This window comes from Anas acuta, chromosome 12 (genome assembly GCF_963932015.1).
Source record: "Anas acuta chromosome 12, bAnaAcu1.1, whole genome shotgun sequence".
NCBI classification, from domain to species: Eukaryota; Metazoa; Chordata; class Aves; order Anseriformes; family Anatidae; genus Anas; species Anas acuta.
Window position 1 is genome coordinate 10,937,550 of NC_088990.1, and position 116,510 is coordinate 11,054,059.

General features: G+C 52.5%; 4 protein-coding genes and 2 non-coding genes across 14 annotated transcripts; 3 read left to right on the forward strand and 3 right to left on the reverse strand.

The window, feature by feature from the left end:
* Window positions 1–625: 625 nt before the first annotated feature.
* On the reverse strand, window positions 626–18,681 carry SHF (Src homology 2 domain containing F). Of its 3 annotated transcripts, none has more exons than XM_068696477.1 (7): window positions 17,960–18,676; window positions 10,509–10,638; window positions 9,285–9,503; window positions 7,919–8,056; window positions 4,895–5,066; window positions 4,455–4,574; window positions 626–1,411 (listed from the first exon to the last, which is right to left on the reverse strand). In XM_068696477.1, the coding sequence occupies exons 1-7, from the start codon at window positions 18,452–18,454 to the stop codon at window positions 1,225–1,227; spliced, it is 1,461 nt and encodes a 486-aa protein (XP_068552578.1). In that variant the 5' UTR covers window positions 18,455–18,676; the 3' UTR covers window positions 626–1,224. The 3 variants fall into 3 exon arrangements, 2 of the variants coding, with proteins under 2 accessions (XP_068552578.1, XP_068552579.1); XR_011100886.1 differs by having other exon boundaries at window positions 1,271–1,411; window positions 4,455–4,654; window positions 17,960–18,681; XM_068696478.1 differs by lacking the exon at window positions 7,919–8,056.
* Window positions 18,682–27,344: 8,663 nt separating this feature from the next.
* On the forward strand, window positions 27,345–27,416 carry TRNAH-GUG (transfer RNA histidin (anticodon GUG)). Its single transcript has one exon. It is a non-coding gene; the product is annotated as a tRNA-His (tRNA).
* A 473-nt stretch (window positions 27,417–27,889) lies between these two features.
* TRNAH-GUG (transfer RNA histidin (anticodon GUG)) lies at window positions 27,890–27,961 on the reverse strand. The gene has a single exon. It is a non-coding gene; the product is annotated as a tRNA-His (tRNA).
* A 350-nt stretch (window positions 27,962–28,311) lies between these two features.
* LOC137863233 (sodium/nucleoside cotransporter 1-like) lies at window positions 28,312–37,795 on the forward strand. Of its 2 annotated transcripts, XM_068696218.1 has the most exons (18): window positions 28,312–28,469; window positions 29,654–29,777; window positions 29,851–29,951; window positions 30,076–30,167; window positions 30,600–30,789; window positions 31,146–31,287; window positions 32,018–32,131; window positions 32,504–32,581; window positions 32,899–32,979; window positions 33,337–33,417; window positions 33,551–33,676; window positions 34,870–35,000; window positions 35,208–35,376; window positions 35,557–35,754; window positions 36,201–36,282; window positions 36,610–36,708; window positions 37,054–37,165; window positions 37,456–37,795. In XM_068696218.1, exons 2-18 carry the CDS (start codon window positions 29,694–29,696, stop codon window positions 37,571–37,573), a joined length of 1,998 nt encoding a protein of 665 aa, XP_068552319.1. In that variant the 5' UTR covers window positions 28,312–28,469; window positions 29,654–29,693; the 3' UTR covers window positions 37,574–37,795. The 2 variants fall into 2 exon arrangements, with proteins under 2 accessions (XP_068552319.1, XP_068552320.1); XM_068696219.1 differs by lacking the exon at window positions 28,312–28,469 and having other exon boundaries at window positions 30,080–30,167.
* A 216-nt stretch (window positions 37,796–38,011) lies between these two features.
* Window positions 38,012–71,875, reverse strand: ALPK3 (alpha kinase 3). The gene is given in 15 exon segments (XM_068696210.1): window positions 38,012–39,629; window positions 39,735–39,783; window positions 39,984–40,201; window positions 40,409–40,497; window positions 40,834–41,108; window positions 41,216–41,251; window positions 41,523–41,650; window positions 43,106–43,253; window positions 44,235–46,413; window positions 49,500–50,526; window positions 51,763–51,880; window positions 58,798–58,919; window positions 62,073–62,111; window positions 71,615–71,817; window positions 71,819–71,875. Coding segments are annotated over 15 exon segments (4,995 nt in total). The 5' UTR covers window positions 71,861–71,875; the 3' UTR covers window positions 38,012–39,307.
* Window positions 71,876–77,445: 5,570 nt separating this feature from the next.
* Window positions 77,446–104,326, forward strand: LOC137863232 (mucosa-associated lymphoid tissue lymphoma translocation protein 1-like). Of its 6 annotated transcripts, none has more exons than XM_068696212.1 (16): window positions 77,508–77,582; window positions 78,165–78,253; window positions 78,414–78,511; window positions 78,945–79,063; window positions 79,407–79,560; window positions 80,214–80,392; window positions 81,878–81,974; window positions 83,891–83,917; window positions 84,737–84,940; window positions 89,332–89,509; window positions 93,077–93,151; window positions 93,737–93,864; window positions 94,136–94,267; window positions 94,385–94,536; window positions 100,375–100,500; window positions 102,029–104,326. In XM_068696212.1, the coding sequence occupies exons 1-16, from the start codon at window positions 77,550–77,552 to the stop codon at window positions 102,353–102,355; spliced, it is 2,118 nt and encodes a 705-aa protein (XP_068552313.1). In that variant the 5' UTR covers window positions 77,508–77,549; the 3' UTR covers window positions 102,356–104,326. The 6 variants fall into 6 exon arrangements, with proteins under 6 accessions (XP_068552315.1, XP_068552313.1, XP_068552318.1 ...); XM_068696213.1 differs by lacking the exon at window positions 77,508–77,582 and adding an exon at window positions 77,854–78,037; XM_068696214.1 differs by lacking the exon at window positions 78,165–78,253 and having other exon boundaries at window positions 77,446–77,582.
* Window positions 104,327–116,510: the final 12,184 nt, after the last annotated feature.

Here is a 116,510-nt window from a genome sequence, read left to right on the forward strand (position 1 = left end):
CGAGCGCTTGATGAGCTCAAACCACAGCCTTTTAGGGAGCGAGGGTGGCTGAACAGCCAGGAACAAACCACCACAGCTTTTGCAGGCTCCAGGGAGCATGCCAGCCCCATGCAATGCCCCTAGAGCAGCCCCAAACTGCGATGGGACAGCAATCCCCCAGCTACAGGCCGAGTCCAGAAAACCCCAGAGCCCACACTAAGTCAACAATCTGGCCCAGAGACAAGGTGCCAGGAAGACGAAGAACAGGACTGGAGCTACTAAATGCCCAGAGAACAAACCTGTGAAATTCAGGTGTTTTGCCTAACTACAAGGGGTGAAAGAAAACAAGGAGGCAAAAGATCCCAAAGAGCATCCCTCTCTGCAGGGCGTAACAGTTAAGTCCAAAATCAGCTCATTGCTGCCCACAAAGAACCTCAAAGGCATTGCCAGGACAAGACCAGTAGTGTCCCTGGTCCCCTGTGTACGAGAGTAAGCTGGGTATGTGGGCCTCTGCGTGTGAGGGAGCAAAAAAACCCACAAACAAGTAATTTTGCTTAATAAACCCCCCCTCCCTGCTGTTTTGCACGGCGCAGTGCTGCACAGCTCACCCACCCAGGCGGCGGGGCAAGGGCACAGGGACACCATGGAGCAGGAGACGACCATGCACCGCTTTATTAGGCAGTGGTGCTGCACGTGCGGCCAAGACCGGTCACTATATACATTTGGCAAATGATGGCAGTGAGTACCAGTACCGAGCACCTGCCCCCCGGGCCTCACTCACACCCTGTGCCCCCGCCAGGGACAGCACCAGCCTCCTCTCCTGTGGGCACAGGGCTGTCCTCTCCCTCGCAGGACGTGGGAAGAACCAGGCACCCTCAGGACACATCTTGGGATGCTTTATCCCCCTTTTCCCACACCTTGCTCCCCCCAGGTCCTCTCCAAGGCCCCAGTTCCAGTCCTTGCTTCCCAAGCTCTTCCCGGAGGGGGCGAGGGCAGCAGGCGGCCAGCCCTGCTCGGCTCCTCGTGCTGGGCCCCCCTGCCATCATCCCAGCAGGCAAACCAGCACACAGGAACCACCGTAGGAGGGAGCTGGATGAGGGGTCCAGCTGCTGCGACCCCCCGATAGCACCGTCCGTGCCCAGCTCGCTGATCCAGAGCCCATCCTCGGCACCGCAGCGCTCGGCCCTGCAGACGGGCCAGCTTTGGGTCCACCCAGCCTCGAGCCCGGCTTGTGCAGGGTGAGGACTATAGGGTGCGGATAGCCACCGGGTAAAGCAAGGACATGTGCTCGGCCCCCTTGATGGGCAGCTTGCGGCTGGCGTAGTGATGAATGATCTCCGGCACGCTGTCGAACGGGGGGCTGTGCTGCCCCAGCACGTACTTGTTCTCTTGGGTCCGGGACAGCTTCATGTGCATGAAGCCCTGGCTGCTCCTGCAAGGAGAGATGAAGGCAGGGTTAGGGGAGGCAGCTGGCCGTCACCCCCTACACCAGCTCCTTCCCCTGAGCTGGGCAGCCCATCCCTGCAGCCACGGGGTGACACAGAGACAGCCTTTTAACCCTTTAACCTGTGGCAAAACCCCTTTTACAACCGCCCTGGCTCACGCAGCAGCTGTGCCAGGAGGAGCTGGACTGCTGCACTGGCCAGCCTTACTGTGGCAAGGCAAGATTTTCTCCTTTGGGCAGTGGCCAGGCCCCCCCCAGCTCCATACCACCACTGCAGGCTCCATAAAACCTGCTCAGCGTAGCGAGGCCATTTCCCGGCACAGCACGGGCACCGAGCCATGCGCGGCTGCGCAGGCAGATACTGCCACGAGCGCTGATTCCAAGTGACGGGCTAATGGCCCTGTTGCTATTAATTTGCGTCTCCGAGGAGAGCCACAGCCTGTCTGCAGCGTCTGGAATGCACATTACGGCAAAATATTGATGACTTAAAAGCAGACAGGACCTCATCAGCGATGCTGAGCCGCTTCCAGCTCCGCGCAGGCCAGTCCCATCCCCCCGGCAGGAGACGGTGCCCGTAATGGACAGAGCGGCTGCATTAGCAGAATGGGTTTGCAATCCATTTAGGCGCTGATCAGCAGGGAGCCGGACCCCTGGGGACGGCAGAGGCAGAGGAAGCGGCGGCGTGGCTCCCTGCCAGGGACCAGGCTCGGGGGGGCTGCCGTGCTGCTGGGAGCACCCTGGCTGGGGGTCCCGCATCCCAGCAGTGGGGCTGTGGGGGCTGCACAGAGCAGGAGAAGAGGTAGAATAGGCTGGGTTTTGCCCAAATCACTCCCTGGGTCTCTGCAGCATGGCTTCAGCCCCTCTTGTGCAGGCACGAGCCACGGGGCAGTCGTCCTCCAAGCGTTTAAGGCAGCACAGCCCTGCCCATGACAGGCAGCATGGGGTGGCCCAGCCAGACCTGTCACGGCAGGGTTAAACCTCCCCGCTACCTGACATGCTCCTGCTGCTCTCCATTGTGCATATTTTCCTTTAAGGCAGCACAAAAGGACTGGAGGTCAGCACTGAGCTCTCCTTTCAGACCATCTCCTCAGCTGCTCCTCCTTCCTCAAGAAAAAAAAAAAAAAAAGAGTTTGAAAAAAAAAAAAAAAGAGAGAGATGCAGGCAACCAGCTTACAGCTATATAAAAAGCATCCCTAGGGATTTTCCTTTAAAAGGCTCTATAGAGAAAGGCAGCGCAGTAAAAATCATGTTCCTGAGGCTGTGTGCTCTCTGAAAGCATGGCTGGTGGACGTCGCCTGAGCAGCTCTTGGATGGGGTGCAGTCTCCTGCGGGCAGAAGCACAGTGCTGCAAAGCCACATCCTACCCACCCACACCATTTGAGAAGAGGACTTGGCCATTTTTGCCATGAGGCTAAGGATGGGTAGGAAGAACTAAAAGGGGGGAGGGGGGGGGGGTGAAGAGGAAGAAAAAAAAAAAAAAAAAAAAAAAGGATGACTGGCTTGTAGAGAGGTAATGAAAAGGGAGAAAAGCACAGTATCAGTGCTTTCCACACTGGAAAGGGAAGAAGCCCCACCAACCCCAACACCACCTCTCAAACACAACTCTCTGGCCACTAGAAGCTGTTGCTTCAAAGGAGCTCACAATCCAAGGCAAGAAAAAATGATTGAGAAAATTAAAATGTCAGTAAAAATTCTAACAAATAAGTGAAAACAGGAAGCTCTTCCAAAAAGCTTGATGTCTGACCTGAAAGCTACAACTGCAGAAGGAAGAATGATTTTTCTTTTCAGCTAAACATCTGCCCTACTTTGGTGTTGAAGGCAGCAGTAAAGCGTAAAAACTAGAGAGACGGAGCAATTTAATTGACAATCATGGCACTGGGAAATAAATGGGGGAGACTGAAATCGCCAGGGAGAAATGCAGGTACAGAGACCACTGGGAAAACTTAAAGTATATTGAGAAAAGCATAGGGATATGTGGGCTGCTGTTGGGCAGAGATGACTGAAGCGCTCAATAAATACTTTTTTCATGCTTGGCAGGAAGAGAGCTAATATACTCATCCTGCAGAAGGGCAAGAAGGTATTTGCTAATCCATCATCATTTGCTAGACAAGAACAGCTTTGTTTTGGGGGAGTTCAGGCTGCCCCAGCACTCCCAAAAGAGCTGGGCAAGTTGCTCTGGGCACATACCTCAGTGCTTCGTGCAGGTTTGTTTCTCAGGGAAGCTGCAAAGCTTGGGGAAGGTGCTAACATTACCCTCCAAAACCCAAGCTGAAACCAAGCTGTGCTGTGGGGGGTGAGGATTCCCTGCTGAGAAACCAAAGCAGCGCAATGCCCTCCCCACCATGTGGCTGAGACTTTATTTTCTCATAAAACGAAAGGGGGTAGCAAAAAGCCAGAGCTGGAAGCTGTAATCAGACACATTCAAGTGAGTAATAAGGCCCATCATTTTATCCGTCTGAGGGATTACTAGCACTGCCAAGGGAGAAGCAGCCTGCCTCTAGCTCTGCAAGTCTTCCTGAGAGATGCTTCTGCCAGACACCAAACCAAATGTCAAGAGCCTGTGCCATCCCACAAAGAAATGCAGAAACTGCCCCACAGTTGTGTCCAAGCCACCCCCTCTCCCCACGGCGCAGGCCCCCACTCACATGGGCACCCCGGCACAAAGCCATGCGCCCACCCACAGGTGCCAAGCACCCACAGCAGTGGGGGCACGGGCATGCCAGCAGCCAGTTGGTGTGTGCCCCTGCATGTGAAACAGCACCATACGGGTACAAATTCGGATGTGAGCCACCACCCAAAGCCTAAGGCTCACCTTCCACTTCACCTAGCCACCTCTGGTTGCTGAGCACAGCCTATGGGGAGCCTGCAACCATCAACCCAGGCAGAGTATTTCTGGGCTGTGCTTGCTGCAGGCAGTCACCTTATTCTGGGTGCCCTCTCCCAGGCATTTACGCTCAGTGCCACCCTTGCTGCATGTACAAGAGCAGCGCGGCCCCAAATGTGTGCCCGCCCTGCAGCTGGACTCACTCACTTCAAGGAGAGGGAGAAGTCATTCTTGCTGGTCTCGCTGTTGCGCACCAAGTAGCTCGCCTCCTTGCAGAGCCTCAGCAGCGTCTCGGCATCCGTCCGGCTGATGGCCCCGTGGTACCAGCTGCAGGCAGGAGTGGGACCAGCTGTGTGCACACCCTGGGCACGGCCAAGCCCCGGGTAGCAGTGCTGCCGGCCGCAGTGCTGGGGGTAAAGGATGCGGGTGGCAACGCTGGGGCTGGGGGACAAAGGGCTGCTGGGTTCACAATGGGGCAGCCTGGGGGACGCAGAGGGTACAAGGGGACAGCAGGACTCAGAGGAGGGCAGAAGGGACAAGCAGCAGGTGGGAAAAACGTGGTACCAGGGTAAAAGGCAAAGGCAAGAAGCAGGTCTGCCACCCTGCAGCATCACAGCGTGGATAGGGGAAGGGCAGGCAGGACTCACCACTGGCTCTCCAGGGGCAGGGCAGGGTCAATCCTCTCCCCAAGGAAGGGGCCAGGCTCCGCGCTCAGCGTCTTGGTGCTCTTGAGGCTGCTGGTGCCGTGTCTGAGGCCAGCCCTGGCCTTCTCCTCCCTGCAGGGCGAGGTGCGGCCGTACCCCAGCCCCTCCGATGGCCCTGCAAGACAGACAGACATCACAGCGGCGGTGGGGACAGGCTGACGGGCTGGACTAATAACAAACCCACCGTGCTGGCAGCTTTCCCCACACAGCAGGAGGCTGTGGAGGTGGCCAGAGACATCACATCACTGGGTCCCCTCTCACTGCCCCGATCCCCTGCTCTAGATAAGGGGCAGGGGAGCACCCCATGGCATCTGAGGATGCTTAAGTGCATCCACCTTAAGTGCAATCAGGACTTGGTGCAGACTGGGCTCCTGAGCCCCTAGATATATTTTTCAGGGAGGTTTCATGAACACAGAGAGGTGTAGCTAATGTAACCAGAGATTCAGTGGCTGCGGCATACAATTAGGCGTTTCCATCAAGAGAATTAGTACTGAGAGGCTCTCCAATCTTGCATAAAAAGGAGTGGGGAAGATGGAGCTTAAAGGGGAGGCAGGCAGTTTGAAAACAAGGGACACATTTCCACCTCTGTTGTGGTGGAAAAAAAAAATCCCTGGAGGGGAAGGGTGACGTTTCCTCTGAGAGATGCCTCTCTGACACGACCCTGCACAGCGACGAACAGCAGTGGTCCAGCGCTCGCCGCCCAGCAAGGGATTAACCAAGACGTGCCCTGGGGACTCAGCCTCCCACTGAATGTTATTTCCGTGCAGGATGATTTCAGCATTAATAATATTGTTTCTCCCTCCTCCAGAGAGTTCATTATTGCTCCCCTGCAAGAAGAGCCCCCTCGCACAAATTACTTATCGATCCATCAGAGCTGCCCTGATGCAAGGCTGCCGGTGGCTGCTGCTGCAGAGGCACAGACACCCTGGGGGTGGCCGAGCTCCAGCACAAGCAGGACCCTGGCCCATGGGATGCCCTGGCTGCTTGGTGGGGGTGTTTGGGATGGTTTTGCCAGCCCTCTGTGACCTCCACAGCTCAGCACGGCTTAAATTCCCCTGGGAGTTGCTCAGGGCTGAAGTGCCCAGTGTCACGGCTCGGCAAGCCGTGCCGCTGCAGAGGTTCGCTCTTGCCCATAACAGCCAGACTTCAATTTCAACTCATCACCTTAAAAAATTGGGACAATTGTTAAAAAGCCAGGCAATCAAAACACTGAAGTGTTTGCTGGCTGCACAAAGTCATCATATTAGAGGCTCAGAAGAAATACATTGCACCTGTCAGACAGCAGCAGAAGCATGCACATGATTAAACAGGATATTAAAAACAAGCCCCTAGGAATAAGAAGACATCCTTCAAGAAGTTCAATTCACCCCCAGACAGGCAAAATAGAGAATAACACAAAACTCTGGCAAGATAAACTTAACACAACAAAGCAAATCAAAATAAAAACGAGAATTTGTGTTGCTAAAGCCAGGAAAAATGACAAACTGATGTGTTCATCAGGAGCAGGGTGCGTGTCAGAGTGACTGCAGGGATAAAAAATGATGGGGTAAGAGCAGAGGCTGTGCAGCAAAGAAATTAATTCTTCATGACACCTGCATTTATTGTACAAAGAGAAGCGGGAAGTTTCCATTAAACCTTTCTTTTTTGGGGATTACTTCAGCCCATAGCATCCCTAAGAGAGCATTTGGGACAGTGCCGGGACCCGGTGCTGGCAGATCAGCTGCACTGCTCTGGGGCATCCCTACAGCACGCAGCAAAATCAGCAGTCACGTGCAACCTCCTGCTCAAACCCACCTGGGAACTTAGCAAAAGCTACACATTTTTTTTTTACGAAGCTCTGCGGGGATCTGGGTAATTGCAGATAAGGAAATCAGACATCTGCACCTGGCACGTCGCAGTGCCTGTCAGGAGCAGCGTTAGTGACGCACAGGCGGGCACGGCACAACGGGGCGCAGCCATCAGTTTGCAGAGCAGTCACATCTCACAGATCCATCCCAGCTCTCCACAAGAGCAGTGGCACGTGAACAAGGCTGGCCCTGAAAGCCCAGGTGGGTTTTTGACAGAAGCCCCTTACCTGATGCTGTTAGAAAAAAAAAAAAAACTAATCTACCACGGCGTAAGAGCAAGGTCCTTAAAAATTAATATGGGTCAAAAGAGAAACAGCAATCCTTGGTTTTCATAAGCGAGACAACCAGCAGAGTCCAAGGGGGATTTGCCAGGGGCTCTGCCCTTCAGTATGTGCAGAAAGGGCTTTGCTGCAAGGCGAACCTGAGATGACAAAGTGTGCCTTGGGAGATATAGCTGTTCAGGACAGCAAAAGCGAGAGCCAGGAATCCAAAGGGATCCCCTGCCATTGAGCAGCAAGGCAATAAAGAAAGCAGATGAAACAGAGCAGTGCTAAATGATGAAGTGATGCACTTGGGGAAAAAAGCAACCCCAAACTTCAGCGGTTGGATTTGAATTAGTGGTTACCATGCCTGTAAGTGACCTGGGTATTAAGAGTCACAAGAAAACATCAGCTAAACGCTCAGCAGTTGTCAAAAAAGTAAAAGCAGCCGTCAGATGGGAATTTGGAGGCAAAGAGGAGCGAACAAAACAGACGATAATAGCTCTGCCACCGGATAATCCCCTGGTGCAGCTCAACTACCGTGTGCAAGGAGGTATCAGGTAACTGGAGGAGCCACAGAAGAGTCAAGGACAAAGGTCTGGCATCCTGCGCAGGACAAGCAAGGGGTCAGGAGGAGCTGGGGAAATGCGGAGGAGAAGAAAGAGGAAGAGGAGGAGGAGGAGGAGGGCGGATCTGCACTGCTCAGCACAGAGCCGGCAGCATCCATCCGCAGGCAGCCCTGCCAGGTCTAGACAAGCTCCAGCGTGGCAACGTCCCGGTGCTGGCAGGCAGCAGGGCAGGGTTGTGGTGGGCACGGGCCACAGCCCACCCCGGACACCCCACTGTCATGCAAAACCCACCGTTGGCGTCTTCGTAGTTCTGCTGGCCGTGCTGCGGGGGGCCGGGGGCACCAGCCTCACCGTCCGGGGGGGTCTCACCACTGTCGAGCTGTCCCACCGGCGGTGGCCACGGCAGGTCTTTAATGACCTTGATTTCAACTGGATAAGGGGAGGGGGGAGGTTGGGGAGAGTGGAAAGAGAAAGAAAGAGAAAGAGAGAGAAAGAGAGGGCTTAGAAAAAAAAAGTCAGCAACACCAAGCCCAGGGAGAAGGACAGCAGCCGGGAGGGTGAAGATCTAAGGTCAGAATTCCCAGGGGCCCTACACCAGCCCAGGCTTGCTGGGACACACACAGCGGCACCCAGTACCCCAGCAGAGCTCCTGGGGACAGCCAGGCCACCAGACGACAAGCTGCTGTCCATGGCCGTGGGGCTGCAGACAGGCTGTGGCAGCAGCAGAGAAGGGGGTGCAGACTCTGTCCGCCATGGATTAGCCTCATGCTGGCACCAGGTGCCCATCAGGGGGCTCCCAGCTTCTCAGGAAAGGAGAAACACTCCAGAAGCCACAGCAGGACCTGCTCTGGAGCAGTGCAGACCCCTCCACACAAACCCAGCCCAGGGATCCGCAGCAGAGCCCAAGAAGCTGAAATCTTGGCACTACTGTGCTGGGACCCAAGCCCTGGCCTCCCGTAGGTACAACCAGCCACTACCACATCCAGCCTGGCACGTGCATTCACCCACAAGGTGAGGAGTCACTCCCAAGCCCAAATCTCCACACCTCTTCACTGCCATCCCCGCGCAGCACCAACAAAAACTGTCTCGAGCGCCTCGTGCATGCTGGCAGCAGTGCAGACACACCGTGCTGCAATTAAAATGCATCCTAGATAAGAGCGTGGCAATTAGCCAGCGCCGGCGGAGGAGCCAGCACTAATGCACAGCATGGATTTCCTCATTAACAAACACAAACACAATCGATCCTGCAACACGGATAAATAGGTCGGGAGGCTGGACGTCTGCGGGGCCGAAGGCTCCTGGGGGAGCGCCCAGGTCCTGTCCATACAAAGGGAGTCCCAAAGAAGGAGGGCTCTGCCTGAGCTGAGCATGGGGCCCCAGCCATGCAATTTGGGGTGGGAGACAGGGGTCAGCTTGCACCAGAGGTGCAGATCAGGCAGTAAGGGGCACAGCAGCAGGAGATGAGCAGTGGACAGGCTGCCGAGGCAGCTCCATCACCACTCCCCCCAGCCCTGCTGAAGAGCAGTAGCCACCACGAGTCAAGGAGCGCTCCCCGAGCCATGGGAACAGGGAGGCTGACTGCCAACCCCACGAAGGCACGCTGAGAACCCATCTTCCCCCTTGCAAAACACTACACAGCTACTACATCCTGGCTCACCTGCGAAGGCTTTGGAGATCCTCTCCTTCTTCCACTCCCAGGGCTGGTCGTACTCCTCTGGAGGCCGCTCGTCGTCCTCGGGCAGCCGGGACTCCCTGGGCCGGGGGCAGGCGGGGCGGTCGCTGTCTGCCTCCAGCCCCCCAGCCACGGGCTCATAGGGGGTGTCGTAGAGGTGCAGGGGCCGGGACGGAGCCTCCCGCAGGCCCTTCTGGCGGATCTCTAGCAGAAGAGGGAAAGAAGCACAGACTTTTCACCTGGCCACGATCCCCCAGGGCTTAGTTTCACCCAAGGGCAACACGGAGAGCACTGGTGGTGGAGCAGAGCCCAAACCTGCAGCAAGAGCCTGCCACAAGCAGCAGAGCTGCTGGGTCCTGAGCGGTCCCCAGCACCAGGATGCCTTCTCTCCCCATGTTGCAGTATCTCCCTGCAAAACGGGGTCCATGGGGACAGACCGCCCCAGGAAATGAGTCCCCACAAGCAGCAAGGCTGCCTTTCTCCCCTGAACATCCAGCGTGACTGCTTTAACAAAATGCCCTTCCCCTGAGCAAAACTGAAGCCTCTCTGCAGACACAAGACTCTTTGTCGCTTGCTGATTTTTCCAAAAAAGCAACAGTCTCCTCCAAAAGCCGCGTGAGCTTTCCAGAAACCATTTGCTCCAGGAAAACCACGGGACTACAAAGCAGAGCCAGAGCCTGGAGCAGACACGCCAGCACAGCCGCCCTGCATGCACTGCAGCAGTAAGAGCAATGCCTTTGGGAGCACGTGCTCTCACCTCGTCTGCTTTCAAGCCATAAACGAGCCCGCTGGGGACCCTGCTGCTGCAGCAGACAACGGCACGCTCTGGACCCGTCATAACCAAATTAAGCAGCTCCCACATCTGTCTTGTTTTATGCCAGATGCATCGAATGTCATGTCTCTCCTGGCTCAGCCTCACAGGCAGCACCACAAGCAGAAGCATCGAGGTGCCTTTAGTGCTTGGGTAGCCTTTGCAAGTGTTCTGTCCATCCCACGTGCATGGACCTGTGAAAATTTGGCTGCAGAGTGGCTGTTGCACCACTGCAGCAATCACACAGGTTTGCCAGCCAGCCCTCAGAAGCCTTGTCTGGGCAACCTGGTGCTACCACAAGCTGTAAGGAACGGAGTACAGTGGCCACCAAATTCACAGCAGCAGGGACCCAAGCCACAAAGAGCGCAGTGGCCTCTGCACAAAGCTTTCCACCTTACCAGCCATCATCTTCTGGGCTTCGTAGGGCTCCATATATCCATCGTTCTCCGTCACCTTCTCCAGCCCTGCCTGGCTACCGGCCACCTGTGCAGCATCAAAGGGGTCTGCGTAGTCCTCCAGGACAGCCAGCTGGAAAAGGGGAGGAAAGCAAAAGTTTAGGGGAGGCAGGGATCAGCTGAATCCCTTTCAGACACCACACCTCACCACGAGCTCTGCTAGGAGAAGCCAGAGAGGCACCCGGGACCCCAAGCCCCAAAGGGAAGGGGGTCGGATGTGCCTTCACGCCACGAGTCCTGGGAGAGGGAGTGAAGCAAGCAGGAGCCCGGGATCGCCAGCACAACCACGGCAAAGAGCACCAGCACTGGGGGCCTGGGACGTGGCTGCTGCCAGCCCTCGCTTGCCCCTTTCGCATCCTCTTTTGGAACAGGGGCGCTGAGAGGGCTTCGCAGCACCAGAGCCCTGCCGAGCAGGTGCTGGCAGCCGGCAGCTTTCCAGGCGCCCGCGTGAGGCTCGGCTCTCAGCAGTGGAAACGCTCCAGCCTTTGTCCCGAAAGCTGGGCCAGAGCCAAGCAGAGCAGAAGGCGGCCCAGCCTCCTCCGTTAGCAGCGGCTTGGCACCAGCAAAGCCGCCGGCGCCTGAGCGGATGCCCCAGCAAGGTCCTCTCCGAAGACACTGACATCAGCTCCCCGCGCACAGCCGCGTTTTCTCATCCAAAGCAGGCCAGACCCCAGCACAGGGGTGTCAGCTGGCACAACTGGGAGCTCGCTGGTTGTTTTCCAGGGCTCCTGCAGGCTCCTTTGGAGATGTTTCGTAACAAAAGGGCTACAAACAGCCTGAGGCTCCGTCTCCATTCCTCTCGCAGGACCCTGCAGCATCTCCACTCGTCCCAAGTGATACAGGATGGGACTCCTCCACGCAACCAGGAGGCAGCAGAAAACAGCACCAAGAGCCTCTCAGGTACAATATCTCAAGAAAAATAAAGAATTAAAAAAAAAAAAAAAAAAAAAAAACACAAAAAACACCAAGGTTTGTCCTTATGAGCAACAGAGAGACAATCCTGTGGTAGACAGGAGGGATGACCTGGAGCTCGGTCCCCACCAGTCCCCAGAGCCACGCTCCTGCCCCAGCATCTCAGCAGCTTCCCAGCAGGAACGCTCCCATCACACAGTGCCACCGCCCGTAACAAGCCAGGAGCTGCACACACGACCTCGAGCCCCAGCATCTAAAGCTAAAATAGGGCCAAGGAGGTATTTCTAGATGGGTCTGAGCACACGCAAGCATCTTGTCTGTTGCTGTGCCAGGACATCCAGCAAGGTTTGCTGACCACACTGCTGGCTGTGCTGAGCTCCTGCAGCATGAACCTGAGCATTGTGGCAGCAGCCAAAATCCATCCCTGCCTTGGTCCCCACAAGCCCAGCGTCACTGCACCCCGCTGCCCCAGGCAGAGCCAGCGGTGCTGACCTGGGCTTCTTCTTGCAAATTAACCTCGGGCTCCTGTAATGGGTTTAAAACAAAACCCCTCTTCCTCCTTCCTGTGAAAAGCATCTGACAATAGCCTCAAGCAACAAAACACAGCAGGAAAAGGGGACAGGAACTGGAGCTGTAAACACCTCTGTGCTGCCTGGAGCCTTTGCATCTCTCCAGGCTGCGGGAGGAAAGAGGCAGCTCCTCTATCACCTACCTGCCTCCTCTGGCGGGCTGTGGGCTTCCTGGGCAGCTCTCCCTCACCCCAAGGCAGCTCTCCCAGCCCAGCCCTGCCATAATGAGGCTCAAACAGCAGAGCATCATCCCCAGAGCAAAGACGGCCAGCCCCAGGGCTTGCAGACACCCTGGGTGGATGCACGGCCGAGGGTTCAGATGTGGTGGCGAGACAATGCCCACGCTGCTCAGCACCGGTGTGAAAGCAGCAGCAGCAGATGTCTGCTCAGAGCATCAGCTTCTCCGGGTAAGATGGAAAGAGCAAACCGTCTGCAGGCAGGGCCCGGTGCCAGCATGCCACGTCGGGGCTCCAGGAACAGCCAGGAAATCTGCTGTGGCTGCTTTCGCCTCCCTCAGCCAAGGGTGATGTAGGCTTGCAGGGCCCCGTGGGATCCAGGGGCAATACCGAGCCCAAGGGCTGCAGCCTTTTGCTCACCACCACTAAGGCAAAACCGCCCAGGGAAATCTGAGCTGCCAGTGGCTTGTGCAGCTGCTCGTCTGCTGGAGCTGCCCTCCCTCCCCAGCAAGGGCTAGGGGCATCCGCATGAAACCCAAATGCAAGCTGGCGCTGCTGCTGAAATCCTGGTTTGTGTTAACACCCGCCTGCGAGAAGCCCCTCAGAGAGCTGTTTTCTGGACACCCTCATCCTCTGCAAGGCAGAGAGGGGCTCAGCCTGCAAGTCGGATGCTGCCTGGGCAATACCGAGCAGGTTGGTGCCCGCCACTCCACAGAGCATCCTGCAGGCTGAGCGCACATCCTGGAAAGCCACAAAAACCCTGCCACGCTGCTGCAGGGACTTCTGCAGAGCACGGCCCCGAGCCGGTGACAGCTCATCGGCACAGGCACTAGTGCCAAGGGAGGCACCAACACGCAGACACGCATCCCGACACGCACAGGGGCAGAGGCTCGCTGTGCCAGGCACACCAAGGAGCAACCGAGTGCCCACGTCTGCCTGGTTTTGTGCCTTCAGAGCTCAGTGCTCACCCTTTACACAGGGCTCTCCCTGCTCCGAGGTGGCTGCAGGGCTGTGAATGCAGCTGGCTGATCCTCCCGGGGTCAGGAAGGGGCTGCCTGCTCGTTCCTCCTGTCCTCAGCCAAACCCGCCTGCATTAAGACCTGCCACAAAGCCCATTTCCTAGATGTGTTTTACTAGACAGACAGACACCTGGCTTGCTGCTGGCACCAGTCCTGGACCTTCCCTCTCCCACCCCATGAGCAGAGCAGCTTCAGACAAGACAGGGCGCCAGCACAGCGGCTTTGCAGCCAAGAGGCTCCTCTGCACCCAGCGTTTGCTCTTCCCAGCAGGAGGAAAACCCTTTCTGCACCTCCTGGGTGCCTGGGTCTGGCTCCCTGGGCAGGGAGGGACACGCTCCGGGTCTAGAGGACTGTGGGGTCTGATCCAAAGCATCTCTGCTGAAAGCCCAAGCATCCTAAAACTGTGCTTTGCTTGCAGGGGGCTGCAGAGATGCTCAGCAGCAATTAGATGGCTCTGTGCAGATGAGATGTGGTCAGGCACAGAGCTAACGGCCCAGATAGGGTGCTTGAGTCCCCATTTTCCCTGGGTTTGGTGTTTTTTTCTTGCCACGCTGGCTTTATTCCTCCACTACCTCAAAGATACCTCTGGGTAAGAGTCGAGCCCGCGGAGTACTCAGAACGTAAACACTTTCATATTGGAAATGGTCAGGCACTATGGCAAAGAGGCATGGCATGGAAAAGAAGGGAACTGCAAACCACACACAGCAGCAGGCACACTCGGGGTGCAACACCAAGCAAGCAGCAACGCAGCGCAGGCACCGAGGCTGGAGGGGAGCACTGCACACCCAGCGCCGAGAGCGAGGCAGGGCTCTTGGAGGACAGACAGCAGCAACCACGCAGCTACTGACTGTATCCCAATGCACTGGCACGTGGGGGCGAATTAGGGTTGCCTGGGAAACTGCATCTTTGACATTTCCTAATCTGAGCGCCGGACGTCACAAACCGTGCGGAGCTGCAGAGCAAGAAGCCCCGATGCACACTTGCTCCCTCCCATGTACAGGCTGAAGCCTTTGCTGTGTTTGAAACAATTCTGGTGCAAAGGGCATGCCTGGCCTGCAAAGCCAATGCCACGGGACAGCTCTTGGTGCTCTTGTTGTCCAAAGCAATCCTTTGGAGAACAGCCGGGCAAATCAGCACTTGGACCCCCCGACACGTCCTCTCTGTGCCCAGGAGTACGTTTCATGCATTAATCTTCCATGGTAATACACACCCAGATCCCCGCTGCCGCACTGAGGCTAGTCTCACTCTATTATTTATGCCTACTGTATGAAAGGAAAACAAACTAAAATTAAGGGTAAGGGCCAGGTTCTGGTGTTAATGCAGTTTTTACACAGCACACCAGGGAAGGGGACAGGCAGCAGCTCTCCAAGAGGGAGATTGTGGCTCAGACACCGAAATTCCAGGGCAGACTTGAGGCTCTGCATAACCTCACCCACAAACGCCCTACCTGCCACTGCCTTTTGCCATAACAAGGCGCTCCACTTCATGCAGAGCTGTCTCCAGTCAGAGGACACCCGGGCAGGTCCTTCACTCTATAAACAAGTGGCTGGAGATGACGTGTGTTTGCAGTTCCCCAGCAAATCCCCGTGTTTCACACTGCAGGCACTCTGAGCTCTGATTTAACCCAGCTCATTCTCTCCTTTGGCTGCAGGATTTCCCCACTTTTACCCCCAGGACCTTTTCCCAAAGGTGTCACCTTGCCGCTCAGTTTTTAGTGGGTGCCAAAGCCTCACTTTTAGGTAAGCCAAAAGCCGGCTGTCCAAGAAGGGTCGGATTCCCCGCCTGAGGAGCCGGACATGGCTGCACCCAGGGCACAGGAGGAGGAGGGAGCCCGGGGCGGACAGCACAGCATCTTGCAGGATGACTCAGTTCGGGGAGGTTCTCTCAGGAAAGACACACGCCCAGGAGCTTCCTGGCCAGCCGTTCCCACACCCCACGGTGCTGACCCTGCCCTCTGAGCACAAACGTCGCATCTGGAGCCCCAGACTTCGGGTCTGACCCTAATCACGCTGCCACTGAACGCTGGCAAACTGCAGGCAGCACCTGAGGCCACGCATCCCTGCGCCACACAGCCCTGTCCCCATCGCCACCGGTGTGCAGTGGCTCAAAGAAGAGAGGCAGATCCTGAGGACGATCCTAAGGTGTCACTGAGCAGGACAGGCTCCCAGTGCTCTGCAGAGGGTCTGGCCTGCACCCAGCAGCACGGGGCAACTGCAAGAGCCAGCAGCCAGTCCCGACAGGCACGACACAAAGCAACATTGCAGCAAGGCTCTGGCCCTGACATGGGTAAAGCCACGTGCGGAGCAACAGCGCAGAGAAACAACCCCAACCCCAAGGACACCTCTGCATGGTGTCCCCACACTCTCATGAAGGAGGTCCCTTCACTGAGAAGGGGCTGAACCTCACCCACGTGCATCAAGGGGAGCACCGGTGACCTTGTCCTTGTGTCTCGTCCACATGTGGCACAGAAGACATCTCAAGGGTCCCCCTTGCACAGGTGAGTGGTCTCAGCCCACTGCCTGCTGCTGTAGGGGAAGGACTGCTGAAGGACCTCTGCTGCTCCCCACCACCTCCAGCAAGCTTTTGTAATGGAAAGGGAGCTGCTGCAGAGCTAAGCATGTCCCCACAAGACCCTAAGCATGTCCCCACGAGATGCTGCAAACCCCACGTAAGGCAGCACGACCTGATGATTTACCTGATGACAGCAAGTCACAGAGCACATACCCACGGCAAGGGCAGGAGGGATACTGCTGCCAAGACATTCCTGCCCCTTCTTCAGTTCTCCAGCGAGGGAAGGCACGGCACTACACAGGCACAGGGCTCCCAGGGAACGTGGTCCCCATGCCCACACCGCCACGAGCCAGAGGCTGCTCCTTCCTCTTCCGTCCCTCCTTGTCCTTCCTGCTTGGAAGGGCTGCACATCTTACTAGCATGCTTTTTAGTGCAACTCAACAAAAAACCTCTCTGCTCCAGCACAGACTTGCCTGTACCTATAGTTAAACTTCTCCCTTCACCTTCAACATCACCACAACTCAGGACCCGCACGTGAGCGCTGTTTGGAGTCCTGCTTCCCACTGCAGCCACGGAACAGAGCTGGGAACAGGGCCCAACACCTCCTTCTGAGACCGGGAGCACCAAGCCTGCCACAACCCCATTTTGGTGTAAAGAGCTCATCGGGGCTCCCTCCCAGCCCTGACATGCCTTCCCTGCTCCAGGACTCTTTGAAGTTGTCACCAAGAGCAAATATCTTGCAGGCACCCTCCATCCCCCTGGATCACCTCCAGAAAGGACCACCATGAGCATCACGCCCTTGCTGGGACCAGGGAATCCTCCCACCACCCAGCCCCACTTCAAGGCCAGCAGATGGGAGCCAGAAAGGGTGCCCGGGCCCAGCAGAAGTGCCCCACATGGTGGACACTGCCCCGCTCCTCCAGGGAAATTGTTTCAATGGGTGGCTGCATGCCCTATCAAACAATCCTACCTTACCTCTGTCTCACCCAGCCTTTGGAGCTCTGCCTTTGTCCATCCCCTACCGAAGCCCTGAAGAATTAGAAACCTCCTCCCCACAGAGGCATGCATGAGACTGGGAGATAACCTAATCGCTGCCTGACACCGATACAGCGAAGGGTCTTCAGCCTCCCACTGTTAGCTGGGCTTCCCCAAATGCCTCCCGGCTCTTGGCTGAGCTCTCCAGCTTCACCCCAGTGCTCTGATGCCCAGCGAGCCTGAGCCAGCTGTGGCTGGACTGGCCAGCAGTCCCTGCTCCACACAGCTCCTGCTCAGCCCTGCACAAACCACAGCCCGAGTCCCTCCACGAAGCACAGCCTTCCCCTGGTCCCTTTCAGGATCATCCAGGTGCCAGGAGCCTGCCTCAGCAGAACAAATCCCTGCAACAGCACCTTCAGTGCCCTCTGCCAGGGCCTTCCTCCTCTCCTCTTCCTCCTCCACTGCCCGCAGCAGGGAGCTGGGAGGACCGGGGAACCGAGCGGGCCCCTCTGCAAACCTCCCGCTCGTTAACAGCAACTTCCAGAGATCCGCCAGCCGCGAGCTCCTCATCTGCGTGAAAACACTCCCGAGCGGATTTCGCTCGGCGTGTGTGTTTCCTCCGCACGTCAGGCAACGCCAAGCCCGCGTCTGCGATGATTGTATCAACAACTCCCTCCATCAGCCAGATCTGCAATCTCGTCGAGTTCCCTTGACAAGCCCCATCTTGCAGGCTGCGGCGCTGACGGGCGCTCGGTGCCCTCCTGCCTCCATCGGCGGGGTCCCGTGAGGAGGCCGGGGGTGGTCACAGCCCTTTGGGGTTTGCCCCTCGGAGGGGTCCCGGTGCCATACGGCTCCAGGAAGCCTCTCCCTGCCCCTGTCCCTTGCCTGGAGAGGACTTTGTGGGGCTGCCCGCTCCCGGGGTGGGAGGCACGGGCAGCACCCAGCGCTGCTCTCACCCCGGGCTCGCAGCTCGGAGGCGTCAGACAAAGAGGCAACGGGCGCCTCCTGACAAAGCAGCTCCGAGGAGCCCGGCTGCAGCTGGCACAGCCCGGGCAGGCCCCGGCAGGCTCACCGAGGCAGGAGGAGGCTCGGGGCGGCCGTCAGGGATCTCTGGAAGCGTCCCGAGCCGCGTGGGGCCGCCGGGAGCTCGGCGTTGCAACGAGCACCGGGGGCATAAAGGGGGGAGGCGGCAGAGCCCCGTCCCCCCCCACCCCGGGGGGCCACTCACTCACCTCCTGCGGCGGCTCGTCGGGGGGCTCGGGGCCGGCGGGGGGCGAGCCGGGGGCGGCGGGGGGAGGCGCGGGGCCGGCGGGGGCTTTCTCGGCCGCCTCCACCTTGATGAGCCGGTGCTTGGGCGAGACGTAGCGGGGCCCGTCGGGGGCGGCGCTCGGCGGCGCCCCGCTGTAGGGGTCCTCGAAGTCGCGCTCCTTCTGCAGGCGGTAGGCGGCCACGATGTCGGGCTGGGCGGCGGCCAGCGGCTCGGCGGCGCCTCCCGGCGGCGGGGGCGGCTGGGGGGGCCCGGCGCGGTAGTCGGGCTTGGGCGGTGCGGGCGGTGCGGGCTTGGCGCTGCGGAAGCCCAGGTGCTCGCGGAGCCAGCGGGCCATGGTGCCCACGCACTGCGGGGCTCCGCCGGCACCGGCTCCGGCTCCGGTCCCGGCTCCGGTCCCGGTCCCGGCCCCGGCCCCGGCGCCGCGCTCCGAGCCGGCCGCCGCTCCGCTCAGCAGCATCGGCGCCGGCGGACTGAGCGCGGCGGCGGAGCCCGGGCCGGGCGGGGGGGAAGAGCGGGGGAGGCGGCCGAGGGAGGCGGCCAGTGCCACCTGCCGGAGCCGCGGCGCCGGCTGCTCCGAGCGGGGCGCCGAGCTGCGTGCCCGGATCCCCCCCGTATCCCCCCCGAACCTCCCCCGGCGCCCGGCCCCGGCTTCCCCCCCGCTCCCGGCCCGCCTCCCCCGGGGCCCGCCCCGCTCCCCCCCTGCGCCCGGGACCGCCCTCCGCGGCGCCCGGCCCGGGCCCGCCCCGCTCCCCCCCGGCTCCCCCCCGGCTCCCCGCAGGCGGAACGGGCTCGCTCGGCGCCCCCCGGCTCCCCCCGCCGCCCCGGCAGCTCCCTGGGCTCGCAGCCTTTGGGCTGGCCGCCCCCAAGCAGCACCGGCCCTGCTCGCCCGCAGCCCCGACACCCGCAAACTGCCGTCCCCAAATCCCGACGGGGACGCAGCTCAGCGGCGGTGCTCAGAAGTAAAACAGAAATCTCGTAGTGGGGGAATGCAGGAGGGAAAAGACTTCAGGAGGAGAAAAGCTCTGCCAGGAGCGGAGCGAATACCGAGGCAGCATTTACACCCTAGCAGCAGCAAGCTAAATCCTGGCAGATGGAGATGATGGAGTTGTTATTAAAATGCAGAACAGGCTGAGGTTCTCAATAAATCTGTCCGTCCGGCGTTGGGAAGGAAGCGGGATGCAGGGCTCGGCGGCACGTGAGACTGAGAGTACCTCCACGGGCTGCCAGGAGCCGGGGAGAGCGTTCAGCAACATCTGTCAGTGACGGCTCTCGTTAAATCCTCAGGCCTGGAAAACACACGCTCCGCATCCCCTGAGAGGTGACCAAGGAGGGATCTAGCTCTCTATGATGTCTTTTTTTTTTTTTTTTTTTTTTTAATTACTGCCGTACTGGAGGAATTGCAGAGGTCCTTCCCTCCCATCCCAGGCTGTCGCATCCCTCCCGTCGCTCCCTGCTTGGTGAGGCAGCTGCACTGTGGCCGTGCTAGGGGTGGAAGAAGATCTGCAGTCTGAGCACACGGATGGCTCCAGCACCTCCTCACCATTTGCCAGGGCTGTTTTTCTTCCAAATATCTTTTGGCAGGTGGGCACCAGGCACAAGGCAGGCTCGTTTTCATGTCTCGGCCCTGCAGGGCATCCTGCTCTCACCTGAGGCTTCAGCAGAGCCTAGAGGGGCATCAAGGAGGAATATCCCAGGTCACAGCTGAGCCTTCATACTTGAGCATGACGTTATGTTCCCTTTCCTAAGGGAAGAGCCCAGACCGCCCAAACAGCAACACAGGGCAGCAGGGTGAAGGGTGAGAGCCCCCTTGGGAGACATCTTTGTGCTTGGAGAGATTTAAAGGGCAGCCAGGGGCTGACCAAGTGCACTTTTTACACCCCGCAAGGCTCAGCACAGGCGTGTGCTGCTCATATCTATTCTGCAGTCGCGACGAGACACTAGCGACATCTCTCCATTCACAGCAGCGCATTTCAGGTTTGAAGAAGCAGCGACAGATTTCTGCATTCGCACTGCCAAAGCCGAGCTCCATCTGTGTCTCTCGCTGCAGCTGGTGTTGCTCCAATCCCCAACTGTTAATATCCGTCGTCTCTGATGCATGTTGGAACCCGGGCTTGATGCCTGCACCATAGAGGCTGGCTCTGGTGCCACATCCGTGGCCCCGATGCCATTCTGCCTGCGAGTCCCCACGGCCGGGCGCATTGGCGTGACAGATGGCTGTCACGTAGCATTGCTCGTGTGGGGACTGGCAGATGGGAGAGGACCAGGGAGCACGCTTGTGTGCCAGACTCAACATTTCATCTGCTTTCCCGTGCAGTCGTGGCGAGTGGCCCCCAGCGGGATGCTTGTGCTGCCCTCGGCCCCCTTAGCCCCAGGGAAGGATGGCAGTGGGGCCACTGTTTGTAGCTGGGAGGAGAAAATGCCCTGGCTGTGCAGAAGTGATTTTTGGCCCACTTACAGGCTGCATGAATGCATGAGACAGAAGGCTGCCTGCAGTGGCCTGTATGGACCTCAGGGAACGATGTCCACCTGCAGGAGCTCTGCTGCCAACCTCCATCGTGCACCATCCACCTCCATCTCAGGAGGGTCCAGGAGCTCTTCTCTGTTGTCATTGGGCTGGAGCTCACAGCATGGCCCTCTCTCCTGGGTAAACACTTCCCAGGCAGGTTGGAGCAAGAGCCAGGAAGAAAAAGCCAGGCAAAGTCTTCCAGGCTCATTCCAGCCCTGTGGAGAGCTGCATGTGTCCTCAGCCCTCATCCATCCTCCTGGGTTTGGTGCCCCACTCACGACTGTGGATTTTGGTGACTCAGGTGACGTCTCTGCTCCTGCATGCTCTGGAGGAGGTGCCAGAAGAAGACTCACCCACAGGTGAAGTGGGGGCTGAATTGGACGTTTGACACTCGCTACCATGTCACCTGAGTCAGGTACTGGGTCAGCTGCTACCCCTGACACCAATATCTCCCCTGGCGTGCAGCCCCTTGAATCTTCAGGTGCTTCTTCAGCAGCTTTGAATAAAAACCACCCAGCCTTCTCCGGGAGCTTAGAAATGCCTGTAGCATCTCCAGCCCCTTCTCTCCATGGGAGCACCCTACACAAACCAAGATGGACCAAGAGGATGCTACAGCTGCTGGCCATGCACAGCTTCCCCTGAGGTCTGGGCACAGCAGGGGACATGAGGACTGGGAGGTGGAGACTGTGATGCTAAAAATGCTTCCAAGGAGGCAGCCAGGGAGCCACGGACTGATAAATGACACATCTGTTCTCTGCAAATGAACAAAAACTGGCATAAGGAGTAGGAAACTGGCATCGTTAGGGGACAGATGGATAAATATGACATCCTGGGAAAGAGTCAGCACAGCTCTTTTAAAGGGAGTTTTTTCTTCCAAAGCTGGTGGCTTTCATGGAAAAAGCAGTGGGCACCTGAGGGAGGTCCAACTGAGAGGTCACCTGCATTTCTACAAGCTGATTGTTTGATGAGAGATCAGTGGAGAAGTGACAAAATCTGCTAATAATAGTGAATTATTCTGGATACTGTGGATGAGTGCTAAGAATTGCAGGAGGACTTTTAAAAGCCTGAGCAACCTGGCAATTAAACAAGATGAAAGCCAGTGCCAGAGACGTGGCACATATGGAGAAACCAAGCCTGGCCTAGATGTCTAAAGGGATGGGTTCTGAGACCAGAAGCACTGGCATCTGTGAAAACATACCCTCAGCAATCAGCAGAGGCCAGAACTGCAAAACTTCTCAATCAAAACTGATAGGAAAGGTTAGGAAAAGGTAGAGACAACATCAGAGGTTCCACCATCCTCTGGGGCAGTTCCAGCTACCCATGCTCAAGGGCTATGTGTGGTCCTGCTCCCCCCATCCCAAGGACACAGAACAGGAAAATGTGCAGAGAAGGGTGACAGGATGAGCTAAGGTTTCTGCACGCGGGGTGTGTGATGGACTGGGACTTTGGCGTGGAAATGAGACGAGCAGGGGCACAGGGCAGAGAGCTGCACAGCTTGGCTGAGTGGGGAGAGAGAGGTAGTTGAGAGAGAAGCACAAGGAGGAGACTGTGCACAGTGACCCTCCCTCCATGGGCTGCTGCAGATGCTGCGTGGTTTAGGAACAAGACCAGACACATCCACGGAAAGAAATCCTTCAAATCCACAGAAAGAAAGTCTTTGTATTTAGAGGAGAGATTTTAGAATAGATTTTGTTTATATAAGACTATTTAAAAGGTCCACTGACTCATTGCGTGAGGTCAAAACTGTTGTTTGCAGTACTGGAAATGTAAGACATCTTCTTCCTTTCTCCCTCCCCTTTACCCATTCTAAATTTGCCCCCACCTCCCCCCAAACTGGCATGATATATTTATAACTGACATGTATTTCTGTCTCTGAAACTTGAAAAGAGTCCAGCCTTAAGAACTGGTTGGAAACAGAAGTGCTGAGGTACTCCTCAGGCCAACTCCAGTTCTTACCCCTGCCATCGGTGTGGTTCCAAAGAGTGTCTATCAATACAGTGATAGGTGCTTTATATATAAAAATATATACATACATATATATATTGCTTTAAATTATTAAATGTAAATTATTAAAGGGTATCCAGGGAGAGCAGGAAGCAGGCTGGCACAGAAGGGATGCTCTGCACCAGGTGCTCTGCAGCCTCTGCTCACCCCAGCGTGCTGCACTGGGGTGGTGAGAGCCCAAACCGAGCGATTTGCATGGGGAAGGAAATGGAAAACAGGGGCCCATGCCAAGTCCTTTATATGATGTGACATTTTTCTCCTCCCAAGCATCATTAGCTAGGACATCTCTGCATCTACGAGTGATGCAGACCTGGGTAAGTAAGTGTGTTTGGGCCGCTTGGTTGCTGTGTCCAGACAGGCTGGGTATGCCCAAAGCATGCTCGTTTACCAAGCGGGGCAAATTCTGGCAGATGTTTTTTGCATCTCCCCAACCTTTCTGTCAAATAAATTGTTATGCAGTTGATAATATAATTGAAACCATGCTAATTGACCAAAAGAAGAGTCGACAACTTGTTGACAGACGTCTGCCTGGGAAATACATTGGTCTGGCCCCAGCGGCACCAAGCGCCTTCTCTGCCTCTGCTCTCAGCACCGACAGCCCCCCGCACATCCGTGGCTGTGAGCATCACAACTGCTCCTTGCTGTGATCCGTTATTTCATTAACACTTGACAAGGTGTGGAGAGCCGTGGGAGCTTCATTTCCACAAATCCAGGCGCTGCACCCTGGAAACTGGCCAACAAGAGAGCTGGGTGACAGAGACGAGAGAAAAATGACTTCAGGACTTATGCACGGTGTGAGAAATGCCTCTCTCACCACAAATGCCAGGTACGGGATCGAGGGAAATTTCCAAACATCCCTTGTGCAAACTCTTTGGGCTTATTTTTTTTTTAATTTTTATTTTTATTTTTTTTCCTTTAAAATGACTGTGCATGGGCTCAAGCCCCTGAGAGCTGCAGCCACATTCAGTGCTCCTGGGGATGGCAAGCCAAGCCACAGGACCTCTCTGCAGCTGCCTTTGGTATTTCCCCAGCAAAACCAGGCTCGTGGCAGGGAAACCTCATGCCAGATGCCGGCTTGGTGGCAACAACCATATAATATTATGCAGATCTCATGGCCTCATCCAGCTACCCGCTTTCAGGCTCCCCAGCCAGGCTGACGCTTTTAGGGCTCCAAGTCACAGCACAAATTCACCCCCTTTGGCACTGGGTCCCGAGGGCCAGTGGGGAGGGCAGGGAGGAACATCTGCATCTGTGGGGCTTGGCCTTGCAAGGGCACAGCAGCTTCCAAATAGGGTAAAATACCCAAATTCCTCTCCTGAGCAAACAAAGGAAGCTGGGACCATCTGGGAGAGTGCAGATCTGAACCCGATAGCAAGCAGTAAAGTGGAATTGATTGGAGCTGCCTGCACTCATCGATCCGAGGCAGGGCAAACTAAGGAGCCAAGCATCTGCAGGTCAATCAAAGTGACGTGCCGCTTGGAGGCCAGTGCTTGGGGGCTGACAGGGGACCTGTGCCCCCCAGGAAAGTGTTAATGGTGGGTTTGATTAATCCAGCTGCAATGGCCACGCTCACAGGGCTGAGTCCTTCCCCAGACAGGTGCTCTCACTGGCTTTACATCGCCTAGGGGCTGTGAACCACCCTGGTATCCCCCCTGTATCTCTTAAAAGGGCTGTCATCAGCCATCAGGAGGATGGGAACGGTGCACAGGAACAAACCAGGGGCCATTCCCCCATACAGGTGGATTTGCCACCAGCCAAGCCCCACGTCTCCAAAAGGGGTAGGAGGTAGAAAATGAAGGTGAATTTGGAGGGGCGTGCAAGTGGTGAGGAGAGGAGGACTGGGCGAGCTGCCTGGCAGTGCTGCCTGCCTGTTTTCCGCCCGCTCAGCATCACAAAGAAGGGTTGAGAGGTGGCTGTGTGCAGGCTGTAAATCCCTGCTGCAGGAGGAGGCTCCGCTTGTGGTGCAGACAAAGGCAGAGTGAGAGCTCAGGCTGGCAGCTGGAGCCAGGCAGGGCACATACGGACGGGGCAGCATTTCTGTGGGGCTGTGGGGCAGCTCACCTTCCCCTGCGATGCTGTCACCACATCCCAGCTCCTGCCGGAGGCTGGACCCACTGCTAAAGGGCTCAAGGAGCTTTGTGCTCCCTGCAGGTCAGAAGCAACAGCTTTGGGGAATCCCTACTCCATGCATTTTGGGGGCCATTTGCCTTGATCTCTGGAGATCAGAGTCAAGGAAGGAGATCCCAGAACAGAGCAAAGCGCAAAATCAGTCTGATGTAGCCTGTTTGCCTGCCCTATGTAGCACTGTTAAACTGGAAAAAGCTCTTTTTAGTCAGGGCCAGGAGAAGACCCAGAAGAATATCTCATGCACTGTTGTGGGCTCATAAAGCCTCTCAAGAGAATGACAGCTGAAAATTCCTATCAAGAAAAGCTTGAGTCCTTCTCCTTCAGTTCTCGGCATACAACTTATGAGCTAGAAGAAGATGGGGAGTTGGATGGTGGGGACAGAACCACATCAGGGTGCTTGTACCGCTCACACAGCTCACAGAGGTGCTTTCCTTTACCTCCCAAATCCCACCTTAACCTTTGCCTCCAAAATCATCCCAGACTTTTCTCCTTGCTGCTGCACCCTGCATTGGTCTGGCAATGCCTGTTAGGAATATGAATACGGGATATAGGACTAGATGATATCTGTCAGTGGAGATGCTCTGATTTCCTCAGGAAAGGGGGGGGCTTTCAGCAGCTGAGCAAATTTTAAGCTGCATTTATGGCCTGTGAGTACGATGGTGATGGCCTGCAGCAGTGCACAGTTCTGTATCACCAAGGAAAGCTGGAGTTCCTCCTCACAGTGCTGGCCATCCCTCCTGCTTCCCTGGGCACCAGCACCATTCCTGGGGATGTTTTAGGGATCTGAGAAAGGATGAGGACTGAGAGAGGCAGCAGTGGGGAAGACTCTGCCTCCCCGAGGTGGGGAAAGCAGGTGGGGGGCTGCTCCAGTGAGGGAGCAGCTGGAGAGGCCGCTCTAGGGGCACAGCAGCTGAGACAGCCGTACGGTGATGAATTGCTTTTGTCCCCGTGCCAGCTGGAAGATTTATGTTTGTGCCATGGAGTGGCAACGTCTGGGCCCGGCAGTGCTCTGCCTGGCTGCACCAGCATTTCGACATTGAAGGCACCTCTAAAATCCTATCCAACACAACCCACAGGCATCAGATGGCTTGGAGGAAAGCCACCGAGGGACACAGAGGATGGGCAGAGCTCAGGAACCTGCCTGGAGCAAGCATGCTGCCCAGGTGCTGAGCAGAGGCCAAAGGGACCAGGTCACCCAGCAGAGGGACAGTCCCCCCATACCACACACCCCTTTTCCCCTACATGCCTTGGCAGGACAGATCAGGGAGATCAGCAACATCCCGTGGACAAAAACACACAGTAAAAAAACTGTTGAGGCCCTGAAAACCCGGCATGATTTTATTAGGAGTGCTCACATCCAAATCCCACTGGGGAAGGCATCCCATGGGCAGGAAGCTGTGCTGGGACAGGGCCACCACTGCCAGTGATGGGTGGCAGCAGCTTCACACCTCCTTATCCACACCTGCCAGGCCCTGGCGCTTATCTCCACATCCACTCGCCACCTCCCTGCTCACATCCATGTTTGGCTGATTCCTCCTTATCACCACAGTGTTTATCTTGGTGGTGTCTGCTCCAGCAGCTGAGGTCATTGTGATTCTGATGGCCGAGCATCCGAAGCACGAGCCCCGCCACCTCCTGCCTGCCTGCAGAGCAACCAGCTCCACGGACACCGGGTGAGCAGTGCCCAGCATGCAGCCGGGAGAGCACCCAGCTCAGGCTGAGAATTGGGATCAAGACCTTGGTGGACACCACGCTCAGGGAGGAGGAATCCCCTGCTAACTGTGTACACTGCTGTAGGTCCCCCATCCCCAGCAGGCACAGATGGCACGTCCTGCCAGAGATGCTCTGCACCTCCACAGCATCCCACCTTCTCCTTTGGTTGCTTTGTCCCCACCACAGCCACGCTGGTGCAACATGGAAATTGCTGCACCCACTCCAGGTCCAGCATGAGGACGCAGATGGTGACAAGGGTGGCCGTAGATGAGCAGGAGCACCCCATAGCCCTGCAGGAGGGACAGACTGGAACTCTTTGGGTGCAGATAAGGAGAGCTGAAAGGCAGCACTGGGGCATGAGGTGCCCAAAAGCCACCCAGACACGCAGGGCAGACAGAGATGCCACCAGAGAGCCCCTCATGCACCAGCCCCTGTATTTGATGTGGAGATGCAGTGGTTCCTGCTGCTGCTGAGGGACCAGCACATACATCAGGGCCTGGGGCATGTTAAAGCAAAGGCTGAGGGAAGGAGGAGATGGGCACGGGCAAAATGGGGGGCACAAAAGGGCCGTTCTGCCTCCCTTCACACCTCCGAGCCCTTTTGGCATATGGGCAGTGTGACAGGAGCTGATGCAGAGCTCCTTTGCTGTGAGCCTTGATTTTACTAAATTCAACCAGAACTCGACGGAGGGGCTTTATTAAATTCAATCAGAACTGGACGGAGGGGTTTTATTCAATTCAACCAGAACTCGGTGGACATTATGGATGGGAAAACAACGTGAGAGCCTCCTGGCACACCACCACCAGCGGCCCTCACAGCACTGAGGCAGAGCCGCGCGGGGAGCGCGCATGCGCACAAGGCCGAGCGGAGGGGGGGGGGCCCCCTCCCCTCCCGGTGTCGCCATAGCAACGCCCGGGGCCCGCCCCGCCGTGAGCTCAGCGCCCCCTGCGCTTAACAGCGCGCCCGGCGAGCTGGGCGCGCAGAGCCCCGGTAGCGCGCCGTGATCGTATAGTGGTTAGTACTCTGCGTTGTGGCCGCAGCAACCTCGGTTCGAATCCGAGTCACGGCATCGCCCCGGCGGTACCACGGCACACGGGCTCGCAATTTTTAATTTTTTTTGCCCTTACTCCCCTCGTTCCCCAACATGCTCTAGCACGCCCTTCGTGTCGCCTCGTGTACTTTTAGCCCTGTTTTTGCACAATTTTTGCTCGTTCCCCCCACCCTCTCGCTACCCCCACCGGCTCCTTCCACCGCCTCGCCGGGGGCTGCGGGGCCGGGATGAGGCCAGGGAAGGCTCCCGGGGGCCCTGACACAGCCGCCGGGCACTGTTGGGGTCCGGGGGGGTCCTGGCTCCAGTCCCCGAGGCCGCGCTGCCGCCGCGGGGCTGCGCTGAGAGAAAATGGTGGAAGCGAGCGGGACGGGCCCGCGGGGCGGCCGTGCCACGGGGGAGTGCGATGGGAAAGTGCGGGGAAGGAGGGGAACAAAGGAAAAAAAATTAAAAAAAAAAATCGGAGCCCGTGTGCCGTGGTACCGCCGGGGCGATGCCGTGACTCGGATTCGAACCGAGGTTGCTGCGGCCACAACGCAGAGTACTAACCACTATACGATCACGGCGCGCTACCGGGGCTCTGCGCGCTCAGCTCGCCGGGCGCCCTCTTAAGCGTGGGGGGGGCGGGGCCGGGAGGGGCCCTCTCTGTTTAACACCCTTTTAGATTTATTTATTATATTTTTTTTTATTTTTTCCAGGCATTTCTTCTTCCAGCTTGCTTCCCGCAAAGCGCCCTGCTGGGATGGGAGCACCGCTGGGGTTTGGGTGCAGCTGTGGCTGCCCCGTCGTGCTCCTCCAGCACCCTCAGGGTGCAGCCGTGTCCCTCCAGCACCCTCAGGGTGCAGCCGTGTTCCTCCCTCAGGGTGCAGCCGTGTCCCTCCAGCACCCTCAGGGTGCAGCCGTGCTCCTCCAGCACCCTCAGTGCTCACGGTGCAGCTAGGGCTGGGTGCCAGGGCGTGAGCCCGGGAGGAGCCGAGCTATCGAGCTATCGCTCGCTATGGGTTGACCAGCTCTTTGGACTGAGCTGTTAATCCGTAACTGCACGGCACCAGGCCGGAGCTGCGGGGCTGGCGGGTGAGCGCTGGGGCCCGGTGGGCACAGGGACTGGGGTGGGGGACAAGGACAAGGGCCCTGCGTGTGGCTGTGGGGTCCCACAGCTGGGCAGGGGCCATGGGGAGCACCGTGGTCCAGCATGGGGGGCACAAGGGGCATGGGAGGGGGGCGTCGATTGTCTGCCTGCTCACCTGGCACCACCCCAGGGAGGAGGGTGGCCAAGGAGGCCTCAGCAAAATAAAAGGCAGCAGAGCCATGGGGGAAGGGGGAGGTGGGCACTGGCCCCCCCCTGCCTCGGGGTGCAAGTGCCTGTGGCTCTGGGGGGGGCTGGGAGCACTGGGGAAGACCCAAGGGGGTCCCCAGACCCTGGGACTGGGAGGTGCTGGGGGGGTCCCTGGGCTGGAGGGGGCCTGCTGTCCTTGGTGGAGCCTGATCCTTGTGCCGTGGGAAGCGTGAGCCTGCCCTCTCCACCCTGTCCTTGCTGTCCTGACACTCAGACCTCCAGAGCAAGGGCTCCTCGCCATTCCCTTTCTCCTCATGCAAGAGTGCTCCTGCAGCCACCCGCCACCTTCTCTGTGACTCCTCTGCACTTCCCCTGTCCTTCTCCAGGCAGAGGTAGCGGGAGGGTGCCCGAACAAGATGCTGCAAGGATCCCTGTGCTGGTGGGAACACTGGTTCTTCTAGCTTTGCTGGACCAGTTCTCCCAGTACAATCTTCCTTTAGGACTGGTCCCCATGCAAATCACAGTTTACTCCTACCCATCACTCCTGTGCTGTACTAGTTACCGACAGGAAAAGACCTTCCTTATCCTCAACTGAAGGACATGGGTGCTCCAAGAGCTCCTGATGGGACATGCGACCACTCTTATTTTTTGCAGCCCCCCACAACATTTTTGCATACATCTTCTGCACCTTGGAGGAGAGGTGCTAGCTCTCCCTGCAGCACTGCTGGGGTCAATTTCTCTCCTGTAATTCTTTGGAAGCATGGAAGAACAAGGACCCTCTCATAGTTACAGGAGAACAAGCAAGCCTGGGCACCAGCCCTGAGGCTTGAGGACCCCACGGGATGATCTGGTGCTTTGCTGGTGCAGGAGCTGCTCTGAATGCTAACTGCAAAGGGTGTTCTCCTCAGAGACCCCAAACTGTCGACAGGGGTCAGATATTTGTCCCTCCCAGAGCTGATCCCAGCTTTCTCTCCCCGGGCAGCTGGTCCCTCGCCGTGCTGTTTCTCTAATGCGGTGAAGCAATGGCGCACCCGGAGATGGAAGAAAACCAGATATCCCTGGACAGCCTTGAGAAGGGCATAGACAACCCAGCTTTTGAATCTCCGGTAAATCACCCCCTTCCCCTCCCACTGGGCCACAGGAGCTGCTTGGGGTGCTCCAGCTAACAATGTTTTCCAGGGTGAGGAGGGACTCCATGAGGAGAACCATGATGGTCCATGTGGTGGGAGCAAGGAGGAAAGGCAAGGAGAAGGGAAAGGGAGAGTCTCCTCATACTGCAGGTAGGATAACCCCTGTAGATTCATGCATGTGAAGTATTTCCAGTGGTCACAGTGAGTCCAAAATTGGGCTGATCTTCAGGATAAATCTGCACCTCTCATGTCTCTGGTGTGTGACTCTCCCCAGGAAGGCTCTGCAGCCAGCATCCAAGGCAAAGCGCTTCTGCAAGGCTCATGCCAAGACACTGCGGATGGTCGCCTTGGGGATCTTTGGAGTAGGTGAGGACTTCCCAGCACTGAGACCCCAACTCCACATCCCCTGGGCTGGTTGTGCCCCCAGCCTCCGAGCAACAGGCACCACTGCCCACATGGAGGTTGTGTCTATCCTCACCAGCCCCATTGTCCAAGTCCTCCTCACCCTGCTGCTCCTGTCCATGAGAGCTCCCCGCATCTCACTGTCCTCCCCTTTCTCCACCTACACAAAGAGTTTGCTCTGCCTCTGCTCACTCTGTGTGCACCCACACAGCTGAGATGCTGTCACCAAGGAGCCTGGCTGCTCAGGTGGTGCTACCTAACCCCCCCCCACGCATAAACAAGAGTCTCAGGGGTGGTCAGGGAAGGATGTTTTGAGGAAACAGACCTGTTTGCCACAATTAGCATTGTGAATCCCTATGGTTCTGATGTTTCTGACCCCATTCGTGCCTTCTCCAGCCTACCTGTGCTACCTCATTGCGGCCTGTTGGCTCAACTTCCAGCGAGCCCTTGCCTTGCTCATCATAACTGCTGTGGTTGTCTTCTTCATGCTATGGAGCCTCTTCAAGAAGTACTGTGGGGCAAAGGTATTGCAGCTCCTCGGCCCTGTTCAGAAATGCTTCCAAAAATCCTGGCGATGGCTGAAATGGTGAGTGAGGAGGAGACAGGGCCGCATCTCCCCAGAGCCTGGGTCCCCTATCCTGTGGTTGTCTGGCCAGAGCGGGGCTGGCGAGACTGATAGCTGGTAGCACTGGGGATGTGCCCTAGTGTTGTGCAGGCACCTCATGGGTGGTGAGGCATGGCCCTGCCACGTAGAAGCCATGGCAGAAATGGCTTGCCACCACCTCTCTACCTCAGTAGCCTGATGGCTAGCTGTACCCCTCATCTGCATCTGAGACCCGTGTTTCCTCAGATGCACGGCCCGTAGGGTGACATCTCCCGCACAATTAGCTCCTGCCTTCATGGGGGCTTCCTCTCTGTGACAGTCTGGGATTTACTTTGCAGGCTGCTGATCGTGGTCCTCCTGGGCGGCCTGGTCACGTGGCTGGCTTTGGACACTGCCAGAAACCCAGAGCAGCTCATCTCATTAGCTGGCTTCTGCTTTATTATCCTGTTTCTGTTCGTCTTCTCCAAGCATCACAGCGCAGTATGTGTTTCAGGTGTGGCGTGGCCTCACCAGAGGTGGCCACCCAGCACTGAGAGCTGAGGAGGATGTGGGGAACAAATGCTTCTTTCCCATTATCATCCCCTGATGGCCCATGGCTGGAGCAGGGGAGAAGTCCCCAGGCTCCCTGGAGGACACAAAAGCCCAGCAGGGCCCCTGGGCAGAGCTGGCCACAGCCTGGGGAGCAGAGCCCAGGGTGGATGGCTGCAGCCCCAAAGCCACCAGACTGCTCTCCTGCCTGACCCAGGGCTCCCCCGTGGTCCCCTTACCCTGTTTTCCACCGTGTCTTTCACACTGGGGCAGACCCAGAGACCCAGCACCAGAGCCATGCCTGAGCTTCAGGTGCCTGTGGGTGGAGGGGCAGAAGTGATTGAAGTCCCAGGGGTTTCCAGCCCAGCCCTCTTCAATGTTTTGGGCAATCCCTCCATCCCCTTCCTCCAAAGTGTTAGTGAACAAGCAATTTTGCTCTAGGGGGTCTGTACTACCACAAGAAGGTCTCCACCGCCCTTCTCCTCACCAGCCATTTCCTGACTCCCACCAACTTGTCTTCTCCCTCTATCACCAGCCTATGTTCGTAGGTTTCTGAGAAAATTCTTGACAAATAGCATTCCCCTGACCACCACCCAAGAGCCACTGAAAGGGCAGGAAGCTAGAGAGGTAAGTCTGTAGGCTTTGGTAACGCTTTGGTCCTCATTCTACTCTTGGTCCCCAGGTGTCCTGGAGAGCTGTTTTCTGGGGTATTACCTTGGAATTCTTAATTGGCCTCTTCATCCTCCGAACAACCCCTGGCATCCAAGCTTTCCGGTGGCTGGGTGACCAGATCCAGGTACTGTTTCTGCTCACCCCGTCCCATGCTTAAGCCCTCCAGGTAGCTCCCATTGCAACCAGTAAGTAGAGTCGAACATGGCATGGGCTGGAGGAGTGGCAGGGAATGCACGCCAGCATTCTTGTTGAGACTGGAGAAAAGCCAGCTCTTTCCTGGTTTTGTGGCACAGCCCAGGCCCTTTGGCACAGTGTCCCTTGCAGGCTGGAGTAGTGCCCTATGCCTCAGGGACACCCCACCACTATCCCCAGCCTAGGTATCACGGGGTCTTTATCTGCTGGGGCAATGAATCTGGCTGTGGGATTGGGGGGCAGTCACCTGCTAGGCAGAGCTCATGGAGATCTCCCTCTTAACATAAGATGTCCTCAATTGCAGATCTTCCTGGGCTACACCAAAGCTGGCTCCGTCTTTGTCTTTGGGAACACGCTCGTTGAAGAAGTCTTTGCCTTTCAGGTCAGCTTGGGGAATGGGATGTGGGGAGGGAGAGGCAGAGCCTGGTTTTCTTCTGGCCTTGTCCAGAGCTCAACCAGCTCAAGGATGGGTCTCCCTTAGCTTTGTGCCCACCCATGGACCTCCTCAGAGCCATGGGGAATTTATACTGGTTCCTGTCCCTCCTGCTGGGCTCGCCCAGTGTTGTGGCACCCCAATAATGTGGGCTGGATATGCAACACCATGCCCAGCCCATGTGGCAGGGGAGCCTGGTCCCCAAGTGTACTTAGATGTTCTGCTCAACTCCCCTTTAATCCTGCACCCTGGTGTCTTGTCTGCAGTCTCTGCCCATCATTGTTTTCTTCAGCTGTGTGATGTCCATCCTCTATTACCTCGGTGCCATGCAGTGGCTCATCCTGAAGGTAGGGCCTTGTGTCTAGCTCTGTGATGGTGGTGGACAGGAGAAGGACCAGGTGGTTTCTGCAGCCCCAATGAAAAGTTGATGGATGTCCCTGGAAAATTGGGATGGTACTAATTTGGTTTGACTTGTTCTGCTAAAATGATAGACACGTCTATCATGACCCCTCTTTCATGCACATCTTCCTGAGAAAGCCCAGCCCTGGGGTTGTTGGTGCTACCTGGTCTTTGGGCACTTCTGGAGACCACCACCATGCCGCTTGGCAAGGGCAGGCTGGAGGACCAGATGGTGCTCTGCTTCACAGGGTGGGTGGTGGGGTGTCAGGAGCCTTTGGGGACACCGTGGCCTTGTCTGTCCCCAGATCTCCTGGCTGCTTCAGTTCTCAATGGGCACCACCCCTACTGAGACCCTGAGTGTGGCAGGGAACATTTTTGTGGGACAGGTAAGGCTCTGGGGAGGAGATCCAGCCCCTCAGTCCTTGCAGCTGAGGCTGCCCCAGAGGAAGGGTCTTCTCCTCCCTTCCCAGGAGACCTACAGCCCTGCATGGTGACAACAGAGGCTTTTCTTTCACACAGACTGAAGCCCCACTGCTCATCCGCCCGTACCTTGCGGACATGACCTATTCAGAAATCCATGCTGTGATGACTGGGGGCTTTTCCACCATTGCAGGCAGCGTGATGGGAGCCTATATATCTTTTGGGGTGAGTGCATGGCCAGATATAAGCCACGTTTTCCCTGCTCAGGGGTTCTGACATGCCAGAACTGCCCTCAGCTTGTGGGGGAAAAGGACCCACTGTGGTCTTCTTCCATAACGGGCCAGGGTTCTCCATGCACAGTCTCACCTCACCTCTGCTGGCTTGTCAAAACCCCAGAGCTCTGCCAGGGACCCTTCCGCAGCAATCAGGGTAGATCTTATTGAATCAGGGAATGATTTAGCCTGGAAGACCCCTTTGGAGGTCTCTGGTCCACCCTCTTGCCCAGACTGGGTAATGGCAAAGCCTGAGCGGGATGCTTGTCCAGGTTAGCAGTGAACATCTCCATGGTGGAGATCCTCCCCACCTCTCTGGTCTGCCCCACAGATTCACTGGGAACAAATTTTTCCTCATGTCCAGCAGGAATTCCCCCACTGCAACCTGTACTGTGCTTCTCAGCCTTTCACCAGGGACCTCTGGGAAGTGTCTTCCCTTCAGCCCCCTTTTAAGTACCTGGGGACTGCAGCTCCCACCTGCTCAGCCCTCCTTTCTCCCAGCTGAACAAGCCCAACTCCTCCAGCATCTCCTCGGCTGTCCCGTGCCGCAGCCAGGAGTGTTCTCCCCAGTTCATCATTGTCTCAGAGATGGACGTGGTGTCCAGATGTGGCCTCATCAGTGCTCCGTACTGGGGAATAAACCTTCCCCTTGACCTTCTGGCTGAGCTACTGCTATTTAAACATTAATTAGGCTACTTAAGGAGGGAGCCACGGGTGAAAGGACAGAGAGATGAGAAATTGCCGCACAGAGGGCAGGGGAGGGGTGAGATGAGGCTGTTAGGGTAATACTCTGCTCCTGCTGGGAGCTCGGCTGTTCGGTGGGGGTGGAAGTTCACAATGTTGCACAACTTATTGCTCTGATAATGATAATGACAGAAAGGGACAGGGAGGGGACAAAAATCATCGAGGTTAAGTCAGACAGCAAGAGATTAACATCTGAGGTTATGATTGCTGTGGCTCCAGCAATGTCTCCATCCAGACCTATGCCTCCTCAATTGCCAAGATGGGAAATGCAGAGACATTTTCCAACCCTGAGCAACCAGAGAGCCTGGCACTGCTCCAGGTGTTGCTGGCCATGTCCTTGGGCAGCCCTGTGCAGCCTTGCACGGAGCTGCAGTGCCTGAGCCCATGGTCTGCCTGTTGCAGATAGATGCAGCATCACTGATTGCAGCCTCCGTGATGGCTGCGCCCTGTGCCCTCGCTATGTCCAAACTGGTCTACCCTGAAGTGGAAGAGTCCAAGTTCAAGGGCAAGGAAAGCGTCCACATCGCCAGCGGGTGAGTGGGAGCAGTGGGATGGGGCAGTGGGGTCGCACACATCCCACCACAGCAGGGAAGCTGTGGGAGCAATTGGGGCATGGCAGGTAGCAGAAGGTTGGGAGACCCTGCGCTGTGCAGACAGCGCAGTACATCCACAGAGCAGGACCAACCTCACAGTGGTGTTGCCAGGCCACGTGAGCCTGTCTGGGTCTTTTTTTCTCCCAGGGAAGAGCAGAACGTCCTGGAAGCTGCTAGCAGTGGGGCTGCCGCCTCGGTGGGTCTTGTGGCCAACATCGCAGCCAACCTCATCGCCTTCTTGGCTGTGCTGGAGTTCATCAACTCTGCCTTGCTGTGGTTCGGGGAGATGGTGAACATCAAAGACCTCTCCTTTCAGGTATCCCCGAATCCCCTGCCCATCCCCACCTTCGCCCGCTGCCTCAGTGGGCTGCCAAGACCCCCCCTTGCCTAACGTTCACCTTGCTGGTGCTTGGTGAATGCTGGCGGCGGGTGCCCAAGCTGGGGGCTACGCAGGGGCTCAGCTCTGTGGTGCTCCCTCCTGGCGCGCTCTTCCCAGATGATCTGCTCCTACGTCCTCATGCCCGTGGCCTTTCTCATGGGGGCAGACTGGGCAGACTCGCCAGTGGTGGCCGAGCTCCTGGGGATCAAGATCTTCCTGAATGAGTTCGTGGCGTACCAGCAGCTGGCCACGTACAAGAAGAATCGGCTGGACGGCCTGGAGGAGTGGAACGGGGGCCAGAAGCAGTGGATATCTGTGAGGGCAACTGCCAACCCCACCGGGCATAGGGCACTGATAGAGCCAGCTCAAACGGGGCATGGGGCCTGGCAGGGCAGGGGGGTGATGGTTTGGGGGACGGGAGGACACCCACAGCCAACTAGACTTGAATGCCCACTCACTACTGGGTTTGGGGTCATCCTGAAGGACCCACTGAAGTCATGTCCCACTGGTTCTGCTCTCCAGCAGGGCAGATCATGATGCTGTAGGGCCTCCCTCATGCTGCCAGCCCGACCTCTTCCACAGGCAGGCTGTCCCTCCCTCGCCTCCTTGCTGCCAAAAAAAAAAAAGCTGAAGGAGAAAGGATTGGGGTGGGGACTTATCTCCACCCTGGCTGGCTGGGCTGGGAGCTACACCACGGAGCTCAGCACAGGGCGCTGTGGGGCTGGGTCAAGGTGACTGTCCCCTGCCTTTGCGCCCTGCAGGAGCGTGCTGAGACTATCACCACCTTTGCACTCTGTGGATTTGCCAACATCAGCTCCATCGGGATCATGCTGGGAGGCCTGAGTGAGTGTGACCCACGTCCTGGGTGCTTGGGTGTGGGGCAATGGGACCTGTGGGTGGGAGGAATTTGCTGCCTTCAAGCCTCAGCGTTCAGCCTCTGATAGCATGCTGCTAAGAAATGGGACTTCCACCCCCAACACAGGCTGGGCAGACAGGCTGGGCCGTGGCCAGGACCACCAAACACGATGCTACACCAGCGTGGTTGGGCAGGGCACTGGATGGCAGAGCCAGATGGGGACCTGGGACATGTCTCTTCTTTCTGTGTCCCCGACCGGGGCCAGAAGCAGAGCAAGGATCTGACTTGCCCTCCTCTCTGCTTTGTCCCCGCAGCCTCCCTTGTTCCCCACCGCAAGAGTGACTTTGCCTCCATTGTGCTGCGAGCCCTGCTCACCGGTATCTGCGTCTCCATGCTCAACTCCTGCCTGGCAGGTAGGTCCCTGGGGAGAACGGGCAAAGGGCTGAACGCCCCTACAAATGCTGGTACAGGTGTGGGAAGGCTGGGGGCCACCCCCATGGCTCTGACAGGGCCTCCAAACCCTCTGCTCTCTCCCCCCTGTGGCAGTTTCTCAGGGTCCCCCAAATCCCATGGCACTGCTGGGGCTCCTCACCCTCACCTGGGCTGCAATTGGGATATTCCAAGGGTGGACTTTGAGGCGTTGTGAGGAGCTCCCACTGTCTGCAACCAGCTGGGAGGATGTGGTGCATGCACAGTCAGGGTGTGGGATTTGAGTGTGTGGTCCCCCAGAGACCAAACCACCAGGCCTTGTCCCCCAGGCCTCATGTACGTGCCAACGGAGGTGAGCGACTGCGTGACCTTCTTCGGCACCGCCAACTTCACCTCTACCAGCTACCCCATATACACGTGCTGCAAGCAACTCTTCGCTAGGTGGGTGTGCGGCCGGGCCACGGGGAGGGTCTGGAGCTGTAGGGTCTTGCCTGGGGACCCATGTGCATGGGGGTGGCAGACAGGGCTGGGTTGGGACTGGCTCGTGGAGCTTGCACGCATCTCCCATCTCCTTCACCCTCCAGCAGCTGGGCACAGTCAGCACCCAGCAAGCCAGCTCTCTGGCTCTCTCTGGGAGGATGAGGAGCCCGGTGTGAGCCTCTGAACCATCAGTTTGGGGATGGGGGTGGAAAGGTGACTCTAGGCCTGACCGTGCCTCTCTCTCCTTTCAGCACGGTGCTGGAGAACGGGACACTCTCCTTCACTGGCGTCTGGGACGGCCAGGCAGAGAGCAAGCTATGGCTGATGCAGTGCTGTGGGCACTACAACCACACATCCTGCACATGGTGAACCCTGGAACTCACAGGCTGCTGCCAGCTCCAAGGAACACCAGGGTCCGCACACGCCGGTCCCAGAGGCACGAAAAAAAACAGCATGGACGTGTGTGTCTGGTCCTGTCCACTCCAGTGATGAAAGACAGCATCATGCACCTTGCAATCTGCAGCCCTGGGTGTTGGCTCCTTGGACACAGGGGAACTGCTCTAAAATAAACCTCAGGCTGTACATATCCCATGACTGAAGCTCGCCATAGCTGTTTTTTGCTGCAAACCTTGCAAATTGAGCCTCCACCAGGTGCCAGCTTCAGAGCCCAGCCCCTCTCCTCTCCCCACAGCTGGCATGGATGGGGTAAAGCTGTCGGCTGAAGCTGTTTCCTGCCTTCCCCAGACACAAGCCTCCTCGTCCCGCTGTGCTTGGGTTCATCTTTTCCATAGCGACCACAGCGCTGGGGACCAGGCCAGTCCTTCTCACTTTATTGCACTCGAGCACACCCATTTGCCAAGGCGGCCATGTATGTACACCATTATTTTACAATGATCTGACGACAGCACCAGGGCACCGGGGCACACCCCTGCTCCCAGCCCAGCACCTTCCCTCCTCTGCCAGGCTGCAGCGAGTCACCGTTTTGGGTGCCACCACCCTCCCCATGCTTAGGTGTGGCAGCGCTGTCACCCAGCACGCCTCTCCAGAGCCCTAGGGAAGGTGATGGGATGAGACAAAGGAGGCTTGTCCCGCTGTGGGGGGCTTTACTTCACAGCAGGAGCACCGCTGCCCACCCGTCGATGCCTCCCACCACAGCCACAGCACGCGAACCTGGGGCTCAGAGCTGGCCTCTGTGTGGCACCAGGGCAGCAGGGACAGGGGCAGACGCTGCCACTGTGGTAACTGCGCCAAGCGGGGGTGACACTAACCACACGTGGCCAGCAATGCCCCGCTCCTGGGCGCCCCATCTGAGGTAGAGCATCCTTACCTGTAGCAGCACCACCGCCCTCAGCATCCACCTGGCCATGGAGGCCAGGAGAGGGGTGCAGCTCCCACCCTGTGCGGCTGCTGGCACCAACACCAGCACCCTGCCACGGGGCTGGCCCGCACCCCAGAGCCCCAAGCAATAGCAGCAGGCAAGCACAAGTGCTGCAGCTCACCGCTAAACCCTGCTGCAGCAAAACAATTTAAATCAGCATGCAAAGGACCGGTCGGGCTCTGGTTTGGTTCACACCCCTGACACCGAGCACTGTCTGGGCTTTACGGAGGACATGAAGAGGGAGAGGAGTGGTGACACGTGCTGGGGGAGCAGAAGGGAGCTGGGAGCCAGGAGGAGAGCCCACACTCCTGGTCAGCTCAGAGGAGCACTGCCAGGAATGGGGCACAGCATTGGAAAAGCCCGAGGGAGCTGGTCTGACGGCCAACGTCTTGAATGCACCAGTTCAAGCAAGCCAAATGGAACGAGGCAGGAGTGGAAGGAGTGGAAAGCAAGTCCTGGCGCAGGGGCGTGCACGGCCCCACGCATCTTCTGCAGAGAGGTCTGTGAGAGGGGGCCCACGGGTGGGAGCCGCAATGCCCTCAGCTGTGCCGGCCCTGCTGCGAAGCCAGTCGAGTGGCTTGCGCTAGCACACACCACACAACACAAACGTGAGGAGCCGGGGCAGGAGCAAAGGGATGAGAGCAGCCACAGCACGTGGTCACACACTGCCCTCCGGCTGCTTGGGCTGGTGGGCGGAGTGGGGGTCCCCACAGCCGCAGCTCCGACTACTGCGGGCAACCAGACCCACTGCCCTCTCCAGACCTGAGTTTGGAGGCTACTTGGGCGTCCCCTGCTTCCACTGCTCTCCGGGAGCTCCTGGGGCTCACAGTAGCCTTTCGGGTGCCCTGGGGACTCGCCATCCCCTTCTTCGGAAGCTGGGGGCTGGACTGGGTTGATTTCCTGCCTGTGGAGGGGCTCTTGGAGCCCTTGGGTTTGGCTGGCTCCAGAGTCTTCAGGCCCAGGATGCTGCAGTAATGGTTGCACTGGTGAGTGGCCGCGAATTGCTCCAACAGGGAGGGGAAGCAGCTTTCCTTCAGCCCCTGGTACCTGCCAACACAGCCACACTCAGCCTCGCCTCGTGCTCGGAGATGTCCCACCTGATGGCACTTACTATCATGCCCCACGCCACCCCACATCTGGAGAGTCACTCACCCTTTGAGGTTGGTAGCTATCCGCACGTTGGTCATCTTCCAGCCCACGCCTGCAAGGAAAGGGAGGACAACCAGCCCCTGCCCAGGCAAGGATGGGCACCGGAGCCAAGGGCAGCTCATCACCCTTTAAGCAGGGCTCCAAAGCACATAGGGAAACAGTCAGGAGGGCAAGGCTGGGGGTAGTTCTCCTCCTTTTGCAAGCCCACAAATGGTGAAGGGCCACGGGAATTGGGTGGGAATACCCCTTTACCTTCCATGTCAGTCACAAGGATGTTTCCATTCGTCCACTGGTATACCCAGTGCTGGAAGGCACAGCATTTGAGCACAATCTCTGAGGTGCCTCGTGCCACCAAGCTGCCATCTCTCTCGGTGACACAGTACTGCTCGCAGGGCCCACCCAGGTCCTCCTCCATCGTGGCGTAAGGGATGTTGTTGGCCGGTCGGTAAATCAGGTACAGAGGAATTATCCTGTGTGGTAACACACAGCTCAGCAAATGGAGATCCACACATCAGTCTCTGGCTTTTGCCTTCCCCCCAAATCCCTCCTGTTTGAGGGTAGGAGAAGAAGTTGCTGCCCTCTGGTATGTCCCCAGTGCCCCATGGAGAACCCTCCCACCATCTCCCAAGGAGCTCTGCCCCACCGTCAAGCCCAAGGGGCTGCAGCACCCTACTTACTCAGGCACTGCTCCAAAATCAGGGACGGCTCGTGCCTCAGCAGCAAAGATCTTGCAGTACTCACGGCTAGAGTTCTGGATTTTACATTCCTGGAGATTCAAGCAGGAGAGTCAGGGCACTGTCCCTCCTTGTGCCAACCAGCCTGCAACAAAGCCCTGGGACCCCCCTCCTGGAAAAGCATCCCTTGGCCCACTCCCAGTTGTTCCTCTGTCCCAGCAGTCAAAGGACAGGTGACAGGAAAGCTCTGAGCAGCTCTGCATTGCTCAGAGAGAAGGGCTGAAGCCCACAGGGATATGGCTTGACCCATCTAAATCATTCAAAAACTGGAAGGAAATAAAGAAAGCAGGCATAGCGCTGGGGACCGTGGTGCCAACAGATGGGGAAAAAGTGGGGTCTCCCCACAAATGCCAGCCTCCAGTGCTCACCTGTATGGTGATATCATAGTTCTTCTCGATGAGGCTGTTCTCATTCTTGGTCCCAAAGACAATAAAATTGTGCACTTTGATGACGCAGGTGTGGCCGGACTCGAAGATGGGCTCTAGGCCATAGATGGCTCTGGCACGGCAGGCCTTGCGCAGGAAGCCAGCACCCACTTCCATGTCCTCACTCACCACACGCCCGAAGAACTTATCCCCCCAGTAGCCTGCGTCAGCCAAGCCCTTCGCAAACACCATGGGCGTCATCTCGATCTCCTCGCCGACTGGTGGAGGGAAGAGCTGGTGAGAAGGGACCACGCAGGCACGTCCTGCCCACACCACAGCACGGCGGGGAGGTGGGGGCAGTGGCTTGTCAGCACATCACCCTTACCTTCGATCTCTTCCCGCAAGATGAATCCTGACAACACTGGAGGAGACACAAAGCAAGAGAGGAGTCAGGGTTCAGCCAGGATCCCATCCTGCCTCAGGGCCCACGCACTTCCACATGAAGGGATGGCAAGGAGGAAGGCACGAATTGCTCACAAAGCAGCAGGTCGAGGCAGATGCACCTTGCCAAGGCAGCTTGCAGGGCTCCCCCTCTGCAGCCCAGCACCAAACCCTCCCTGTGGCTCGCTGTGCCACCCCACCACACACCCCAGCATCTGTAAGAGCCCAGCAGGCTGCTGAAGGCTCCTCACCTTCTGGGCTGAGCAGGAAATCAGTGGAGTCAGTGCCGTACTCATTGCTGATCACACAGCGGTAGACCCCGCAGTCCTTCTGGGATGCCTGCACGATGGCCAGGGCTGCCTGGCCCTCATCACCAGCACTGGAAGAAATCAGAGCAAGGTGTCAGCCTCAGGCAGTGCATGGGGACACCTGGAGCCCTGTCACCAGCCAGGGCGCTGCGGTGGGCACCGTGCTGGCTTTGGAGGGAGGGCAGAGGGCTGGAAAGGAAGCCAGCCGGTGGGCATGCAGGAAGGCAGGAGCATCCTAGCTGCTCCCCTGGCACCTCACGGCATCAGGAGGCTGGCCCTTCATACTCACGGACATGCACATCTCCCAGGCAAGCCCTGCAAACTCTGGCCAGGGTTGGGCTACATGTTGATAAAGGTGGTTGCCTCTGAGTCTGGCTTGGTTAGGGCTTTAGCTGACTAATAAATGCTTGTCTGGGTGAGATAGCTGGAAGTCAAACACGGAGGTGTCCAGCTTCCTCCTACATTTTCAGCCATTCAGGAGTGAGGACAAACACTACTCCCCATCCTGCAGCCTCTCCCTTTCCAAGGAACCAATAAATCATGAACCTGCAGAACCAAGCTTTGGGCTGGCATCTCCTGGCCAAGGTGGCAGCACGCCAGGCAGACCAGTCCCCACAGGAACCAAAAGCCAATTTCTGCCTTGCATGGCCAGTGTGAACTGGCAAGGGGATGACAGGTTGCAGAGGAAGGAGGTGAGACCTTCCTCCCAAGACCCACGGCTGAGCTGGCCACACTGTTAAGCTAGAAGGAAATGGACACTCCTAGTCCACCTGCCTCAGCTCAAGTATTTGCCGCAGGACATCACTGGTGCCCCAGAAGCATCTCTTTCTGCCTGCCCATTTTAAAGGATCCTCACTCATATGACTCTTAGAGGCATCAGGCAAATCTCATCCAATGTGGATGATGTTCCCACACAAGCTAGAGCTCACCTGGGCTTGAGCACAAGCTGTTCTCTGTAACACACCCTAAGGAGCATCCCAGATACAAGCCACACACAAGTTCTTTTCCTGTGCAAGGGCAGTGCCAAGGGGTAGAGAGAGAAAAACCAGAGCTACTTTTTTCTCCTTTGGTGCTTGCCACTCTTGGTTGCATGGAAGTGCAGAGTGCAGGCCCTCCCAGCACAGCGATCAGCCCTCCCCTGTATCAGTTGAGGTCCCAGTTCTGTAGTTTGCTCACAGCTTTCAAGCTCTGAGATGTGCACAACACTTTCCCTGCCCTCTCCAAGGTCTGGATCAGCCCCTGCCCTCCCCTGGGCTCTGTGAATCAAAGCATCAGCCGTTGAGCCAGACTCTAGATGAAGCATCAGTAGGACAAGTAGGGCAGCAATTCCCTGTCCGAGCAATCCTCCCTCCCAGGGCACTGAGCAAATGATGTTCACAATGTACTGTGCCATGCAATGAGCTTCCCATGCAGCCTTAAGAAAAGGGGCATCTTTACCACAGTAAACGCAGTGGCCAGAGCTGGATTTAACACATGAACCCAGGGCTATGCACAGGGACTACAATGACGTGGAGCTGGCAGGTTACCTCCTTTGTGCTTCTGCTACAGGGATCTCGTCCTTGTACCACATCAGCTTAGAATCACTCAAAATATTGAAGAACTGGCACCAAAGTTTCAGGTTTCCTGATGCATCGGAAAATTGTTCAGCCCTGATCTTACGAATCACCTGTGGAGCTAAGGACAGGGTGCAAAGAGATCGATGGTGAGACACACAATGCTGGATGCAGCTCTGGGGACAGGCCAGCCTACCCCAGTGCTGCTGCGTCGGACTTAGGTGGTGGGTATCACAAGTACATCAGCACAGCGTCGCCTGGTACAACGTTGCCTTCCCAGAGAAGGTCTCAGAGCTCTAAATATGATGGGAAGTAAGAGGTACAAATGTTCTCAACGGCACAGCACTGCAATGCCTAGTGGGGCTCGGCCAGAGGCAAAGCAGAAGAACAGTAGGCAATGTAGGAGGAAATATATCTACTAAGGTAGGCATTCAGTAAGGTTAGCCCTACTTTTGCAAGAACTGGACTTTATGATTTTAGAGGTCTTTTCCAACCTAAGTGATTCAGATTCTAAGAGTGCTGATTTCAGTGAGGCTATCTCCTGGCTCCTGCAAGCACCTCAACACCAGGATTAAGCCTTTTCTAAGTCATTGCCACCAGGGAACACATCAGCATTAACCACAGAGGTAGAAAAGGTGTGTGCTTACCCTGCTTACACCCACTGGAGCCCTGAGCAGCACGAGGCACCATGAGGAACAGGGCATGCTGGCCAAGAACAAGAGAGCTAGTTCTGTCATTCCCTTGGGTTGGGAAGTCCAGGCTGTGGACTTGAGACAGCCAGTCTCAGTGCTACTGTCTCTGGCCTTCCTCTGCCTCCTCTGTGCTAACTGTGGTAGGGAACGGTGGACTCCAGCAGTTTATCTACAGCAGATGTGCTTGTGCTTGGGCAGATGAGCATTTGGCCCATCTTACCCAGCTACATCTGATTTTGCAAATACTTGGAGCACACTTCGGGCTTTCACACAGACAAAAGACGATGTTGAAAACCCTGCAAATGCACAGAACTCACATGTCCCCAGCTGGCTCTCACCAGCTTGGTTGGCCAGGCTCCCTTCGTAGGCAACAGGGAAATCTGCTTCATGGTGATTACCTCTTTCCTTACCTTTAAAGGGGTTATTTGCTTTCTTGGATTCTGCTGGCTGCCCTTCTAGCTTAGCATCTTCAGGGACTTCGGGATCATTGCTGCTGTCACCTGCGGGTTCATCATACAGCTTAGGAACCTCCAACGTGGCCATCTTCCTTGTGAGGGTTGGTGAGCGTTGCTCTGCTGGAGGGGATGGAGCCAGGGCAGGTGTCTGCAGCAGGGCTGCGCTCTTCCTGGATTGCCGTGGTGAAACAGTAGGGCTTCTTGCATGCCCTTGGCTCTCTGGGGTTGCTTCCTCTTCCTCCCCAGCTTGCTTCGTTTTTGGCAGGTATATTTTGCGGCGGGCCCCAGAAGCAAGCTCCTCTGGTGTGGCACAAGGTAGCGCAGCCAAAGGGTCACTAGGGCTCTCTTTCTCAGGGCTCGCTTGAGGCAAAATGGGAGCAGTATTAGGAGGCTGTCCCGCTCCTGCTGCTGGCACACTGCCCACCACGATGGATGGCACAGAGAGCTGGGATGACCCCTCCGCTTCGGGAGCCACCTTTGTACGTCTCTTTGGCGGCACGGGCCTGCAAGCCAGCATCTCTTTGCTGGTAACAAATTCCTCCTGAATCAGGCCTGTGATCCGCCTGGTTGTCCTGGGAGTCAGAGGCAAATTCTCTGCTGTCTGGAAGAGCTGGTTGTTTTGTACCTTTTCCAAAACTCTCCTTGAGGTGCGGGGGCTCAGGCCTGCAATGCCAATCTCTGGGAGCGCAGTCTCCTCTGCAGCGGGCTGCTCCTCAGCCCTGGGCTCAGCATCTTCTTTTGTGTCACTGTTGCTGCTATCTGACATTTTTAAAAGCAGCAGTAGGTAGCTCTTCAAGGAGGAAACAAGGTTTTTGTGCTGCATCTTCTCCTCCAAAGTCATTTCCTGAGGTTTCTCGGGGCTTGGCAGGACCAGTGGTGCTTGTGGCTGAACCTCAGTGCCTCTTTCAAAAGTGCCCGAAGGTGCTGCTGGCTCCTGCTTTGGAGCTGCAGCTGTTTGCTCTGCTCCTTCCTTCCTCTGAGGTAGTACAGGCACCTGTTTGGCACTCTCCTGCCCTGAAGAACTTTCTGGAAACTCCTCCTGTGGTGCAGATCCATCTGCCTTTTTGGTTTCTGTGGCTTTGCTCGCAGGAGGCAGCAGCTGGGCTCCAGACAGGGCCTCCCCTGCAGCAGGCTCCTTCCCTTTATTGCTGTGAGCTGCAGGCAGTGCCTCCTGTGCCACCAACGTCCCTGCTGCAAGAGGGGGGATTGGCCCTTCTTCGGCCACTCGTCCAGAAGCAGGAGCTGGTGTTTCAGCCTCCCAAAGCCCCTGAGGTGTCCCGCCCACCACAGGGGATGACTCTTCTTTGGCCACTTGTACTGAAGCAGGAGCCGGTGTTTCAGCCTCCCAAAGCCCCTGAGGTGTCCCTCCTGCCACAGGGGACAACACTTCCCTGGCCACTCGTCCTGAAGCAGGAGCTGGGGTTTCAGTCTCCCGAAGCCCCAGAGTTTTCCCTCCTACCACAGGGGACGACTCTTCTTCAACCACTCTTACTGAAGCAGGAGCTGGGCTTTCAGCCTCCTGAAGCCCCAAAGGTGTCCCTCCCACCACAGGGGATGATTCTTCCTTAGCCACTCGTCCTGAAGCAGGAGCTGGGGTTTCAGCCTCCTGAAGCCCCCGATGTGTCCCTCCCACCACAGGGGATGACTCTGCTACACTGCTGCCTCTTGCCTCTGCACAGGGCTCACTCCTGGATGGCTCTAAACCCGTCTCTTTGCTCTTTCCATCCTTTCCCATTGTCTGATGTGCATTTTGCTCAGGAGGAGTATTTTCTCCAGGCTCTGGAGGACTCAATTTCTTTGGCAATGGCTCTTTATTACCTTGGCTCTTAACATCTTGATTTGACAGTCCTTGCCGGGCCTCTCTGCCCTCAGGAGTATGGGAATGTCCTTCTGAGTGTTTCCTAGAGGGAGGTTGCTCCTTGTGGGGCTGTGTGTGGTCTGGTGGTGGTGGCTTTGGTGGCTCCTGAGGCCTCAGCCTGGGGTTTGTCCTTTTTCCAGCCCCCCTGGTGTCCTGGCAAACCGGAGTCTCCTTCTTGAGCTCCTCTAACTTGTTGGCTTGCTGACCGGTATCTACTGTTGGGCCAGACACTGGATGTTTTAGGTCACTAGCAGACCGTCCCACTGCTCCTGCAACCTAGTCAAAGAAGAAAATGGGAAACATTATTTTACTGCCTGGGTCTGCTCAGTGGTGCCTATGGTCCGTCTGTACCATGCAGCGCTGCCCAGCCTCTGCTTGAATCCTGAATCTTAACTGTGCAAACCTGGTACTGCTGATACTCATTCAGGGCCTTGCTGCTTCGCCATCATCCCATGGTAGTGAGTCCCACAGCACCCTGTCACACTACACAAAGTGATTTTTCACTGTCAGCTCCAACTCTGCTGCCTTTCAAGACACAGCAGTACAACCAAGAGGCAGGGGATCTGCTTCTCTAAGTCACTCAGTGGCTTTAAATACAAGCTCCTCCAACACCACACTTTCCCAAGGAGCAACACTTTCCCATTTTCAACAGCCATTGCTAAGACCTTGTATAAAATTCATGCTCTTTTTTAAGAGTCAGTACTCCCCTGACACTATATCTGCAATCTCCACTCTGAGATGGGGCGATCGGCATGTCACACAGTATCTGGATGAGTCTGCCTAAATGATTTATAGCGAAATTGTACACCCTGACGTTATCTGTGCTATTTGACCATCCTGTTTCTTTGACATTCAGGAAGCTCAAATGTTTCCGACTGCAGCTGCACACTAGCAGACATTTCAGCAAGCTGCCCACTGCGATGGCTGAGCTTTATCCCGAGGAGATTTGGTGATATCTTCCAGCCAAGGGACGGACACTACCTGTTTCTGTAGGATAAGGTTCAGGGGAGGTAGCGATACCGCTGATATATGCTGTGCCTGTTTGGTGCTCAGCTAGCAGCATCAGGACAACTGCGCGGGAATGGGGCAGTCACACAACAGTTTTCCCTTCCCCTATCAAGAGGGGCTGCAGGCAGGACATCCCAGAGGATCCACTGCTCAAGTTTTTCTCCTGAAGGAGTTTTAAGTCTCCAAAATGAGGTCCATGGGTAAAGAGGGTTGTGGCACTTCATACGTAGGACTGCAGTTTTTGGTCCTCAGTGCCACAGAAAAGGACGGGAATGGTCACTGCACAGCCCCAGTCCATCTGTTCAACTGCAAAGAGTGCAAAGGACCATGGCACACCGAGGAAGTTTGGGGAAAACAAGGTTCACAGATGGACGCTCAGAGCGAGCTCTGTGCCACAGTGCTGCCAAGGGAGGCATCTCTTTGGCTGCCCATCTTTTGGGGCTTGGAGGCACAGGAACTAAAGCTCATTCACAAGAACTTGCTGGGGGCTTTTTAGAAAAGCACCTCTCCTAAAGCAACTGTGAAACACCTAAACTAGGGGTTTGTCAAAGAAATGTGATAAAAACACCATTTTCAAAATTATACAAGAACTACTGCAAGGGTGGTTTTCATTCAAACCCAGTTTTGCCTCTGCCCTTGTGCATGTGGATGTTCAGAGCCTGGCTAGTGGCTGGTGTTTTATAAAGTTCCTCTGCTACAGATAAATCCAGCTCAAAGAGAAGACCTGAACACAAGGACCAGATAGGTCCCAAGACCAGGAAAACACTGCTAAGGCCCTGTCTGGATTGAGGGAAAGATTTAAAAAATAAAATAAAAAGCAATCTGTGTCCTGGAGAGCATAAATATTCTCAAGCACACTTGGAGTCAGCTTCAAAGGGTTTTAAAACGGCTTATTTGGTCACACAAAAGCCTCAGTACTTCCCCCAGCAACACTAACTAGCTGAAGCATTCAAATTCAAATCAAAAGCTTTTTGTCTGCTCAAAAAGCACACTAGCTGTCAAGTTACAGGTTTCCTCTGTGAGTGGGTTTTTGAAGAGGAAAATACCTTGATGTATTGTCAAAAGCTGAGGGATGACAGCCTGGCTGCCGTACACAAAGTTCCACCCTCCTTAAGAGCAAGGGGCAGAATAATGCAGGAGAGAGAGAAAAAGAATTGCTTTTCCATGGACTTACACACAGAGCAATAATTAATGCAGCAATATGTGATGCCAATGGGTTAAAGTGGGCTTCACTGCTTTGAGTCCAGGACCCAGACACTCAATTCACTGCATAAAACAGCATATTTCTGAGAATAAAGAGTGCTCCTGTCTATGGTTAAAGAAATCTATAAGAGGAAGAAAGGAATTTTTTTTTTTTTTTACTGGAGCAGCCAGCAGTCCCACTTTCTGTATCATCCAGATCCCCCACATCCAGACGTACTGCGTTACCTACTGAGGGAGACGTGCTACACCCGGAGAGCATTATCCGACAGCCTTGGTCTGTACTGAGAGTGTGCACCTACCCTTGCTTGAACGCCAGATTCTGATGGCATCTGCAAATTGGACTCAGAGAACCCTTTACCTCAGAAGGCTTCATAAAATTAAAAAAAAAAGAACACAAAACAAACAAACAAGCAAAAAACTGGTAGCCTCCAGTCTAATTTTTTTCATGGAAAATGCTTCAGGTTAAGTGGTTAAGTGACAAAAATAGAAGTTGACTAAAAGATGTACTGAGGGTCAGGAGCAGGTGCGGTGCCCTGGCTCTGCATGGCCACCACAATGAGTCTTGCAAGAGAGTTTTTCCAACAGGGGAGAGCCAAAAAATAGCCCAGATCTACTGTATACATGTTGCACTGTAAACAAAATTCAACGCCCTGCCTGGCACAGCTCACGTGGCATACCTGGCACGCTGCGCTCATTTGCATGGGGGGCTCATTAAACGCCGGCTGAAGCTCAGGCTCAACTGCTAAACTGAACAGATGTCATCAGTCTCACGTACACACAAGGCATCCACCCCCAGCTATAAATAGCCATTCACAGCTCCCTGCTTAACTGATTTGGAAGCATTCTGCATGAGGTCAGGCTGCCGATTAAACCGGAGAGCTCGCAGCACGCCCCGGGCCGCTCGCTGACCAGCTGTCCAGCCGCAGGGCCTGACGTACATCTCTCCTCGCCACCTCGTCTGACATTTATTCGGAGATGGGGTGCTCAGCTGGAAGCTCTGCCACTTGGGCACACAAAGCCCAGACAGTTTCCCGGGTGTTTTTGCTGGAGGAGACCTGCGAAGCTGCAGCAGCAGCTCCCTTGGGGTGCAGGCAGCCTCCCAGGGCTGATGCTGCACCACAACCACGTTGGCTGAGATCTGTTCTAGTTACCTCTGGACCGACGGCTTTATGTCCCTCTGACTTCTGTGCTGTGTGCTGGCTCTTCCTTCCCTCGGGTGGTGCAGGTCCTGCCTTTGACACCTCTGAGGATGGCGAAGCACCCTCTGTCTGCCTGCTGACACCCGCGGGCTGCAGGGCAGCCTCTCTCGCAGCCTCTTCCTTGGCTCCTGCCTCCTCCTTCTCCGCTGCTGCGTTCACTTGATTATCAAAATACATCTCTTTCAAAGAGAAGTGCACATCACCATTAATTTTAGTGTCCTGATTCACAGCTTTCCCAGACTCTTTGATCTTTGGAGTATTTTCCGCTTCTTGATCGTTTGCCACCCTCAGATGTGCACTCCTGCGTAAGGGGACAGGAGGGGCAAACCTTGGATTTGTTGAGGGTTTTGTCCTGTCTCTCCCACTTTCCTCTCGCTTTGAAACTTCCTGCTTTGGTGCTGGAGCATCCTCCACTTTCTTTTTCTTTTTAGCTGCAGAGTCTTTGGCCATTGGCTTAGCCACTAGGTCTTCCACCGTCTCGTAGATGTACGCGAGAAAGCCATTCCCATTCTCTTCTGCACTTTCCAAACAAGCATCTCCATTGGTGGTCACCTCTGCTTTCAAAGGTGCTACCAGTTTGTTTGGTAAGCCAGCCATCGTGTTCACTGACTGTTCCTTCAGCTCAGCCTCGTGGAATCTAGACTGAGAATCACCGACATGCACTTTTGCCGCATCCTCTTTCTCCCATGGAGAGGCTCCTGACCGGAGATTCAGATCCCTGGCCAGCCTCCGCTTTCTTTGGAGCCGATCGGGGCTCATTCCCTGCACATTCTCCACCTCCACATTCTCTTTCCCTCGTTTCTTGCTCTGTTCTATCTCTCGCAGTTTTTCTTCAGCTTTTCTCTTAATTTTGGCAAACCACTTCTGATGGATTTTGAACTCCGTCATGGTTCCCACTTCCAGCACGCCTGAGCAGGACACGATGCCTTTGTTATTTCTAGCTGAGGCCTGGTAAATGCCTGCATCTTCCTCTCGGCACCTGGAAACCAAAAGCTCTGCATGAGACCTGCCCATCCTCCCCAAGCACTGCAGCTGTGTACACACACATGCCCTCTCCCACTTCTTGCCACAGAGGGGCCAGAAGATGCAGATGTTGGCCCACGGCGCCTGCGGTGGGTCTGGAGGCCTGGGGCTGGCTCTGCCTTCTCTCAGCACTAACAGATAAACAACCCAGATGTAAACCAGTGCCCAGTGCCCTTTGGGCTGTAACTCTGCTAACAGAGGGCTGAGATGAAGGAGGAATGGCCAGCACCAAGCTTTCTGACTGTTCTCAGCCACATTCTTCCACAAGATCTTCTCCTCTCAGCTTTTCACAGACTAACTTTGCTTCTTACATTCCTGCTCTTCCTCTGTCCTGCCGCCTTACCAGAGCCTTCCCACCTAGCTTGGCAGGCACAAGTACATGCACACCTCTGCCTTCACCCCCTGGAACTCCTGGACCGCTCCTGCAAGAACTGCGCCACGTGGAAACCTGGAGCGGCAGAAAAGCCCACGCTGGAATCCCAAGGATCACAGGGCTATCAGCAATACAGGTCTCTGTCTGACATCCCAAATCCAGGACTCAAGCTGCAGCAGGTCTCTGCTTGCTGAGAACATGTTCCTGGCTCTCCAGAAACACAGTCCTTGTCTGAAGCTAAAGGAAGTGGGTAGCCTGGGCTGAATAAAGGAGGCCCTCGACTCTTCCAGTACAGTGCCAAAGCAGCCCTTCCCTTCCCTTCCCTGTCCTCTCAGTGGAAGTTAGGAAAGGCCCTCCTAGGGCAGGGCTACAGCCCTTTTCCCTCTTTTGTCCTTGCTCAGGACACTTGTATGAACTGCTTTTGTCCTTATCCTGCCTGATCCCTGAACCATCATCATCCTCCTGGATGTAGCCAGTGCTTTCCCTTCGTTCACCTGGCGTTAGTCCTAACACTCTGCTCCCATCTCTTGCAGCACCAGCACACACTGTTACAGCACTGGAAGGCTCCAGGGAGGGGAATTTCTCCCGACCTTCCTCTTGCTTCCAGCACGGCTGCTATCCCTGGATGCAGTAACAGATCTCATCCTGATGTGATCTGGGAGTCAGCAGAGAGAAGAGCTGACTGGGAAGGGCTGGCTGGGAACGCTGCAGTGGGGAGCACTGGCACTGGGGGGGATCGCTGCTGAGAGCCGGCTTCTCCGAGTCACCAAAACGAGCTCCCACCAGCAAATCCAACTACTCTCCAGCTTCCTTACTCACTTGTACAGCTGCAGGGTGTGGCGATTTCCATGGCGGAAAATCTCATACTTAGGTAAGCCACAGTAGCGGTCCATCTCTTCATCATCCTTGTACCATGTCACCTCTGGCTGCGGGTACCCTGCGGAGGAGACAGAGGGACAGCAGCGTGAGGAACACTGCAACCAGCCACATAGCAAGTCTGCTCCTGCAGGGACAAGGAATCATCAGCAAAACAAAGCGCTCTGGCAGGACAGGGTATGTGTTATTCTGGGCTCATCGCATTCTTTAAATCGCACAGCAGAAAAAGTATTGTGAGTGGAAAACAGATGGGCTTATCCAAGTCTTTTATCGCTCCTAGGAATAGGTCTATTTTTGAGGAAAAAATCCCAACACTTCATTCCTGAACAGAGGCGAGTGAATCACATGGCCATCTCCTGTAACACTGGCTGGGAGCAGACGGTGAGCGCACTGTCGCTTTTAGGGGAAGAGGCATGTTTTGATGAGATTAAGGCTAATGTTAGAAAACAGGCACTCGCCCCTCCGTGAAGCCCTCAACATTTTGCGAAGTGTCACAGCCCGTAAACTGATCCAAAAGTTTCCATTGAACAGAAGCAACCTTGATTGCATCACAGCCAGCTTGGTGTCCTACAAATGTCACTTGACAGCAGATGTCACCTGCCTTTTCCGTGGAATGACATCAGGACGTGTGTGACCGGCTGGGCAGCGAGCTGGGCGCTCGGCCACCTTCCCCACCGCGCTCGGCGGTGGTGGATCAGCACAGGCAGACCTGAGCTGGCCACTGCCAGCACCTCCCACCCACCGCAGCGCTAGCTTGGAGTAGGAGCAGCGCCTTTTTCAGGGAAAAACTGTTTGAGCAAGTGGCCACCTGGACACTTCCCAATGGCTAGCACACAGATTTCAGGGCTGGCCAGGACACTTTTGATGTCCAGGGTGAGGAGCCTCCTGTTTGCACCAGCCAGAGGAGCTGTGAACCTGCAGCAATGCCTGAGCCCAGCTTACGTCTGTTCCCACAAAGAAGGTCCCATAGCAGGAGCAAAAAGCAGGAGCAAGGACTCATCAGCATGAATTGGCTCTGGTGTTGGCTGACTCAAAATGCCTTTGACCAGAAAGAGCTAAATCAGGACATACCAAATCTCCTCCCCATTTATCATCTGTTTTCCCCACCATCCGCTTTCCAACACACTCCGTTCCCATCCCCTCGCTCATCAGGGCTCTCCACTGTCTTCTGGCCTTTCCAAGGCCTTATCCTGCTCTGACCAGAACAAGGCTGGGGAAATACTCTGGGAAGAGTTTTCCTTTCCTGCTCTGCTATCAGACGAGAACAACAGCCATCCCCATGACTCAGTCATTCCCACAGCCCAGGTTTTACTCTGTTCTCTTCCTTTCCTCACTGAGGTCTCTCACCCTGCACTGCCTCTGGCAACCCTTTCCACTCTCACCACCCTTATATCTCTCACACTCTTCGCTGCCTCATTCATCCTTCGCTGCTGCCATCAACAGCTCTGGTTTTCATTTGGTTCGTGCTGGTTAATGCTCCCTCCTCTTCTGCAGGGAGCCAAGTCATGACTCTCTCCCCAAAGCCCTTCAAGCAAAGCTCTCCCCTAGACCCTCACAGACGTGTGGTTGAAGTGAATGAACCCTAAGCTGCCACCCGCAGGAAGCCACAAGAGTATCCTAGCAAAGGAATCACCACGGATTGACCCTGCTGCTTATATTTTCCATAAATATTAGCTACTGACTACACTTGGCAGCAGGACCATGGACTAAACGAGCCCATGGTGGTTTCTTCCCTTTCTGTTCCAGGGACAAGGAACAAAATCGTTTTCATACACAGCTCACACTTCATCCAGGGCAACCCTACCCTTCCCAAGGGCTGTCTGGCACACAAGACTTCCAGGAGGCCCCATGGCTATTGGCACAGCTAGCTGGCAGGTAGGTTTTCCTAATGTTGTGTGAACAGCCACCACAGCACCTCATTCTGGGAACTGCAAGAGTACCATTTCCAAGAAGTCCTGTGATGTCCCCCCGTGGCCTCTGCATCTGATTCCCATTCCCAGCTGACATCTGCCGGAAAGAACTGTAATTTCTATAGCTGCACAGTGCCTCGATGAAAGGCTTTTCCTTCTGCTAAGCCTGAACTCTCTCTGGCTCATTGCACTTGCATACACAAGGCTACCTGCTCCCCACCAGGAGCTACCGCCCTGCCAGCCCACAAAGCGAGGGACCAGCCCCCACTGAACACCCCAGCTGGCAGCAAAATGGAGCTACAGGCAAGCACTGGTTGGAAACCCGCAGGCTGAAAGGCTTCCCAACCCCACACACAGCCCAGTCGATTATTTGGGAACAGCAGAGCCCGGCTGCCTGCCTGTGACCGCCAGCCATCCCTCCCCAGGGGCTGTAACAGGAGTCGAGCAGGGGATGGTGAGATGGGCACGCCGCGGAGCCTAATCCTGGGGAGGGGAGCTGCTGCTGGCATTGCAGGCACAGGCATCCATCTGCAGTCTGACAAGCTAATAAATTTAGGGTAGGCTTTGCCCCCAGTAGGTGCTTTGCACCACCGGTCATGCCGGCAGCTGCAGCATCCATCCACGGCGCGGCGGCGGCTGCAAGCGGCCCGTTTGGGGACAGAGCAGCCATTCACAAACCCGGCACTCTCCCTCCCCAAGCCTGTCCCCCTCACAGCCCCCAGGCAGCTGGTGCTCAGAGGGATTTGCCAGCAGCTGGTCTGCTGCATTCACCAGCAAGCACCCGCACTTACAGACAGAAAGGTGCCGCGCATTCCCGGGGAGGAGGGCAGGCTCCCGCCGCGTTCCCCGGGTGTCTTCAGGCCCAGCAGAAGCTTTTGGGAAGTGTGTCTTCCGGCAGCATTGCTGCAGCGTGACAGCCAGGCCCTGCACTGCACGGCCTGGAAGACCTTCTAAGCAGGGATTTTTTTCATGGAGAAATTGCCAAGTTTAGATCAAACGCTCTTTTTCCTGAAGCTGTTAAAATTCTGGGACGCCTTCAAAGCTTTTGTGACCTTATCCAAAACAGCTCTTGAATCAGCCATCCAAAATCACTCAGAGAGCATGTTTAAAGCAATTTTTTTTTATTATTATTTTACAGGGCAGAGGAGGGGGAAGTTAAGCTTCTGAAACTTGGGAAGGTGAAAAGAGTTTGGAAACAATTGCACATAACCTTGGTTTTCTGTTTCTGTTCTGCAGAAGCTGTTTGGGGGCTTCAGGCAGTTTGGAGAGGACAAGTCACAGTAAGATCTGGTCCTTTCTGGCTTCATGAATTTAATGATCCCCATCTCCCCTGCCCAAGGCTGGGAGACTTCCAGTAATGCTGACAGGGGGACAGACTCTCACCAAGAACCTCTCCATGCCCCTAGCCTGTGAGTGCCACTTGCTCCCCCTTATTTTCTCTTGCTGGCTGCCCCAAACCCAGGCATTGCATCTCCCACCTCTGCTCATCACCTACCCCTGCCCCAGACCCACCCATCCACCTCTCTTCAGAGCCCCCGTGCCTCTCCACACATTCTTGATCCAAGCACTTTCCTCTCATGAGACAGAAGTTTCCCTAGGAGGGCTCCCACAGATGCAGCAAGTTGAAATCCCTGATGCTCAGTACATCCCTCACCCGCTGTACTCCAGCCCTCCTCCCCAAGCTGCAGGCAGGGCACTTTCCTCCCCATAGCTCTGTGATGAAATCACACCAATTCCGGGCACTTTGCTTCGTTCCCACCCCCTCCAGGGATGGGCCACCCTGCACAAGTGCCACAGCACAGGTGCCAGCATTGATCTAGCATCTGCAGAGCACGGGAGAATTACCAGGCCAGGCACTTGTTCAGCACAAACACTGACCCATGAAACGAACCATGGGAATGAGCTCCTGAGCTATTGATTTGGGCAGCAAGGTCAGCAAGGTAACCTGGTACTTGGTTACTCCAAGGTAACAGCCTTGGCTGGGGGCAGTCACTGCCTCACTTCCTAACACGCAGTTACAGACCCAGGCCCCCTCATCCAAGCCCCTGCACTTCATCAGCATGCATCACCCTTCCCTATACACTCTACAGAGTATAACTGAAAAGTTGTAAAACCCTTGTAGCGCTACCTGCAGTAAAGGGCACTCTCTAAAGAGAAATGCCCAATTGGGTACTGATAGGAAAGGATCTGCAGGATGAGACCCCTGAGGTCCTGAAGTCCAGCCAGACCCATCAAGGAAACCACTTGGTGCAGAGAAACAGAGTACTCTGGAAGAAATCGCACAACAAAAGGAAGCGTTGCTGTTCCCTTTATTCTCACAGAATAAAGGATGAACTCATTTTGTCTAAAAAAATGAGAATATGTCATAACTGATGCACGACTTGACCCAAAACAATCAAGTCAGACTTATTAGGTGCTCTGGTAGCAGGCAGAGCAGAGCTGGAGAACCAGACAGCAGGAGGAAAGGAGGGGTTGTGTGACCACCCAAGAGCACCAGGAAGTCTGCCTCAGACTTATTTCCTTGCTTGCAGCTCCCAGCAAATTTGGAGGCTGATTCTTCAAACACTGCCCTCCTAGGACGTGACCAGCGAGTCTCTGGTATTCCCAGATGTGGGACTGCCCTGGAACTCGTTATCAGTTGAGAAGCAGCAAAAAATATTAAGATGTTATTGTAGGTCATGTATCTGTGTATGGGGCTTGAGAGTCACAACAGGAGCAGCTGACAGTCTGCCCTTTGCCTCCTGTAAGGCTATGAACCAAAGTGTCCCTGGACTCCAGCCACAGCAGTGGGACTGAGCTGTTTCCACACTGGTCACTGGCCAGGGATGCAATCGCCACTTCCTTTCCCCCTGTAGTATCTCCCCGTTGAATGTAAACATCGTGGCAGGGGAGACATCTGAACTCCTGCTTAGACGTTACAACAGGAGTTTGATTTGCACCTCAAGCCCCTCTGTCCCAAAAACATCCCAAGATGAGCAGCCCACGTGCAACACACTCAAAGTGGGACAGGTGGTCCAAGCTGCTTGAGGGCTATTCTGTGAAAATTCCTACCTTGGGAAGGGCATCTCTTCATGTAAATGCATAAAGATACTCCCCAGTCTAATTTATTCAGTGTAAAAATGCTGCAATAGGTTACATGCTGAAGATGTTTATTTGATGCTTTCCTTTGCTTTATTAGGAAGTGAGACAAGCATCAGGTCAGGTTTTCTACTTGGTGTAACATGTCAGGTTGTGCTACGCAGCACCAGCAGGTCAGCCAAAGCAGGAAGGCAGCTTCCTGCCTGCAGAGAGCACGGGCAGACCGCAGGAAAGGCTACAGACAGGAGAAAGACCACGTCTGTCTGTAGATGTACTGCCACTGGGTACGAGCAGACGCAGTTATTCCTTGGCAGCACATCTCCCGCACAGTGAAGGGTTTCTCCAGCTATTCTAGGAGAGATGCTGGAAAGGATACGGACGTGGCCTTTAGAAGGCTGACTGAAGTCTCTCTCCCCTCTCCTCCTAAAATCACACCCAGATTGTTGGCCTCAAATGCACGGTGCACTTCCTACCCTGACAGCCAACTTCCAGCATAACTAGAGCTGCACACATGCACCTCTCACCTTGACAGGGCCCACGTGGAGCTGAAAGTATTATCTAGACTTTGGGGCTGTCCACCCCAAAACACAGCTGGTGGAGACTTAAGCCCGGCCTAGGCATTTTAAAAGGGACAAGAAATCCTGAAAGGTAAAGCAGTGCTATTGCATGTCCCTACAGGAAGCAGGCATGCCCTGGGTTCGCACACCTCCCCGCTTTCCGGAGAGGAGGAGGAGAGAACTGTATCTGCTGTTACTCAGGATTTCATAACGCATCCAAACATCACTCAGCTTTTGACCTGTGATCCTCTTGGCTTGCAAAATGATGAGTTACATGCCACTGCACAATATGTAAAGCTTCTCCTTTTAAATAACTTCAATCGGAAAGCCCTTCTAATGAAGCACTGAAGGGCATGGCTTGGAGGCATCCCTAGCAGCCCAGTTTTACCACAGAAGCAGGAAGTGGTCTGCTAAAGTTAAGCATTAATGAAGTAAATGTACCAGTTGTAGCCTTGCAAGTTCAGAAAGTCAGACCTGTAAAACAAGTGTATCTTACGAGAAGAGCCAAGAATTCAAAGCAGGCGTCTTTCAGAGAAGTGCTTCAGTATGCTCTCCTTTGTATACAGCTTATTTGTATTACGGCATCTTTGTAATGGCAAACTAGATCCCCTAAATCTTAACCAAGTTGTGGTACTGGTGACTAAGAGGCTCATTAGAGATAACCTCCTTCTTCCAGAACTTACAAGCTTGTTCTCTCCCTGAGTAACCTGTCTGGATAAGTAACATATGCAATACCAGGAAGGATCAGTGTCATAAACAGATAAATACTATGAAAAAAAGGAGATTTTAGCATCTCTATATTTAAAAGACAAATGCTCACCAGCAAAGGAGTTGCGTGCCTTTATACCAGTGCGTTGCCATGCCCCATCACCATAAAACCCTCTTTTTTCAGTCTCCCCCTTTTCCGCTCTTATTGGCCTAAACCATTCCTGCTCAGGGTTAGATTTTAGCTCCCTGCTTAGAAACTGGTCTTTATTTCAGACATTAACAGGTATACATGTTTGTCACTGATACAGATTTACAGCCAGCAACCAGAGCTGAAGGTGGCTCCAGTATAACAGATTTAGTCTTTAGAACTGCACATTCCTAAATTATGGGGTCCAGGATTAGGAAAAAAGCAGAGATTAGGACGCTAAAATGTCACTGGCCCAAGAAGTAATCATCATATTACATTTTTTGGTCTTTAATCTGCTCTGCTTGATATGTTAGGTTATGCCTTTGCTTCTTTACAATCTCAACTGTTTCCCCACCTTCCCCCCTTAAATTAAAGCTGAAATCATCTGCAATCATCATGCAATCGCTGAATCTTTACTTGGCAGCCTGACAACATTGGGCTTGTTATGTGCTGCCTTGTTACCGCTTGCTCTAGAGTTTAACTAGCACAAGTCCAGCAAGGGAGGCAGGACCAGGTTATTCACTGAAGACACTGTTACCTGTCACTATGCACGTGAATTTAGCATCAGAGTCCTCGGACACAGAACGGGATTTGATAGTGGTTTCAAATAGTGGCTGGGTTTCTTCCGTCAGCTGAGAAATGATTGCGCAGAAGGTGCTCCTGGAAGATTCAAGAAGCATTTCTTAGAGATCAAAGAACTAGAAAGAAATCAAAGGGTCCCCTTCCTATCTCATCTCAGAAATATGTCTGTGCTGTGTTCTTGCTATAAATGCCCTCCTTCCCTCCCATCATCCCTACAGTAGACTTTTTAAAAGTCAAGTCAAGAGGCATGGTATTTGACTGTTTTTTCACTCCTAAGATGATTCTGTCAATTTAAAGTGTCACTTGGGAGACAACCCCTTTGTATATGAAGCTATCAGGGTAATGAATGTCAAGAATCATTTTAGTTCTGGATTACACTTGAGCATTTCTTTGATCAGCCAGCAGGCTCAAACTAAGACACCAACAAAATTAGCTTCACAGTCCTGATACTGCACTATCAGCATTCCAACCGCTGTGCTCTTTACTGGGATTTTATTTCATTTGAGAAGATTTTACATTGCAATTTCAGGCCAAGTGTGAATTGAATGTGGCTTCTGAACATGTGGCACTTGAACCTGGCTTGTACCCTTCTGAGCTCAGGAATTATATCCTAAGCTGACATCTGCTACTGTGGGTAGGCACTCATGCTACGTACCCCATGAGTCCATGCACTGACCCCAAAGTTCAGGCTGGGCCAGAACCATCCAGATAGCCAGTACCACCTGTGAAGCTCATGAAAATGAATCATAGATTCTCCAGTCATTTAAATACTATTTGGGGGTGGCACTAAATCAGTGTATTCCTACAGCCAACCCTGTTGGAGCATCGCCAAGAGAGGCTTCAGAAGATTTGGACTTCCTTAAAAAAAGGGAAAGAATTTAATTCCAACTTGGATCTTCATTTGGATAGTGCTCTGGCTCTCTTGGAAGGGAAGAACTTCTTTCACTTTCTCCTCTGCAATTAACACACTACATATTTACACTGGAAGAGAGGACCCCAAGTTCTCAAGCACCAGGACCTTAGGAGAAACAGCAAGTATTGCAATGTAACTGGTACCCAGCAGCTCTACTTACATCATTTTCAGCAGTGGAAGACACATTCCTTAAACAAATGATCAGCTTCTAAAGACATGCAAGAGGTGGAACAAACCCCCAGATCATTCCTGACACAGCTCCACCACGAGCAGAAGGGCTCTCAGCACATAGTGAGGGCTCCATGAGGAAGACCCCAGCCTCACAAGCAGCCCCCAGCTCGCAGGCAGGATGCTGGCACTGTTGCTACTCATGCTCTACCTGCTAGGGAAGCAGTCTGCTTCAGGAGAAAACAAAATCCACACTTAGCATGAACCCAGCAAGGGCAGGTGCGCTGACAGGCACTGCAGCATGGAATGAGCTGCACGCACGGCTGAAGGTGCCAGGAGAGCTCCAGCCACGGCAACTGCTTGTTTCATCCACCCAGAAAACTTACCTGGAGGTTGCAGTGCTGCGATTTTCACTCTGGCTTCCCACCAGCATCAGTTTATGAGAGATGCAGGGAGCTGAAGCCCCGGGCAGCAAACAGCTGGTGCCGCGCGAGCCTCACCCAGCTCCCAGGCTCTTTGCGTTGGGCGAGGGGAAGGGAAGAGGGCAGCAGCTAGGGCTGTTGCAAACTCGACTCATCTACTGAGCAAGGGTTATGAGCATTGGCTATATCCAAACACACTTGTGGGACAGAGGGTAAAAAGCTGATGCCACAGCTTGGACTCCTTTCTGCAGAAATCAAACCAAGGACTGGTCCTGGCAAGCAACTCTCTACCCGACCACGTAGCCACAAAAGGGCTGTGGGTGCCAAAGCAGAGAAACCTTTCCATACCCCAAACCCAAGAGAAAAATAACTCCCATTTCCAAAGAGCAAGGCAGAAAATCCAGTGTCAAGGCAGTTACTGTTGGGGTTTGATGGCCTTTTCATTAAGGATTGCTGTCCCTAGACCAGTAAATGCCTTTTAGATCCACATAGTGAAGTTAGAATGTCCCAAGCATCAATGACCATTTCACACCCCAGCAAGAGAGCAACAGGATCAGCATCTTAAAAAATAAAAGGTGATGTGCACACACAGAGTGACACGCTCAGGACCAAGTTTAATCCCAGCACCATGCCACTGCAGCACTGCGAGTAAGCCTGGTCCTTTCAGTGCAAATCCCAGAGTCAGGAGAAATACAGCAAAGGCTACTGAATGCTCTAGGAAAGCAGCATCACCAGAAGCTGGGGACTCCACAGGCACAGTAGATGAATCAGACGAGACTTGCCCAATGCTCACTTGGCAGAGAGCCCTGGAAAGTCTCTTTAATCTTTCAAAGAAACCATTGTATTAGTCACAGGCGGATTTTAGAGACTGCAGCACTGTGGGGCTCTCAGCTGACTCATTCCAGCTGCAACGAGACTTGTCCAATTCAAATTGCTTTCTAAACCAGTAATTCAGAGCATTCAAGAAATCTGATACAAGGCAGCAGCCACTCTTCCTCTGAGCCTTCCTGAAGCGGCATCTTTGCTGCAGAAAAAGCCCTGTAGACTAGGAAGAGGACACCGGCAATTCAGTAGCCTTTTTACATTAAAGAGGGATTTCCATACAAAAGTAGTCTGCAGGAAAACAAGATCTGAGAAGTGTTTTCTTCTTCTTCACAGTTTTCTTTTCCTGACCTTTTGGTTAACAATCCCACAGCTACAGGGGTGTTCCGGAGAGGCCTTTCCATCCACAGTCAATCCTCTACTTGCTTCTGCAGCAAACCAGGAATGCCCACTGACTTCCAAACATGCTCTTTTGCCAAAGTCCAGCTGTACAAGTGCATTTCATGGCAGAGTCCAAATGAAAGAGGATCCTCATGCTAAGGCAGAGGGTGATGGGGAAAGAAGAAAATTCCTTCTTTGAAAGTGTCAGGGCAGGAACATCTAATTTGTAATGTCTCTGTATGGAAGTCTCACTTTAATATCAAGAAGTAGCTGAACAAACTGTAAACCCATCCTCTTTGGCCAGGGAATACGAATATTTCTTGCACCTTATCACAGGAATTACAATGAACATTCACTTTGCTGTCTGCAGTTCAGGCAAGTATTAGGGATGCATTCATGCAGAATAAGACTGTTAGACCACTCCAGGGCTCTCTTTAATTAGTACTAAAGCATTACGGATTAATCGTGTGCAGCCAGATTCAGCAAAGTGTTTGGTCAGAGAAGTTTAATGCAATGTAGTTTTACCTTCCTAAACTGGAGAGAGAGAATCTGCTGCTTGATAAGCTAAGCAAAAAACAGCATAAAAACCATTAGATAAAAAAGCATGGAAAGGAGCTGAAATAAACCGTTACAGAGACGTATTAATGTGAGTTGTTTTGCACAGGTCATAGTTCCTATTAAAAGAAGGTACAGCTGCCTTACTCAGGCTGACTGCCAGGACGAGCAAGCCACGTTGTAAATTGAAATCAAAGGCTGTAAAAATGAAACATTCATTAACTGCAGAGAATAAGTGTCAGGACATTTATACAAGTAGGTTTCCAAGAAGCAGCACCTGAGCCTTCCATGCACCATCTGCAGCGTTGTGCTCGAAGCAGGCAGCTCCACCCAGGTAAGTGGCCCTCAAGAGTACAGCCTGCTGCAAAGCCACTTGTCTGCCCACAAACAGGTGGCCTGAGCTGGTCACCTCCGTCCTTCCAAGGACAGAGGTACCAGGGTTTTGGAGAAGCTGAAAATGCTCCAGTCACCATACACTGCTTTCTGGATTGTCAGCCAACTCACAAAGGGCTGGCCAAAAAAAAACCAAAACAAAAACAAAACCAAAAAAAAATAACAGCAAAACAAACAAACAAAAACTATAATAAAATACAGACTTTTCAGGAATCTACAGGTTTTGTCTTCTTTGCAGGAGCATTGTATAAAATCAGCCATTTCAGGGAATGAAATCCAAAACCAAACCCTACCCAAGACACCCAGATGAGTTACTTACCAACAGCCACCAGCTCTCCCAGAGGAGTGTCTTCAGGGGCTCACATCCGCAGCCAAATTACCCACACTGTCATTTTGTGGCAGCAGCAGCCCTTGCGGGCTGTAGGAAATAAACTCAGCACAGACCCACAGCAGCCAGGACTGGTTCATCAGACTGTGCCCTGAGTTCATCTACATAAGAACCGTAAGTCTAGAACTAGGTACCAGCTAGTCTGCAGCACGCAAGCTCCCTGACTTAATCACACTGAAATACACGATCATTGTGTCTACTACAACCTCGCCACATGGCCTCAGAGGTGACTGGAGTGTGGACATGCCCTTTGGGTTGTAAGGCATCAGACCTTACCAGCCTGGGACGCTGCAGCACTACTGAACAACCAAACCGCTGTGCCTTCTGATGGTGCTACAACGGGCAGCATGAAGAGCTAAGAAAGGTGAACACCTCCAGGTCTCCTGCCCAAATTACCACGTCTGGGCTCTGCACGTGTCCCAGTTGCACAGAAGTCAGCAGAACTCAGTCTTGTCCTAAAAATGACTACAGAAGGCCTCTGGGAACTGCTACTGCCAACCCTGCAGCACTTTCACCTGTGGATGAAGAACTAACATGCAAGTCACTTTAATTGCATGCATAGAGGCTCTTACTAGAAGAAGAGCAGCCTCCTGAAGAGCTCACTGACTCCTTTTGCTCAGATCAGGGGAGCAAGGACAGATCAGACAGAGGAAGTTTTAGGCAGCCACTCGGGAGCGGCTCTAACCCAACAAACACGGGTGGCACTTGCCCTTTCAGCAGCAGCTTCACCCTCTCCACCCCCAGCCGCATGACCCTGATCTCTTCCCAGTGCCAATACTGCTCATGCCACCAGAGGATGAGTGGATCAGGAGCTATCTGGCTGGAAAAGCATCAAACACTAACCAAAACAGGTCGACGATCAGCTGCCTGATCCATCTTGCGTGCAGTGAGTTGGCCCATGGGAGAAGTCTGAGGAACTTCAGCCTTTGGCTTTTCCAGTTGAGCCCCAGCACCTGGGGCATCTCTTTGAGCTCCAAGCCCTTTCCAGCACTACAAGGCCCTGGCATTACCTGCCTTACTGACCAGCACATCGCTTTGCCTTCACCATTCCTGCCCAGCCCAACACTTTAAGAGAGCTCCAATTCCTCTGAGCTGCTTTCCAACAGTAAAGGAACCCCAAAATGTTTTGCATACCCACTAAAAGGGAAACCATCTCCTTTTGACCTCCAGAAACATAAAGGACACAGGCATTGCTTGAGGAGCCAGGAGGGTAGATCCTAAAATGCTTGCTGGAGAGTGCTATCATTAGCAGAAGCAGTGTTTCAGTCATGCTTTCTTGCACAAGACAGACAGGGAGGTGTCTTGTCTCCAACGTAAAGGAAATCATTCAAGAGGCAAGAGTCAGAATGAAGGGTGCTTGTGACACAACCCCCTTCTGCTCACGTACGTGATCAAGCAGTGAACACCGTCAGCACTTTTAATTCCCAGCGTACAGCACACAGCCCAGGCTTTATTCACTGCATGTCCTGAAACATTATGCTAAATATTGCACTGACGGTCTCTTGAGGAGCCCTAATACTATCAAAAAAAAGAAAGACACCACCATTAAGAGCACAGGCATTAACTAAAGTTTAACCTCAATACGCTAAGGAACTAAGCAAACTTTTATTTTTTTACAGACTAGAGATTTAAGCCCAGGGAGAGTAAGATCAAATTCTAAAAGCTCCAGCTACAACAGCCCTGCCTGCAGGCAGCTGGCGTTTCTCTTCATTTTAATTAAGTTTACAGCATACCCACACAGAGCTGCACCAGCATAACTACATAAGAGCCTAAACCAAACCTATTAACTTGGAAATGCGGGACTCCTGTGCAAGGCACGACAGATGCCCCAGCACGCCTAGCTTGATACGCCTTGGGATTGGGCTGTCCGTATCCTCAGCTCTCCAGAGACTTGTTAGTGTACACAGTGCAGGATTCTGCTAATTAAATGCAGCATCTACAGCGGATATATCTCCTCTGAGCAAGCTTGAGGGATATAGGATAAAGGCAGCAGCTTAGCTTATCCTGAGATATGAATCAAGGTCTAAAGGCACTGGTTTCTCTCCACTGGAGAAAGGGGGCTCTGGATGCTTAGATTGGAGAGGTCTGCTCTGTGCATGCCCAATGCTTGTGGGAGGAAAGTCTCTGCAGGCTATGAGGTAAGAGACAGCTTGGTAAAAGCTAGCCCCAAAAGTGCAGGTTTGGTTATTAACTGCTGTTGCACCAGCCTATGAGAACTACACCCCGCTGCTCAGCCTCAGCTCTTCTTAAATTTCCTTTCATGAGATGCTTTCAAACTTTGGACATTTATCACCCTCTCATAGGTTTTAGCCCTTCACCTGCTTGTAATTTCCTTCAGAAATGAAGACAGTCTCCCCCATTTTTCATGCACTTGCCAAATTTCAGTCTTTCTGCAAGGGCAGGAGGTAGAACTCAACACCACTCACTTCCTAATCACTAAAAGTTTTGCTCAAATTGATGGCCTAGTCTGGTACATCACCTCACAGGGGAGGACAAGTTAATTGCTCTAAAAACAGACTTTAAATCCAGTATCTTTTCTAATCCCTCTTGTGCAGTCACTGCACAAAATCCTCATTTCTCTGTTTCTTTATCTGGGAGTGAAGAAAGCATTCTCCTTCCAGCTCAGGTCCTCACATGGATGTCAACAGGAGTTCATGAGACACTGAAATATGCCTTGCAGTAGCTTCATCCTCACGTGGACATGGACTCGACCTGCAACAGTCACTAATACATTTCAGTGCTCTTCTACAGCACGAAGATTGAGCTGCACTAGCTGTCCAGTGCAACACGTGAACAGAGAAATGCCTCAATGACAGCAAGCCCAAGACCTCCGAGTTATGTTCTGAAGGAAACAGCATTGCAGAAAACTCAGCGTAAGAACCCATGAAGAACGGGGCAGAACACCCCCAGGACACAGGGACTGCCCTGACAGTCCCGTGCAGATGCTCCCTCCCACTGCCACTCTGACCCGTGATATTACTGGGCATGTTTTGCACATGCAGTCTCCTAAGGATAAGATTTCACATGAACTTCTCTGCCTCCAAGGTTAATACTACTTGAGGCAAACACAAGCCACTCTGAACGTTTTCTCAGCTGTCAGTAGCCAAGCATTTCTGATTTTTGAAAGACAACAACGAAGCTTTCATGTACATGTGGTTATGCTTAAGGCTTCTTTCCTGCCATGTGTCCCACTTCTTATCAAGCACTTCATGCATACACGGAAAAAGTGTGTTTGTGTTTCATACACTGTGGCAGTAATTATCAGCTACCTTGTGATAAACTAGCTGTGAGTGCTGTGGAGTTGTACAAGACACATTGTTATTTTACAGACTGGAAAATGGATGTATTGAGTCTTTACTTGTCAAGGTCACAGAATAAATCGATGTTAGAGCTGGAGAAATATGGTATTTTTCTGCAAGTAATTTACTCCAAGACAAATGAACATGGACTGGAATGTTACAATTCAGAGCTAGATTTCATTAACAGGGAAGGTGGAAAACAATAAATTGAGTTACATGTTCCCGTATCAACTGCTGTAACACTCAGGAGATGCTTTAGATTTGTGTATTTAAACTCCAAAGTATCACTGTCTTTATTACCCAAATTAACTTTACAGCTAGAAGAAAGACATCAAGAAACAAGAACGGACAAAAAGCTCTTCTATCTTCCCCTTCTCAAACCTGCTGATGCTATAAGAGCTGAGAGACAGTGTGAAATAACAGCCTCATTCATCCAAGCCCTTCCTTCCCTAGCTGAGACAGGGCGAGGATGGAGCAGATTTTAATTTCTTCTCCTGGAATCTGCCTCTATTGCAACCTCCCTCTACGCAATGAAAGGGGATTGCAGGTCTGGGAAATGTCTCCATTTATGAGGTTTCCGGAGAAGAGCAAAGTTCATACCTGTGATCTATTTTAAATTTGAGCACTGCTCTTGAAGGACACTGTTTGTTCAGCTCCACGTCGTGATCTTTCACTTTTGGTTATCATCTTATCAGCCTACACATCCAGCTTTACCTAACTTTCTACCAGACGAGGACAGGACACCTTAAAAAGGACTGAAGAAAACACAACTTGGGATTATTATTCACAGCATACAGCTGTCAAGGAGCCCAATCAAACCAGGCATGACTGCACATACAGCCGTACCTACAGGAAAAAGACACCTCTACCCTCAGGAGCCTACAGACTGCAGATCAGCCCATTAATGTCTTCGTTTTTGTCTTTTGAGCAAGTATTGGATGAGCGTCCTTCAAAATCTGGGACACTTCTGTTACACAAGAGATGCACCAAATTCCCTCCGAAGCCACAGTTGGTTTCCTATCAGGAATTTATACAGATCACTGCCAAAAGCGAGGTCTCACAAGAAGTTACAGATGCCCAGCTGCTGAAGAGGGAATTCCTCTGAACTAAGACAGCTAACCATGCATTTCAGGAGCTAAGCAGCCCTGCGTTTTCAGCTCACTTTATTATAGTAACAGCTCTTTTCACCTTAATTTGTTATTACGTGCAAAGGAAGAGATCCAAGATAGGGAACCGTTCTTAGCCAGAAAAGCCGGGTACATAGAAAAATGACGGCAAGGCACCCTCTTAAACTCAACTGCCACCACAGCCAGAAACGGCTGTCCAAGAAAAGATCAGAGGGAATGTCACTATACTCTATAAATAGCTGCGTATGACGAAGCTATGACAGCAGAAAGATATTTAAGCAAGGAGGCAATGCTTTAACAAGACCTAGTAGCAGACATCCACACTAGATGAGAGGTACTGATCATATCCAACAGAAGAGTCGGCCTAGCACTCAAATGAAACCTTTGTCATAAGTTTTCATAAAAAAAAAAAAAAAAGAATCTCCGCACTAGATGTCTTCCAAAGTCGGCTAGTTCTTACAAAAAGGACACTAATAGAGACTTTCTGAAGTCATGAATGCAGCTAAGGCAGATCCTGGACAGGACTGGCAGCTTTTCCTCTCACTTTGTAAAGTAATTATAGTCCGCTGCTTTAAGACATAAGAGCTTAAAAACACGACAAAAACAAAACCACTTGGTGGCTGCAAGGGCAAGGCAAGTCACCATACCTGCTGCTCCTCATTGCCCGTTATCAGATAAATTAAAAGACAGAGGAGAGCCAGTAATTGATGGTCTCTGAACTGTCTGTTCAAAGGGAAAGACTCCTCTTAAAGACCAGTTCTCAAGTGCACAAAAGGTAAATATCCTAGATACTCTCTTTAATAAAGGGATGATATTCTTTATCACGGGGAGCATGAGGCACTGCACTGCTGGTCGGACAAGGGCAGTGATTTTCCTGCTCTGCACTGGTGCAGCCTCACCTTGGGAGCTGTGTGCAGCTTGAGGTGCCACAAAATTAGAGAGTGCTCCAAAGAGCGCAACAAAAATGGTGAAGGGTCTGAAGGGCAAGGTGTACGAGGAGCAACTGAAGTCCCTTGGTTTGTTCAGCCTAGAGAAGGCTGAAGGGAGACCTCGTGGTGGCCAGAAGCTTTCTCCTGAAGGAAGTGGAGCAGCTTGTGCTGAGCTCTGCTCTCTGGGGACAGCGACAGGACCCGAGGGAATGGCATAGAGCTGGGACAGGGCAGGGTCAGGCTGGGGTGTCAGGAAGAGGTTCTTCACAGACAGGGTGGTCAGGCACTGGGACACGCTCCCCAGGGCAGTGGTCAAGGCACTGAGCGTGCTGGAGTTCAAAAAGCATTTGGACAACACTCAGCCACGTGGTCTGATTTTTGGGTGGTCCTGTGTGGAGCCAGGAGTTAGACTCAATGATTCTTGTGTGTCTCTGCCAACTCAGGACAGTCCATGAATACAGCAATTCTCAACACCTCTGTTCTTCGGAATTCTGTAGCATCACCCCAGTGATTTCTCCAAGTTAAAAAATGGAAAAGCACATACCAGTTTCCAAATAGAAATTCTTCAATTTACACATCACTTTCCTACTATGGGCTTATGGAAGCCAACCGAGACCATCTAGACTATTCTCTACATGGCTCGTTAATAGAAGTATGCTGGTGAAACTTTTTCATGAGTTGTCCCTAACCTCAGTTTATTTTCACAAAGATTTCCTCATCATGTCACTACTCTCTCTAGTCTTTTCCTTTGGCAACTGGTGATGAGAGCAGGCAAGTATTTCAGCTAAACACTCCGCAAATACATACAGAGACAGCAACAGAGAAAAAAACACACATACTTTCTTTGGATCATTGTATCCATTTCTGCTCTCCAACCACCAAAACAGCCTCCCACTGCAATTCTGTGTCTGCATCACTCGTCCCATGCTCATCAGCTTCAAACCCACCAAATTCAAATACATTCTGCATTAAAGAAAACTGCTGAATGTTATCTGCTGTTCTGCACGTCACTCATCTTGCTTTTCAAGTTCTCCCAGGCAAGCTCTCCAGATGTTCCCGGATTTAATTAAATTCATAATTGCTTTCTGAAAGCCTCCTCGCTACATCATTCCTACTCACTCGCTTTCCAGAATTGTTATGATACATTATTTAATTACAGGACAAAAAGCCCCACTTCATTCAAACCCTTGCCCTGCGTCATAGACAGCGATGCAGTTTCACGGCAAGTTTCCACACAGCCTGGCTCAAACCTTCTGCACTTGTAGACGTACTCCAGGCTGTGCAGGGAGCAAGACTTCTATATTACTCTTCCCCTGTTCATTAGAGAAACTGGAAAATGTGACAAATACAGGGAAAGGTCAGTTTTGCTATTTAGCAAATATCTATTCACTGCTCCTTATAACAGAAGGGGCAGCCACTGAAGTTAAATGGCAAAATGAAATTACCTTGCCATAGGCTTTGATGACCCAGTCCTTGAATGGGTTGAAAAAGGAATTGGACAATTTGTGGAAAACGAATCCCCTGCCAATTTGATCTTTGCAGCACTGTCACTTTTTCTGCAAAAGCATAAGGCTCCTACGTATGGAAACGGGTGCTGCCAACACACAGTGCTCGCATGGCAATGTCAAGGTGTTCAGGGCTAGGAGCTTTGCAGTCAGGGAGCGGTATTGCTGTGCTTGAGCAGCACAGTCAACACATCCCGGAGATGCCAGGCTCACCCACATCACTCTGCATCTTCCTCAGTGGCCTTGAGCAAAATCTGTGGGATCTGGGGAAGCCAGCTGGGAACACTGGAAGTATTAGTTGAGGACTGCTGAACCCTCCCTTATGGCTAAACAGATTAAAGCTGCAATTTGAACATACTGGGGGGGGGGGGATGAATAGAGAATCAAGCTCTAGGCAAAAGGCCTCAACATCTTATTAAAGACTCTACCTTTAATCTGTAGAATGGAGGTACTGGACTCAATTACACATTTCCTTTGCAGCATTAAGCATGGTCTGAGGTCACAGGTTGGTTGTGAATACTGCATGTGTATTTCTTGATACTGAAGATGCTAGGGTACACAGCCAGATTGCAATTAGATTGCACACTACAATACAAGCACAAAGGAACTGAATTAAGGCAACTTAACTTTGGCATTACCCCAGCTTTAACATCTGACTGCCAGGCAGCATGTTTCCATCTCTTTCGGTGCTCTATTTATTTTCACAAATCTCAGATTATTTGAGGCATCAACCCTTGACATGCTGGAAATGGATTATTTATAAATCGTCGATAAGGAAGATGCACACTCAATTCAAGAGCTTACAGGTTGAAGAGTACTCATAGCAAATTCAAAGTAATTTAAAGGCTTCATTTTGAACAACTAATGCTGTAACCAACACCTTCGCCTTCACTGGCACGTTGCCTTGCATTCAGTAACCTCAGCCAGTCCGAGTTAACAACATGTTTATCATACCTTCTCCCCTGAGAACAAAGCCTCATTCCTACCACAGACCTCCTGCCTGAGGCCATTTCTAACCCAGGAATGTAGTTCTCGTCACTGCTCAGCCCGTATCTACATAGTAGAAATGCCTTTTTGGCAATAAGATAAGGCACCCGCACAGCGGGCCCCTTGCATGGAGTCTGGTGTAGATAACACCGGCAGTTTCACTACTATGAAGCCAGAAAGGGCAGGGCAGGATCCTGCAGGCAAGTTTAACCTCAAATATTCTGAGGCTTAAATAAAAAATAAAAATAAATAAAATAAAAAAAGGAAGAAGAAGAAGACGGAAGCTCATGTCTGTCAGGTTTTCACAGCATGAAAGCCCGCTCAGCCCCGTTATAAGAAGATGCACGATGCTGACGGTCCCTGCCCCAGCAACAGCCACAGAAATACACCCGCAGGGAGGCGAGGAGCGAACACACGCCACATCGCTTTTGGGATGCGCCTGGGTTCTCATCGATCCAGCTGGCCTCTGCTATCCTGCTGTAACCCTGGCAGGGCCCCCCGGGGCATGCGGACACGGCACTCCCAGCCCTGCTCTGCCTTCACCCTCAGCAGCGCCCGGCAGCCTCCAGCCTCTCGCCACCCGGGTGTGCCCCTGTCTGCGGGCTGGACGGCCGCCCGCTGCCCGGGACAAGAGCCTGGCCTTCCACACTGGTGCTCCACCTTTTAACACAGCCGGATTTCACCTCCCAGCTCCCAAATCAAGTCATTTTGGTTCCCCACCATCTCCTCAGAAGCCTGTCCGCAGGCAGCGATGCCGTGCCCAGCACTCAGCGGGCACACCCCAGAGGTGCCCACCGCGTCCCTCCCCATCCCCAGCCCACGACTAAAGACCCCCGACGGGGTGAGCAGAGCCCCCTGTGGCACCCCCTCCTCGCCGCCCTCACCTGTTCTGGGGCCGGATGCTCAGCAGGTAACTACGCCGGTTGGGCCGAGAAGCCCAGGCCGCGCTCTCGGCCTCCTCCGCTCCCTCGACGCTGCCCGGCCGAAGCGGCGGTGACAGCCTCCCGTTACCGGCGTACGAGTTACCGAGGGCCCGGCGTGGCGAGCCCATGGCGGCGGCCGGGCTGTGGCTGCCCCTGCCCTTGGCCGCCGCCGCCGCCGCTGCCGGCCCTGTCAATCACTGCTGGCATTTATAGGCGCCCCGCACATGGCGCTGTCAGTCGGGGCGGTGGAGTCGTGACGTTGGGGGCCTCCCCCCCCACACACACAGCCAGCCCCGGGTCCCCTCGACGGGTTTTTAATCATAATTCACAGTGTGGTGGTCAGTTTGAGGGGTTGGGGGTTCCCAAAGGTAGCTCGGGATCGGCTGCGAAATGCTTTGGTGCTTCAAAGGCACAATCTGTGTGTTGTGCTGTGATTGTTGGCCTGGGGTCAGTCCCGGGAGTGTTTTGCACTCTGGCAGCTGTTTTTCCCCCCAGGTTCCCGATTTGCTGGTATTTATTCAGTCTCCCCGAAGAGGACAGCGTGAAACAGGGCTGTAAGAGGTGGGTGCACGCGGCGAAAGATTAGTGAGAGTGATTTAACGCCAGATGAAAACGTAACCCGTAATAGAATTGGATTTCCTCTTGTTCCACCTTCATCTTGCCTGTCAAGCGGCTGTGCTGAGTGCTGCAGGCGCGTTGCCGGTGACACTGCGTCCCTGCGGAGCGGGATTGATGGATGGCACAGCTCTGCTGTGCGGGCTGCCCACGGCGCTGTGCCCGGAGCCTGCAAGGAGAAAACAACAGCAGGCATTGCTGCAAAAGAGACGAGATCGTGGCAGAGAGGTCCGGATTGGGAAAGACAACAGGCTTTGAGCTGATCCCTGCCCGGGCAGGAGAGAGAATGAGTGTGACAGCAAGCAGTGAGGCAGGTGATGGCTGCACAGGACATCCCCAGCTCCTCATCCACAGCAAACACTGGGGTTTGGAAGGTGACCTCTGATAGGGACTGGCATGACAGTGTGCCAGCTGTACACCTGGATCCCTCCAGGACCTGAGCTCATGCACTCAGCGTGCCAGGAGCTGGCACCTGCACCCTCTTTTTCCCATTGTCTCCCCCTGAGACGTGCACACACACAAGCAGGTCTCTGATACGTGTACCTACAGTTCATCTGGGCACATCCTTGTTACCCGGAGTGTGACTTACTATTGGCACTCAGTCTTTTTTACTTTTCCAGAGGTTTATGATGGAAACACAGTGTCAGTGTGCGTGACACATGGAAGGGAGAAGTCAACAGGCCCAGATCAGGAACCCCAGAAAGGACACTAAAAAAAGCAAAGGTGCTGGGTGACACCTGGACAGGAAGCCACAACATCGATGTGCAGCAACAGCGGGTTGATATAACACAGTCTGGTCCTCAGATGCCTTTTGTCACTGGTGTATCAAACCTTGGGCCAAGTGGAAAGGGAGATTACAACTGAGGTTACAACTTGAGCCAGATACGCATGTGGAGAAACTGACAGCCACCAAGGAAGTTATCAAGCCCAGCAGATGCCCAAGCCTGCATAGAGGGGAGGGTGGTGACATCTGTAGGCCAAGGTGTGGGGAGAAGGTTGCACGGAGTATGTAGGGAATCCAGACATGCAGTCTAGTAGAGCAGCACTTGCAGACAACACCAGATCCAAAGCCAGGACCTCCGGGTGAATTTTTCTCTCATAGAAGAGTTGCAGGTCTCCACTCAAGCCGTGGTGAAATACATTTCTTAGCTCAGATCTCAGGACTATCTTGCATTTGGGCAGTGTTTTGGAAGGAGCCTTGTGTCATTTCAGATGTAGATAATGGAGTTTGCTTTTTGCAGATCTCTGTAGCAGGTAATTGTGCTATCAAGCATGTGAATAGCTGGATGTGTGACACCAGAGAGGATACTTGGTCTTGGCAAATGCAAAGGAGATGGACCCCATCAGACGTTTGGAGTTGTTCCTAGGAAATATGGGGAGAAAGGGAAGTCTGAGAGGGCTGACTGAAGATCTCACCAGGCAGTAAAATAACAGATGAAAGTCTGTGATGACAAATGTGACATGATTCACAGAGGAAGCAATGACAGGCATTTTCCATAGGCAGTGGTGGGATCTGCCACTCAGGAAGAATCCATCTCAAACAGAATATAGCAGACCTGAAAAGAAGAGGAAAAAACAAACAAACAAACAAAATCCAAACCAAACCAAAACCAAAACCAATCAACCAACCAAACAAACAAAGAACACAACAACTCACAGAAGGGCAGGAAGGATGATCAGAGAGCAGAACTGACTGCTGCTTGGAGAACCCTTGCATAGACTGGGGCTCCTCAGCCTGGAAGGAACAACTGAGGTGTATATGACAGAGGTACGCACAGTCCCAAGGGTCAAAGAGAGAGTGTCTATCAAAATAAGACCACGGGCATCAAGTGAAGTTAGCAGGAGTTAGTCAGTAAAAGAGAGGTGTTTCCTTATGCACCTTGGCATTAAGCTGCTTCCACACATTGCTGTGGCTGCTGAATGTTAGTGGGGGGTAAAAAAAAAAAAGGACAAGTCTATGGAAGGCAAATTTCTTGAGATTTCCTCAGGACAAAGATACTAGCTTTGCTTTAAAAAGCTTAAAGAAGTGTTCAAGCTATGAAAGAAGAATATTTGCTGTGTGCGTGCACCAATCTCATGCCCTGTGCTGTGCTTCAGCTGCTGCCCGATGTGACAGGCAGGATGCTAGGATGGGACGCCCAATGTGTCATTCTCCTGTCCCCATTTTTTTTTTTTTTCTGAAAGGAGGACTTTCAGGTCCCACAACTTCAGGAAACCTGGACTTAAGTCCCATGATATGAATTACACATCATTTTACTGTGCCATCATGCTGAGCTCTATCTTTCGGGGTGTTGCCCTGATAGAATAGACACTCATAATGAGAAGGGTGTGCAGGACAGGTGAGTCTTTGTGCTGGGGATGAAACTGTGTCCAGTTTCGGATTCTCTAATACAGGAAAGGCATTGATATACTGAAGTGAGTCCAGTGAAGACCACCAAGGCAATTAAGGGATTTCAGGCGCATGCCATACAAGGAGAGCCGGAGGGAACTAGGCTTACATCTTAATCAGAGGTCTAAATGGAGACCTTCTTGCTGTGTTCAGTACCTCTTGGGTGGGCACAGACCAAACGGAGCCAGCCACTTCCCAGAGGTCCAGAGTGATAGACTGAGAGGCAACAAAGACAAGCTGCAAGGAGGAAAATTCAGATTAGATGTTAAGGAAAAATAAATAAATAAATTGCCCCATCAGGGGGATCAAACAATGCAACAGGGGCCAAGAGGTAAGTGATCTCCATCCTTTTGGAGATTGTTAAACATGGATGGGACAAGATGCTGGCCAACAGATACAGGTCCTGCTTGGAGTGAGGGGCTGGATCAGAGACCTGGAGGTGCTCCTTCTCACCCCAGTTATGCTGTGGTTCTGCACCTCAGCCCACTAGCAAACGGAAACCTGGGTGGCGGAAGCAGGTTTAACACCTAGCAACTTAAGTGTGGTGGGATGAATCCTGCTGCGGTGTTTAAGCCTTCCCCTAGACACATGGTGAATGTGTATTTTTTCTGCCCTTTCAGGCTCTGTATGGTTCCTGTGCCAGTCACCCTGCTGAGACAGAGCTTTCTCTTGCAGCATTTGCTCTCCAGTCATTCTGTTTGCAGAGTGACAGTGCCCTCTGCTCCTGTCTCCACTTGGAAACTTGCTCTCGCAGCATTTAGTTTTTGAAGTCTAAGCCAGTCAGCCACAAGGCTTCAAGCCTTGTTAGCAAAGCTTTCGTCCTCTGCCTGCAAATCCAACGCTGACTCACAGCAAGTGTCGCAGATGTTTTCTCACTCCTCTCACACAGTATATCCTTCCCTTTCCCATCCTGCACACACACACGGGTTCCTCCCTTTCTAAAATAACAGGTTTCTTCCTGCTCTCCAGCACAATGTCAACAAACTACACCATTGGCATGCAGAAAAAAACATATTCTTGACCAAATATTCATGCAGAATGTGGCATGGCAGGGCTTTTAATGACCCAAGGACAAGCAGAACAGACTAGGCTTATAATAGAGGATGTTAGCCCTGAAACCCAAAGAAGTGATCTATGGGGAATGCAGCAACCTCTAGCTGATTGAAAAGACACTGCATCAATCAGAAGTGTCATCTTCAGCTCACAGAAAGTGTTCAGGTTAATTTAATGATCACTGTTATTAGCTGCCCGTGCTGTATTTATGTTGACTCTGCATGAGAGACGTGACAGAGCTACTGGAACACACTCAGACAGAACCTTCATTTACAATACATTAATATCTGTATTTTAAACATGTAGGGTATGTTTCTAAATAAGTGTGGAGGGAAAGCGTCCTTCTTCCATCCACCAATTCTGTTGGTTTTATCTTTTTCCTGCAAACTGCATCTCCATCCTTTTTAAGAGAAAAGCAGCAGGAAGAGTCCCCTCCCTGGAGAGGCATGGCTCAGCTCTGTCCCTTCCCCAGGTAAGCACATGGTGGTGGACCCCCTTGTGCCCAGGCTCCTCTCCTGCACACCTTCTCTCCATCCCTTTTCTCTCAGCCATAACAGCTTCCCCCTGCCATCCAGACATCCACCTGCATCCTTTCATACTGCCAGTGAAGGTGCTTGTGGCAAGAGCTGAGGGAGAGACCCAGGGGGAATTTGTCTGCTGGTGGGAATTTGTCCACGCTGGTCCTGAGCCCAGACCTGTTTCATCCCCATTGGTTTTGTGTCACATTCCCTGCATGGTCACATCACAGAGTAGCAAGTTTGTTGGGAATTACAGCCACCGTCATTCCCCCTGTGTTCTCTCCATTCACAATTGCACGGAGCTCAGGTTCAGCTCCAGCTCCTTTCTGCTTGGCCCAGTCTTTTGAAAGGTGAAGAGTTTTGGTTTAATGAGTCTCTTCTTATAGAGGCCACTCCAGACCTCACATCGCCTTCACCACACCTCATGTACCTTCTGTAACAGCGCCACATCATGCTGCAAGGGAGAGCAACTAACCATGACTTGGTTGTGCCACAGGGCCATGTAGCAAAATTAATTGTAACGAAATATAACGATGGCAAATCCTTTTTATTTCATTGTTCTGGATGCGTTTGCAGCCTCACCTGAGATACTGGCGGCAGAGGAGATTCTGCCTTTATTCCTAAGTGTGTAAATAAAAGTCACAGCACAGCGATAACAATCCTTCCATCCTGCTTCTCCAAGTACAGCCTGCATCCCAGTGTAATTCATTTCATTAAGCTGTAGCTCTAGAAGGGCTCAAGGATCTCTCATCCTGCTATAACGGACCGTTTGCGATAGAAATCCGACAGGCACGAGTGTTCTGGTCTCGGAAGGCCTCTCTGAAATTAACTCCTAAATCAATTGGCTGCTTTATTAATGAACCCTCAGACCCATTTCCATGGCCAAGGAGGGAGATTTCAGGAACCAGGGGAGCAATTTCACACTTTTCCTTCACCAGAAAGGTTAAGTTTGGGCTTTGAGTAGCAAAGCAAATAACTCGGATACCATGAGTAGGGCCAGTTCCCAGCCCAGACTCCAGAGCTCACGGCACCGGCCCTGTGGGGCTGAGCTGTGGGGCTGGGCTGTGGGGCTGGGCTGTGGGGCCAGGCTGTTCCCAGCTGTCCCCATCTGTCGGCTTTCTGCCCTGTCCCGAAGGGTCTTGTGCAACCTCTGTGCGGGCTGGCCCAGCCACACTTCCCCTGGAGCCCTCGTGATAGCCAGCCCAGGCAGCGGGGGAATTTCGTGGCGGAAACAGCCCAGCAGGTTGTCGTCAGTGCGGGCTGGGTCTCGCCACACTTTTCCCAGCTGAAGGAGTGGGGACAGCACGGCTGGGGTACCACCATGAGCCCCCGGGTGGTGGCCTTGGGGACAGAGGTGGGGCCGGCCGTGGGGATGAGGGGAGAGGGGCTGGGGGTGGTCGTGGGGATGGTGCCGGGGGAGGCGGTGGGGATGGGGACGGAAGCAAGAGTGGGGCTGGAGATGGAAGCGAGGGGTGGCAGAGGGACGGGTGAAGACACCCGTGGGGACAACGAGGAGGGGACGGGGACAACGGAGGGGACTCGGTGCGGACAACGGAGGGGTTGGGGATGGGGACAGCTGAACGGATGGGGCGAGGACAGCTGAGGGGACGGGGCGAGGACACCCGTGGGGACTGTGTGAGGACACCCGTGGGCACGGGATGAGGACACCCGTGGGCAGCCCCGGCCCCGGGCGGAGCCGCCGGGCTCCGTTTCGCTTTCGGAGCGGGGCTGCGGGGCGGGCCCGGCGGCGCGGAAGTGCGGCTGTGGGGCCCGGCAGGGCCTTCCCCGGGCGGCGGGGGCCGGCGGCAGGTGAGTGCGGGGCCGCGTCCCCGCGTCCCCAGCCCGCAGCGGGGAGACCCCCGGGTGGCCCCTGGAGGACCCCGGGGGGCCGCGGCTGGGCGAGCACCCCCCGGTGAGCGCCTCCGCCTCTCCGCAGGGCCCGCGGGAGCCCGGCCGGCTCGGGGAGCCGGAGCCCGGCGCTGCCCCCCGAGGACGGCGGCTCCTCGGAGCTCACCATGCCGGCAGGTGAGAGCCCCGCGGCTCGGCTCGGGGAAGCCACCGCCGGGGGGAGCGGGGAGAGCGGGCGGCTGGGGCTCCGCCACGCCGCCCTGGGGTCGGGCAGGGGGTCCGGGAGGGGTCCGGGGGCCGCCTGCCCACCTCGTGCCGCTGCTTCTCCCCTCCGCAGGTGCTCGGCGGGGCCAGGAGCCGCCTGCCGGGCCGGCAGAGGGCGGCCGGGGCTGGTGCGGAGCGGGGGACGAGGCGCCGGTAGAGCGATGCAGCCAGGTGAGAGGCGCTGGGCACGGAGCCTCGCGGGTCAGCCGTCCAGCTCGGGGTGGTGCTGTGTGTTTCGCAGCCGGCAGCACGTTGGGAGCGGCGATGCTGGGGTCAGAGGTTGGGTGAGCTGCACACAAGGTGCCTCTCACCCCGCTGCGGCACAAAGCGTGCACCGCAGGGTGATGATGCTTGTGTAGAAGCTCGCAGAAGCCTCCTTTAAAACAGCGTGGCAACCCGCTGGAGGTCAAGCATCCTCGTTTTTCAAAGCTCCCCTTCCTCAGTAGGCCCTGTCTGCACTCGGGGCCTCGCTCCTGTTGTGAGTGGTGGAGCACCATGGGTTGTGCTGGAGGGTTTCTCCTTGGAAGGAGAAAAAGTGACCCACGCAGTGCCTCCCGGGTTGTGGCCGTGCTCCTGTTGCAAGCTCGCTCCTCTTTCTCCATAGCCATTGTGATCACCGAGCAGCCGGTCTCTGTCTCTGTCCCCGTCGGGTATTCCTTCACGCTGCGGTGCAGAGCCGAGGCTCGTACGTCGCTACAGTACCAGTGGTTTTGTCAGCGCCAGGTAATGCTGTGAGCAGAGATTACCCCAGTCCTTGTGCCAGGCTTGCTCCCTGCCCTGCAGCATGGTGGAGACAGCCCTCTGTGGGCAGACTGGGTGGGAGGCAGGGGGCTGGGAGAGAAAGGAGGGGGGGGGCAGGATGCGGTTACGTGACCATGCTAAGGGCTTCAGCAGGTGCCATGGGGAGTGCCATAGAAAACATCCTGCTCCCTGTATCCCTGTGGCAGGAGGAGGTGACAAAACTAGGGATTCCTGTTTTTCCTGCTTTTAGCAGGAGCCTGCTGGTCCCTTCTGCTGCCAGCAGTGAGTGGCAACTTGCTGCCCACCAGCTGTGTTTTCCCTTTAGTCTGTCTGCTGCCAGATTCCTGGTGCTACCAAGCAAGACTTGCCCATCACTGCACAGCAGACCCAACTCTACACCTGCAGAGTCAATGACCTCTACAGAAACGCCGTCTTCTCTGACTGGGTGAAGGTGGAGGTCCATCCGTGTGTTGCCAGAGGTACTAACATGTCTTGTAGCTTTGCTCTGTTTTCTGCTTTGCACACATACTGCCAGACATCACTACAGTCATCACTCTGTGCTTGCTGGGACAGTGTGTTCTCCCAGCTTGAAAATCACTATACAGAAAGATCGCCCCAGTGATGTGAGCATGCAGGTCTTAGCCAGACTCCTGTGTCCATGCTGTGGATGTTTCAGGTCCCTGTCATGGTCCCAATAACCCCAGCTGTATTTACCTGCTCCTCCTGTTGATTACTCGTCATGGGTTTATCAGAGGGAGGTTATACTGGGTGTGTGTTGTTTTGCATTGGACAGAGGGACTAGAAGAGGCAATCTAGCAAAAATACCTCTGGGTGTTGGCTGCACCCTTGACAGGAAAGGGTGAGCATCACCAGGAATCAGGGCATGTTTGGGACTGGGAAGCACGAGGCAGGGCTTTGGTGTGTCATGTTCTGTTGTGGGTGTTGCTCTCAAGGATTCCCTGCAGAAGGGTGCAGTGGTGATGCAACTACAGCCATGCCATGGGATGGCATCTCTTGGTGCGGATGGAAAATGTTCACTTCTCTGGCAATGCACACAGACTGCAGGGTACAAAAATATCATTGTTTTCTCTTCTCATGGATGGGGAACCAATTTTGTGTTCCTGCTTCATAGGACTGCTCCCTCAGCTCTGGCAAGGAGAACCGGTCATCATCCTCAACCCCACTGAGCAGAAGGTGGAGGTTGGGAAGCCACTCCTGCTGCAGTGTGCTGCCATGGGGGTCCCAGCCCCCAGCTACCAGTGGTACTGCAATGGGAACGTGCTGGAACACCAGAAGAAAAAAAAGCTCTGGGTAATGTTACCTCGGGATGGTTCAGAAACCTTGGCTACGGGGCTGGGTGATGGGAGAATCCTGACGGGATGGTGAGTGTGAGAGAGCTTCAGAAGCCTTGGAGAGACTGCTGAAAATTCTGTGCTATTGTCATCCTTGATAGGACAGGTCACAGGCCTTAAGCCTGGCTCTTCCCTGTGTGTAAAGGCTCAGGCACGCTTTGATCTGTGTGATCAGGTGAATGGGGTCAGAAAGCAGTCTCTGGTTGCCTGTCCTCCCCCTCTCTTCAGCCCTTGAGGAACAACCTCATGCTGAGCCATGTTTCCCTGCAGCCCACAGATTACATCTGTTGCTTTGATAGCCCTGACTGAAGGATTATGGTTGAAGAGGGAATACATTTTATGGGCTTCTTTCAAAGCTGTGGATGTTTCTGTAAGAAATAAGAGACTGATGCCTTGTGCTGGCATTGAGGGCTCTCAGCAGGCCTCTTGTGCTTTTTTGCAGTGGCCCAAGAACAGCTATTGTATGTACATGCAGGGGGCTGCGGGTGTAAAGTGATGGAGCTGCAGGAACAGTGTCTGCCTGCAGGAAAGCTAGAAGGAAAAGTGGTTAGTTACAACAGGAAAGAGTCAGGGAGTCAGAAAAAGGTCTGGTTTTGTGGTTGGTCACTAGCTGAATCAGTGCTGTCTTCTGTGCAAGAAAGGTGGATTTCCTCCTGGGGCATCACTTAAAGCATGGTAACGAGAGCCAAGCTCTTCCTGGGTGGTGTTACGGGGGACAGTGGCCTCCAACAGAACTTTTCCCAGGGATGTTCAGCGTGGGGACTAGGAATAGATTCTTCATTCTGGGGTGGGTGCAGTGGTGCAGCCTGTACACAGAGAGGCCACAAGATCTCTGTCCTCAGAGGTTTTCAAGATGTGTCTAGGCAGAGCCACAGCTGCTTTGACCCGCTTGTGCCTTTAGTTCCTCTCTGGGCAGGAGGCTAGGCTGGGCTGGAGAGCTGCAGAGGTCCTTGCCAGCCAGAACTGCTGGCATTCTTGTCCTGCTTCAGGAGGGATGGATATGAATTAGAAACTTGCTAGAAGAGAGCAATGGGCGTGATGGATATCTAGAAAATGCCACCTAAGAGGAAAAGTGGGCAACCTTCTGATGTTGGCCATGTGCTGTCCTGCTAGTGTGGTTCATGGGGCAGAGTATGGCTATGACACAGCGTTTCAGGGCTGCTGGATAAAGAAAAGAGGGCATCTGGGCAGAGCATTCTTGCTCTCTAGAAGCTGGGGTTTGCAGCAAACATTACTGTGTGGCCTTACTGAGCTTCTTAGGAAGAGAAAAGTCATGGAAAAGATATCTTAGATATCTTTCTGAGGCGATAAATGAGGTTGCAGGAAATACATGTAGCTACAAAAATATATTTTATTCCAGAAACAAGGGTGCATTTGTCAGATACTGTTGAGAGGGTGCAAACTGTCACCATAAATAATGTGATTTAACTTTTGATCTGTCTAGATCACCCACGCCAAAGTCAGTGACTCCGGCACGTACCTCTGCTGTGCCTCCAATAGCCACGGAGAGCACTGGACCAACGCAGTGGACGTTCACATAGGTGAGCAGAACCAACCCACATCTGCTTTGCTGCAAATCATCTGCTAGCTTGAGAAGTAATTGCAAGATTTTAGTGCTCTTGCCTGGAAATGCCATGCCGGTGGAGAAGGAGGCCAGTGCCAGGGTGTTACCCTGGGGCTCACTTTGTGCAGGGGAAGCTGCGCTGAGGGGTGTGGGATTAGGAGAAGTAGGGTGCATGGCTCTGCCACTCACACCTTTCTCCAGCTTGAACAGACTTTTAGTAACACAAAAAAAAAAGACCACTGGTTTTAAATAACACTTACATGGGGAGCGGAACATAAGACACTTCAGAGTGGAGAGGCAGCATGGGGCTCTGCAGAAACCCTGGAGTGTCCTGGCAGTCCTGTGGCAGCTGTCACAGGAGCAGCCTGCAGAGCACAATTTCACACCCTGGATATACTGGATGATCTCAGCAGAGCTGCGTAAACCCTACTGAGCTGGGAATGCAGGCATCGGCCTCCCCATGATAAATGGGACCACTTGATAACGGGGTTCAGATTTGGCGAGGGAAGTGGCAACTGTAAAAGAAAAAAAGCAGCATTCTGTCTGCCTGGCTGTACTGCGGCTTGGGATGCTGCTGTGTCCTGTGGATGGTAGGAAAGCAGCCACATTAGGATGCACTCTCTGGTGCTCACTGCAGTTTTTCTTGCCTTGCCGAGGTGCTGGTTTAGTAGATCCCGCAACAAATTGCAATGGGGCCCTTCACTAAAACTAATTCACAGCCTTGCCAAGACGAAGCGATGTGCTCAGACGCGTGGAGCTGGAGAGGATGGTGTTTATTTCAGGAAGGTTCAGCCCCATCGGGCTAGCAGCCCGGGGCTGATGCAGTGCGTGCTGTGTGACCTGACGGATCCTGGGGAGAAGATGGATCCCCAGAGCCTCGGGCATGCTCCACCTCCAGTGTGATGGCTGCTTTGGCCTTCTGCCTTTGCAGTGAGTCAGAAATAGCTTTGTGGGCTCTTTACTCCATCTAGAGATTTTTCTATGCTATAAACTTCTCATCTGGCCTTACAGGCTGTCTTTAAAACCTCTCCAGGGAGCAAACTGGTCCTGTATAATCAGAGTGTTGTGTATTCTCCCTGCCTTCTTGCATCTGGCAAAACAGCACCCAGGAGTAACAGTCAGCATGAAAGGGACATCAGACTGGGTTGGGTTCAAAATGCTACGGCTGAGTAGCTTTAAAATGCAACAGGTGGCTCTGTCAGAGGGCAGAAAAGGACAAATAGGCTTGCTCTGATGGATGTCCAGGCATCCCTGGAGCATTACCAGCACTGTCATCACTGTGTGTTCAGGTGCTAAAGGTCTTCCAGGCTCGTAAGATTTATGCAATTAAAAATGTGCCCTTTCTTCATTTAGAGCTTATAGAGTTCCAGGCTTTTCTCCTGTGCTGGATTTTTTGTTTTTAAAATAGGGAAATCTGGAGCTTTTGGGAAGCACAGCAGCCCAGGTAGGGCTGATCCAAGCAGCACAGATGTCCTGATAGGCACCAGCTCCTCCACACCGGCTCTCCTGCCTGCCCCTTCTCTCAGCTTCGCTTCCTGGCTGCTCTCACACAGGCACCCTCCTTTCCGACATGCCCTACCTTTCAACTCCAACCACTTGCTGTTCCCGTTTGCTGCTGACATGGGGTTTCAGGTCCCTCCCAAAGGCCAGCTCAGGCAGGCTCCTGAAATCAGCAGACAAGTGTCTTCAAGGTTACCAAGCAGGCAGTGAAAAACTTGCCCAAGGAGCAGCCTGTTTTACTTCTGCAGATGCGGATGAGATGCAGATGCGCTGCCTGATCCAGCTTTGCATTGCCAGGGGCCACGGGAACAGGTTTCAGACCTGTTGTGGGGGCTGGCACTTGGGATGCTGAGTGCTGAGCACTGGTTTATCGTTCCCCTCTTTCTTTTCCAGGTTCCTGTCGTTCAGAGAAGTTTTTTGGTGAGTGCTGTCATCGTTTCTTCCTGAGCAATTATTCCCTTGATTAAAAGGCGAGCTCCAGGGTGCATGGGAGGGCAGGGCATAGGGGTGCTTTTCTTGCAGAGGCCATTTCAAGCCTTTATGGCCGCATCATCACAGGCTCCGCTGGCTCTGCGCTCTCTGGATCAGAGCTGTGAGGCACAGGATGAGAGTCTTTTTCCCTGCCAAGACCTGATCAGTCTCAGCCAGTGGAGTAAGATTATTCCTAATGAGTAACCCAATCTCAACCTCCACACTTGCCAAATGACTTTGTGAAGTCTGGGTCACACAACGCCTTTTCCCTTCTTTGAAATACCTCCTTGGACCAGAGCAAAGCTCCTTGCTCCCACAGCTGCTGAAAGCCAATCTGATTTTCCTACAGGGGAAGCTGGGGGCTAAAATGAAAGCAAGAGCCTTGGCTTTCCCTCCTTCAGCCCTGTGGGGGGAAAGGACCTCTGGCTCAGAGCTTCCCCCTCCCAGGCACCGCCAGCATGCAAAACAGCCACAGTAGGGCTGGTGCCAAATAACCTCAGTAGTGCAGATCCTCCTCCACTCTGTGGTTTTGCTTTCCACCTGGAAACTTTTCCGGTCTTTCTTTCAAAATGATGCCTTGCAAGTTTTGCCTAAGTGTTCAGAAGGCTGAGGGCTTTTTGGAGGGCACTTAAGGCTCGTGACAGGGTAAGGTCTAACCTTCCTGCCTAAAAGCGAGAAAGATTTCCCCTGCCCTCACACCAGCTGAAGGAAGTGAGACCTTGCCACCTGCTGTGTGCTTACAGCTTTTTCACTTGGTGTTTCTGTTAGCTACAGGCAAGATAGCACTTTTAGTGGGCAACAACCGCTACCAGCATCATCCAAACCTGATGGCTCCCGTCACAGATGTGTTTGAGCTGAGCGTTCTTCTGAAGCAGCTGGGCTTCCAAGTTGTCTCTCTTCTGGACCTGAACAAGGCTGAGATGGTGACAGCAGTCAGTCGGTTCCTGCAGCTCCTGGGAAAAGGAGTCTATGGTAAGGCATCAGTTTATGTACACGTAGCAGTGGTTGATACAAGGGAGGAGCAAAAAAAATAATAATAAAAAAAATTACCTTTTCTCTTCAGGTAAATGTTTTGTCTAGGTTACAGGCAAGCAGAACAGGTTTTTCACTGTCACATGGCTACCCTGTGGCTCAATTAGCATGGTTTTCTGCTGATGTTTTGGGGAGTTAGTGCTTCCAGTTGGGGTTGGGAGAGGGTGTTTTAAAATTCAGGAGATTGTTGATTGCCCCACTTGGCCCTTTTCCAGTACAGGAGCTCCTGTTGACCTGTGATGGCTACAGCTGGCCACATTTTGCTTGTTTCTCATTCCTCATGGTCCAGCTTGAGCCTCTGACAGCCTTTTTTGCAGAAGCGCATTTTCCCAGCTGCAGATGGCTTTGGGGCTGGGCTTCAACGGGAAGTGTTCCTTAAACATAAAACCAAAGAGCAGATCTTGTGGGTCTTAAAGCAGGTGTTCAGATTTTGGTGGTGAAAAGTCGCTTCCGTGAGGTTTCTAAGGGTCTTCCAGCCTCATGGATACCCCCAAAACACCTGGCAGATTTTTTTTTTTTTTTTTTCTTTGAAACCTCAGCATGAGGCACAGCCTGCTTTGGGAAGTGCTTACCGTCACCACCCTTTCAGCTGCATGGCGAACCAGGGTATTGAGACAGCAAAAGTCAACACAGGCCAATTCCAGCACTCGGTGTGAGGTTGGGAGGTTGTGCAATGGATAGAGACGAGGCCACAGATGGAAACATTGCAAAGCTACCTTGTTCCGGGAGGCACTGAGTCACTCAGGGAGGCTGAGCTGGCAGGGAAAGGCATCATGCAGTTATTGCTGCTCCATCCGTGTGTCATCTGATGACAGTGTATTCCTATGACTTCACCTGCAGCTTCCTTTTGTGGTTGCTGTCTGAAATCCCCTTGGATCTCAGGCTTTGCCCCTCCTGAGCCAGTGTCCTCCCTGGGGAGGTGCTGTGCTTTTTCCATGTCTGTGTAAGGCACTGCCATTCCTACCTGGTATCTGTAGCACACGAGGACCAAACGGCATTATTTTCCATGGCAATTCCCCTGTTTTCGTAAGCAATGGAGAAGAAAAAGATTTGGAAATGGCGAACCTTTCATTCTGTCATGGCTTATTTAAACTTCCAGTGCTTTTCTGCATTTGTGGCCATTGATCCTTCCTGGCAAAATTGATTTTGTGCAGTGGCAAGGAAAGCATTAACAGCTGAATTACTGAACCTTGATAATCCTCAAGTGTTTGCTAGGCATAGCCTGCTTCAAATAGTAGTTTTCTTTACAGCTTTCTAAGCTGAGTGGTCTGCTATTATTCTGAGGCAGTGAACCTTGGCACAGGCTGGTTCCAGCACTGTTTGAGTGGAAGACTCTTGCAGTAAATGGGTGGCATCCAGGCTTAGGGTGGGGTGTTGGGTCAGTCTGCCTGCTGATTGCCCCAGGGCTTCTCCACCTGAACTGTGCTGCATCTCGCTGTGATGCATCTGCCAGTAGTTTTTCGGCTGTTTTCTTGCATGAGATTAAAAAAACAGGTGAAGCACAAATCCTTTAATTACCTTGTCTTGTTAGTGCATATTTACAAGGAAGTCAACAACTCCTTCTAAACCCTATATACCCATCTTTCAAGGCACTAGCTCCAGGATAAACACCTAGAAATGATTGAGAAATTCAGGTTTCATGCAACTCGTACGTGCTGGATGATGGTGGTGAGGCTTCTCCACCTTCTTCTTGAACTGAAGTCCCTAAAACTGGACACGGGACCTAAGCGGGGTCTCCTTAGGGCCAAGGAGAGTGCTGAGAACTTCCCTTGCCCTGCTGGTCCTCTGTCTCCTAACATAGCTCTGTTCCCAGGTGCTGGCTCATCGTTATCAGGGTGTCTGCTGTGATCCCAGGTCCTTATCTCCAGGGTTGCTGTTCAGTCAGCGCTCAGCCCCAGACAAAGCACGGCCTGGGGTTACCTGCCCGAGTGCTGGACTTTGTGCTTTTTTGTTATTGAGCCTCATCTGAGATTTCTCCATCCCAGAACAAAACCAGGCTTCATTGTTAGGCACAGAGGTATCGTATGTCTGGATGTTTGAGGGGATTCAAAGGCTTCTCTAATTCACTGCATGGAGGTGGTGGCTCATCTGGCTGCTTTTCCTCCAGACCTCCTCTTAGAAATGGTGATTTTGAAGGCCCCAGAGATCCCCTGAATAGTCTAATTATATAGTCCTCAGATAAACAAGGAATCTCCCTAGTGGTTATTTCAAGCGTCCTAAAAAGTCCTGAGTCAAAAAAATAATGTCGGAAATGCAATAAGAACAGAAAGTTACAAGCGAAATACTAGGAATAAGCTGTCATGCGTTAATTAAGCATCATGCTGACATTTCCTGTATTATAAGCAGTGCCTGGAGCTTCCCCTTTTTAATTTGGTACTCGGAAGCTTGTCTCTGTTCAGCAGTTTTGACTCACAAGATGTGGGAAGAGCACTGAAATGTAACTCAGGGAAAAAAACAAAAACAAAAAACATCAAAACAAAAACAACACCTTTTCCCCCGCTAGGCAAAATGTTGACGTTCCTGTTCAGGAAGAGAGATTAAGTCCAGGAAAGATTTGCAGCAAAGTTGTTCAGATGATGTAAAGAACCTGTCTTTCTGTTTGAACTCAAGTCTTTGTGGTTTATATAGCACAGGGAGCATTCAACAGTGTATTCAGGGTGCAAAACAGGACCCCCAAAGTTAGGGGATTTAATGATCCCTTATGGGCTTTTCTGTAATATTTCAGGTCTTTCCAAGTGTCGGTGACACTGTCAGGTAAAGGATGTCATCACCTCCATTTTATGTACAGAAATGGAGGCAGACAGACAAAAGCCAGAACTGCTTGACTACTTCAGAGTCCAAGCCTGAAATGCCTGCATCTGATTTTTCCAGAATGCTTCCCATTTTATACTCTTTTTTGGAGCAGGCTTTTGAGGCTTTGATTTGTGAATTATGAAAGTTTAAAACTTCTGCAAGGCAGAGCCCTCTGTCTCGGGCTGGCAATCCATAAGAAGAGGAACCCAAACCTTGTGGGCATCTGTGAAAACATCTGTTTGAGTAACTTTCCATCGTACCCTGAGAATGGAAACCCCTGCTGACTTTAGGCCTCCATACGATGAGATCATGCTTTCAGTGCTTCGGCTCCTGCCCCACTCATTGCACCCCTTCCAGCATCAGAGATCAAAGTGAATTTCCTGCAAACTACAGGGGCAGGAAGAGGGGAAGGGAAATAGAGGAGAGGTTACTTAATGAAGCGTGGGCTTTGGCAGTGAATCTGGCTTATGAATTTCTCTTACTTTTGCCTCTTAGCTGCTTGTTCCCATTTCTGACCTCATTCTGCACTGTCCCTCAATTGCGGTAGTGCAACTGTTTGCGTCACCTCGTGGAGCTATTTTTAGCAGATTTCAGTTCCCCAAGCTGTCTTTCGACAGCATCCCACAAGCAGTTTTATCAGTGCTGGGAAGAGGCAGACAGCCACTGCGCAGCTTCTTTTTGGGAAGCTACAGCCCAGCTGGGGGTCCCTGGGCAGAAGGAGAGCCCATCCCTCAGCACGTGTGCAGGGGCTGGAGAAGCACCAGCTTTGGCTGTGTCACCTCCCTCAGTGCTGGCTTTCCAAGATGGATGTTCCCATGTTGCTGTCTCTTGTACAGGCAGAAACTGTTGTTATGTTTCATATACTCGAGAGTAAAACTCAAAACCAAAATTCACATTGGATGTTGGACTTCCCACCAAAGTCTGGATGAGACATCTGACTCCTCCCACCTTACAGGGCTGGTATCTGGCTTGAGATTGTTGAAGCCCATGGTTTACATGATCCGGACATCTGGAGAACTCATCTCTCTGTCTTTCTAAATCTCATTTTCCACTGGCTCATAGTTGTATAAATGCAGGCTGACTTTTCAAGCCAGAGGAGTGTTTCCCATCAGCTAAACTGCTGATAGTCTCTCCTCCAGAACTAGGGAGCTGAGGTGTTTCTTACTTAAAAGGCTGTTAATGTGTTGTAGCACAAATGATTACATTTTAGCATCCAAGCCTGGATGTTGTAGCACAAATGATTACAGTTTAGCTAATGTATGCCCAGTGACTTTGGTGTCTCTGGAAGAGCGGCTGGAAACCACAAGTACAAGAGAGCTTCTTAGGGCTACTGTCAGCTCTGCTGAAGGGAATGGATTTGAAAAAAGTTGAAACTGTGAGGCTAACATTGCTTAAGTTCTCTGCCTATAAGTGCTCCTGGTGTAAGTCTGTCCCATGCCAGTATCCCTCAGCGTGGGAAGTGGAAGATGGCCATGGGAAGCTGGTTACAAGCCTACAGGTTTGCACCGTGACTCATCCTCTCCTCTCCTTGTTTCCAGCTATATTCTACTACGCTGGGCATGGCTATGAACATCTGGGGAGAAACTACATGGTCCCCATCGATGCTCCACAACCGTATGCCCCTGAGAACTGCATCAGCGTGCAGAGGATCCTCCAGAAGATGCAGCAGCAGCAGACGGCCCTGAACCTCATCCTGCTGGACACCTGCAGGAAATGGTAGGGTGCTCTTCCCCCTTCCTCAGTGGGGCAGGCAGACTGTGGCATCTCGAGGGCTTGGGGAAACAGCTGCCAGCCTCATCCCCCCTTCAGCAATGAGCTCCTGCACAGCCACGTGAGATGTTTGTCCTCTGTTGCACCGCTGAGGCCTCTGTGAAAGGTTATCCGTCTGTGCCATAAAATCAGTAAGGCTGTCAGGTCTTGCAGGGTCTCCCGGGAGCACAGTCAGTCACGTGCTAGATGCGGTTTTGTAAGCATCAGATCCTGCCTGAGATGTGCTGGAGAGAAGGGGAATGACAAAGCCTGACAAATAGAGGCTATTCAGGCAGGTCAGCTGCAGTCTGCAAAGGGCTGGCTGTGCTTTGGCATAAAGTGCCAGCTGAAACTCAGCATAGCTATAGTACGGGTTGGCCTTTTATGTCTCAGCCACCTGCACTGACCCACCTGGCCAGGCAGGCTGTAGCAGTGTCCCCCTGTCATCTCACTGAGTTGCCCTGCATGCTCAGGCCATTGAGCTCATCTCTTTCTCTCGACTGTGCTTTTGTAAAGATCTCAGTAAGAAGAGTGCAACACAATGTGGAAAATATTTTAAGCCATGCCACTTGATTTTACTGGCCTTAAAGTCTGCTGAAGTCGTCGTGTTAAGTGGGACCAAGGCTGCTGCTGAGGTCAGGAATCAGCTTTTTTCTTCTCAGTGTAGAAAACCTATCATCCTGCCTTGGCCTGCACACCTCCATCGTGCATCTTGTGGGCTGCAGAAAGTTACTGCTTGCCCATTTCCAACAGAGGTGGTTAGGCTTAGCCAGTAGAAGCCGTGATAGTTTCATTTATTTGGGGCTCCTGAGGTAGATTTACAGGGCAGGAAGGACCTGGAGGTCAAAGGCAGAAAATTCTCCCTCTTCCTTCTGCAGTTCCTGCACTGAGCAATGGAAAGGCAGTAAAGATTTTGATAGCACTGTCCCAAAAGAACTGCTAGCCCCTGGTAAGACATTAGGTCTTTGACATCTTTTAGCTGCAGAGCTGGGAACACTTGCTTCAAATAGCATGCAAGCTGGTTGCACTGGGACTTGCCCTGCATTTTGCAGCTCTGAGTTGCCAACACTGATAGAGCTTGCTGTCCCTGGACACATGCCCCAAAAGCCCTGTGGCGAAGCATCCCTCTCCTCCTGCTGTCTCACTGCCTCTGCCAGCACAAAGTGGGAGCAGAGCGCCTCGATTCCCTGCCCCGTGCTGCTGAGAGCCCTTGCTGAGGGGCACTGCTGAATCATCAGCACAGCTCCTGCCAAATCAGAGGGCGGAGGTTAGGCCAGGAACTCACACAAACGTCAAATGCTCCACCTGGAAAGAGCAGGGCAGTGCTGCACCGGGGTTTCTAACACAAACAGCGACAACCCATGAAGTGGCTTTAGGGCTGATACCTCCGTCCTTGGTGTCGCTGGCTGTTTATGTGCTTCGTGAATTCTTACGAATTGGGAAATTACGAATTTGGGAAAAGGATGCGATGTGAGATCTGCTGTGATGTTTAGGCATGGTGATGTGGCTTTTTTTCTCTCTTCCTCCCCCAATCTCACACTTCTTTTCTACCCTCTCCCACAGCAAGCACAGCACTTAGTGCAGAAGGTGTTATCCCTGGGCTCACAGGGAATTGTGGCAGAAGCTCTCTGCCCAGCTTGTTTTTCTTAAGAAGTCACTGCTTCAGCTCAGCAAAGCATCTGGATTTCATAGATGCATGTGTTTACAGCACTCAGTAAAACAGGGCTCCCAGGGCCCCCTTTCCCAACACCCTTTTGGTTAAACTGATGTTGTGAATTGCAGATAGCTGTTGTCTTTTGGTGGCTTGCCCAGCTGTCCGTGAAGCAGGAGGAGCTGTGTGTGTGCTAAGAGGGATCTCACGCGGAGTATCTCTTCGCCCCATATGTCGGCATCAGAAATGCCAAGGCGATGAGAAATACACGGTCCTTTGCCAAGTGGTGGCAGATGTTCAGCTTCAGCACAGAATGAACCAGGAACAAGGAGCCTGTGTGTAACCTAGTACATTTATGTGTTCATTTAGGGTGGATGCGATTGCCTCTTCCAGGAATTCCCTGATTTATGAAGGTTTCTAGAGTGTGCTGCTTAGGACAGGAGGAGGACACTGTCTTCTGTCTGGGGTGCAGATCAGAACTGGGTTGTAGGAGAAGTGCTGTGTGAATGAGCCTCTATAGGGCCTGAGGCAGGAGAGAGCTCTGCCACCTTCTCTGATGTCAGACATCTTCCTGTGCTTAGTCACGGTCTGGAAAAAAACTTTGTCTTCTCATGGGGCAGGGAACCATGGCCAGAACTTCTGCTGCATGCACCAGCTGCATCTGGAGCTGTGGATTCTTGCTGATGCCATCACAAAAGGTTTGCATCAACTTTTGTCTGTGCAGCCTCAGGTGGATGTTCCCAGCATGTGGACAACAGGCTTATTTTGGGATGTGCTGTCTCATTTCTTCTTGGACCTGGCATCCCAGATTTCTGTGTTCATTTAGGAGCACCTGGGAGGCAGATAAATCTCTCCAGTCAGTGTTCATATTTAGAAGTGTATCTCCTTTTCAACATTTTCTCTTTTGATCATCTTTAGAAAACTTATACAAGCCAGATGAATACTGCCATTGAACATCTTCTACAGGCTGTGCCGCCAGCAGTAGGTAACTCACCGGCTGCTGGCAATACAACGATCCCTTCTGCTCTCTTTAGCATGCCAGCTTCAGCCCCAGCAAGCTATGCTGGAATTGAATAACACCAAATAATGCCATCTTTGTGCCTGGCTTTTATCCCTGTGCGATTGGGAACAGCTCCAAATCACTGGCGTAGACCTCCTACCTCAGAAGCAACCAGTGCTTGTGCTCTCCAATATGTCTTGATTTGGGCGAGCTCCTAGGTAAGGCTTGCCAAGAGTGCTACCAGGACATCTATTTTGGTGGAAACCAGGACTATCACTTCAGATATAACTGATTTTGAAAATAGCAGGCCTGTGCTCACCCTGGTGTCAGAACCAGCTTCCAGCTGTACTGATCCCATCCCTCAGTGAGACCTGGCCATGTATTAGCTTTGGTTTCTTGGGGCAGAAGGTATGTGTGTGGGCTGGAGGAGAGCTGTGGAGCACCCCAGAACCCTGAGACAGGCAGTCAAGCCATAGCCACAAGCTGTGCTTTGGTGCACACCTCCAAGTCCTTCAGAGCCAGCAGTCCCTTGCAACCCACACATTCTCTGCAGCATGCTGCTGCTTGAATTTGTGAAAAACTAGCCTCAGAAGGGAGGAGGCACGGTTGCACCCACAGCGCTAGGCTCACTTGCAGGATAGAGAGCAGTTATCAGTGTAGATAGCTCAGAGGTGACCCTATCTGCTCATTTTCCCGTGGTTTGGGTTCTTAGGATTCCTAGCTTTAGTTTCAGTTGCTGCCCCAGTAACATGAGTATATTTGACATGGGTGTTAATATTATTGTCATCCACAGGAGGTGGGTTTTGTGGAGCACACTGTCTGTCCCTTCCAGGCACACACTGTTGCTCTCAGCACTGACTGGTACTTTCATCTCCTCTTACAGGTACAACCTAGAGTGTGCCCTCTCCCAGGTACAGCCGCTGGAGCCCTGGGGCAATATCGTTTATGGCTACGCCACGTAAGTGTATTTTGCTGTGCCCACACTGTGACACAGGACCAAATCCTGGCAGGAGCTGGCGCTTTCCCAGCTATTTTCATACCTTCATGCCTGGGGGCTTTGGAGGCTTGAGACTGCTTTTCTCATGTTTTCTCTGGCTCTTATCCTATCTCTAGCGTCTCCTGTTTGAACACTTCTCTTCCTCCTGCCATTGCTAGTGGTAGCCTGTTTATCAGTTACAGGTTACTTGTGAAGGTGGCATCAGCTCCTGTCATCTGTCCTAGACCTGAGCCTGATTCCCAAGGCATGTGTGCCATGAGCAGGTCACCAGAAGCCTCCCGAGATGAAGATGAGCGTTGCTTACTGCTCCAGTGCTAGCCTTAGGGGCTGCTCAGCTGCTGTCACCCAGCCAGGCTGACAGAAGAAGTTGTGCTCTTTTCTCCTGTCCCCTTTCACCACTTCTTCCCATCCCATTCCCTGCCCATCCTCTCTGGGGCTAACATCAAGCACTTGGCAGCATTGCTTGTGGAGCTAACTCAGGCTCAGCCAACAAACCCTGATTCCTCCCTGTTGCAGAAAGGTAAAGATGAATCATTACCCTTACAGGTGTGAAGATGCGGAAGCCTATGAGTTGCAGGATGGGGAGTTCAGCTCTGGGATCTTCATGAAATATTTGAAGAAACATATTTTGCAGGAGAAGAAGGTTACACACATGCTGGAGGATGTGTTAGAAGGTAAAGGAGTGCTTTTAACCCGAGTTAGAAACTATTCATTTCAGCAGCAGGGATGAGAAGAGAGATCAGCAGAAGCCAAGTCCCAGCAAGGGGGACAGTGAGGATGAACACCCACACTTCCCCTGCCCCCAAAATCAAGTTTTGGGCCATGCCCCGTGGAAAGTTTTAATAACCTGGCAGCAGGACCAGGATGCTAATGTTGGGTCTGAAAGGCAGGGTGGCAAATAAGGAACCTGGAGTGACCCTTGTGCCTCTAAATTGTCTCCTCCAGACATCGGCCGGGATCCCTTGGTCACTGGGAAGCAGGTGATGGAGATCAAACACACTCTGAAGGAAGCCCGCTCCCTGACAGACCCCATCTGCCCCCTGGGAGCAGCCGTGGAGCGCTGGGGATGTGGCCAGGGTGAGCTGTGCAGGGCTGGAGGGAGCAGGGGGGGTCGCTGTGCCCCTCAGAGGCACCTCTCTGCAGCGGGATCACTGGAGGAACTGCATGCTGACCCCACTCTGCTTCCCCTTGCAGAGCCACCGAGAGAAACAGTGACATTCCCCTGCGGGGCACGGGCAGAGCTCCGCTTCCAACACCTTTTCTCCAACGTGATGTCTGTCTGCGCCAAGCTGCAGGACCCCCCAGCCCACATCACTGATGCCCACCTCATGCTCCGCCAGCCCACCGTGAGTCTCAAATGGGGAGATGCTGGTCCCATTCCCCTCGATTCCCACTGGGGCAGGAGGGGGAGGGAGGGTTGTGGTGAGCCCAAGGGGTCCCAAGGGCTGGAAAAGGCTGAACCCATCTGAAACAGGATCCCCGCCACTGTTACTGCTGACACCGCCTCCCTGCAGGAGCTTTGTGCTCTGTAAATGCTCCTTCCACACGTCAGTGGTTGGCAGACTGCCTGCCTTGCTCCTAATGCATTGTGAAAAGGATTTAGTGCCAGTTTCAATGCCTTTAACCAGTTACTCGTCAGACTGATTTCTGGCCTGCCTGATTAAATTATTGCATTTAATCTGATTGAGATGAAGAGCCTGTCTGTTTTCTGCGTTTGGAAGCAGGTCTGGCTGTCTGAATGATCCTGTCTTAACCCGCTGTGCTAAAATATCTCAACGCAATGATATATTCTCATGGACTTGTTCCCGTTTGATCTATACCAGCTTCCTCATACCCCTTCTCACACCTTTCCTAACAGACCATGCTCACAGCGTGGTCTTTTCCAGTGGGCTCCACACTACTGCTAAGGATTTAATTCTCTTGCTGATCCTTTTTGCTAACATCTTCCTCATTTTTCTGTAGTCCCTTTGCTGAAGCGTAGCATGACTCTGGTGGATCTTTTGGCCCTTGCTGCTCATGGAGGGATGCTGCCCCTAAGCACGTTGTGGTCACTGATGCGGAGCAGTGCGTCCAGCGGGAGGTTTGGAGCCTGATCCTGCCCCTTAACAAAACCAGATCATCATTTCCCCTTGTGATCTCCCAAAACACGCCTGAAAATTTTGTGTGTGGGTGCGTGTGTCCATGCCACAGCAGCGCTTGTGGGAAAAGGGAGACCCATCTGCTTCCTCCTGCACCCCAGACTAGCGCAAGAGGGATCAGGGAGACAAAAAAGGGACCCAGGAAAGCTGGAGTGGTAAAATCCCTGTCCCTGTCTGCTGCATGGCGGTGCTAGCCTACACTGACCTCCAGTGGTGTCTGCTGACACGGCAGCACATCCTCACACCTTGCAGTTCATCCCACCCTGAGGCCACCCACACTCACCCTGGGGACCAACCCAGAGATTCAGGGGTGTCTGCAGGAGGGCACCTGGCTCCTCTGGGGATTTGGGCACGCTGGCTGCATCCTTGCTTGCCAGGGACACTGAGAGGAGCCAGAGGACTGTCTGAGCACACTGCTGAGATGCGGGAGCTGGAGGCTGAAGGCAGGCAAACACAGGCATGATGTGAGGTGTATGTTTTAATCCCTGGGAGATGAGTCCAGGGGGCCGTTTGGCTGAGGAAATGTCAGATTTTATAACATTTGCCATATTCTGACTACCAAAGTGACTTCAGCAGAGAGCTTGGGCTTGATGTAGGGCTTGTCAGAGATAATTATGATGAGCTTTTCTAGCATTGTTTCAATTTCTTTAATTGTTCAGTGGTAGTGTTCTTTCCTGTCCTTTGTCTTGCATCTTCCTCAGAAAGAGAAGCTATTTTAGGACATAGGTGGAAATGAGTAATGCTGAGAGCTAAGACATTCCTTTTTTTTTTTTTCTTTTTTCCCATGTACTGTTTAAATACCTACTTTTTAAAACTTTTGTGTTGAAGCTCCATATTTTCAAGTCAAGTCACTTGATCTGGAGCTGTTTGACCTAATGGTCTCCCCAGTCACCTTCTCCCCATATTATTTAGAGTATATGAATCTCTGGGCCCACCAAAACTCTGGCCTTGCCAATTCTGGGGCATCATCCTCATTAAATAGTACATTCCATCATGGGGAAACATTTGTCCGTAATTACGAATGGAATATAAATATTAATTCAGAAAACCCTTTTCTCCATTTCCTGACTCCTAGCCAGCCAGAAATGATAAAGGAGACTAATGGAAGGAAATACTGCCTGTGTGCATTGTAATTAGATTGTGGAAGTCATTGGCGCAGGAGGCTACAGAGGCTGGGAATTTAGCAGAGTGCATGTACTTGTGGATAACAAGTTGCTGTCGGCAGAGAAGCTCTGAGTCTCGTATGTCAAGGCTTTAATTGATCCCTGGAGACTAGGTCACTCCTTGCCCAGATGGATGTCTTGAAGGTCACCAGGCTCAAGAGCTATTTTCTGTGAGATGCAATCCAGGAGAGATGAGAGGTCCAGCAGAGCTGGTGGGGTGTTTTTTTTTGTTGCTGTTTTTTTTTCTTTTTTCCCTCCTCTAAGCTCAGGAATCCCAACGAGCAGGCAAAGGCTGCAGGAAGCCTGCATGGATGTGCCAGGGGCTCCTAACTGAGCTCAGACATGACAAGCAGGGATGCGAGAGGTAGAAGGAAGGGCAGATGGCACAGGAGGACTGTAGAGACATGGATTCAGGGATGGGGTTAGGAAAGCCAAAGCCTGTCTGGAATTGAATCTGGTGGCAATACGAAGGGCTTCTACATCAGTAAAGGAAGGCAAGTAAAATACAGCCTTCCTGCTAAATGGGACCCAGACCCTGGTGACACAGGACATTGTGAAGGACAAAGTACTCAGTATCTTCTTTGCCTCAGTCTTTACTGTTCAGAGTGGCCTTCAGGACTCCCAGACACCAGAGAGGAACTCTGGGGCAAGGAGAACTCTCCCCTGGTGGAGGAGAATCAGATCATGGAGCACTTAAAGAAACTAGGACATAAACCATGCCACGAGTGCTAAAGGAGTTGGCAAATGTCACTGCGAGGCCACTGTCAGCTCATGGTGGTCAATGGAAGTTCCTGAGGCTTGGAAGAAAGCCAGCGTCCCTCCTGTCTTTTAGAAGGGCAAGAGTAAAGATCTGGGAAGGTAATGGAGCAAATAATCCTGGAAGGCATTTCCAAACACAGTAATGACAAGGTGTACAACTGGAATCAGCCAGTGTGGACTACAGTGTGGACTACCAAGGGGAAGCCATGCCTGATAAGCTGATAGCCTTTGTCGAAAGGCTTTTAGCAGTCTCTCACCTAACTTCCTCATAGACATGCTGAGATAACGCTGATGAGATAACAGACTAGATAAGCGGATGGAAAACAGACTCAATTGCCAGGTTCAAGAGGTTGTGATCAGTGGCATGAACTCAAACAGGAGGCCAGTCACTAGCAGTGTACCCCAGGGATCAGCACTGGTGCCAGTCCTGTTAAATCTTATTAACGATCTTATTAGATGTTAAATCTTATTAACGAACTGGATGACAGGTCAGAGTATATTGCCAGCAAGTTTGCTGGTGACACAAAACCGGGAGAAGTGGCTGATGCACCATCCAGGAGAACCTGGGCAGGCTGCAGAGGTGGGCTGGCAGCAACCTGATGAGGTTCACCAAGGAAACTTTTCTACTCTCAGGGTGATTGAGTATGTTTCTTCTGGAAAACCAGGGCTGTGGCTTTACTTTCAGTTTTCATTAATGACATCAGTGATGTGCCACAGCATGAGCTTATTTAATGTGCAGGTCCCATAACATGGGGAGCACTGCAGTGTGCTGAAAAAACAGGGTTGGGTTTTAGAAAGATTTGGATAAGCTGGAGGTGCAATCTGACAGCAAGGCTGTTACTTGGCAGGTGCAAGGTCCTGAGCACAGGCAGAAGCAAGCACGAGAATAAGCATGGGATGGGAAATGACTCAGTTGCTCTGGTCAGTCCACAATGATTGCTGCAACCAAAGCAGGGCAGAAAGCTCTGCCAAGAGCTCCCAGGTTTGTGTGAAGCCCTCTCTGGTGCTCAGTGTTGCTGAGGCTGGAGCACTGGGTCCTTGTTTGGGTCAATTTGCTCCCCCGGTCTGTGTCAGAGAGAAACAGCACATCTGATCTGGATGTTCAATGCCAGGGAATGGCTTTGTCCTATTCAGGGAGGCTGCGTGGTTCTCCCCATCCCAGACTCCTGGTGCTGCTTGGCTTTTCATGCACCAAGTCTTAACTTGCATTGGAGTCTTGTATTCCTGCTAGTCACATCTGCAATATTTGTTTTTTTTTTCCTAGGTTGAAAAAAAGGGTAGCCCAGCCTCAAGGGGCTTGACATTGCAGAACAATAGATGTTCAGGAGAAGAGTCCCATGCATTAGAACAGATCTGAGCATCCCTGCCCTACTGGCGTGAACCAAATTGCAATGTTAGTCGCCAAAGATTCACGGTGACCACAAAGGCTGGTAATGCAATTGCAAAAATAGGCACTTAGAAGTCATCTGATCCACAGCACATCCGTGGATGCAAGGAGAAAGAAGGGAACATGGCCTGACCCCAGCTCCAACAGGCTGATGGATCCCAAAGGATCCAGGGACAGAGGTTGTGGATGTGGGGATGCGCTGGGGAAGGCAGAGCTGCAGAAGTCAAAAACTGCTGTGGAAGTCTAGCAAGGTTCAAAGATAACTTTGGCACCTTCGTAACAGTCCAGAGATGCTACTGAAAGCACTGAAAGTTGGTGATTTTCCCATGGCAGGAGGCTGGCAGGGTAGGCTCACCCAAGGCCGGGCTGACTGCATGCTTGCCCTGTCATAGAATCATAGAATATCCTGAGTTGGAAGGGACCCTTAAGGATCATCAAGTCCAACTCTTGGCACCGCACAGGTCTACCCTGTCCTTCCATCGCAGTGCAATGTCAGCAGCATCAGGTGAGGTGAAGCTGGCTGGGTGCAGTAGGAGCACTCTGCTCCTTTTTGTGGTCCTCCTGCTGAAGCCCTGCATCAGTGGCTTCCAGGCTGCTCCGCTTGGTCCCTCTGTTTGGTCTCCAGGTTTAGCTTAATCCGGCTGCTGAGTGCAGCACAGCAGTGGCTGAGTTGAGGGAGCTTGAAGCAGATACCTGATGTGATGAGCCAAAGAAGGAGAGGGCAGGAGAGGGCAGTGTTCGTTTGCAGAAGGTGCTCTGCATTGCACTCTGTCTTCTGTTTCAGACTCAGTTTATGCTGGCTGAAGGAACAGTGAGGAGGCTCCCTGAGCAGGAGAGCTGTTCCATCCTCCTGTGAGCTGTGTCCTCCCTTTGTTGGCACAGCCATCCCCCTTCCTGCAACTCCATTTGCTGCCCTGATCTCTCCTAAACACCCTCCAGTTTATCTTTCCAGTAATGAGCAGCCAAGTGCAGTGATGGGATTTGGCTTTGCTTTGTCCCGAGATAAATGCTATTTCTTCAGCCTGCCTCTGGCCGACCTGCTGGATCAGCAACAGACAGCTGATGGGCTGTTTACTCCTGTTCTGCCAGCCTTGCAGGCAAAAGTGACTCTGATGCCTGTAGATCCCAGCCAGCATTTGGGATCCAACATTTTAGCTTCCACCCCTGGTATTCTGGCCAGAAACAAATTGCTTTGGCCTTTTGCAGGCCAAAAGGGGAGGCTCCAAGAGACGATGGTTACTGAATAGGATCTCATAGAGAGGGAGCTGTTCTGGAAAAAGTTTGAGTAATTAGGGAAGAATTGACAGTTCTGTAGGTGGCAGGGGCTAGCTCAGCACCCAGCACAGCTCAGAGCTTCCTCCAGCGCTGCCTTCAGAAAACTCCTTCCTCCCTCCTCGACACACCCCTTACACTACAGGTGGCTGTGATACGGGCTGTTGCTGCTATCTATACTGCTGGAGAACCCATTACACCACAGATTTCCTGTTGCTGCCCTCAGGGGATGTTTGGCTAGGTTTTCCCACAAGGCGTGTGTGTAAAATCTCTGTATTTCTGCTGTTTGCACTCTGTACTACTTCCCTTAGGGTACGCAGCATTGCCCCTAGCCCAGGTGGCAAGGGCACAGGCCAGCCCTGGTCCCTGCCGTGTAGAGAAGCAGCATGTTTGATGGGCAGTTGTTCCTCCAGGCCTAAGCTGACGCTGAAATTTCCTTACATTTCCTTTGTCTTTCTGACCCAGGAGGTGGATGATGTGGCCAACCTGGAGGAGAGCCGCCCGGATCAAGTGGAATCTCTGCTGGCATCTGTTTGCAAGCAGGAGGAGCAGGACTGCATCTTCCAGCTCTGTGGACTACAAAAAATTCAGGTAGAGGGCTGCCATGTGCAAATCTCTGTTGTTCCCTTGCTCCCTCACACAACTGGTACTCCCCATCCCCACTGGCTGTGCCCCTCTGACCATGCATCTCTTGGCTCCATGCAGAACGTGGCCAGCATCTGGGCTCACACCCTCCTGTGTTGCAGTGTAGTGCCCATATTGATGTTAGAGGAGCTTGTTGGTCTCCAGGGCACAAAAGCTAACTTCTTTCTCTTGGCTTATCCTGTCCTTCTGTGCTGTCTGGCCAGAGAGGCTGTTCCTTGCCTGTAGCAACCTCGCAGAGGTCAGGACTAGCCCAAATGTTTTGGGTGAAGGGTATCTCAGTAAGCGTTGTGCTTGCCTGAGAGATGGGCACATAGGCTGGCCAGGAACTCAAGCAGCAGGAGAGTTTATCCCCTGCTGTCAGAGTGATACTACCAAACCTGGGCCAAACTCTGCCTCTGGCACACTTCAAAAGACTCTCAAACTATTTAAAGACCATGAGAAGGCAGAATTGCTAGTTGCCTGCCTTGTCTCTTCCAACAGATTCTCTCTTTGCAAATAGCAGCGTGCACCTGCTTTCTCCCTTACTTTTTTTCTCCCTCTATCACCCAGCCAGCGGATCTTGCCAGGTGCTTATCTGCTCTGCTCCATGCAGGCTCACCCTGAGCGTTGCTCTCGAGCTGCTGTGTGGATCTGCCTACAGCAAGCTCCATTTGCTGAGAACAGTACGTGCCTCGGCATATGGCAGCTCTTTCAGCCCTTGATTGTTCCTGGAGCTCTTTTCTTGAACCCTTCCCAAGCTGTTAAATGCAGACATGAGAGCTGGACCCTGTGTTGCCTGCCAGGCACACAGGGAAAATCTCCTTGCTGCATGATACATTTCCCTGCTTTGTACAGCCAGGCATCTCAGGCACAGCCCCATGCTAGGGTTTCACGTTCAGGGATTTGGCTGCCATGAATCTGCTATTTTCTGATTTTTTTTTCACCGTATTTTATAGAGATCTAAAGTAGTGCTAGACTGCAAATAGATCCCTGCAGAGCATTGCTGTTTTAAACTCTCATTTTTTACTCTGTGATGTGAGTTTTATATAAGTGATTCATATCCCTGCCCTTGCATGCCTCCCTCTGTGTGTGCAGTGCTGTACTGTGGCCAGGACGGACGTCATGACCAGGACAGATGTCATGGCCTTCCTCGTGTGGGTGCAGTTTGCCTGGGCGCAGTCCCTGTCCCCTCCAACTCCCCTGCACCAGCGCCCTGGGGTGATGCTCTCCTGCACTGATAAGGTCTTAAGTGAGGTGGCCTGATCTCAGGAGAGGTCCTGAAATCCAGAAACCATGGCTCAGGCCCTCGAATGCCACAAGCGTACATAGCAGCTCATCTTCTGTGGCAGCAGCATTGCTCCAGCACACCACAGCATGGGGCTGTGAGCCTGCAGAACAGCCAGCAGAGTCCGTCAGGATTTTTGACTGAGCAAAAATACTCTGTTTCAAGTCTTAGTCTCCGAATCACCTCGTGTCTTTTGCTCTCCCCTTCTAGGTGGATGTGGTCCTGCAGTTGGATTTGCATTACACCCAGCTGAGCACAAAGAAAAGGACTTGTGAAAGCCTTCAGAAAATCCTCCCAAAATCTCTGCTGGGGCAGTTTTTCAGCCAAAGGAACTATGCCCAGCCAAAGTACCAGAACACTCCCACCTGGGCGGACCCGAAGGGGCAGCAGGCATCCTTGAGGACAGGCGCTGGCCACAGCTTGCCCAGCAGCAACCCCTCCAACTCCAGCAGTGAGCCAGAGGAGAACGATGAGAGCAGCCTGAGCGAGCTCTGCTCAGCACTGCTGCGGGCTGGCCCCGGGCAGGACCATCCTTGACCCTGCAGGCTGGCGTGCTCAGCTGAGGGGTGGCTGCCTTGTGGAGGCAGCAGTTATTCAAGTGCTAAAGACGGCAGAATTTATCTGCTTCCCAGCCGCAGCGGTCGCCCTGTCCAAATGAGGCCAAGGCTGCTTTTTTGGAAAGGCTTCTCCCATCTGGTCCTGAAGCCTGCTGGAAACGACCCCTGTCCCACATGAGGCTGTAGGCCAAGGAGTCGCTGTCACGTCTGGCGGAGGACCCAGCCACCCGACAAGCCATAACATCTCCAGACAGAACCCAGCAGTGCTCACAGTCAAGGGCATGGGATGATGTTTTCTGCGGATCGGAGTTTGTGAAGCAAGTGCCTGAAAGCGAGCGTTGCAGCATTAATTGTGTTGAGAAGCCCACAAACACTACAGTCCTGTGCTACAGCAGAGGCACCATCTCAAAGGCCGCAGCTGCTGTGACTGCTTGTGCAAAGGACACAAGGAATGACCAAGGGACCCAGATAGAACTGTGTGAATGTGTAAGCTTTCCCCTGGGGTTGCACTGGGGGTTTCCTTCCTTCCAAATCCTGCTTGTGTCCAAGCGGGTTTTAAATTATGTGTTTATATATTTCTACAGAACGTATTTATACTCGAGGCAAGAAAAGTGCTTGCTAGGAAAAGGAGGCTCAGACATCCTGTCGGGTGCATGTTTACAGTGAAGGCTGGTTTTCCATCAGTAGTAGCCCCTGGGCAGGTAAATTTCTGCATGCCCCTTGTAGCATGTTACATTGGGGCATAAAAGGGTGTTAGATTCTGCGTGGTCCTGAGTTCCTCTCAGATGCAGAGGCTCTACATGTGGGAGATGGAAAAAAACAGGATGGAGGAGGAAGAACCTCAAAAATAGTTATTACTGCGACTGTTTTTTGATGTTGTGGTTTGGTAGGTTTTGTTTTCTTTTGTAAGTGCCTGTCTCAGTGTGCATGCACTGTGGGCAGCCTGAAGCACTACTTTCTGTGGAGAACCAGCCGTGCAGGGAGGAACACAGGTGAGGAGGCCCAGCCTGTGTGGTTGCAGTCTCCTCCCTGCCTGCTTCTCTAATTTTTCTTTAATAAGGATTGTCCTGGGAGGACAATCAAATAGCACACGGAGGCCAGTGACCCTGTTGAGGTGTGGGATCTCCATCCCTGGAGACGGTCCACTCCAGACTGGAGAAGGTGCTGGCGAACTGATGGAAGTTGGCCTTGCTTGGAGCATGGAGCTCTACCAGAGAGCTCCAGACAACCCTTCTGGCAATTGTGATCCTGTGGCAGGAGGAATTTGGAGCTCAAAGACTTCTTGAGAAGTCAAGGATGGTGGGGTGGGATGGGGAGAGTACCCGAGCTCTCTCCGCGGTCTTGTTCTAAAAGAGGGCTGGGGAGAACATTTTCTGAGTTTTGGTTCTTCTTTGGCAGTGAAGATAACAGCATATCAGTGTGCAGTGGGGACTGCCTATTGCAGCATGGAAAAATATGAAATGCTTCTTCCAGATAAACCATCCTACAAATGCTGGAAGCCTGTCCAAAGAGAACAGAGAAGGCTTTTATTCTCCTCATAGTGAGTAGAGCCAAGGGAAAGAAGAGAGGCCCCATCTGGCTGAAGTCTAGAAAGCCTACTAGGAAAAAAATGTAAAGCTCCAAAAAAAAATAAATTACAGGATGAAGTTTAAATAAGATGGGCTGATAGAGAAACTAAACCAGAAAATAATAAACTAATTGAGGGGAGAACCAAAGATTAAATCACCACCAGCAGAAATTTAAGACAGGTCAGTGGGAATTGCTGTGGAGCCATTTAGGAGGAGTACAGTACTCAAAAGGAGGGATTATACACACCCTTCTGTACCGGTGGGGCAAAGTGTGTCTCTGGCTCGTGTAATTACGGCAGATGTCATCTCATGTGAATGTTAATCTCATTCAAAGCAAGGCTGTTTATTTTTTCTAAATAAAACACTTGGTGTTTTTGAATGCATAGTTCCGTGCGGCTCTAAGTTAATGGTCTTTGTTTTTCCCTCTAAGTGCCAGGGTGTGATGTGTGGTTTAATATTGCCCTAATGCTTTTTATGCTTTGAACTGTGTCTTCTAGGATTTTATGCATGAGGACTGCTTCCTTTAGGTAACGCTATACTGAAGTGTGGATTTAGCAAGTGGATCAAATGTCATTAGATAGGATGAAATAATGTCAGATGAAAGGTAGAGATAAAATCATATCAGCATTCATCGTGAGTTATCCCCCTCCTTTGTAAAGGGTGGCCCGCAGGTGGCAGGGCCAGGCTTAGCAGGCCTCCCGTCCTGGTGCCAACTGTAGGACAGGGACTTGTCTCCCTCAGCAACTCTCCTGTTCTTCAGTCTTGCCAGCACTCTGCATTCACCCTCGATGGGGTCCTGCATCTCCTTCACACAGAGGTCAGGGTCATCCCCAGCCAGCCTGATGGTCACTCCCTTGTGGGCCTGGATTCATTGCAAGAAAAGCTGAAGCTGTTTCTATATTCCTACCATACCATAGCCTACCGTACACATTAAGTGCTGTGGTGGGATAAATGTTTAGTGCCAGTAAGTTTGCCCTTCAATCTGTGGTTCTGTCAGTGTTGTCCTCTGCTTACCCTGATCCTGGCCCAGCACTGACCCCGCAGCCTGTGGCCATTCCTCCTACTGCATCTGTTTCTCACCTGGCAGCACGTATCCCACCCATCTTTCTGTGTCATTTCAGGTTATCCCTCCATCCCCACCCATTCTGAGGAGATTTCCATGCCTGTTCGTACATTTCCTGAAATAGCTGGTGATTGCTCCAAGCTTAGAGACCTGGAAATGTGATGCTATCCCCCTGCATTTCTTTACGGGGGTCAAAGCTTGGGCAGATCCTATAGCTGAGCAGTACGGGTGGGCTCACCTGTCTAATTCACGCTACCTTTACTGAGAAAACCACCCCTTTACTTGTTTTTTTTTTCTCCAAGGACTATGAGACCCACTGAAGGCTGGACTCCTTCATTAGCTGCACAGCTACAGGCAAGGTGGGACCCCAAATCAGCTCCAGTTACATTCCCTCTCTGCCTCCATGCCTCCATATAACCGTGGCCACCACCCTCTGCCTGGGGCTGTTTCTGGGCCAGTCTGTGCCCAGGGGCTATGAACAATGACTTGAGCATAGCGTTTTGAAGCATTTTAGTAGGTAATAAAGCTGCCTTCCCTTTGCCAAAGTCTGCTACGCTTTCTTTAACAAGCGAACTGAAGCTTTAAACAGTCATTAAACTCATGAAAATAGCATCATCTAAATGTTCAGTAATTTGGGGATTCATTTTCACTTTTTTTTTCCCTCTATTCATGCAAATGTGTTGAAGGGAAGGACCTTGGTCAACAGCCTGATGTGCTCGTCCTGTGCTACACGGTTTGTCTGGGATCAGTTCTCAGTTTTTTTTCTGCTGATGTTTGGCAGTTCCTGACAAAACAAGGCAGATTCACCCAAACAGAGTGAGAAAACAAGGCAGTAAAAAGCAGGGAAATGCCATTTTGTCTGTTTTATTTAGTTGCTGGAAAATCACTGGCCCAGCACGCAGCTGAGAATTGTGTTTTGTGTGGGCTGGCATATATGCCCGAACCTGGCGTGCTTCCATAGGCAGCAGATTCTTCAGGGTTTGGTCTCAGCTGGCTTTTTTTTGTGAATGAATCAACGAAAGGGTAGATTTGTCCCAGATCAGCCAATCTCCAGACTCAGCCAGAGAGATAAGTGTGAGGCAGCTCTCTCTGCACCTGAAGAGCTGATCATGCCTGTAAACTCCCAAGTTAGGGATGAGAAGAGAGCAGAAGCAATGGGTTCGTGTCTCGGGACAGGCAAGGACACCAGCTATTCTTGTCTGGTGGTGCGAGCTGCTGCTGCCATGTGTTCGCAATGGGAGCTCCCTCTGAAAGAGCTGCTTCTGGTCACCAGCTCTCTTCATCCAGATGAACGTATCATGCCCGGTAGCTTTGGGCCTTCCATATCAGCAGCTCTACGGAGCGTGTCCCCATGCCAAACAGATCTTCCTGGCACATTTTGGTAGCTGAAACATCAGCATGCCACTCCACCAGGGCATTCATGCCACGTATCCAAGGAGCAGTGCGGAAGTGGGGCAGAACGTGGGCTGTTTCTGGGTTAGAACAACCCCTCACTGGCTGCTAATCCCACCTGGATTCATCCCCGTTTGCTCTGGGTAAGAGCTGTTTCCTACTGGACTCATCAAAACTGCACAGGAGAGAGCCTGGGATCCACTGACCACGTCTGTGAACATGTCTTGAATAAGATAATGACTTGAGTTGGTCTCATAGAGGAACTTCTCTATTCCTAAAGCACCGTTGTAGGTTGTGAGCCGAGGCTCACTTCTGAAATATGAGGCAGTGGCAGTCGACTTCTTAAGGCACAGCAGGACCGTGCACAAGATGGTAATCAAAGACAGCAGACTCAGGACTAGCAGGGAGCTCTTGAATCGCTGAATTCGGGTGGTACTCTCAAAGGCAGCATGTCCCAGATGGCCTTTATCCATCATGCCTTGCACATGCTGACACCCACGGCTGTGTTCTCCTCTCCTAACACTGGCAATCATCCTGCTTTGAGCAGGAGGTTGGATGAGGTCCCTTCCAACCAACGCTTCTGTGATTCTCCTACCAGATCATATGTCCAATAGAATATACATGTTCTGGGTGTCTCTGAACAGCAGGCAGGCTGGGAGATGCAAGACTGTGAAATATCCCTACTGCCTGTCCAGAAGGCAAACAAGGACATGGGTTCAGCTCAACTAGTTCTGAAACTTTGTTGTGAAATTAAAATAAAAATAAATAAAAATAGATCAGGTCTAGAAAACAAGGGAAAGGTGATGAAACAGCTCATTTGGAAATGTGAGATGGTTCAGATTCAGTCATTCCAGGCTTCCTCAAGGAGCAGATTGTTCAGTAATGAAGCCAGGAGGATGGTTTTAAGTAAAAAGGGTGAGTGAAGTCATCCACCATGAAGGCAATAAACCCAGGACTGCTCAAATTTAAAGGGCTGATCTGCATTCAGGCAAGCTATCCTTCTGCAGAGTGCTGTGATGCCTCTTTGGAAAGCAAAGGCAGGGGCAGGTTTGGTGGCATGGTAAAGCCTGCAGACGAAGACTTCATCAATGGTGATAAAATTATTGATAGCACAGCCTCCTCACATGGTCACAGAGGTCTCTCCTCTATCAAAGATTATTTCAGTGACTGCTTTGCCATTGTTACTAATCGCTTGAAATTGGGTCCATGACATCATGTGGCAGTGAAGAGAAAAGCATATCACTGAACAAATGAGACTCCTTGAAATGCTTGAAGTTGCTTCTTATCTTCACAGTTTGGATAACCTTTTGCATAGTAATCAACAATTCCAAATGTATTGGTCATATCACCTCCTCAAAGAGATGGAAGACTCTCTTTGAAATTACAGACCAGACTTCATATATGCGAGAAGCACTGACGCGGTGTCACGCAGTAACGATGAGCTAATGTCTCTTTGATAAAGCTGTCTTCACCAAGTTTGATTTTCTTGCCATGGTGTCAGAAATAGTTGACGAGACAGACGTGTTATTAAGTGGTAAAAATAAACAGATGGAAGAGGCAAGTGAGAGATTTCAGCTATGACTTTCCAGAATGTTTCAGCAAAGAATAACCTAATTTCCATTCCCTACTGGAGATGAAAGATACGAGGTACTTACCCAAGTGCTGTGCGGCCGCCGATCTCGTGCATCAGTGGGGCCTTGCACCCACTGTAATGCCTCTGCTTGAAGGTCACGCAGTTGATGGAGCAGTTGGTGGGCCTGGAGAAGCGGTGCTGGTCCTGACCTGCTGCTACCCTTGGAGGCAAAGCCATCACTGTGGAGAGTGTTGCTGGATGTTCAGGTGTGTGTCTTGATTCCTGCTGGGCATCACCACCTATTTCTGAGCCCCCCCACCTCTGTGCCCTGCCTCTTTTCTCATCCTCCCCCATCTGCAGCGCATCTTCTCCACAGCTTTCCATTTTGTCTCACCCTTTCTCAGCAGTTTGGCCAGGGCTGTCGGACCACACCTGGCCAGGGGAAGGGCAGATCACAGGCAGGCTGAGCACTTCTCTTCCCCTGGGATTCCAGCAGCTGGAGCACTGCCTCATGCAGAGATGTGACGCTGGCACAATGCTACGTGGTGACAGTATGAGCTTGGAGGAGCCTGCCTCTGAATCTGGGTCCTTGCCACAGATGGGCTTGAGGGAAATCCTTTTTTTTTTTCTGTGGGGTCTGTAGAGGAGGGCTGTTTTGCCCTGACCTGGGCAATACATTACTGGAAAAGTAGAGGGCAGCTTCTGCCATGTCACTGTAGGGCTGCAGCCATCTCCAGCCTGCCTGTCGGATCCTTCTGTGTTGCTTAATATCAATTATAAAATATTAAATCAGATAAATACCTTTGGCCTTTCTGGATGATAAGAAAATACATTGTTCTCCCTCCTCAAATGCTGTTGTTTTCGCTGGAAATGCTAATGGGATTATATAAAGGTTATTTCAGCCTCCTCTCAAGACTGGAGACATGGCAAAACAGTCACAATGCCCTTTGTTTGTGCCTTTTCAATGACTGCTTTTATCTCCAGGTATAGGGCCTCTGCATCTTCTCAGGTGCTCACTTGCAGAGTCCTAGGGCTGAGTTTGGGGGGGAATGCCATGGAGAAGATAAACATATCTGCACTGTCATGTTGGAGATCCAGAGGAGAGCTGACAGAGCAGAGACCCCTGGGCGTCTGGCAAGGATCTGATGTGCATGCCCGGATGCCCTCGGTTACCTGCCCTTCTGCATTTTTCATTATGAGCATCCAGGAGCTCGCACCCAAGGCTCCGACGTGCTCCTGCGGTACGTCTGCGCACCGGTGTCCACACGTGCAGCCTGGGGCTCCGTCTTCTGGCTTGCTTTCTTGGAGGCTTCTGTCTGCGAGCCTGTGCTAGGATGCACGCATGAGCGCACGCGGCTCTTGCGATGAGCAAGTAGCGCGGCACGGTCCCCGCGTGCGACCTCCAGTCTAGACGGGCCTTCACCACAGCGTGCAGAAGTGACAGGCTGAGTAAGAAGCGTAGCTCATGAGCCAGAGACAGCTGCAGAAGTAACTGCGGAGTGCCCTTCCCTCTGTTCTCTGGGAGAGTGCTTCCAGACGCATATTTTCCTCCATTTTTTTTTTTTGTTTTTGCTTTTCAGCCCAGGCCATTGATTTTTACCAAGTTACACCCTTGCATCCCAAAAGCACCCCAGTGACATGGGGAGGGCTTCTGATGGCCTGATAGCCATGTTGCTTTCCAGAGAGCAGCAGTGTACTGACAGACTATAGGAAATCGGGAGGTCCTGTGCGAAGCCAGGGGTTGGACTCGATGACCCTTGTGGGTCCCTTCCAACTCAGGACATTCTACAATTCTACGACAATTTCCAACACCAGAAATGTCAGGAAATAATCTCTTCTCACTGGAGAACCCCCCCAGCCCTGCCTCTGTGTGGGCTGATGAATGCATTCGTGTAAGCTGGCACTGCCATGAGGGATGGGGTCACAAACCTCATAGGCATCAGGCTCTGAGCAAGAGGCTGTCACTCTGTCAGCAGCCTCTCTTTGAGCAGGAGGTTGGCCTGGGGATCTTCAGAGTGGCCTTCCACCCTGGGTCCTTTGAGGAATCTAGAAAAATTGCTGCAAAATTATGCTTGGCCGTGGTCTCCTGCCTTCGTATGCTCTCCTGGAAGAGACGAAGTGAAGATAAAACTGGGTATGTGGCCAATGCAAGGACACCATTCCCTGCCTGTAGCACCTAAAACTTCATGTTGCTCTGGGTCTTCCATGGTAGTCAGTGGCAGATGGGCTTGTGCTGATACCCAGGGGGTTGCCAGAGCTGTAGGATGGGGATTCACATTTTTCCTAAAAAGTGTAACTTCATTGTGTTAACACATTAGATTGAGAGGAACAAGAGGTCCTGGAGAGCAGGGGGACATTAGGTAGGACAGCCAGGATGACATCTTTCAAAGAGAAGGAGACGGTGGACGTCGCTGCGTGTTGCAAAGAGCAACATTTGCTCATGTAGCAAAGAGCACGGGCAGCAAAACGGGTGCATTCCTGGGGTTCAACAGAGATATGAATTGTAAATGTTGTTGCTAAAAGTTGTAATTCTCTCTTTCGAAGTTATTTTGTTGGTGTCCCTGGAGGATCATGCCTGAGAGGTCAGAGACAGCGCAGAGCAGCTGCTTTGGGAGGACAGATCGCTTGCTGCCGATGGGGGGTTTCTGATGCACGTTGGCTATGCAAATTCAGATAGTAGGTTTGGTTTCCTCACCTAATTTCTCACCTAACTTCAGTGAGACCGTTTGAATCCTCCCAGACTGGAGAATCGCACAGCAGAGGAAGCCCACAGTTTGATCGTACCCTAACAGGCTGTGATCTTGGCCATGTCTGCAGAGGTGCATGGACGGGATCCGCGTGCTTCTGTGTGACTGCTGCTCCCCACCAGGCTCTTTTGGACGATCCTTATGGTGTGCTTGAAGGGAGAGGAGGGAAAAGGCTTCAGAAGGCAGACAGCCCTTGCCATGTTACGTCCTTAAACCACCACCGCTCCTGCTAAATTAATACCTTCATTCCCTGTGCTGTTCCCCAAAGCCCCACTGCTGCTGTGTTGTTCTCATCCTTTCTCTTCCTATACTTCTTTCAATAGAGTCTCCCTGGCACCTGTGTTAATTAAAGAAAGCCTGAAATCTAATTATTAACTCAACATTTCCAGTCTTGAGATCATCCTTTCAATTGCATTGCTGACATAACAGAGCCACCGAATTCCCTCCCAAGACTGCTGAGACCCACAAGACCACGAGGAGCAGCAAGATGGACCAAGCTGCAGCCAGCTCCCTGGAGCAGCACTGGGGGCAGGGAGCAGACCCACCCAGGGCTCAAATTTCAGTGAATTTTGGGTGCCCGTGCACCATTAACTTTTCTGTGCATCTTGCTCGTGAAACAGTAGGGTCAAAGCTGGAAATTTCACATGAGAGGTGAGATCTCAACTGGAGGTCCAGTCCCGGCACTGTTTTGGAGCAGTGCTACTGAGGATGTGATAGACAACACCAAGAAAATTGAAGGATCTTGGTTGTTCAGGCAAAGAGAAAATTCATGGAAGGCATAAAATCAATTCCTCCAAGTGGTCTGCATGCTTAGACTGTCAGACTTTAAAGTACCTCAGGTGATGGATGCTTATCACTCAGTGAGACAAAGCAAGAGCCTATTTAATGCTCTTCCCTTTGACGTCAGCTGAGGCAATGCACCTCAGCTCCTCCAGCTGGAAATCAGCAAACACTCTGCAATGTGCTCTGGAGGCTTCCTTTCAAGTGGCTGAATCAAAAGAACTGTCTCAAACACCAGCAGTCCCCATGCAACCTGCAGAAGTGCTTGTCCTGAAGTGTTTTCGTGGTGTGCACCACATTTTGCTGGCCCTGACTCTGCAGGGCCTGACCCAAAACAGGCCTAAGCCTGGCTGGACATTGCTCCTGCTCCCTGCCCTGGTGACCACTGTGGAGAAATGCAGAAGGGTGGGTCTGAAAAGAGACCAACAACCGCTCCAGACCCTCCTCACCATGCTTTGAGTACAGGCGTGTTTCAGCCATGAGGAATGGGTGCTGATGCTGGACATGGGACATACCAGATCAACCCACTCCACCTCCCCTTTGAAAAGTGCCTTAAATCTGGGGGGTTGTAGGAAACTATGATGGTAGCAGTGGTGTTAGACAGCAAAGCACCAATGCTCAGAAAGGACTCCACGCATCCTGGGAGGAGACGCCCCAAGAAAAGGGGATACAGGAATGGAAAGGGCAGTCACCAGGATCGCTTTCAGCTCAGTTCGTCACCTGCAGCAATGCGACATGGCGAGAGGCTCCAGGGGAAGACTTGAGAAACCTCCACCACCCACACAGGCCAATTCATTTATTGCCTGTTTCCTTCCTACCTCAAAGCCATAGGTTGTAATTTTACCCTGTCTTCCCCGTTGTAATTTTACTCTTTGTCTTTATCAATGTTTTAATGAATTGTGCTTGACCCTTTCATTGGAAAAGGTGGTTTTTAATTCCCTCCCCCCCTCCCCGTCCCGTAATTCAGCAATGAAATAAGGCAGCTTATTAATTCCTGGCTCCACTCCACAATTTTCTCTTGCAGGAAACACTTCTGCTTCCAGGTAGACTGCAATAAGAGCGCTTAGCACAGCTCTCTGCTGCGCTGGAATGAGTCAATGTGAGTTCAACCTTTGGAAAATTGTTTCTTGAAGGCCAGAGACATTTGTTTGTCCTACCCTTAAATGTCTTTCACTGACATATCACAGCAACCACAACCCATCACTTAGCACCCTGAGTGACAGCACAGCGTAACTGATGGCCCAGTGGATGCCTAACAGGATAAAAAAGAACATGAAATACTCTAATGTCCACAGTTAATGGGGTCAAAGGAGGCCTACTGTAGACAACTACATCTTCAGATGACTTTTGACTGTGCTAGTACAATGCTTCCTTATCATCATAGTTCCTAGTGTTTTTAAAGCATTAAAAATATAAAACAAAACAATGAAATGAAATGAAATGAAATGAAATGAAATAAAATAAAATAAAATAAAATAAAATAAAATAAAATAAAATAAAATAAAATCACCACAACGAATCCTACAATTGTTCTTATTTTTTTTCTTTCTGAAAAACCTGCTTGTCACAGCCCCTTTTAGCTTCCTATCTTTCTTCATTTTCCTACCAAAGCTTGGTTTGAGCAAAAAGTACTCAGCCTCCTGCACCTCTTATGAGATGCGGTGTCCTCATTCACAGTGTTATTTTTTTTCTTTCTTCTTTCATAATGGACTTGTAAACAGACAAGGTAGCTTCTATTGTTAAACAAAGCAGCAAAAGCCTCCAGGACACGAGAAACACCACCAGTAATCTCACTTAAAATCAGGTTTGAATTTAAGGACAAAGCAAAACGAGAATGGAGAATATGGAGGATAAATTCCCAAGGTCCTTCTCACCCTAGGGACTGCAAAACAAAAGGTCTGGAGAAGAAGGAGAAAGCCACTGGCAAGTGAAGATCAGCTTTTAGGAAACAGATTTTGCATCTCACATGCAGGTACTGCAGGGCTGAGAGGGGTTGCTGAAGGCTGTGACCTCTCCAGGGATGTAATTATTGCTGCTTAACACCAGCCTTCTGCTCGAGGTTTTTCTCAGTAAGGCCTACAGAGGAGCTTCAAGCCTCATGCTGGGCTGCTCTGAGCTGACACAGCTCTGCCCTGCCACAGCACGTGGGGCTGGCGGTGCCGAACCCAGCAGCGTTACAGATGGGGTCTCCATCTATGGGGATCTTCCAAAAATGTCTGGAGGTGGCCCTGGACAGGGGAGCAGGGATTAGACCCAGGGGTGCCCCCAACCTCAACCATGCCGTGACCCTGTGATTCTGTGAGAGATCGAGCATGGAGGATTTCTGCCTCCCCTGGGATTCCTAGAAACTGGCGATGCTTGGAAAGCAAGAAGAGGCTGAAGGTGTTGCATTGCCCAGCTACAAATCCTCTTGGCTGCTTTCAGGGAAAATCCCACACCAGCAGCACAGAGCATCCCCACGTCTGCACCTACATTGCTCTCTCCTGCCTGTGAACATGCAAAGCAACTTTCTGAGCTTTCTTGGCAATGATTTTCTAGGTACAACTGCACTAAAAATGCTGTGAGCGTGCTACGGGCAATTTAGGACAGGGAGCCCTTGTATAATTTTTTTTTTTTTTTTTTTTTTTTTTTTGCATCTTTTCAAGCTTTGGTTAAACTTTTCAGCAAAGTTCAGGAGCGATGTGGATGCTGCTGGTCTGGCCTTCCTGCCCCAGCAGCTCCCACTAGGGCTGGTTCCCACCTGGGTGCAATGCCCCACTCCTCATTTTTGCCCACACGACCACTACATGAAAGATGATGGGGGAAGTAGTGAAGTTTAATTTCTTCCCCAGAATAGTTTTAACATCTGGATCAGCTCTCTCTTGTCTGTAGAGTGGTCCAGCTGCCATCACATTGTTCCACTGGGGGCACAGAGGTGAGAACAGCTCAAGCCAGCCTTGTCCCCGGGTCATTCTGCACCCGGTTCACGTTCAGCAATCAGGCGCTGAGCCCCACAAGCAGTTGTGTTGGCAACACTGAGGCACAGCCACACAGAGCGCAGGGCTTTGCACTGTCTCTGCTGTCAGCACGGAGGATTGTGCAAGGGACTTTGCCTGCCCAGGCCTTGGAGCATGTTCGTACCGCACCGAAGCCTGCAGCTCTCATGGGTGAAGAAGGCTGTCTGGAAGTTATTCCTCCTGTTTTCTAGTTGAGTAGTAAAACGGGTTCGATATAGCTCCTGTGAAAGCTGGTAGGGGAGAGTTGCACTGATGCCATCCCAGCAGCCCTTGACTACAATCTCCTTGTGAGACATCAGCCAACCTCAATTCCCAGTAAACAGGAATCAGAAGAATGGCAGGGCACAACACAGTTCTTTAATCCTAAAATCTAATGGGCAAAACCCGAATTAGGGTTCTCACTGCAGTTTGCAAACTCCCAGGGATACAGAGCTTTGCTCTGTTTGATTTGGTGCAGGAATGGATCTGGAACAAGGGCAAGATTTTCCATGTTGGTGGTTGATCAGTGGTTGTACGGGGCGCTCTTTGTTGAACAGTCATGTTGGCTCGTTGGTGTACATGCCAAGAAGCCAAACGGAGAAAAATCTGCTTGGGGCATGCCCTTGGAGTTGGGGAGACCAAAAAGCCAGAATGAAAGGTGTAAATGGTTTTAAATGCATACAGATGACATCTGTATAATTAATTACCTTGATTTAAGTTACGCTGATTTTTTTTTGTGTGTGTGTGTGCGTAGATAATGCCGAAGGCTACACTGTTATCTTAGAGAAATGTTTGTGTCTGGGGATTCGTTCTCACCCTGCCAATAATAAACCTTCCCTGGAGTTTCTGAAACATTAATTACAATTTTGTAACACACAAGTTTTGCAACCGGCTCAAGGTAATTCTCTATAACACCACTCTCTGACAGAAACAAATTAATTGCTGATTTGAAAAATGACAGTTGCCTAGGCATGAGTGCTCAAGACTTTGCTATGTTTGTTATGAATAAATAAAATGGGTCTCACCATGCTTGCCAGCCCGCTTGCCTACATACGCACACGCACACCCTCTGACACAGCTTGCACCTGGGAAGAGCCCACCTCCCCCAGACAAATGCAAGCTCGAACAACCTCAAGCAGGAGAAGAAGCTGAAAGCAAGGCTCTCAGACATAGCCGGACAACACAGTGTTTCCTTCCCTGCCCTAAAAAACTGGGATGGATAGCTGCTTGACTTGTCAGCCCACCTTGGCCAATGGATGGAGTGGGGAGTGGTAAAAACCCCATTCTGAATGGTAAAAACCCCATTCTGAATGGTAAAAAAACCATTCTGAATCCTCCTCCTCATCCTGCTCCTAAAGCCAGTTCATGCTGTAGTGGGAAGCGTGATTCCCTTGGGCAGGAGCTGCCTGTTACAGGCCCATCCAGGTCCACCAGAGCACAGGTCCCATCCAGGTGCCATCAGAGCACAGCTGTGCCCATGGAAGCTGCTCTTTGCAGCACCTTTTAATCCTTTTTGGGTTTCTGCTGTCATATGGAGAGGAATTAGCCTCTCAGCCGGGCACTCTATGGCTGCCTTTCCTCCTCATCCATTTGGGATGGAGCTAAATTCCCATTGGCATTATATTTCTTAATTAGCACAATCACTCAAATTACAGTGGCTTCCCTGCAAGCCACAACGTGTTCAGGACTGTGGCAGGTCTTCATAAATTGTATAAGAAATGTCAGCTATCTTAGCAGTTATAGCTTACAGCTCCCAAGTAGCTTTTTATAGAGAAAAAGACGTGCTAAAAATATAGGTACCAGTCGTGATATTGAAACTCTTTTCTCAATGCAACTTCCTTTGCCCTTTCATTAGTTTCAAGGGACTGGCTGTCACCTCCTAAAGGAGAAAGGTGTTAACACCAATTCAGAAATGAAGGAAGGGAAGTGATGGGTGTACACATATGTATATGTCTGCATATAATATACACATATACACGTCTATATATAGTATATGTATATATATTACCCATTGGACTGGGGACAAGGAAAACAAAA

Excerpts from the sequence above, each read along its gene's own strand:
- LOC137863232 (XM_068696212.1), top strand. The coding sequence starts at position 77,550 with ATGAGCCCCCGGGTGGTGGCCTTGGGGACAGAG. Across the intron at positions 93,865-94,135 it reads GCTGGAGGATGTGTTAGAAG|ACATCGGCCGGGATCCCTTG; the intron begins GTAAAGGAGTGC and ends TGTCTCCTCCAG. Across the intron at positions 94,537-100,374 it reads TCATGCTCCGCCAGCCCACC|GAGGTGGATGATGTGGCCAA; the intron begins GTGAGTCTCAAA and ends TTTCTGACCCAG.
- LOC137863233 (XM_068696218.1), top strand. The coding sequence starts at position 29,694 with ATGGCGCACCCGGAGATGGAAGAAAACCAGATATCCCTGGACAGCCTT. Across the intron at positions 30,168-30,599 it reads CTTGGGGATCTTTGGAGTAG|CCTACCTGTGCTACCTCATT; the intron begins GTGAGGACTTCC and ends TGCCTTCTCCAG. Across the intron at positions 33,418-33,550 it reads GGAACATTTTTGTGGGACAG|ACTGAAGCCCCACTGCTCAT; the intron begins GTAAGGCTCTGG and ends TCTTTCACACAG.
- SHF (XM_068696477.1), bottom strand. The coding sequence starts at position 18,454 with ATGCTGCTGAGCGGAGCGGCGGCCGGCTCGGAGCGCGGCGCCGGGGCC. Across the intron at positions 9,504-10,508 it reads AGCCCAGAAGATGATGGCTG|AGATCCGCCAGAAGGGCCTG; the intron begins GTAAGGTGGAAA and ends CTCTTCTGCTAG. Across the intron at positions 8,057-9,284 it reads GATCTCCAAAGCCTTCGCAG|TTGAAATCAAGGTCATTAAA; the intron begins GTGAGCCAGGAT and ends CCCCTTATCCAG.